Genomic DNA, 107281 nt, shown 5'->3' with positions numbered 1-107281 from the left:
ACTTTTTTTTAGACACAGACAGACATCTAGAATCAGCATATGAATCTCAACAGTGGTGACATGCTTCATGCCACAATGCATGCTGGGAGCACTCATTTTAATACTACGTTGGCTCCCAGCATGCATTGCGGCATGAAGCATGTCACCATTGTTGAGATTCACATGCTGATTCTTGATGCCTGTGTGTGGTAAAACACTCCCCCCAATAATGTATTTCAAGTTCAGAAGGTCTGATCTACTGCAACAAAGTTTTGCTGGGAAAAATTGGCAGAAATAATAATAATTATTTATTAATTTATATATATACATACCCATACACACACATACATGTAATTATCTGTACTTAAACTTTTTTTTTTATCAGTCTTTAAAGATAATTTTGTTTTAGAGGTGTATGACTCTATTTTAACAATTAAAGTATGTTAAAAGTAAAAGATTTCATTGTAGTATAAGGAGATTTTTGTGTAGAATAACAGTAATAAACTGTAATTATAGGATAAGAAATTACTGTTTTTTTTACAGTTTAGCTGTTTTTTTCCTGACAGTATTTTTCTGTTTTTTTACTTGATTTTTTCTGGCATAACCGTTTTTTTTTTACAGTTTTTATTTTATTTTTTTATTTTTTTTACAGTGTATTATTTCTCAATAATTCAAATGTAAACACCTTTTTTAAATGTCCTTTTATTACTGTAAAGTGCTTTGAAACAAATACCTATTCAAATTAATATTCTGCAAAAATTATTTAATGTTTATGTTGTTAACTTTTTTGTTTGTGTGACACTGAAGCAAATATCGAAACGGAAAGAAAGAAAATGGCCCAATAACACCAAGCAGAAAACTGTATACTTTGGCTCTTGCGCAAAAAATGTATTCCAGTAACAAACACAGGGTACAGCTGGGCTAAAGGCACACCCTAAGAAAAATGTGCTGTTCACTACTCCCATAGTGTGTGTAATGTGTGTGTGTGTGTAACGTGTCATGTATGCTTTTGATTCAGTTTTCATTGCGTTTAGGTTCTGTTTTCCCTGTGCCTGTTATCTCACCCAGTTTCCCAGTGTCTCCAAATAAGGATTACAATTACATTCACCTTTCATGTTAATTATCTCCCTTTCCTTAGAAATCTTATAAATGTTCATTTCAACAATTACTAATACATTATTAAAATCAAAAGTTGTAACTGTATTATGTATAAACTATATCTATGGTCTTCCAAAAATTGCATTCAAAAAGAGAGAGAAAAAAACAACATAAATAAATAAATTAAGCATAACTGTATGGCTTCAGTGCAATTTGGATTTATTACATGGAGGGATGAAAGTTTTTTTTAATCATTGATTTATTTAATCATTTTGCTAGCTATATTGAATTATCTATGTGTGCATGTGTTTATGAAATGATACTCAAACTTATATTTATATATATGCATTATGTATTTTTTGAGTATTTTATTTAATACATCAGTTTTTTATGGCATATACAGTCTTGTTCAAAATAATAGCAGTACAATGTGACTAACCAGAATAATCAAGGTTTTTAGTATATTTTTTATTGCTACGTGGCAAACAAGTTACCAGTAGGTTCAGTAGATTGTCAGAAAACAAACAAGACCCAGCATTCATGATATGCACGCTCTTAAGGCTGTGCAATTGGACAATTAGTTGAAAGGGGTGTGTTCAAAAAAATAGCAGTGTCTACCTTTGACTGTACAAACTCAAAACTATTTTGTACAAACATTTTTTTTTCTTTCTGGGATTTAGCAATCCTGTGAATCACTAAACTAATATTTAGTTGTATGACCACAGTTTTTTTAAACTGCTTGACATCTGTGTGGCATGGAGTCAACCAACTTGTGGCACCTCTCAGCTGTTATTCCACGCCATGATTCTTTAACAACATTCCACAATTCATTCACATTTCTTGGTTTTGCTTCAGAAACAGCATTTTTGATATCACCCCACAAGTTCTCAGTTGGATTAAGGTCTGGAGATTGGGCTGGCCACTCCATAACATTAATTTTGTTGGTTTGGAACCAAGACTTTGCCCGTTTACTAGTGTGTTTTGGGTCATTGTCTTGTTGAAACAACCGTTTCAAGGGCATGTCCTCTTCAGCATAGGGCAACATGACCTCTTCAAGTATTTTAACATATGCAAACTGATCCATGATCCCTGGTATGCGATAAATAGGCCCAACACCATAGTAGGAGAAACATGCCCATATCATGATGCTTGCACCTCTATGCTTCACTGTCTTCACTTGAATTCAGAGTTTGGGGGTCGTCTCACAAACTGCCTGTGGCCCTTGGACCCAAAAAGAACAATTTTACTCTCATCAGTCCACAAAATGTTCCTCCATTTCTCTTTAGGCCAGTTGATGTGTTCTTTGGCAAATTGTAACCTCTTCTGCACATGCCTTTTTTTTAACAGAGGGACTTTGCGGGGATTCTTGAAAATAGATTAGCTTCACACAGACGTCTTCTAACTGTCACAGTACTTACAGGTAACTCCAGACTGTCCTTGATCATCCTGGAGGTGATCATTGGCTGAGCCTTTGCCATTCTGGTTATTCTTCTATCCATTTTGATGGTTGTCTTCCGTTTTCTTCCACGTCTCTCTGGTTTTGCTCTCCATTTTAAGGCATTGGAGATAATTTTAGCTGAACAGCCTATCATTTTTTGCACCTCTTTATAGGTTTTCCCCTCTCTAATCAACTTTTTAATCAAAGTACGCTGTTCTTCTGAACAATGTCTTGAACGACCCATTTTCCTCAGCTTTCAAATGCATGTTCAACAAGTGTTGGCTTCATCCTTAAATAGGGGCCACCTGATTCACACCTGTTTCTTTACAAAATTGATGACCTCAGTGATTGAATGCCACACTGCTATTTTTTTGAACACACCCCTTTCAACTAATTCAACTAATTGCCAAATTGCACAGCCTTAAGAGCGTGCATATCATGAATGCTGGGTCTCATTTGTTTTCTGAGAATCTACTGAACCTACTGGTAACTTGTTTGCCACGTAGCAATACAAAAAATATACGAAAAACCTTGATTATTCTGGTTAGTCACATTGTACTGCTATTATTTTGAACAATACTGTATACACTGATCAGGCATCACTTTATCAGGTGAAGTGAACACTGATTATCTCGTCATCACAGCACCTGTTAGTGGGTGGGATATATTAGGCAGCAAGTGAACATTTTGTTTTCAAAGTTGATGTGTTAGAAGCAGGAAAAATGGGTAAGTGTAAGGATTTGAGTGAGTTTGACAAGGGCCAAACTGTGATGGCTAGACGACTGGGTCAGAGCATCCCCAAAACTGCAGCTCTTGTGGGGTGTTCCCGGTCTGCAGTGGTCAGTATCTATCAAAAGTGCTCCAAGAGGAACAGTGGAGAACCGGCGACAGGGTCATGGGCGGCCGAGGCTCATTGATGTACGTGGGGAGTGAAGGCTGGCCCGTGTGGTCCGAATAAAGAGACGAGCTACTGTAGCTCAAATTGCTCAAGAAGTTAATGCTGGTTCTGATAGAAAGGTGTCAGAATACACAGGGCATCGCAGTTTGTTGTGTATGGGGCTGCATAACCTCAGACCAGTCAGGGTGCCCATGCTGACCCCTGTCCACCACAGAAAGCACTAACAGTGGGCACGTGAGCATCAGAACTGGACCACAGAGCAATGGAAGATGTCCTGGTCTGATGAATCACTTTTTCTTTTACTTCACGTTGATGGCCGGGTACGTGTGTGTCACTTACCTGAAGAACACATGGCACCGTTGTAAATCAATGATAATTGAGAGATGGTCAAATAAAATTTCCACAAAAGCATTTTGAATTTTACATTATCACGAAAAAATGTCTAAATAAAAAAATAAACATAAATGATGTATGAATAATAAACTAAACCCAAGTTGCTTCAAACAAATAAATGTTTATCTTTCATTTACTTTATACAAACCATTAAAGAGTTCACAGCAAAAAAAAAAAAAGACTTAACTTGATAAAAATGTGTGAACTCAATCAGAGGACAGAAGGCATGAAGTAGATTGTTAAACAGGTTTTTCAGCTAAGTCTGTGCCATGTTAATAATTTATAGGCTATAGAAATTTGCAAATTAAATATGATATAATATATTCATAAATAGGCATTATACTTATTGGTAAGCTTAATTTGACGAAGAATGTTTACTTTAAAATTATAGAATAATTGTTTTAAAAATGTGGCTAAAATGTAACATGCATTGCCAAACAATTTTGTCTTCAATTAATTTAAACCCCCAAAGGTGCGACGTTAAAATACTAAATGATCATGTTTATAAAAAATCATGACATTTCTTTACTTGTGTCCTAATAAGATGGAAATTAATAAATACATTTTCTGATGTGTCTTTATGATCTTGCCCTTTTTAGGGTTATTGGACATGAGCTAACAATTAACTTTTTTATTTTTTATCCACTAACATTAAAAAAGATTAATAATAAAACACACTAACTATGGAACCTTATTGTATTTAAGTTTGAGTAAAGTATTAGTTGCATAAATATATAAAAAATCATTTATATAATAAATAAAATGTAAACATACTTAATATTTTATATCAAATTACTTTTATGTATTGGGTTTTCTGACTTTTCACAGATTTTTAAATATTTGATTGTATATGAACTGTATCATTAAACCAACCTCTAAGGCATTTTTCATAATAATGTTTCTTACCAAGTAATTTTTGAAAGATATTTTAATAAGTAATATAGCCAAACATCAGTTACAAGTTCATGTCAAAACTGCGTGCGCCCTAGGACTGCTCTCAAACCTGTCAGATGTCATTCCTTGGAAAGACAGCCCGAGGCCCAACGACACTATGGGAATGTAGTGGCTTTCTCTCTTCTTATTTCAGACACACATAACACTTTTCAAATGTGGAGCTAAATATGATGGATTTTTCTCAGTTATTGCATTGCATCACAGTAGTGACACAGAGTTTACACTTTTTTTGGAAAAGGAAAATTCTTAAAGTAGCTACTCGTGTTATTAAAAAATACTTTTTTGTCCACCTTCAGAAACAAATGAAGATATTTTTAAAGGAATCTGAGAGAATTCAATCCTTCCAATGAAAGTCTATTGACACTGAAAAACATCCATAAAGAGATTTGTTTTTTTTTAAGGTGAACGAAAGTCTGAGGGTTTCGGAACAAACAGGGTCCCTTAAGGGACACGTCATAAAAATAAAATAAAAAATCTGTAAAAATAAAATGTCATTCCATCACCCCGTCCCTTTATGGCCTCTGTATAAAAGACACGACGGTAGCCTAGCCTAATTGATGACAACTATCGCTTTAAGTAATCTCAAGATTTGTTTCCTCTGGAAGACTTATTTTCAAGTAGGGCCTAGTCTGTTTGTGTACTTTTTTTTATTCAACAGAATAAGTTTTTACACGCATATCCAACCTGTTTGAGTTCAATTAGCACTGACTCGACACACCCTCATGTGACCACCTGTACCGGTTTTTCCTGAAGATGTGCCGCAGGCTCATCGGCCCGAGAAGGGTAAACGACGAGAATTAAATCTGCCTACATTCACACCTGCGCGCCGACACACCTAAAAGCTTCCACTTTTCACTCAAAGAGGAGAAAGTGTTGAGGTGAACAGTTTAAAACTGTTTGGAGGTTGTCATTGCTGAGTGTTTGGTGTGTAATTATCGACGCTTCAACACGACTTGTTTGGACCGCGGTTGCTGAGTTTCTCTCAGGTAAGCAACTATCACTGAGGGGAGCCTGCGTAACTGTCAGATAGTTTGTGACATCTTGAGTGTGATATTAAATATGATACAAATAAAAACTTAAAGAGCCTATATGTGTTCCCTCATGGCTATTTTTTTAACACACGTAACGTTACGCACGTTTAATTTGCGGTTTGCTATTTGCGTCGCGTCTTACAGTGCGTAACGTTAACGTTTTTAAGATGGCGCGCCAAGTCCAAATAAAACGGTTTGTTTTTAAAGCTTGTTCCTTTTTTAAAATAAAAAATACATGAATGTGTGTGGCTCTCATTAAACAAAATTGTTTATGAGGAGAGCCTAGAACCACCTGGTAGAAAAATGCAATTTTCATGATAATTTACTGCTAAATCAGATAAGAAAGAGAGAAACCTCCGAGAAATAAAACAAACGGCAGCGAAAGGTGGCCTTTCACCTGACTAGTCCAATAGTCCAATGTGAAATTAATGTTTAAATTGAATTAATAGCGTGCTCTAATGGCAAATCTGATCAGTTAGTTTTTGTTGTATTTCAATTTGTTATTCAGTTTTCACTGTCGTAAACTCACCTTTAAAAGTAAGCTACAAATATTCCGTATATATATTCCTAATATCATATATTATACACAAATTGGGAAATGTTTAAAATAGATCTACGTTTTACTGTAGAAGAATGATCATCCCTGCTTAAAATTTAGCCAATATCAACCATTGATTCGTCAAGATTTTTTTTTGTTTTATATGAGGTTCTTTATGTTGGACATGTGGTTGAAATTTCAACACTGAACTGGTGTTTTATTTCAGATGTTGCATAACACCTGTTTCTCTGGAGTTGTTGGCCTGTAGTGCACATTGCTAGGAATAGTGCCTGAGATGAACACTAGGATTTCAGTCATTGTTTCTAGTAATGGGCGCTGCGGATATTCAGCTTCTTGCCAGGAGTATCTACAATCCTAATGAGAATACGATGCATGTATGGCACATAAATAAATGTATACAAGTAACACTTTTGGTTGCCGCTGGATGGCAGTAGAACCCAAGGGAAGGGACAACGGATAACCATAGGACCTGCAGTTTCAACATGTAAGTAACTGTGAAAATCTTTGGCATGTTGGTGAACCTGCCCAGGAGAGAGGCATTTAGACTTCCTCATTCGTTTGTAATGAAGACCTTTTATGCAGAAAATAACCACACCAGCGTTTCATCATTAATAGCAATGCGTTTTATAGCTTCTCTTCATTTTCTCTTGTCAGTGACAAATAAAGATGATGGATGTTTATGATGTCTTCGTGTGTATGGAAGTGTGTATTTCATAACTAAAATAAAACTATTTAAAAACAACAAAATGGCTTCTTGGATAGTAATTATACTTAGTTTTTTGTATTAAAATGGTTAAATGTAGTTACTGGTCAACTTTTAATTTATTTATTTGATCAAAAATACAGTAAAACAGTAGTATTGTGAAATATTACAATTTAAATTATCTGGTTTCTGTTGTAATATATTTTTAAATGTAGCCTAATTTATTTCTGTGATGCAAAGCTGAATTTGTCATCATTACTCCATGCTAAGAAATAATTTTCTAATCATATTACTAATCAATATTGAAAACGGTTTAAGCTACCGGTAATTCTTTTTTTTAACCATGGTAGCTACACTGCCATTCAAATGTTTGGGGTAATACATATATTTTAGCAAAGGCACATAAAATAAAACTTTTAATTATAAATCATTTAGTCACAAAATAATTTTGATCAAATAAATGCAGAGGCAAATATTTGGCATAAAAAAAAAAATGAATGACTGAATAGACCTTGGCACAAGACCTTCTGTCAGATTATATCGAGGAATCAGATATGGTGGATTTTAAATCAGTCATTGACACAAACATACCCTTTAAAAGTAATTTATTTGGTATTTACAGTTGGCCAGTGGAAGCTATGAGACTGTGCAAGATACAAACACTTTTCGCCGGTCACCAAATGTTTCAGGCATGTGATTGGCTAAGGACAAAAAAGCAGGAAAATATACCATATTTTATAATATAGACCAACCCCACCCCCGCCGCGCCGCGCCGAACAAACTGGTGGCGGATCAATCCGGACAGTAAAGCAGGACCCATAACAACTTATTTGAACAAAAAAATACATTTTATTGTAATAACTTTTTTGTACAGTATGAAAAATAACTAATTATTTGGGGGATGCATTTTTACCCAATTTTAATAGCTAAATGTGCAGCATGCACATTTTCATGTCAAAAGAAGGCCTCAATTTTTCTAAGACTCTTTAGCCTTTGTAGAAAGCTTTTTTTAGAGCCTCTACACGTTTCTTTTGGAATTTGCGCCTGGCATGATAAATTAATCTATAATGACGAAATGGGGGTGCAATTCACATTTATTCCACAAGGTGGCGATGTCTGACACACAATGATGAAGTGACGTTTCACTCAGTTACCTCTGACAGAAAACGAAACAATAATTATAATCTGCAAAACTTAAAATGACTCAGTGATTTACTGCAGAGAGCAAGTACTAAACACAATCATATGTTAGTGTCACTGTCTCTTGATGATGGATGTGGTCAAGAAGCTGTCAGTGATCAAAATATTGATTTTGAAGACGTTGAAAATGAGTTTGGAGAATATGCTGGAGATCGCGAATATGAGGCAGATGCTGAATCTACTGGTAAACTCTGACGAGGAAATATGATGATGGTATTAAACATCTGCTCAAACTGAACCCTTCCAAGCTCCAAAAGGTAACGAAATACGTTTTATTTTATTCTTCTGTAGCTGTTACTCTAACATCAGGAGTTGTATATATTATCGCGACAGGTAGAGGTCTAACGTTATCCATGTTAAATATAGAACCGGGTCCCCAATATGTAAGAATGTTTGGCGAAACAGTCATGCATTTAAGGGTTAAGCTATGGAATGGCTTCAGATGACTTTGTCACCCAAACTGACGTGAAAAAAGCGGGGGGCGCCGAAAAGCGCGCTGTTTGCATATATAGCTAGTGCTAGCAAAATACAAGTAATGTTAGCTGTCAAGTTAATGTTAAATGCAGCTTAAACATCCTGCCATAGTGGAAAATCAATCAAAATCGATCATCTAATCAATCGACAACAAAGTCAAATTATAGTATACCCAGATCATCCGATCCGGTGATGTTCTTGTCACGATACAGTCCTTGTTGCCCATCCCGCGATCGTGGTTTCGACCCGGGTTACCATGGTGACGGCTGTGAGATGACGGTCAACCCACCAATCCCCCCCCGCCCCCGCCATTTTTTTTTTTTTTTTACAGATCTGCATGATTTACGTAGGTCACATTTTCAGGTCGGAAAATCCGGAATTCCGGATTAATCCGGAAAAATCACATCCCTGATGTTTCCAGCAGCAGCTGATTGTAAAAGAAACTGGCATGAACGTCATCTCCATACATTGAGTGAAAAATTGTCACTCATTCACACATACACATACATTTACAATGGCATATCAAGTGCGAAAAGGTCAGTTTGCAAAACCTTTGTAAACCAGAAGTTTTTCCCTAAAGAACAAACAGATCATGTGAACATCGGATATTGTCAGTTTTACAGCAATACTTTTTTAAATTTTTATCCCTGAATGTTGAACATTTGGCACAGGCCAAACCAGCCAATTAGTATCAGAATCGTAACACAATTTTCTTATACTACAGCGCACTGCGATATGCACTAGTTTGACACAGCACTGAAAAAGATATATATGCACATTCATCACTAAAACACACATAAAGTGATTCAAAACTGATTCAGTAATACAATTTACAGAAAATGTTCTTAATCACCTTGTAAGCATATAGCTGCATGGCAACACATGATATTTCCCCCACATTATTTTTGGACACATTTCAGGCCATGCCTTTCAATGGAATGCACCAGCACAAATTAGCATATTGTCATTTTCATGAGAGCACTAGCGATCGAACACTGGTCTTAAAGAGGCACTAATGCGATACAAAAGTAGCTGCTGTCTAAAGTTGTCGCTGTACAGGATGCTACATGTAGCCCACACAATCATATTCCCATTCCCAAAAGCGAAGTGGAATGTAATCCCTTTAGAACACATTTTGACAGGAATATGGAATGTAAGCAATAATTGATTAGTAAGGAGAAAAAAAGCCCTGATAAAGTGGTGCATACGGCACTTTCCATTAATAGGGTATAAAATGAGGTTTTCTCTGAAATAAATGCACTTCTCGCTTTGGTAGATTTGTTATTTTGTATAATATTCCACATTAGCAACAGTTACACCTTTGAATTACTAAAAATGAAACATTTAGTCCCAAACTAGTCAGCTTTAAATTAATGATAGATTCATTTAGGCTAAATTTGCAGTGTTACCGTATTTTGTATAAATCATAGTTATATATTTTTCTTTTCTATTAATAACAATTGCTAGAAATTAGTCACAAATTGTTTTTAAACTTATAAGTCTGCTTAAAGGATCAATCAAAATATGCCTTTTCAAGGTTTTTTTTGTTTTCAGCAGAGGGTCAATGAAAATATAAACCTTGAGAAAAGTTTTGCTTATTGTCCCTCACTTTACTTAGCAGTTTGTTGTTGTTTTTTGTGTGCAAAGGTTCAATTGAAAAAAAAAATAACCTTTGGAAGTTTTTTTTTTTTTTTTGGTTTGTTTTATATTTTTATTGATTCTTTGTTAAAAAAGCCCAAACCAAAACTTCTGAAGGTAAATTCTTCATTGATCCTCTGCTGAAAAAAACATAACTTCTGAAGATTCATCTTTTTTCATTGATCTTCTGCTGAAAAACAAACAAACAAAACTTCTGAAGGTTAATCTTTTTTGATTGCTCTTCTGCTGAAAAACAAACAAACAAACAAACAAACAAACAAAACTTCTGAAGATTCATCATTTTTCATTGATCCTCTGCTGAAGAAGATTCATCGTTTTTCATTGATCTTCTGCTGAAAAAACAAACACATAAACAAAGCTAAACAAAACTTCTGAAGGTTCATCTTTTCATTGATCCTCTGCTGAAAAAAACAAACAAATAACAAACAACGCATTTTCTGAAGGTCCATCTTTTCATTGATTCTTTGCTGAAAAAATAAAACTAAATAGTTTAGAGCCTTATTTTTTACGCTATTTATGGAAAGTGCCAGACAACCGCTGCCGTAAATCAGACCTGTTTGCTGCTTTGATCTGTTTGCTGGTCAGTTTTTATGTCCCTGCTTAAAATAAGTTTGCCACCAAATGCAAAGCACTGTAAATCCGAACACTGAGATATTAGCATGAATTGCATATGATGATGCAAGCAAGAAAACTGTTTACATCTGTGCCAATAGCAATGCTACTACATGCCTTAACTTGTATTTTGGATTTTTATTAAAACATAAATAAAAAAATAAAATAAAAAAAGAAGTACAGATGTGTTTTGGCCATTTTTTTGTTTCCAGACGACAAGATTCATAGACCCCCACAGAGTTCACATTCAGCCAGCATGCATTTGAACACTGGAGAGCATATTAGCAGGTCCTGAAGCATCTATGGAGTAGATGAGGTGATCGCTACGGGCACTGCAGGAAATATCAGAACAACAAAGGCACTCAAAGGCTGAGCGTCTCGAACCCTAGCTGTACGCAAGCCCACAGTGTGCGTGGCGAGTCTCTCACAAATGATATGGAGGGCGAATGAAGAAGCACTTACAACCTCACCTTGACATTTAATTGGTTTGAAGACCGAACTTGCTTATCAAGATGCTGAGATGTGTTAGAGCAGGGCTGGAAATTTGCATGAAATCGTTCTCCGGAAATTTGATCACTTCGGTTTATGCTAACAGTCTCTTGGGATAGATATGTGAAAGGGAAATATAATACGAATTAAAAAATAAAATATATCCTCTCAAAATAAATCAATAAATATATAGCACAATGTTTTCCATTAAATAAAAACAAAACTAAAATCATATCTGCGTTATCCCGGTCGACAATGCAACATGGAATCAAGACCAAGCTTGAATATAGATGCCAAGAGGGATGAAAAGAAAAGGGATATTCAAAAGAGCTGTGCAGTAGATCCCTTCACGTCCAGTCATCCACAAAAAGACAAGAAGCAAACAGGAACTGTCCCTGTCGCCCAGTAGTTGATAAATCCAGGGTAAAAGACTCATTCACAACACGGAGAGACGACAACGGTTCATCTGATGGGATGAGCCGAGAAACTTGGAAGAAAAATCAAATTAAAGTGTCAGTAGCTTCTGCCGAAAGCCTCGTGAACTCAAAAGTAGTTTCTGAATCGCTTCCTTCTCTATTGATTCACAAAGTAAAGGGCCGAACGGACTCATGATTGGGCAGCAGTGAAGGCTTATGGTCACTGTCTGTAATAGGCACCTAAAAGAGAACGAGATAAAGATGCTCATATTAAAAAATCATTCGAATTTGGTGCGTGATACCTCAGGTGTACTGGTGCAGTGTGAACCTTTGTACGCCGCCTCTGGTCTTGATGGAGGGCGAGGGGTGTACGGACTCTCCACATAAGCATAGCTCGGGTTTATGTTCTCATAGTGCTGTGTAGGAGGAGGAGGCCTGGAACAAAGAACCGAGAGGACCGTCAGACTCCTGTGGGACTTCTGACAGCGTATGTTTAAGTGAGCCGGATGTAGTACCTCACAGGTTTGTGGTTGCGCGCTCTCTGGTACTCGTCCTCTCTGCTACGCACCTCTTCTCGCATCCGTGGTCGTACTACCTCTTCTTGCACTGGCTAATACGACAGAGCAGAAGAGAGCATGTCAGCAGGGTCCACGTCACCAGACCCACATGGAATATTGTGAATTTTCAGCATCAGCATTTACTATATTGTCTGTTTAACCCTATACATGGCTTTCTAACTGATAATCAGATCTGATATTCTATATGTTATTTCAGTTTTGGAAAAACTGAAGAATATTCGGTACAGCCTATAAATGATCTGATATGACCTTTTGGATTCTATTGAAAAGAGCTTTGGCTCAGGTAAACAGTAGTTTGAAGATATATGAATATGCTTTTAAGTTTTTCTTGCCACATCTTAACAAGCAAGGCATTTCAACATTACATGAAATAAAATATTTGGGCAACAGATTATCACTGTTTATTGAACACTATACAGTCATTGACTGAACATATTTAGGTTTGGTGTAAGCACTGAAAACATTAAGGTACCATCGTAGTAGTATTGTGCACACAAACGTCAATGCACATGCACACAGTACCTTCCGCGGGAATCGCTTAATGTGTAAATGCACATAACTAACGTAAATCAGGCAAGCTAGTATGCATAGGCCGCGAAATAACACGTCAGCAGACCGGAGGGAATAATATGGAATGGGGAATAATATGGAATATGGAACAATATGGAAACACAATGTAAATTCAAGCACATCCAAGTTGACGTTTTTCCAGATTCCCAAACCTTTAAGGATTTCAAGGACCCATGGGAACCCTGTGTATTGGCCAATCGGCCTCCAGGACTGTTTTTGCGATAGCTCTGAATATATCTATGGTATTGCTGTAGAAGAGTAATTAGCTGGTGAAGCGGAGTCAACAAAAGTGATCATGAGCATTGTAATGTTTGAAGCGGATGTCATTTATAAATATCAGTAGACTGGCAAGACTTCAAAACAAGCAGCGCATTCCTAAACGGCTACATAAGGTCTAGAAGTTGGAATTGATGTTGCTTACCTTGTATTCCACCTCGGGTCGTCTTCTCTCTACCACTTGCTTCTCCTTTTCTTTTGATTTCTTATACTCCCTTTTCTCTTCCTCCAATAGCAGTCGGGCTAATTCCTAAATATACATTGCAAAACGAATTGTAAAATGCACATTATAATTAGCTAATAATTAGGTTAGGATAATTAGGTCTGGAGGTAACAACTTTAAGGGGGAAAAAAGACCCATGCTGTACCTCATCTTGAGCAACTTGAGCGGCTCGTTTGTCAATCTGACTCGCCTGTAAAAAAAAAAATATATATATATACAGTTACTTTTTTTGGGATTACAAATCATCAACAATTAAAACCACTGAGAAAGATTCACTCAAGATACTTTAATCTCCTCTTCTTGTAGCCTGCGTGCCACCTCCATATCTTTGAGCTCCAGGTCTTGCAGGTCTAATTGGGCCAATCCATGTGTTGCTTCCTTCATGCCAAACTCTCCTCTAACCTTCCGTCCTGCAGGGGGCATTAGAGGATATCAGAACAACACTTCATTTATTCACACAGTAGCCCAAGTGGTCATTTTTATTTTGGGATTGAGAAGGATTAATCAAACATGCCACAGGCAAGATTTAGCGCACCAGATTCCCACAAACCACAAACACCAATGCATTGGAAAAAGGAAATCAGAGTATGCCTTGACAGCACTCCCACCACCAGATGGCACTGCAAATCCAAGAAGGTTCAAATCAAACACGTGGACCCAGGTCCATACCTCTCTCTCTGGAGGAATGGGCAGGGGACCGGCCCTCATTTGTAGGGCCTCTGATAGTGGGCTCCTCAAACACCTCATTAGGGCCTGACGGGAGCCTTGGGCTGCTCTTGAGATCCTCCCACCCAAGGCTGTCTTCTGACAATCCCCTAGTTGGGGTGAGACTGTCTAGTTCTTGCTCTATGCTTCTATCTCTGCTTTTGTGCCTCCCTCTATTCCCATCTCTGCCTCGTTCTCTGTTTCGGTCTCTGCTACCATGCCCATAGCCATTTCTGTCCATCTCCCTGTTTACGTTCCTACCCCTGTCAACCTCCTTGACATCTCCGCTAAACAGTCGATCTTGACTTCTTGTCAGGTTTCCATCTCTCGGCCTGTCCTTGGATCTCTGTCCATCCCTTTCTCGTTCTCGATCCCTGTTCCTCTCCTTATCCCAAACCCTATCCTGGCCGGCAGAGTAATCCTTGGGAGGTTTCTCCTTCCGCCGCGCCACAGGCTCCAGGTCGTCCCATTGATCTTGCTTCTTTCTTCTACGAGGTTCTGTGCAATCGAGATCCAGAGGTCGATTTCTCTCTTTCGAGTAATCCTCCGGGTATTTCGTTCGCCGCTCAGGTGAGTAGTACTCTGGGATCCTTTCCTTGCTTGGAATCTCTGGATGCCTAGATCGGCCGAGTTCAACAGGTTCATATTCTGGATGACGACTACGGGGATGTTTTTTTCTGTCTGGCTCGGGAGAGTTGTACGGGGAAAGAATTCGATTGTGGTTGTGATACTTCTCTTTTCTGTAACCTGGAGAAGTGGAATGGGGATTCAGCTCTTGCAAGTCTGGTTGATGGTGCGGGAGGCTCCTGGAGGCTGTGTGAAAGTGAGTGGAAGGTAAAAGAAAAGGTGGAGTACAGAACAAGGAGGGGAAAAAAACTTAACCGGGTTAGTACAAAAGGGTTAGTTCACTCTGGATAATGCAGGATGTAAAATGGTAAATAAAGCTGACAAGTAGTACCAAGCCCTTCAATTAAAGAGGTTACAGCCAGGGTCCAAAATTAACTATGCCACACATACCATAGTGACTATACACACACACTACCCACACACTACACACACACACACAACACACACACATATGGGTCACTGACAAATTAAGCTTCAAAAAAAGATGTTTTAGTCGTTAAATAACATTTCAACATAAAAAATTATGCCAGGCGGTACAACCAAATAGTATGTATATACTGTAGTTGTACCACCTGACATGGAAAGTGTGCCAACCTACTCATACTTAAAATGAGCAGTTTTTCCCAAGTATTTGAGAGATTTACAAACCTTTTCACTCTGCCACAAAGATCAGTTGGGCTCATCTGGATTATGCATTATAATATCTACTGTTATTACATTTCATAATAAGAGCCATGTTTGCAGTTGTGCCACCCTGACATTTGAGAATATACAAATAGCTGGACAAAAGTTTCTCAACAACTTTAAAACTACTGATATTTATACATTTTGATTAAAGGTTTCAAATCTAAAAGGATGCCATAGTGTTTAGTTTTTACTTTTTTATTATTATTATTAAGACAACATTTTTAAATAGTCTTCTTAGATCGGACAGAATGTTTTTTTTTTTTTTTTTTGCAGAGAGGCAGTATTTTTAAATAGTTTTCTATTGGCACTGATCGCTTTGCATGCCTGTTATGCACCCTGGGCGCCTCACGTTTTAAAGGGATAGTTTTACTCACCCTCAAGTTATCCCAGGTGTACATGACATTCTTCTTTTATACAAGAAAAATCTGAGTTTTATTAAAAATATCCATAAAAGTGCATCTATCCTTCATATAACTGCTCCACAAGGCTCCGGGGGGTTTATAAAGGCCTTCTGAAGCAAAGTGACACTTTTATGTAAGAAAAATATCCATTTTTAAACTTTAGAATAAAATAACTAGCTTCGGGCGGTCAGTGGTATGCGAGTCTCTTGCTCTAAAAGAGTAACCCTTGACCCTTGATGCATGCGTATTGACGAACGCAGAAGCGCAAAGGATAGAGCAAAACAAAACGTAGCGTCGGGGGTTACTCGCGTACCGCTGAAAGTGAACTAACCCTTTAACAGCCTGCTGCGCTTCGCATTTTTGTAGGAGCGCTACAAGTGCCTGATGTTACAAAAAAAACCTTACTGGTTGTCCAATCGAATAAATAGCGAGGAAGGCCTTCCGTTGTGGTGACTGTTACCTTGATTAGACTAGCAGGACAGCTGATTCAGGGGTTGCCTAGCAACATTTAAAAAAAGGCAGCGCACTGCTCTTTTCTAGATAAAAAAAAAAAAAAAAAAAAAAGAACCTGAAAAACACGTTCTCTGATTGGGTTGTGTCTGTTCTTTGGTTCGGACAGTTGCCCCACCTGACATTTTGGGGGTTTATGATAGGTTTTATAGAATAGTGATTTTTAAGTGAATTTATTTACTAATTATTTTAAAAGGAAATAATGCACTTAGAAAAATGTGCAAGTCATGTCATTGACCTATATATGTTTTGATAAGGAGTAATATGTGGGTTGGCACTGAAAGTATGTTATGTTAACCAAAAAATGTAAATAATTTAAATCCTGCCCAAAAAACCCACAATACAAAAATAGAAGAAAAGAAAAAACACAACAAAACAAAACACCACTGCTTCATAATATTTTAAAGCTGCTATTTCACATTTGCTTATTGGCTGCAAATCAGTTCATTTCTCATTTTAACATAAAAAAAAAACATCCTAAAGTCTTCAGAGATTTCTCATTTTTAATGCCTTAATCCTCTTTCAACATTCAAATCTTAAATGTGTGCACATTTTAGGAATTTATAAAAGGGCCTATGTGCATTTTCGTTCATATTAATGCCAACAAACCAAGAATTTACGCCTTTTTAGACTGCAAATATCTTGTTAAACCTCCTAAAATTAGATGCATTTCTTTAAATCGCAGATTCACAGGTCGAGGGTTCAGATCAACATGTCTGATCTCCTCTCTACACATCACTGCAGAAACGCAGCCTCATGTTTTGCATCCTGGTGTGTGAGAACAGAGCTTAGTTATGCTGTCACGGCTCGACAGGGAGCGGGAGAGAAAGAGCTAAAGATACTCCTGCACAAAGCGCTCTCGGAGATGGTGAATCTTTTATGTTGTGACCTGTAGGCGGGTGCTAATCTGTGTTTATCATAGCAGGGTCCTTACGAACAGAATATCAACCACACAAAGAAATGCCTTACGTGCTGAAGTTTCACTTTAAGGTTTATGGGGTTTTGGAGAAACGCACTCTTCATTAAGCACCTATGAATGAAAGGTTTGAATGGCTGTTTAACGAGGCAAACAGACCCTATGGGTACGAAACTGGCTGATCAGCAAGAGGCCCTAAACACATCCGAATGATTGCAAGAAGAGAATGATTATATAACACGTGAAAGCAAACAGTTTGAATGCAAACACTGGCACACAAGGGCAGCCATGCAGGGCGGGTTGAGTTAACAGGTGCAGTGTTGACATGAACAACTTGCATGTCCAGTTTTATAGCATAAGCCACTAAATGGTTACTCATTACGATTGCAACATGGTCCGCTGGTGCTATTGTAGATAGGAGGCAGGAAAACCTTCCCACAGATCCCTATGTTTATTAAACAAACTCAAGTTGCACACTAGCATGCGGTCAAGTTTGTTGACATTTTGTCTAACTTCTCAACAGATGAAAGTATCTGGAGGGCTTGAGGCTTGAAATGTGTTCATTACTGTAATTGCTTCCTAAAGCATAAGTACGATACTCCGAACCAACTGAAACAGTGCAAGAATGTCAAAACCTCAAATGTCCTACATGGATGGATTAACTGGCCCTAACTACATTAACCATAACAACATATATATATCATCCGGAACTAGTCTTATTTTATTATTATTTATATTAGTGCTGTCAAATTGATTAACTGAATCCAAAATAAAAGTTTGTTTACATAAAATGTGCGCATGTATAGTGTATAAGTATTATTTTACATTTGAATACACACACATATATATGAAAATGTATATTTGCATATAAATATAACAATTATTTGTCTGTCTGTCTGTCTGTCTGTCTATCTATATATAAATCATACACAGCACACACACATATACTACATAAACACAAATTTATTTTGAATGCCATTAATCATGATTAATCAATTTGAAAGCACTAATACTATTATAAATTTAGTAATACTTTCAATTAGACGTATTTGTAAAATATCTTTGTGATTGATGCGTGCCATCTTTGTGGTGGTTTTTGTTTTTGTTTTTTTTGTCAGGCTTATTAAACTTTTTTAATGCATCAATTTAGCTTTTTTCAGTTTTAGTAATTTTAGTACATTAACTTGATTTCAGTTAGTAATTCAGTAACCAAATTCAGCAATTAATACACCCAGAACCAGTGTTATTTCGGTATTATTTATATACTATTATATTTTATATTAATATTTTGAATTGGCTTATATTTTCAGGTTTCATTTATAGATTTGCTTAATTTTTTGTTGTTTTGCACTCAATTTTTTTTCTGAATATTTTTATATTTATTTTTATTTCAGTTAGTAATTATGGCACTTATTTCAATTAGTTGGAAAGGCAACATTTCAAAATTCTTGTTATCTAATATCAGCTTTATTTCAATAAACAAATGTTTTTAATAGTTTTAGTTAATATCAACACTGCTCAGAACAATAATATGGGAGTCTTGACCGATTGATTGCAAAGAAAGTTATTTTTTCTGAATCAGACTTTACTTGTTGTGTTGCATATTTGCTTTTTTGTGCCACTAATTAAAAACTATTGTTTGTTTATCATTTATTGAATTTACTGGCTACCATGAAAAGGCATTTCAAACTCAATACTGTGGTAAAATATGTGATGGGGAGCTGTAGATTTGGTGAACAGCCATGCAGAAAACCTTACAAATGCAGATTTTCCAGCAGTCAAATGTGTTGACGCGAACACACATTCTGTTCTCTGAACCTCATCTTTGCTCGACTGCACACCTTCCACTAGGGGGGTGCTCTACACACCTTTATCTTCGTAGTACTCCTCTTCAAAGTTTGCTTCCATTTGCTTTTGCCGTTTTCTCTCCTCTTTCATCTCTCGCTCCTGCAGCTTACGGGCGATGGCCTAGTGGAGCAGACATAAACAAATTCAGAAGAATGAGTGGAGGGAAACGAGTGCTGCAATTATGTAACAAACATGGGCGTGGTTACATCAATGCCTTACTGATGAATAACACACGGAGAATGCCAGTATGTGCTCTGAAGTGTAACAAACACAATCACAGTGAAGTAATGTGACTACTGTGGGCGTGGCTAAATCAATGACCAACACAACCCGAGTGTGTGTATGTTGTGAATGGCTCGAAGGCGTCCTGCTCTCACCTCATCTTTCTCTTCCTGCTGCCTCAGTTGTTCAGCCTGCCGGACAAGTTGTTCTTGAATCTCCTGAGCCACTTCAATGTCGATCCGTTCCCTGAAAGGACAGAGGGAAAGAAAACACTTGAGTTTTCACACCGTGAGCTTCTCAAATCTGCCACCATGGTGTTTCGCCTACTGAGTCTGAGAAGAAATTGTTCTTAGAAGACCAGTTTCTCGCATAGAGGGCAATGTGCTACAAAGAAACATGTTACTATTAGCTATGGCTGTCACCATAATACATTTTAGCTGATTAAATTATGTGAATGAAAACAAGTCTTAAAAGGTGCACTATGTAACTTCAGTCCGCTAGAGGGCGCCTATTCAAAACAAAGGCTTCGTTTAATGACGGCAAGTTTGAGTGCAGAATCTTGGGACATGTTTTCTTCACCTCACAGCCGGTGGAAAAGAATCAGGATAAGAATCAAGTTCATGGATCGATTGTTAATAAGATGAACGCAACACATGCCTCACAAGCAGCGGGACTTTTATTATGTCACAGTCGCCGGCGCCATTTCCACTTTTCCCTGTCATGAGTATGAGGTAACGCAGCTCTGTTTAACATATTAGATACATTTAAGTGTGTTAAAAATGATGTTATGACGTTACTCTGTGCGTTCGCTCAGCGACTGCTGTGACACTTGTAGCACACTGCAGTAGGAGTAAAGCATTTCTGCAAAATAAAACCAGAAACTGAGGGTAACGCAGATATGACGCTATTGACAGGCGACTACCTCAGACGTTCCGGTTCATCGGTTAAAGCAGCAATTTTCTCACAATTTATAGTTGGAAACATTTGTGAAATTTTAAGTACTCAATTGTGAACAAAATGTGTAACACTTGCCTGGTGGTTCTTGGATATTTTACTGAAAAAAATGTTACATAGTGCACCTTTAATGATTAATAAGTCATTTATTCAAAATAAACTTGGAATCATACAATAAAACCAGCATTGATTTAGTAGTATTTATAAATTATTATATTAATATGTTGAATTAGCTTTTAATTATTTCATTTTAGATTATTTTGTTTAAAATAATTTAATTTGTTCTAATTAACAAAAAACAACACTGAATAAAATAAAAATGTCCTTTAAGGTTTTGTAAACACTTTTGTAAAGACATCATAAATAACTAAATATTTGCTGATATTTAAATGTTAAATATGATGATTATTATAAATAAATACATTAATACAATATCTAGTGTCCATCTTGTACTGTTCTGTAAAGATTTATACAAGTTTGGGAGATTAATTCACAAGTAATCAGCATGTGATTACCGTTCGGAGGGTAATTAGTAAAGCAATCCCATTACAACCTAGATAATGTAATTAGTTTGACTCAAAGCCAGGTTTAGGAGGCAACACGACATTTTCAATCATGCAGAACTAAAGAATTCCAAACGGCGTTTCTGCCACCGTGAAGGGCACTTTGAGAAGGGGGAGCCATTTTTAAGAGCGTTCCAAATGATAGTGAACAACTGAATCCCTTCACAAATCCGTTAGCAAAGGGAACGTGCGATGGTCACTTTAAGGAAGCAATTGAATTGTTTTTAAATCATGTGACCTAGGGTTAAAAGTCATCACGATTAATTTTCATCTAGATATGGCAGAAGAGTTGGAGTTAAAGGGTTAGTTCACCCAAAAATGTAAATTCTGTCATTAATTACTTACCCTCATGTCGTTCGACACCCAAAAGCCCTTGGTTCATCTTCTGAACACAAATGAAGATATTTTTGTTGAACTCTGATGGCTCAGAAAGGCCTTCATTGACACTAAAATCATTTCCTCTCTCAAGACTCATAAAGGCACTAAAGACGTCGTTACAAAGTTCATCTCACTACAGTGGCTCTACAATCCTTTTATGAAGCGATGAGAGTAGTTTTTGTGCGCAAAAAAAACCCTAAATAACAACTTATGTAGTGATGGGCCGATTTCAAAACAAAGATTCGAACTGGTATGAATCAGCGTATTGATTCAGGATTCGGAACCGCTGATTCTATAGAGATGCTCACTTCTGATTGGAATTTGCCCACTATAAGGCCTAGCACTGTTTTTAAAGCGAGTCTATTACTCACCAAGGCTTCAACGATTGGATTAAAAACTCGGCGAAAATTTTAAATAACTGTTTTCTTTTTGAAAATATTCTCAGCATCACTACTCCAGTCTTCAGTGTCACATGATCCTTCAGAAACCATTCTAATATGCTGATTTGCATTTTTCATCAGTGTTGACAGTTGTGCTGGTCTCCATTGACTGCCATAGTACAGAAATAAAGAATACAATGGGGAAGTCAATGAGGACCAGAAACTTTTTCTTGCAACATTAAACATTTTTTTACTGTCACTTTTGATCAATTAGATGCGTCTATTAAAATCTTGCCGAGCGCAGATAGTGTATATTTCTAACAAACAAATGGACGTAACAATATCTCCTACTGCAATGTCTGAGCTGTGCAATGCGTCTCCCCTCAGGCTCTTCGCTCTCCTGCTCTGCCATGCTCAAACTCGGATGATACCATCAGCTCAGAGGCCTTGAGACGTCGCCCAGCAGGAAGGAACACTTTATCCGCATGTGGCATGAGGGGAAGTCAAAACATTTTACTGCATCGGCGTACTACGAGACGACAAGTCCTTCGCGTTCAGACACAAGCTCAAAGCGCAGCAGGAGCCAGGCTAATCTCCACATATTATGTTCTGTATTACAATCGGGGTGTAAAGTAGAGACACAACACGAAGGACTGATTTATGTCCATGTCATCCGCTCCTACTTGAAGCACACCTACTTATCTCAACAGACGGCAAAAACAAGAAGCGATGAGGCCCTCTGATATCCGATGTCTGCTGCCGAGAGTTTGGGAAGGTCAGAGAAAATAATGACCTTCCTATTCGGTCTCCACATTCTTTCACAAACAGGAACGGCACAGTCTGACCTTTAATCTCTACACAATCAGCATCTTTCTGGTCTCTTATAAGCTTTTTCTTTTTTTTGAAGTGTTCAGGTGGTCACTCACATGCGGCGATGCTGTCTCTGGCTCTCGGCTTTGGCCCGCAGGTCCTCTTCCTCCTGCAGGCGTTTGGCCACCTGCAGGTCCTGCTGCACCAGACGGCTCTTGTGGACGTTGGAGGCCAGGTGGCTCTCGACTGGAAGAGTAAAAGAGGAGAAAAGCGTCACTGAGAGGTTACAGACACTAGAGAGGCTCGCTTCACACCATGGCTAATGCAAATGAATGACACAAAATCACAAGATGTCTTTTTATGACATGTGAAGGTATGGGAGCCCATTTGTCCTCTGCATTTAACCCACCCAAGTTAGAGCACATAAATTAGGACAAGTGAGTAGTGAATGCGCACACACACGTTTGTTTTTGTGAAATGTGGGGACTTTCCATAAGCATAATGGTTTTTATACTGTACAAACCGTATTTTCTATCCCCTTACACTGCCCCTAAACCTACCCATCACAGGACACATTCTGCATTTGTACTTTCTCAAAAAAAAACTCATCCTGTATGATTTATAAGCATTTTGAAAAATGGATTTTCACTGAAATGTTAATTTCACTGAATAATATTAAAATTGTTAATTGTTTTATAAATAAACTTCAGAATTTTTAAATAATTTATTATTTAAGAATAATAAAATATTATAATATATATATATATATATATATATATATATATATATATATATATATATATATATATATATATATATATATATATATATATATATAACTGAGAGCACATGATCTGAAATGGCAATTTGAGGGGTAATATCAAACCAGTTGCCATTTCAAGGCCGAGTCAATGTGCTGCGTCGAAAAGGCAGTAAATCCTAGATGCTGACGCAATTCTAGCATCATTTTCCCAAAGTCTGAACGCTTTTTATTGATCCTGTGACTGTGAGCACACGCTATATTTAAGAAAGAGTACCAGAAAAAAAAGAAAAAAAAAAGCCATAAATTGAAACATGTATGGGATAGACATAGCTCAAGTCAGTCAAGCCAGCATCATTTATTATGAGGAGCTATTTGAACATTACCACAAGAGAACGAGCCCTATTCCGACTTTTCTTTCAGCTTGGACAGTTTAGCACCATCTGCCAATGTGACTCAACAAAGTTGATGTGTGACACACAAGCTGATGAAAGGTCAGGCCTGTTGATTTAATGGTCAAAGAAGCTGCTTTTGGTCCATCATAAAAAACGCTCTACTACAGTGTTGTTATTGTTAAAGCGATAGTTCACCCAAAAATGAAAATAGCCCATGATTTACTCAGCCTCAAGTCATCCTAGGTGTATATGACTTTCTTCTTTCAGACGAATACAATCTGAGTTATATTGGCTCTTCCAAGCTTTATAATGGAAATGAACAGCAGCCCAAAATTTTAAACCCAAAAAGTGCATGCATCCATTATAAACGTGCTCCACACGGCTCTGAAGAGTTAATAAAGAGTCTAAAGTGAATCGATGGGGTTTTGTAGAAAAATATCCATATTTAAAACTTTCTAAAGTAAAATATCTAGCTTCTGGCAGATATTTTTCGTATTCAACATACGAAAAGAGCGTAATTGGCTCATCTTATGATGTAGGAAGCGTTTTGACCTGTGGGAGGCGTTACAGTTTTTTGCGCAAGTTGAATACAGAAGGCGGTCTAGAGGAAGCTGGATATTTTACTTTATAACGTGTTAAACATAGATATTTTTCCTACACAACCCGATCACTTCGCTTCAGAAGGCATTTATTAACCTCTGGAGATGTATGGAGTACTTTCATAATGGATGGATGTACTTTTTTGGGCTTGACATTTTGGGCTGCCATTATAAAGCTTGGATTAGCCAGGAGATTTTTTAATTATAACTCTAATCGTCTGATTGTGTTCGATCTGATTGTGTTCGTCTGAAAGAAGAATGTAATATACCTATACTAGGATGGCTTAAGGGTGAGTAAATCAAAAACTATCCCTTTAACTAAAACTATTAATTAAAATAATATAAATATTAGATACAAATAAAAACTTAAAGGACAACTCCGGTGAGAAATTAACTGTTATGATAACTGTTAGTGAGTAATTAACAGATGGTTACAGACTAGATCATTCTCTGGGATGCGTTTTCATGGAAATTGAATGTAAAGAGTTTTATGTCTAAAAACACATTAGCTTGTAACACTTGTCTATGGGGCACCGGGTAGTGAAATTAAATCGCTAGTTAATACCACTAACAAGGGTCAAAATAGCCTCACACTAACACGGTAGCATAATGAGGGTCCCTACATGCAAACCGAAGCATTGAGAACTTTGTAAGTGTACAAACAGTTTAATAAGAGGATACTTTATAAACACAGCGCATTACACGGACAGGCGCCGTCTTGGAAAACAGTCTCGACTCATCGAGCGACGAGAGCTCTGCTAAGTGATGAACTGTGACTTGGAATCTCATATGGTCCGTTGTTTCCGGAAGAAAACACTGAACACAACAGAGAAAATAAATAAATAAAAATAAAAATGTCCATGTTATTACATTTCACAAACTTAATTCCTATCGACCAGCTCACTTAGAAAAGCGTGGATCGATTCGTCGAGACTGTTTTCCAAGATGGTGCCTGTCCGTGAACGCGTAATGCGCTGTGTTTATAAAGTATCCTCTTATTAAACTGTTTGTACACTCACTAAGTTCTCAATGCTTCGGTTTGCATGTAGGGACCCTCATTATGCTACCGTGTTAGTGTGAGGCTATTTTGAGCCTTGTTAGTGGTATAAACTAGCGATTTAATTTTACCACCCTGTGTCTACTCTGTGCCCCATAGACTAGTGTTATAAGCTAATCTGTTTTTAGAGATAAAACTCTTTATCTCGATTCGATTTTCATGAAAACGCATCCGAGAGAACTTGGTACTTGGTAACCATCTGTTCATTACCCCTAGGTTCATTTTTCACCGGAGTTGTCCTTTAATTCGAAATCTGGAATAATTCAAAATAAAGCTTAAATAGAATAAATATGAATTCTTCAGCAACTAGTGGAAATAATAAAAAGTACTGAACTTACTAAAACTGAAATAAAAATAAAGGTTAAAAAAAACTAATTAAAATGATAAGAGTACATGCAATTACTAAAACTTAAAATGTAACCTGAAAAAATAAAAACAATAGCTAATACAACATGAGGAAACGCTATGACAGTATTAGGGATGCACAGAAAAATTGTCCGATAATTGTCCGAAAATGTTGTTTTTTACATTTGAAAGCCGATAACCGATATACTGTCAAATAATTGTCTAATTCCAAAATTGATGGCTATATCACTTTTGAGAGCCTGATTACAAAATCAAAAGACTCACCATTAAAAGCCTGTCTCAAGCAAACATGTTATGATGTTTTCATTACAATTTTATGTAAACTATGACTAAACCATGACAACTACTTGTATTTTCCTTTTTTGAAGTGATTCCAATCATATTCCAAGCAATTTAAAACCATAATGGCGGACAGTGTGCACCTGAAGTGTCTCAGCTGAAAGAAATAATCCATTATTTATCAGCTTTAATATATCGGCTAAATAATCTTATCGTCCAATATCGATATGGTGGCCGATATATAGTGCATCACTAAATAGTATATAAATAAAACTAAAATAACTGCTCTACTGAAGAGAAAATAGTCTCGGTCCATTTTAAGGACTTTCTTATGGGTTAATTTATTGTAGTAATTGTTTGTATTAACAAAAATATGAATTTGCCAGACTTTAATAATTAAATGTCAGTAGTGTTTCTAACACCTACCCACGTATCAAATCTAAAAGAGGGAGTTTTCAGAATTTTCCATAAAGCATACAGTTGAAAGAATCTGCAATGTCTCTTCAGGAAACAGAAACAACAGAACAGCCTTTTTTGTGGCTTCAAACTTTTTCCAAATAGTTTTTTTTGTATGACACAGATACTGACTCTTCCTGGAAGAGGAACTTCCTTTTTATTTGAGTGTCCTTGCAATGGTACATCCATTCACAAAAACACAAAATCTTTGCAGCCATCCACATTTTGTCTAGGTCCTTCATTGTGTCTTCAAGAGCGCAGTTGCCATCTGACATGTATGGCATCTTTCTCACATACAAGTGCTAACAAAACACATATGATGGATAAGATCTGTGGTCGAGGTGTAACACCTCACATTGCAGCAAAAGGGGAAGATGGTAGGTAAGAAACTTGCTTTCCTGTTATTAATATCACACGCTCAAAAGGACGGGAAAAACCGTAAAGGCTTTGAATGACTCATTTAGTGGCAACAAACAACTTCAGGGTCATAACCTTCAATGTAATTCTAAGTTTTAAAAAAAAGAAAAGAAAAAAGTACAGGCTATGAAAGGACTTACTTTCTTGTTCCTGAAGGTTGTGGGCCAGACAATGGTCTTCTAGCACGGCAAAGTCCCGGCACACTGCAGACGGACAAAAAGAGATAGAAATCTGATTATTTACTTTTAACAAAGAGTTGCGTCACATTTTCAGCCCATGCAGGAAGTCCACAATGCAACCTCGGGATAACAGGTGCGAAAACAGCCTGAATACACAACAAAGTATTTAGAGTAAGTATTGGATTTAAACTTCCGTTCAAAAGTTTAGGGTCACTGAGGTTTTATAATGTTACAAGATTTCTATTAGAGATGCACAGATACGATAACCGATTCAGGTTGATATCCGCCGAGACTAATAGTTTGATTTTCTTAAAGGAAAAAAAAAAAATCTAACTAATGTTGTAAACTATACAGGGAGGAAACCCTCTGTGTCAATGCCCTCAGAGACTTACATTTTTTAAAACATTAAAAAAAATCTTACAAAAAAAGAATTGGCAACCTAACCACAAAACCAAGCTAGATCCCCACAAAAGGTCCCTATGATATTTATGATAAAAATATCTATTTGCAGAAATAACTTAACACACTTTTGAGGTCACACCACATGATATCCAAATTTGGTAACTGCATACCAGCTGTTAAAAAGGCCATTTTCCCCCCAAATCTGAGATAGTTAAAAACATGCTGCCTTAATGGGTCCTTGGCAAATTGGTATATGATGCAATGCCCTATCTTTAATTGGATTTCAACATATAAGTCCAAAACTTTGTCATTTCTTGATGGTCGCACCACATGATATTTCATAAAATGGACATCATTGGACAATGTTTGTTTGTATATTATTTGCAATTTTGTGTTACGAAACGCTTTGGAAAGCATGCCAGAGAGTGTAGAAAATGAATCTGAATAAATTTAGTCGCCTCAAAGATGTTTCTAAAACAGAAGTTTTAGAAGAATAGCTAGATGTTCCCACCACATGATATTTTGACACTTTAAATAACAGAAACATGACAAATAACTAATGTTTTTGTAAAATTATAGTGTGTGTATACATGAGAGAGGTACTATATTATATATATATACATACACATACACATATACATATATGGCATCTTTTTATGCATTTAAACCAGTTTTAAACTAAAAAAAAGTGCAATCGGACAGAAAATGTATGCATTCGAATGATCATGCTTCTGTGGAACGGTCATGCAGGAGTGGGTCTGTGTTAGTCTGAAACTGCAGAGCAACAGACCATTATCACCTCGGTTATAAATATATCTTGAGAAACCGAAACCACGTCTTCACATCCGCCTTTTACCATGCTCTTATCAGCCTTTTTAATGTTTTACACAGGTCTGATTCTGCACCTGGCAGCCTCCCAGCTATTGAGACAGGGTTCATAACAGGTGGAGAAGCGATGAAATCGTGTACTTAATTTGTGACTGATAAAAAAACAAACAAAAAAAACCCTCAAGCTTTAGAAACATGCTCCGATAACCCCGATCAGATAAAAGCAACTTTTGCATTTCAGTCTGCAAGGAAAACGGCATTACTGTTTCTGGGAAGTGAGCGGAATTAATATAACCGAACGCACGCAACCAGTTACACACCATAATCAGCCTGCGTGCTACAGTTGGGAGTGATTTTAGCGAGAGGTTTAATATTGACGTGAAAAACAATTCACACCGTACTAATTTAGTCAGCGATTTCCACATCAGTATGCGTTTGTACTCTTAGCTTGGGCGAGACAAGAGGATAAGATTAAGCCACTGCTGCAGATTTGTGATTAAAGACGTCGCCCATCTGCTGCTTATTAGCAACTTCAGTGGCATCCTGAAACAAAACAAAAAAAAGCTGCGGAACTGAGACTATCGGATATTCATAGCGTTAAATGAGGAACCAACATTTACATTTAGCAAACTATCCTTTATACTCTACTGGTTGGTGAAGCAATATGACAATGCCCTAGAATGGCTGAGTAACATTTGGAACCAAGAAAGTCTCTGTATCATCTACTAAGGGTTTCCTCTCTATATACAAGAGACTATTTAAAGGGTTAGCTCACCCAAAAATTCTGTCATCATTTACTCACCCACATGTCATTCCAAACCAGTAAGACTTTCGTTATCTTGGAAACACAAATCAAGATATTTTAATGAAATCTGAGCGATTTCTGTCCCTCCATAGAAAGCTACGCAACTACCACTTTATGGCTGAACCATTTTGCAAAATAATTGAATTGCGAATTATTTAACCAATATTGCGATTTTATATGTAATTGTTAAGCTCTTTATCTTCTGTATTATTCAACAAAGACAAGCAATAAATCATTGTATGGCAGGGATAGAAATTTTTAGGCACCCCACGATTCGATCCGATTCCATAGGAGTCATGATCTGACTCCAAAACTATCTTTTTATTATTATTTATTTTATTAATAAAACAATCTTTTCTTAACTACAGTACTTTTTCAAAGAATTATTACACATTAAATATTTAAATGAAAACAATTGTGTGGTGGGAATTTTAAATATATAAACTAATAGCACTAATAGCTTCAAAACATAAAAGCTTGTAAATAATAAAGAGAGGGGGAAAAAAACATTACAAACAATAAACTAAGAGTTTTTTTTTTTTCATTTTTCATTAAGAGTAGCCAGGCTATCTGAACGTTTTCCATTCATCTTAAAGTTTGGATTATTATGATGACATTATAGACCTAATAAGCTGCATTAACAATGCTATAAGATGAACTAATATAAGTTGTGGTTTGTCCTTCTATTTAATCCTTTAAGTCTTGACATAACTGACGGTGCTTAATTTTTTTTGCGTCATTAAAGCATTTTGAGATGCAAGTAAATTTAGCCACTTAGACGGAGTCTCTCAGAGCCTCTTCATAAAGCGCCGGCCCGTATTTGAAATTGAAAGCAGCCTTTTGTCAGTTTCATATTTCTAATATGTAAGCCCACTGCATTCCAAACAACATAAACGATGCCTTCGTAGAGCATTTGTAAGGGAAATACTGTAATGCACAGCAAGCATTACATAAAGAAAAGCACGTTTCTCACACTTATAGTTCATATCCTGTGCAATGAAGCCCGCAAATGTCCTGTCATTGTAATCACATCAGAATATGGGTGTTTCTATGTGCAATCGCGCATGTGTGGTTAAAAACTAAGCTCAGAATGACTCCAGAATCGTTAGAAAAAAGATCATCTTTCCTCCCACCTCTATTGTATAGTATGAACAACAAACTACACGACAACTTAAACAAACCGTACGCTGTAAAAAGTTTTTGTTAGTTTTTGTTGGTTTAACTTAAAGTAAGTAACATGGTTGCCTTAAAATTTTGAGTTTATTGAAATTAAAAATCTGAGTTGATACAATGAAGGAAATTAGTTTAATAAATAGAAACTCAAAATATTATTGTATCCGAACTAGGCATGTGCCGATATCAATTTTTCATGTTGCGATTAATTGATGAAGTTTTATCACGATATACGATATTATCACGATATTGAAATAAGTTGCAAAAAAAAATGTTGCCATAGCATAACAGCTTTAAGAACTATTTTTGTAAGAACAAAAATAACTGAATGTTTAAATACAATAATGCACCAAAAATATATAAAGCTCTGGAAAAAAAAATTAAGAGACCCCTCTTGAGAAATCAATGTTATGTGGTCTCTTGATTTTTTTCAGGACAACAGGTAGGCTTACAAATTACAATAAGGTCTCATTAGTTTATGCATTAACTAAGATTGAGCAATAGCTACATTTGGTACAGAAAGTATAATGTTTTTGTTAATGTAAGTTAAGAAATACTGATCATTGTTAGTTTCATCTTAGGTCCATTAAAAAAGTTATATTGATTTTAATGTTATTAAAAAGTAACTAAGAAATTAACATAGAATGATTAATTCTTTATACGTATTTTTCATTGTCAGTTTGGTAATAATGAATTAAAAATGTTAACTAATGAAGTACGTATCTCAAAGTTATACTGAACAATAACAAATAATTAGAACAGTTCTAATTATTAGGGTTGTAGTCCAGATTAAAACATAAAAATGTTTAAATTTGAAAATAAATAGCCTATTAAGTCTTTAAGTATTAAGTATTTGGTGCTGTGATGAACAACACTGAGATTACAAAAACAAATGGCTGTTTTAAAAACTACACGTGTTTTTTTTTTGTTTATTTGCTGGTTTCCGGGGTAACCGGCTTCATTCTGCAGTTCATCAGCGCCCTCTGCTGTCACTGAGCGGCACTTCAGCAGCGCGTCTCCTTCACCGGTTCAGTCATGTGCAAACGCACGTTGGGCTTCTTTATATTTGAGCGCGTGCAGGGCTCTACGCTAACTTTTTTCTTGAGGAGCACTTGTGCTCCTAATTAAAAAAATTTAGGAGCACAGTCAAAAATTTAGGAGCACGTTCTAATCCACCAAACACATTCCAATTATAACTTTCCCATTACAGGACGATATTTGTCCTTTAATGTCCAGGGTCATTTTTACCATTATAAGAGCAATGTTTTCTAATCTTATTAAATGTATGCATCATCTGTCAATTTCTTAAATTCAACATAATTCTGACATAATATTATCATTAACTTCTGAGAGTACAGCACAAATACACACAAATACACACAAATACACACAGTCACACACACACAAATACACACACACACACACACACACACACACACACACACACACAAAAAGCAGAACTGGACTTCATACAATCAAACACCTATGCATTTAATGCATGAGTTAATGTTGTATGAATGTTTTACATATAAGTTTTTGAATTAAGAAATATGTACAAATTAAACTTTAAAAGTTTAATATTTTAAATAAAAAAAGTCCATGCAAAGTATAAATATGAAAATAAAAACCGCCAGTAGGTGGCGGCAAGTCATTCAGTCAATAGTTCAAAACACAAGATTCATTTGAATCGAATCGCTAGGAGATGCGAATCAGTTCTGGTGTGGCTTTGATTTTCACAAATAGACAGTGTTGTGGCTAAAACGTTGTTACTTAATATCAACTTGTCTATTAGATTTTTGTACGAGATCAGTATCACACATGCAATCATGCCAATATTTGGAGCTATAGCAAGCTGTAACTTTTGGCGCTCCATAAACAGAACCGCATGCGTCTCGCGGGAGAACATTGCAGCCGGATCTACTTCTCTCTGTTTGTGGTGAGTCACGCAGATATTGTGCTAATCCGCAGCGGGAATAATTTATTTTGTGTGTAACCTTACAGTGATTCAGAATAAGACAAAAACCCGGTTTGGAAAAAATCTTCATGATATACTCGCTCATTATATACATTTAGTATTTTTTTTAAACAGCATGTGTGATAAAGATTAACTCAAGGGCTTTTTAAATGTATTATTAATACATTATTGTTTGATGGCATTTATGCCCCAAGCATCCGCTAATTTCTGGGCTTGTTTATGATAATCCAAATGTGGTATTTCCAGTTAATTTTGATTTGGCTGATAAACAGCGCGAAGCGTCTGGTAAAGTGCACATGGCTGCGTCGTCAGACTCGTCACACATGTTTCACTTCAATCGTTGTAAACAATCGTTGTTTGAAGTGTAGTCCGTCGCACACGTTTTTGCACTTCTTCTGCTGACTGAAGGCATGAAAAGCAGTTGATTGCAGTAGGAAACATAGCCTAACAGTTTCTCAGTGTTGATTCAGTCAGTGTTGTAGTTTTTATTCCGATTGTACACATCCATTCATGAGAATTGAGCAGCTCACTCGCACCGGTGCGCCTAAATATTTTTTCACAGTCGCACGCAGTAATTTTTAGGCGTAAATGCGCCCAAAATGGGCGTTATGTAGAGCCCTGGCGTGTCCCTTTGACGCAGAATACAGCGGTGTTGAGCATTTATACGGTTGATGGGCAAAATATTCTTGGGTGCATTATAAAAAAATTATAAATTGTTAATAAATTATTATTTACGATATTTTAAAGTGCCCACGATAACAATATCGTGCATATTCATTATCGTGATAAATCGCATTATCGAAAATCGGCACGTCTAATCCGAACCACATAAAAAAAAATTGATAAATCATGAAAATAGCACTATTTGGCATGTTTCACTGCGTCATCAGAAATAAAACACACACATTTACCCAATATGCTTACAAAATCTTTTAATAATATTTTAATAAAGGTTGTCGAATCTCAAAAAATGTTCATTGTATTAACTCATAAATTTAATTTCAATGAACTCAAAATTTTAAGGCAACCAGGTAACTTTTTTTCTAAATATTTTTTTACAGTGTACTGTTACATAGTGTGCAAAATTGATTCTTCCTCAGAGCTGAATGCTTTAAACTGGCGTCACATGACCAGAGTGTAATCACAGCCTTTGCGGTTAAAAATAATTATAATACCCGTGTTTTATCATGTCAAGATATTATTGCAAATGCAATTAATCATTCAGCCTTATACCACTTTGACAAAAAGTTAATAATGAGATTGTAAAAATAATCCATATGAGTATGAACTTTATATGATCTGAGGCTTTAATTCACATTTCATCAACCATGAAATAATCAGTTATGGTAAACGAAAGCTGAAGCTAGGGGTGGGCAATAAAAAGTAAAAAAAATCGTCAGACACGTAATCGATATCCATAAAAAATACGTTCGATCGAACAAGTTTGGTTTGGTTGCATGGACAAAGGCACTCACTCTCTGGTAACCTAGCAACATAAGGAAACACGCTAACAGCCAATCATGTAACAGTATCAGGTTTAACGATAAAACCCAAAAAAAGAGTGCCGCAGCGAGAAAGTATGGCAGTTTTTTTGATTTTATAAGTCTGACTGTAGTCAGACCAATGTCATCTGCGAATGCAAGGCCGTCGTCCCCACCAAGACTGGTACCACAGATTTGTTTAACCACCTTAAGCCTTGTTTATCCTTTTGTTTGGATCTGCAGTGCGATCCTCCGCTGACTGGGCACGCATCTCGTCCGTTTGGGAAGGTGTTTACTCGCCGCGCTCGCCGTTGTGCTATTCTTTAAAACGTCATGTAGAGGTGGAAATCTCTAGGCACCTCACGATTCGATTACGATACAGAGGGCTGCAATGCGATTATGAAACGATTATCGCTGCATCTTTTTTCTATACTGATTTTGTTTTTTCTCATTTTGTACTTTTAAAGGGGTGATGAATTGAGAAATCAACTTTTCCTTGAGCTTTTGAAATATAAAAGGTCATGGTAATATAAGAATATCCTCTATGTTTCAGAGCTGAAAACTTCCTTGTTAGTCAAAGAAAAGCTTTTATAGACACCAGGCTCAGCAAACGGTCCTTTATACTGACGTCAGTGCGCGACGAAACACCGCCTATACAGAATCTACAGCACGTGTAGTTCAGTAGCCCCACCCACCGACTCATGGAGGGCTCGTGCTAGCTGGTCAACAACAATACATGCCAAGGAAGATAGATATTGCGCTATTCCTGGTTGTGGAAGAACACAGTCGCTGCATAAGCTTCCTTCTGATCCTAATATTAGGAATGAGTGGTTGAACTTTATTTTTAATGAAGTTCCAGCTCACGTGGGGAAGACATGTTCACTTCAGTTCACTGCGGAATCGTTAGTAAACAAATCTCCGGTAGATGCTGGATTTGGATCCGACAGGAATGGTGCAACACACCGATGTGAGTAAAACATGTTTTTATATGTGATAGTATTGCATTATAGATCGTTTTGCTTATGTGTACGTGTCTAACAGAGCATAACTTTAGCACGCTGGACTCAGACACGTATGGGCCAGAGCTCGCAAAGCCCAGCAGGCCGATGAATCTCTTTATATTCCGTTCTTGTTCTGCTATTCTCTCTCTCTCTCTCTCTCTCTCTCTGAATTGCGGTGCGCACGGCAAATGTGTACATCATTCAAACATCATTAGTTGACCTCAGACAACAGTATAAAAAAATTAAAAAGACAGTTCATGACACCTTTAAAACAATGCATTTTGTAATGGCCTATAATTAATTTAATTGCAATTTATTTTATTAATAAAACAAATAAAAGTGATTTTACAAGTAGGGCTGCACGTTTTCAAGTTTTTCATTAACCGTTAACAAAGGCCCTTAGCGGTTAATACTCGGTTAACCATAGTGTGCGTCAGGGTTATTTTTAGTTTATTAATTTGACGACCGCCATCTCCGTAGTGAACGCGCCTATAGAGAGAAATGCACATCATGGATTACATAATCAGAGAGTAGCCTATTTCTTTTCTTTTTAAATTGTTAAAAGACATTTCAAGTTTCTTAAGATCTATTTCATGTCTGCGAGGCGTACGTTGAGTTTCGTTAAATTGGGATGAGATGCGCTCCAGTTAACGAGCAATGCGAGTGGCCGCGAGGGCGCCTGCACGATTAGAGCATGTAACGTTAGTAAATTATGCAGCCGAGAACGATTCCCACAGACACAGCGTTTGACTCGCTGAGCCTCTCCCGGCAGAGAGTTCAAGCATCTGTGGACTCGTCCCTTCAGCTCTGGCCATCTTGCTTTCAGTCCGCGATTAGCTTTTTTGTTTTCTTCATTACAGTTAAAGTAACGTCTGCTTTTCTTTAGTCATTCACAAGTTTCTCACTTCAAACTTTCTTTCTTCTGCTCCGTTATGCACAGCGTGCGCGGCTCGCGCTCTGCTTCTGCCCTAATGCGACTTTTAGTCCAGTGCGACGCATGTTATTTTCCTCTTCATGACGCATATTTTGACTGATGCGACTCATACTCCGGAGCAACTTATAGCCTGAAAAATGTGGTAAGCACTGCATTGCAATACTTGCATTTTGCCCCGTCACTCTCATTTTTAAAGTGCTCCCACGCTTTCTTTGCCCGCTTCATTGCCCGCTTAGAAAGCTGGTCATGACTTCTTCTTGTAGATATTACAAATGTCTGGGAGCGCTCTGGCGGTCTCTAGGGGTGCAAACATATATTACAACTAAATTCAAGGCACGTCATTGACGCCACTTAACCAAGCAAAATGTTTCACTCGGTTACGCAATTTTTAACGGTTAATCGGTCAATCGGTTAACCATGGACACCCCTATTTACAAGTCAACAGGAAGGTTACCTTTGCCAGAATGTGTCCCAAAATTGCAAAGAACCAACAGGAAAACCAGCATAGTAAATTAATACAGACATCAGAATATTCTGAATCACTAACATAAAGTAATAACCAACAACTCCTGTTATGTGCAATGAGCAATATATTCCTTTAGACAATAACATTTTGCTGTCCAAAAATCACAGCTTTTATACAAAAATATAGAATTCTGTACCAGCAGCTCTCATACAAGAGTAATGCTTGTGGACGTCAGCATATTCTGAATGACTACAAACAGCTGCTCTTCTACACAAATAGAATCTAAGACTTATGACTTAAAACTAAATCCTGAGCACAGACACCTTTTTCCCTTCTTTCCCTTCTGTATACTACAATCAAAAACATCCATCAAATTTGCGATAGAGTTTGTGGTCCTCTGGTTTGCAGCATCGAAAATATGAAATACGCCCATCTAAACCGAGCGTTTTGGAGAGGGCCTCAAAACCGAAATAAACCAAAACCAAAAAATAAAAAAGCCAATTCATGATAGCTTTGAGTAGACATGTGCCTATTTTCGGAAATGCGATATATCACGATAATGAATATGCACGATATTGTTATCATGGGCACTTCAAAATATCGTAAATAATAATTTATTAACAATTATTAAGTTTTTTATAATGCACTCAAGAATACTTTGCCCATCAACCGTATAAATGCTCAACACCGCTGTATTCTGCCTCAAAGGGACACGCACGCGCTCAGATGTAAATGAGAAGCACATGAACGAGTAGGGATGTCATTTTTTAAAAGAAACTAATTCGAACGGATATCAAATATCAAGCAATGTATTCGAATATATTCGAATATCTACACCCACACACACACACAAAACCGGACCCCACGGTAATGGAGATTCAATCACAAATGCATTAACAGTCTGACAGTTATAAACAGGACTCAGGCCACAGCCTGTATGGAAAAATAAATTGTTAACTTAATGTTTGAAACTTCAAACTATCCACTATGCAATCATCACAGCTTTTAGTTTGTCTAACGCATCATATGTCGACGCCGTCCTCTCAGCAGCTGGAATTTGTTACGGATGCCATACCAACTCTCAACAGCCACCAGGACTTATACGGTTTTATAAAAGCTATTTATTTGTTGTAAAGTATAATAATCATCTCATAAAAAATAAATTATAATGTCAGGCGCAGTTGAAGTAGTTGTTTGCTTACATGGGTAGGTTTAGGACAGTGTCATTATGCCAACATTATTTTCATAACTTCTTACGAAGTAAGTTTATCCCTCAGAAAAATGTACTTTCATCTCTTGTCAACATGCTCGGTGCATGTGAGCGCGGCGCGCGCTCTTCAGTGGTGAAGCAGGCACGCGCTGTGTACGTCATATAAGGACGCACAAAAAGAAATCCGGTCAGGTCGTTTACATGGTGAAAATGTTTAGTTTGATCGATTCATGAAAAGGTTTATCCCACCGATCTCAAAACGATTACAATTTCATTCAGTTTGAGTATTTTTATTACGATTTAGCTGTTTATATGGAGCATTTTCATTCAGATTGAACTTTTAAACCGATTACAGTGCTCCATTTAAACGCACCTGACTGTAAAAAATTGCGCTACATGGCACTTTAAAAACCGGATAGTTTATTTATAGTTCGATTACGGATATTTCACGTCATGTTCGAATGGATATTCGAATATCGAATCAAAAGTGACAGCCCTATGAACGGGTGAAGGAGATGCGCTAATGAAGTGCCGCTCAGTGACAGCAGCGCTGATGAACTGCAGAATGCAGCGGTTACCCCGGAAACCCTGCAAACAAAAGCAACCGCACCAGTGAAGTTTTTAAAACAGCCATTCGTTTTTTGTAATCTCAATGTTGTTCATCACAGCACCAAATACTAAATACTTAAAGACTTAATAGGCCATTTATTTTCAAATTTAAACATTTTTATGTTTTAATCTGGACTACAACATGCCCTAATGATAATAATTTTTTGATTATTTGTTATTGTTCAGTAAAACTTTGAAACATACGACCTTATTAGCTAACATGTTAATTCATTATTACCAAACTGACAATGAAAAATACTTTTAAAGTGAACTAATCCTTTGATCAGACAATTTTTGGACAATGAGAAACTAAGATAAAAAATATTTAGCTTTAAGCTTTTTTCAAGGCGACATTTATTTGCTCAATAATATTAATATTGTGAAATAGTTTTACCATTTAAAAAATAACTATTTTCTATTTTCATACATTTTAAAATGTAATTTATTCATGTGGCGTCAAAACTGAATTTATCATCATTACTCCAAGCTTCTAATATAGAAATCATTCTAATATAAATGGCTCCTCAAGAATCATTTCTTATTATCATCAATGTTAAAAACGGTTGTGCTGCTTAATATTTTTGTGGAAAGCGTGATGCATTAAAAAAAAAAACTTCCAAAAATATCTTTACGGTCACCTTTTACCAATTTATCACATATCTGCTGAAAAGAAGCCTACTAATTTATTTCCACCCCCCAAAAATGTTAATCTTACTAAAAACCTACTTTCCACATCAAAATTTTGAACTGCATGAAATTTAATAAATGTGTGAGGATGTGACACCTTACTAAAATATGAAAAACAGCCTAAAGCGACACAAACAGTATGACATCAATTAAAATGTCTGATTCATTAAGAATGATGATACTCAAGGCGCTACTAAGCACCACCCAAGCAGCGACTGGCAAACAAGTAACACAGGCTGAAAGCTCTCCAAAGCACACGAAACCAACGCTGAAGGCATCCCAAGAGATCTTAGCTAGGCAGCAAAACTAGCAAAAAATTTTAAGCCTGCAAGTTTTCCAGACAAACATCCACAACATTGCCTCCAAGAGCAAAGAGCAGCTGCAACACAAAATGCTGAACGCACCAGACAACTGAAAACAGAAAAGCCACAAGGACATTCTTCAAGGAAAAACAAACAGAAACCCGCGAGTGAGAAATGCAGTATATCACTGAAAATATTCAAATACACTTTTGCATAAATTTGCACACACATTTATGCAGCTTGAACGGTACCAATTACTATAACAATGTGATATTATTCAGAATAGTTGACCAGATAATATAATACAATAAATGGAAAAAATGACAAAACACATTTTCACTTGTCTTTCAATATGCGTTTGGACCTGTAGATCTAGGTTCTAGGTGTATAAACAGGCTCAATGATTCACAAAGCTTCCACATCTTGTGACTGACGAATTTCATACATATGCAAAGAGTCTAATGGCCACTTTCCATGAATATGGGACACTTTGGTATCTAATGGCTTTTTTTTAAGCATTTGAGGAACAACGTCATGTTTGTTGTGTTAAAAACTATAAGTATAACAATAATTTTGACTATAATCCATCATAAAATAAATCCAGCATAAAGGGTAGTTCGTTTTAAAAGCAGAAAACGTCTTAAAATTGTGAGTTTAAACCTAAACGGTCTTGGACTGTATTTAACAGAAACTAAATGAATAACTAGAAACCAACATGTGGACAGTTGAAGCCCAAAAAAGTGCATCCATCCATTATAAAAGTGCTCCACATGGCTCCAGGGGTTAACAGAGGCCTTCTGAAGTGAATCGATGGGATTTTGTAAGAAAAATATTTTAAAAAAGTAAAATATCTAGCTTCCGCCAGAACACCTTCTGTATTCACCTTATGCAGAAAGTGTAACGCTTATGCTATGCTCTAGTGATATGTTGAGCCAGTTTTTTTTTTTTTTTCATACGCTGAATATGGAAGGCGATCTGCCACAAGCTAGATATTTTTACTTTATTTGCATTTTAAACATGGATATTTTTCTTACAAAAACCCATTGATTCGCTTCAGAAGGCCTTTATTGGCTATGGAGGCGTGCGGATTACTTTTATAATGGATGGATATGCTTTTTCGAGCTTCAAATTCCATCACTGCCATTATAAAGCTTGGAAGCGTCAGGATTTTCATTAATACACATCTGATTGTGTTCATCGGAAATAAGAATGTCTTATACACCTAGGATGTCTTGAGAGTGAGTAAATCTAGAAAATTTTCTTTTTAAAGTGAAGTTGTCTTTAACCATCTCGACTGTATTTTAGGTAAAATTGTTTATTTCACATGAAATTAATAACTAGAAAGTGTAGAAACCAACATTTAGTCCCCCATTACTATAACGTTATTGCTTGTTTCACTTTCAGACCCATAACTCAATCATAGCTCAGATAATAAACTATCAAGCACAGGATTTGGGGGCAGAAATGACAAGGTATGTAAATAATACTATATAATACAACAATATATAACAATAATTCTTCCTAAGCATCAAATGAGGTTAAAATTAGTGGGTTGAAATCCTGCAAAGCTAGCGTTTCCCTTAATAACATGACCAGCCACCAACAGCTTGTGTTGCACCACAGTCATCCTCAGTATGAAGATTTCATGCTGAATCTGCTCCAATCTGTCAACACATGTGCCAGCATTCACACTACGCCAACTAAAGCTAATGTTAGTCATTCTACGCCATCTATTATATGATATTTGATGTCAAAAAGGTCGCTTTCTCTTTCTATAGTAACGTTAACGTTAGATGTTTTATTGACAGCGTTTCTCACCGCTGACTAATCAGTACAGCTAACGTTAGTGTTCAATGGCTGTTTACGGAAATATTTCCGTACATGTTAAAAAAAATGACCAATTTACTGACATTTATAAACAGTTTACATTCATTATTCACCATAATGTTATCATATCTAACGTTTTTGGCCGTTTTAAATAATCTGACAGCAATCAGCGGGCAAGTGAATGAAGCTCGCGCTCGTCTCGTGCGCTTTAACTCGTTTCTCTCTGCGTGAGACAAGCTCGTGCCATTTGCCTGTTTATTTTAACGCAGAAAGAAACACACAATGCCTCGGCACGCGCACCATCATCACCATCTTCTTCATCATCTTCACTCACCCTCTTTGACGCCAGGCAGGTTGTTCTGATCAATACTAAAATCAGCCATGTCGTTTCTCTGGGGTTTCTGAAGGTTATTGTTTGACAGACTGATGGCGGTTTCCGTCAGATAAATAAATCCCGATCGATGTCTTCGGTAACGTGTCGCTCTGATTGGTTTCTGTCGCCAGCCCGAGGTTTCTGTCCGTCCCTCCCTCTGTACCCACAGCAATATTGTGTGAGCTCACACGCACACACACACACACACGAAACACCAAGGGAAAGCTGAGCAGTTTGTGTTTGCTACGGATCGCAGGGCGGGACATGCCACGCAAGAACGCGCTCACATTCTGGCATGCAGAAAAGCGCGCGCACGCGGGCAAATAAACGTAACACACCCACTGAACGCGCGCAATCCTCGAATTCTTTTAGTTCTCGAAAGAATTTCAGACCTTATGTCGATTTTTAGTTGAAGATTTTTCAACAATAAAAATATAGTAATAGAGTTATAGACCAATATCAACATTTTGTACACGTTATATAGCATGTAAAATGTTTCTTCCTAGTTTTCCTTGAAACATTTATTATTTAAACCACTAAATGTTTTCATGGTAAATATAGCAATTCAGAGTATATTCATTGATGAACTATTATTGATGATTCATTTTAATATACTTTACAGAAATAATAAATATATAGGCCTATTATGGGGAAAAATAAATTGTGATTAATCAGATCCAGAATAATAGTTTATGTTTACATAATATGTGTGTGTATAATGATTATGTGGATACACACACGCATGTATTTAATAATTTGATCTAATTTATTTATCTAGAGCCTACATGTATATTGTTTAAAAAAGAGTTATGGTCAGTATAAAATGTCACATTTAAAAATTTCTCAACTATAAAAACATTTGTATGAGTAACACAGACCACATATCAGCCCCACACACACACACACACACACACACACACACACACACACACACACACACACACACACACACACACACACACACACACACACACACACACACTTTCTTCCAAGTTTTCCTTGGAAAAAAAAAACTGAAACCAATATTTTTATGGTAAATATAAAATATTCCAGAAAAATCCCATTGTCAGATTTTTAAAGCATTTATTTGTCAAATTATGTTGGAAAATAAGTTTTTGGTCAATAAAAAAATGTAAACTCAATACTTTGTTATGTACCCTTAGTTGTCAATGACAGAGGTCAAATGTTTTCTGTAAATCTCCACAAGGTTTTTACACACTTTTGCTGGTAGTTTGGCTCATTCCTCCATGCAGATCTTCCCTAGAGCAGTGATGTTTTGGGGCTGTCCCTGGGCAACACAGATTTTCAACTACCTACCGATTTTCTATGGGGTTAAGATCTGGAGACTGGCTAGGCAACTCCAGGACCTTGAAATGTTTCTTACGAAGAAAGTAAAAACATTTTGAGTTTTTACCAAAAAGTTCTATTTTGGTTTCATCTGACATTCTCCCAATCCTCTTTTGGATCATCCAAATACTCTCTAGCAAACTTCAGATGGACCTGAGCATGTACTGGCTTAAGCAGGGGGACACGTCTGGCACTGCAGGATTTGGGTAGTGTGTTATTGATGGTAGCCTTTGTTACTTTGGTCCCAGCTCTCTGCAGGTCATTCACAAGGCCCCAGATCGAGGGAGATTATTAGTGGTCTTGTATGTCTACCAGTTCCTAATAATTGCTCCCACAGTTGATTTCTTTACACTAAGCTGCTTACCTATTGCAGATTCAGTCTTCCCAGCCTGATACTGGTCTATTTTGTTTCTGGTGTTCTTTGACAGCTCTTTGGTCTTGGCCATAGTGGAGTTTGGAGTCTGACTGTTTGAGGTTGTGGACAGGTGTCTTATATACTGATAACGAGTTCAGACAGGTGCCATTAATACAGGTAACAAGTGGAGGTCTGGGAGAGCCAGAAATCTTGCTTTTTTGTAGGTGACCAAATACTTATTTTCCACCATAATTTGCAAATAAATTCTTTAAAATTAAACAATTTGCTTTTCTGGATTTTTTTTTCTCATTTTGTCTCTCATAGTTGAAGTGTACCTATGATGAAAATTACAGGCCTCTCTCATCTTTTTAAGTGAGAGAACTTGCACAACTGGTAACTGACTAAATAATTTATATACGTCATTCTCATAAAAAAATGTTTCCTTAAAAAATATTATCATTAAAACCAAAACACTGAAATATTTTTTTAAGGTAAATTTAGACCATGTATAGTAACTCAGAGATTATATTAATTTATTACTATTTAGGCCTATTCATTTTAAATAATAATAATATTATTATTATTTTTTGATTATTGTTATGTCATTTATGTAATGAAAATTGTTAAAAAGCTAAAATATCTAGCCCAGAAAATAAAGATTTTTCTTCTTCTTTTTTTTTAACACAAAAGTCATGTTAATTATGAAATGGATCTCAATGTTTTAAGTCATGATGCAATTCAAGTTTCTATCAGATGGAAAAGCCTCCAAATTTAAAGAATGACACGTTATATCATATATTATATCCATCATGAAACTGTTTTTTGTTATTCTAGTCACTGGCTCGCGCTTACTTTTAGTTAAATTAAAAGAAGAATGTCAAGAACATTTTGCCATCTACAGATGACTGATAGTCAGTAGAGCCGGTGATTTACTCTGGTCCTCACACCGCCTTTGATGGATTGCTAGTTGTTGGCCCTGAGACCACATCAGAACATCAGTCCCAGCTGTCACGGACCCTCTTTTAGATATAGCCCTCTGACAGACCGTACACCGTCACACTTTTGATTTACGGCGATGACACATTCTCACGTCTTCACGTCTGATTAAAAGTATCCCGTCTGATGAGCATCCAGCAGCAGAACGTTCGGTCAGGTATAGGAGCAAATACGACCAAGGAGCTTTTTACTCCGTGCCATGGACAGAAAACCCTCAGGAAGTCTTCTTCCACGTCTCGCTTTTTTACTTCTAATTGGTGCTCTTCACGTTCATACAAGAAGCCTTGCAAGTCCGGGTGAGTCCATTTTTTATTATTTTAAACTAAATGACAGATTGAAATTAAAAGGACAGTTCACCCAAAAATGGAAATTCTGTCATCACTCATTCATTTTTGGGTGAACTACCCCTTAAAGTTCTTCATAGTTCTTAATTGTGAACTGAAATGCACATTTCCGTTTTTACAGCGAACCAGGATTTCCATTCAAAGGATGATTCTGACATCCAGAATCAGATTTTGGCATTTTTACTAAGGAAAAACATCATGCCTGTCCAAGAAAAGGATGTACTTGGTAAATAAACACATTTTACTAGATTATCTTACTACTAGAAAATGTATACACGTTGAAAATCAATTTTAAGCATCTTATAAAACACAAACTTGCACTCACTGACACGTTCTCGATCAATCACAGGACTTGAGCTGGCCAGAAAAATCACAGAGCTGCAGGAGGTGTGTTTAATTTTTCTTGTGCAATTAATGGGGAAAAGGTTGTTTTAAAGTATATGTTTAAGGGATATTTCATACACAAATTATGATACATCTCATCATTAGGAGGATATTTTGAGAAGATAATGGGTAATGAAACAGTTGACGGTCCCCATTGACTTCCATAATAGTTTTTGTTGATGACAAATTTTCAAAAAACAACAAATTGCATTGTTTTATCATTATAGTACAAATTATCCTATTGAAATCTATGTAAAGTCAAAAATAATCTAAAAGTAATCTGATTACATTACCTAAAATGTATAATGTAATAGATTACTTAATTAAATACAATTTTCAACATGTATTTTGTATTTAATGGACTACATTTTGTAATCTAAGTAATCTACTCAGCATGGCATACTGTATATTAATAAAACATATTAATAAGAAAGCTAATTGTCCGAAATCCTCGTTTCAGCTTGCGGTCCTCCAAGAGGAGCTAAATCTGGAAAGAAAATTGGTGTCAAATGCAATAGAAGAAGACAGATCGATGATCAGCAAAAGAGATGATGGTGAGTATTATTATTATTATTTTATTTTATTTTTCACAAAAAATATATCTTAAATGCAGTGGATAAAAGTGTCTGTCAAATGTAAATGCACTTATTAGTACCATACTCATTTTTTCCATTTTATTTTTAAGCCTGTTTCTGGAAATACTGTGTTTGAGGATCTTAAAGTGAAGAGCCAGGAGCAAGAAAATCTGCGAAGAAAATAATCGAATGCCTTAAGATGTATCAAACAAGCAGAGCATTTTTAGATATGGAATTATATGTATTCATAATGTGTCATGATAGCCATAATGTACTCAGCACTGTACTCTTAAAACAAAACTGTATTTTATTTAAATGTCATATCAATAAAACCTCAAGTGAAATTGATCGATGTTGCTCTTTCATCTCATTCTTTATTAATAATTAAACGCATAATTACTGGAATAAATTCGAAATAAATGTAGAAATGATTGTCTTCTGCTTTGATACGAGCGTTTGCCTCCCTCTAGTGTTAAGACTTTGTTGTACATTCCAAATGTGAAGCTTATTTTCCCTTACAGACATGAGTATATGAAGGATATGGATTATTGACATGACATAATGTCAATATTTTATTATTTATTAGAAGCACTCTTTAAGCAAATTATAAATTAATCTAACTTAAAAACTGCCAAACAAGAATAAAATTATATATATAGGGACAGCTCCTAATGTCCTTCACTGCATTATTGAACATTTATTTAAAAATAAATAAATAAAATTACCATATACATTGGAAGACAATGCCCTCTACATGCACATGATGCAAGAGGTAAAACAAAAGCATGAAAAGACTGCACATTAATATGAGTTCTAAAACTATTTACTGGCTAATCTGATAAAAAAAAAAAAAAAACAGCAACTCATCCAGACGGATGCAGTCTTCATGTGGGCTGCACTGCAGAGCAAGATATGCGTAGAAAGGGAAGAGCTATTTCCAAACTATGGTTATTAAAAGCATGCATGCATCCATTTCATCCAGACAGTCTTCAATACTTGTGAGAGGTAAGTTCAACATTGCTAATTCATTTATTTGTAACGTAAAGAGTGCTTTTGATTCTTCAATTTCAATGTAGTTTTGAGCTCCAGTGGCTTCCATTGTATGGACCAGATTTTCATTATTGGGTGGACTCTCTCTTTAAAGCATGGTCAGTTTTTTTAGGGGTGTATATCACAAGTAAAGTACATGCTGCAATTTATTTCTGTAAAATAATAATTGGTCGACTGTTTAATGAAGACATGGGCAAATATGTGATTCTTATACTAACGTACCTATATTTGTTCCCCAGTTTGAGACAATGTGGTTCACGTTTATTTTGCTTCAGCTTCTGCCTCAGCTCACCCTCGGTGCTCTCTGTCCCGCTGGGTGTGTTTGTGATGTTAGCGGTTTGGCAAAATGCACTGGGAACATCGACGAAATACCCCCTCTCGACCCGACCACAACCTTTCAACTCTTGCTAAAGGAAACAAACATAAAGGTCCTCAAAGATCGAAGTTTTCAGTCGTTCTTTCTTCTGCTACGAGTAATGATCACGCATAGCCCTCTTGACACCATTCAGCCAGAAGCCTTCCAGGGTGCACCTCAGTTCCGTTCAATCAAAATGTCATCAAACGCACTCTCTGTCTTCCCACCCAAGGTGTTTAGTGGTCTAAACAACTTGGTGCAACTGCAGCTAGATAATAACCTAATAGTTTCCATTAGTTCAGAAGTCTTCGAGGGGTTGGTCAACCTAACCGAGCTAGATCTGAGCAAGAACCACATTTCCCAGCTGGACGCCGACGTCTTCCAGAAACTGACCAAGCTGAATTTCCTAAACTTAGCTTATAACCAACTGAGAAACCTCCCGAAGATGCTTTTTCACAACTTACGGCAGCTCAAATCTCTGGCACTCTCGAACAACAAGTTGGAGACTCTGGAAAATGGTTCCTTTGACCATCTAAGCGAGCTGTTGAGGCTAAATCTCCAAAAGAACCAGATCCGAGAGATTCCTCCACGTCTTTTCTGGCACATGCCATCCCTGCTCACCCTCGCAATGTCGGGCAACCAACTCCGGTATATTCCAGCCGAGAGTTTCTACTACTTAGCCAACCTGACCAAGCTCACGCTCTTCAATAACCCCTTGATCTCCCTACCTGACCAGCTGATGGGCAACATGCCGAGGCTGCAAGAATTGTACCTTTACGAAACTAATCTCGTCACTGTCCCTTGGAACCTTTTTGCTAACATGACCAACCTACTGTTTCTCAATTTGCACTTAAACGAAAATTTGACCTCACTACCAAAGGACCTCTTCTGTTGCCTGCCCAAACTGCAGAAACTGTCCTTGAAATATAACAACCTTCAGGCGCTGGACCCAGAGATCTTCTCGAATTTAATTAGTCTTCAGATTTTAATGCTTAATGGTAACAAGTTGGAGTCTCTCCCAGAGACAATCTTTTGCAATACCTCAAGACTCGAAATACTGGCCGTGGACCACAATCATCTAAGGTATCTCTCCGGAGATATTTTTGTACATACAAGGGTGCTGAATGTCTCTCTTAGCGACAACAAATGGAAGTGTGATTGTAGCATTATGGGTATTGCAAAATGGATCCGCGACAACCCGAGGATAATCAATGACTTGGATAAAGGAATAGCATGCTATGAACCGTACCACTTACAAAACCATTCACTGCAAACATTGACCTATGAAAAGCTCCAATGTGGTCAGAGTGTTTTCCAAACTACATTTAAGACTTCAAGCATCATTCCCACACTGGTTCCTGCAACATCCTCCCTACAACCGTCTTCGCCTTCAAGCACAGAAGCAGCGACTTCAACTGCACCTTCAACTTCAAGCACAGAAGCAGCGACTTCAACTGCACCTTCAACTTCAAGCACAGAAGCAGTGACTTCAACTGCACCTTCAACTTCAAGCACTTTTGCAACAAATCCCTCTCTGTTTCCACCTACATCTGATCATGTTTACATAAAACAAGGCAATTACTTCGATGATCCGGCGTTCTACAGTACAATTGTCTTGGATAACGGACCTGAAATCATTCACAACAACCATTACGATGGTTGGGTGTACCTGTGGACTGTCCCGTCGACCGGCCCATACAGTGGCTTCATGCTGGCTTTGTATATTGTTCTCTTGGTCACCGGTGCAGTTCTGATTGTGGCCACATGGTATATTTTGTATCGGCTTCATAAGGTGATGTGGTTGTTAGGGAGAGTCGCCATGGGAGACAATCAGAGAATAATGGCGAGAAGAGTACGAAGCTTCAAAGTCAAACTCTAAAGAAAGCTCAAGGTTACGTTGTGTTTTCACATTATTATGCACATACCAGTTATGAGGAATACAGAATTCTATCAAGCTTTTATCATGAACAATTGTAAACAAGTTTAATTTCAAATGGTGTTTAGCACAATTTATGTGAAAAGCTGAGTACATTTCTTTCCGTGAAAATACACTCTCAGAAAAAAAGATACAGTTCTGTCACTGGGGCGGTACCCTAAGGTACAAAAGTGAAAAGGTACATCTTTGTACCTTACTAACCCTAAATGGTACATTTTAATACCTTAAAAGGTATATATCATAACTTTAAGAGTGCATATTAGTACCTTAAAGGAACATAGTAGTACCTTAAAGGTACATATTAGTACCTTTTTGGTTTTGTACCTTAGGGTACCGCCCCAGTGACAGCAATGTACCTTTTTTTCTGACAGTGTACATGTACCCATATAAAATGATACTCAGGTTTAGGACAGACTAAATGCTAAGCATGACCATAAATGTATAATTATTTTCTGCAATTTCCACATTCCAAAGCTTTGCATTCACAAAACAGATATGGACACACCCTTGGTAGCTGTTTGCAAAATTTGATCTCTAAAGACCAAATAAAATGTCTGTGCCTTAAGAGTGTTTTCTTTGCCATGTATGCCACCTGGTGGTTACACAACATATATCAGAAGTTACAGGGCAAAATAGTCAAATGCTAACCTATGCACAATAACCTACCTGCCTACTTGTTTTCTCAAACTATTATTATTTTTTTAAATTGTTGTTTGAATTATTTTAGATTGAGGATAGAAACTCAACCTATAGAGCAGAGGATAGAGCAAAACAAAACTTGGGTCACGCAAAAAAAATAAAAAATCTCTAAAAATAAGGCACTGTAATTCACTGTAATTTAACTGTATTTTCTGCATTTATTTTTTACAGGTGTTTTGCCTGTATGTTAAATTTTGAACTCCATTGCATTCTATGTTAAGGTTAACAGAAATGTCAGTAAAAGTACTGCACTGTAAAATATTATATGTTTACTAAGTTATGACAACATATCTTTTTACATTGTTTTAACTCATTAAATTAAGTTAAGAAATGTTAAGTTTAACAAGATGTAACTATTTTTTTTAAGTCAGTTTAACATAATCTAAGTTGAAACAACTTAAACATCCAAGTCGACTGTAGTTAAAAAATTCAGCCAGTGCTTTTTTTACAATGTCCAGGTAATGAAATGCCAGTACTTTTTCTGTAATTTTACAGATTTATTTTTTACAGTGTAGGATATTCTTATCTGAGCGTCTTACGTTAGGCCGTACCACACAAACAGTGTAAGTTAGAGATTACAGTTTGTATAGTTTTAAATATGGATATTTTTCTTACACAAACGCATCGCTTCAGAAGGCCTTTATTAACTCCCGTGAGCCATGTGGAGCAGTTATATGATGGATAGACGTACTTTTATAGACTCCAAAACAGAAACAGCCATTATAAAGCTTTGAAGAGCCTGGACATTTTTTAATATGACTCTGATTGTGTTCATCTCAAAGAAGAATGTCATACACACCAGAGTTGAGAGTGAGTAAATCATTGGCTAATTAACATTTTTGGGTGAACTATCCCTTTAAAGTGTGCATTTTGTAGCTATTGTCGCATAGTTAATTTAGCTTACCCAGCAATCATGTACCCAACACTGTCATCTGATTCACCACTCCCACATGACTAACATACGCCTCAACGATTCCAACATTGACGTTTGGTGTGACTATATGAAACTCAAAGAATGTGTTCATTGATAAGGCTTTTCTGGAGGTGCGGTGACAGTCAGCAAATGAATCGCAAACTCATGAAGATATTGATTGCAACATTAACAGAACTCTCATACTACAAGATATTTCACATATGTGTCAAGTTTTAGTGAGAACAGTTACTGTTCAACAGTAAATTTGTTCATCTGTTCCTGCGCTCTGGGTGGATCTCAAATATCCGAGCACTTTCCATCTATTCCTTCTCTGGTTTAAAAAAGGCACAAGCCCAACAAATTCGCTACTATATATATATATATATATATATATATATATATATATATATATATATATATATATATATATATATATATATATATATATATATAGTAACTACTTTGCCCTTTACACACCTCATTCAAGGCCTACATGTTATTATACATTCAAATAGCCTACCATGCTGCCATAGAAACAGGAAAATTCAATTCAGGAGTAAACATGAAAACAGACCTAATATTGTGATATTTATGAGTCATGGATAAACTACAGAAGATTCGCAGTGTCGATGGCATCCAGGGATTTGTATGAACATGTTCAGGTATGAAAACATCCCACCTATCTGCCTGTCGACCGTATATAGATGGGAAAAGTCTGTCCAAAACATGAAGCGTAGCGGATCATTCTGAGTATTTCCCGCCACCTCACGATGCGATGCCTAAACTGCTTTTCTCGAAGATTCGGATCTACGAGTTCAAGGATCTCATTCGGAATAAGAAACAACTAATGACGTAAATCATTTTACTTTTCTCACTGCATAGCCTACACAAACTTCTTAAATCGACTGATTTGCTGAATGGACACAATGTTTATTTTCATCCCATAGAATGGATGTTCTGTTGAGCAGAAAAAAGCAGAAAAACAATATCAAATGTGTTTTGATTCAGAAAAAGACCGAAGACTCTCGTTATCAGTAAGTTTATAAGCCATTTATATTGTTATAGGCCTATACATATTTTTATACAACAAATATATGCTGAAATAATCAGTTTATGGGTACCTTATGCACATTTTTTAGGTCAAACTTTATATGATTTTATAGAAAATGTTTGTACCTTTAAAGATAATTTTAAATGTTTTTTTCTGTGTTTTTTGTTTTGTTATATTTTTATTTAGTTCAAACAGTACAAATGTCCATAGTCTTCATAAAACTATTGGAAAAATCACCACAGATCATTTAAATGTAAAATGGTCAAACATTTAAAAACGTTTTATATTATGGATGGCAGAAATGTTTTATTTTAGGCACTAATTTCCTCATCTTTTTAAGATGTGACGGTGACAGTTTGACACATGAGCCCAAGTTAGCTGATCTGCTAGAAAATAGAGGTTAGTTCAACCACTATTCAACACACACACGTTTGTTTTTGTGACATATGGGGACTTTCCATAGGCGTAATGGTTTTATACTGTACAAACCGTATTTTCTATCCCCCTACACTGCCCCTGCCCCTAAACCTACCCATCACAGGAAACATTCTGCATTTTTACTTTCTCAAAAAACCTCATCCTGTATGATTTATAAGCATTTTGAAAAGTGGGGACATGGCCAATGTCCTCATATTTCACCCTCTCTTTGTAATACCTATGTCATACCTAAGTCATTATACACATTTGTGTCCTCATATGTCACAAAAACATGCCCACACACACACACACACACACACACACACACACACACACACACACACACACACACACACACACACACACACACACACACACACACACACACACACACTTAAAAATAAAGGTTCTTAATTGACATTGATCGTTCCATTAAAATGATTTACCATCAATCAACGGAACCTTTGTATTACACTAAAGATTCTTTATAGTGGTAAGAGTTTCTAGGGTGTGTTCACATTAGTTCGCTTCTCAGGTCTTCAAGAATGAACCCAAACGCTTTTATGGCATGGATTATGACGGCACTTACAGAACATCCGAAATTGCTGTGTGCTGGGCTAAATGCGCTTGATGTGTGTGCGTATATCTGATGGTATTTTTTTAGCAGTTAAAAAATACTCATGAAAAGTCAAAACAGTGCCAGGACTTCCTATACGTTGCACACAAACGGAGATCTGCTGCAAGGAGACGCGGTTCTGACTCCTGTACCGAACTGTGATGAGCAACGTAGCACCTATGACAAGAAAAAACAAGTACATTCTTAAGCATTCTGTCCTTTTTAGGATTGTATCTAGTAACATCACTTCCTGTTTTTGGTTTAGGATGTCTTTGGTCAGATTTTTCAGCGGTCTCGGTCTGCTTGTTTGGTGCTCACCCAAAAAGTCCACACTTATTTAATGGTGTTCTCACACACTTGTAGTACGGTTCGCTTGACTTGTTCGGTCCAGACTATTTGCAAAGTCTGATTCATTTCCGCGAGCCGGTTCTTCTCGGACATTTCGACTCAATGACCCGGTTCAAAAAGCTGATTCATAGGTTCCTAACGTCATCATACAATGATGTCACTATGCATTTCTTTTATGCTTTTTAATACATTTCTCTGTTTCATGTTATATCAAGGGAACATTCAAATAAAGTAATAATCTGTATCATTGCACATTGAAACAATCAAATAGTTATTTGCATAGGTGCATTTTCTGATTATTGCCTTTCATTCACTTAATGGTGCTTGTGCAGAGTTCAGTTCATTAATTTATCCTTCGCGTCGCATTCAACTAAAAATTGCGCAACTACAGTACACATTTCAGGCACTGATCAACAAACACGGATGTCTAAAGTAGCTATATATAAAGAATAAACCAGTCTTATAAATGTATACATTTTGTTTAACAATAATTTGCATGCACAATAAATTACAGTAAAATTTATGTTTTTTCATGTTTTAAAGGTCCCGTTCTTCGCTATCCCATCTTTCAAACTTTAGTTAGTGTGTAATGTTGCTGTTAGAGCATAAATAATACCTTTCCCCCTCTATTTCTCCTTTCTTCTTTCCTTTTCTGGTCTTTGCTACTCTGAGCAGTGTACAAATCTTAGTATTTAGGGCACTTTTTGTGTTTCGTTGCCTCTTCTTGAAGGATCGCTTCCTGTTCTCCTGAGTTGTAAGTCGCTTTGGATAAAAGCGTCTGCTAAATGCATAAATGTAAATGTAAATGTAAATAATACCTGTAAAATTATGAAGCTCAAAGTTCAATGCCAAGCGAGATATTTTATTTAACAGAAGTTCCCTTTCAAAGCCTACAGCGAACAGCCGGGTTGGACTACAACCCTGCACTTCCTTCAGGAATGACGTCACTAGAACCGTTTGTTGACTAACCCTCCGCCCACAAGAACACGCAAAAAAGGGGGCGTGGTCTTGTTGCTCTCCCACGTGGAGAAGAGCGCGCATTCAGCGCTTGCATCTCCCCGAGGCGGGACCTTTCCGGGCAAAGTGTGCTAAGCTGCTGTCCAATCACAACACGGGAAGCGCTGGCCCAATCAGAACTCGTTACGTGTTTCTGAAGGAGGGACTTCATAGAACAAGGAAATCATCAGGCCGTTTTCAGGACAGAGGAAACAGCGCTGTACAGATAAGTAAATTGTGTGAAAAATACTGTTTTTTTTACACACGAAACATAAACTCATGTTATATTGCACACTGTAAACATAATCAAAGCTTCGAAAACACGCGAAGAATGGGACCTTTAATAAGAGTGGTCATCATAATAAGAATATTTTCAGTAGTCTATGTGCCTCAGACTTGCGTCGTCAACTCAATCACCCTCGCCTCGGAAATCCTCTGCAAACTTAGACAGATGATTGAACCGCCTCAATCGGTTCTTTTTCTGTCGGACTTCGGCTTTTGCGTCTTATACGTCATCATCATGGAACTAAAGTTTGATTCAGTTCGATTAGTGAACCGGCTCGACCGGTTACTTGCTGAGAACTCTCTCAAAAGAACGATTCGTTCAAGAATCTAACATCACTAATAAAAATAAATAAATTAGTCCTGGTTCGATTAGTTTTCATTGGCATTTTTTTACTGAAACAAACCTAAAGGCATAGGGATACATTCACAACCTGATTGGTCAGCTTTTATGACATATGGCCTATTTTGAGACGGAACTTATCCTGGGATAAATGCGCTCGTTGTATGTGCGTAGCATACTTATCATGGTATTTTGACTAGATGAGAATTCATGAAGAGCCTACAAAAAGTGTAAAAGAGTAAAATCAGCAGCAGGAATCGCTCCATTATACACACAAACAATCTGCTGCGTGGAGGCGCGGTTCTGATGCATGTTCCGAACCGTGATGGGCAAACTCGCGACTATGACGAGAAAAGGGTCTCATTTTTAGGGTCTTATCTTCCTGTTTATGGTTAGTTTACATCTTTTTGGTCCTGAAACAGCGTTCGTGTTAATTGAACCAAACATGTAGCCTAGACATCTAGCCGCACCCTAGCGGCAGCAAATCTAATCTGCCGCGAGTGTCGTCTAGCAACTCTCAATACACGTCTGAGCTGTAAACGCCAAACTCTGGTCAGGCCAATCACATCGTGTATAGAGTCGGTGGGTGGGGCTTAACATAATGACAACAGAGTTACGCTTGCGTGCTTCTAGTAAACACAGAAACTGGCGAACGGCGGTGGTCTTTCGAATAAGCTTTGACCGCGACTCTGGAATTCGTGGAGTTAAGCTTTTCTCTAAGAAAAGAACAAAGAACGGCACTGAAGTCATTCTTAAGAAGGGAAGATGTGTTCGGAGTTTTGCCGACCGAATACGACGAATGTTTAATCTATCAATGAGCTCTGCTTCACCTTCGTGCTCTGGTTGGTTGTAGCGCTATCGCGTGCAGAGGGAGTTTGAAAGACAACCGTTTATCGCGCCCCTCGGATTGAGCTGTCAATGGTGAGTTTCCAGACCAAACATCTTGATGTGGGTCTGGCTTGTCAGGCAATCAAACATGTCAAGTGTGAACACACCCCAAATGAACCACACTAAGGGTGCTTTCACACTGGCAATTTACCTCGAAACTGGGCATGGTTCGAATGAAAAATAGGTAATGTGAAAGCTGTCATGCGGACCTCGGTGCCAGTATATCCTCGAACTGTGCTGCGTTTCACGTGAATGTGAAACCAATGGACTTGGGTGGGCATTTGCTCAAGAGGAAAACCTGCGCATGCATTTTAGCCAATTACGGTATTTAGTTAAATAAAGCACATGTAAGGGATGATAGTGTTGATGATTTGCCGTGGATAAGAGCGAGCGTGAGCCTGCAGTGTATTAGCGCATAGCGAGTGCAATCAGGGCGGCAAATGAATGCCAATCCACTGAGTCATTTTGCAAGCAGCAGAAAGCCGCCTTCATGCGACACAGTGAAGCCAAGTGTTGTTTACTCAGCATGTGCATAATAGCACCAAATTAATGTCTGTTTTCTATCAAGACCGTGCACGTTTGTGATGACGCAAGATGAACGTAAATGCACCCAGTGTGAAAGGACACTCAAAAGGACAAAACGTACACAGGGCAGTCCTTAGAGAGGTGCAATTGAGGGGACCACGTGGCGGACGAACCGAGGGAGCCCCCCAAAAGGCAAACGCGAAATGACCATTCACCAACCCGCATACAGGATATATGCCATAAAAGTGTGTGTGTGTGTGTGTATGTGTGTGTGTGGGGGGGGTCTACAAAATGCTTGCTACAGATGCAAAAAAACGCAGAAAATTTAACCTGATCCGGATTTTTTATGTATAAACGTGACTGACACAAAGTGAGGTCATACTTTATTTTAAATGCGCAGAAATTTCAGACAAGAATTTCGGACTCAATTTCGTGTGCAAGGACCTTATAGGGTTAGTTCACCCAAAAATGAAAATTTCATCAATAATTACTTAACCTCATGTCGTTCGACTCCTGTAAGACCTCCGTTCATCTTCTGAACACAAATGAAGATATTTTTGTTGAAATCCGATGGCTCAGACAGGCCGTTATTGACACCAATGTCATTTCCTCGCTCAAGACCCATAAAGGCACTAAAGACGTCGTTACAAAGTTCATCTCAATACAGTGGTATCATTTTATGAAGCGACGAGAATATTTTTTGTGTGCAAAAAAACCTAAATAACGTCTTATATAGTGATGGGCCGATTTCAAAACAAAGCTTCGAAACGTTATCAATCAGTTTATCAATTCATGATTCGGATCGCCAATGTCACGTGATTTCAGCGGTTTGAGACGCGATCCGAATCATGAATTAATACGATGATTCATAACCGTTCAAAACTTTGTTTTGAAATCGGCCCATCACTATATAAGTCGTTATTTAGGTTTTTTTGGGCACAAAAACTATTCTCGTCATTCATAAAATGATTGTAGAGCCACTGTATTGAGATGAACTTTGTAACGACGTCTTTAGTGCCTTTATGAGTCTTGAGAGAGGAAATGATATTAGTGTCAATGAAGGCCTTTCTGAGCCATCGGATTTCAACAAAAATATCTTCATTTGTGTTCCGAAGATGAGCGGAGGTCTTACGGGTGTTGAACGACATTAGGGAAAGGAATTAAAGAGAGAATTTTCATTTTTGGGTGAACTAACCCTTTAAATGTTTAATTTACTTTTTTAGCCGAGAGTAAAAGAACCAAGAGAACCAAACTGCAAGTGTGAACAGACCCTTATATTATTAAATGTTATTTACACTAAGAAATTTTTTTTTTTTTTTTTAAAGAACTGTTGACTGAAAGGTTCTTTCAAGGAACCCAAAATGGTTCTTCTATGGCATCCTAAGAGTAAAAAACCTAATAGTTTATTATTTTGCTTTGTATATTATTTCACATTATTTCGAACATTCTTCTCCTAACAGACTACCTGGCTGCCTTTCGCTCATTTCTCCAGTCGGAGTTCAGTGCGGAGAACATTGAATTTTGGCTTGCCTGCAGGGAATATAAGCGAATGACTTCCTCTGGCAGACTCTCTAACAAGGCAGCAGATATTTACAAAGAGTTTCTCCATCCCATGGCTCAAAAAGAGGTCAGTATGTGCATTTATTAAAGCATTAAAAAGAGAAGGGCCTTTCTGAAGTTACAGTGCATTACGACGCATGGAAATGCCATTGCAACACAGTAAAGTTTATTAATAGGTGCAATGGTAGCTGAATATTTGGTAACTGGAAAGTTGTACGTTCAAACCCAACACAAATTTTAAAATGCATTAATAAAGGGTAAAAAAAACAGAATGTCTCCTTTATATAGCATCAGCTGTATTTGCTTAAACTAAACACCATTTAAATGAGTTATAGAAATATGCTTAAATTTCTTATTCATATATTTAAACGTGACCTTTTCACAGGTCAACATCGACCATCACACTCGTGAGAAGATAGAGAGATCGTTGTTGAAGCCTGACCTCACTTGTTTTGATGAAGCTGAGATGCATATATACAGACTGATGGAGAAAGACTCCTGCCCAAGGTTCCTCAAATCCGAGGCCTATCGGAACCTGAGGAACGCAGCCAGGAAACCAATGTAGGCCTAACTGTACCACTGACAACTGATTCAATGGAATAAGGTTTCTTAATGAGCAGGCGCACAGAAAGAGGACATATGCACGTGGTTTAGAGGAAATGACTGAGGAGAACAGAAAGTATATGTGGTGTGCAGATGCTCAACTTCACTGGTTTTGAGTGATAAGATTAATGAGAAAAAATAAAAATGTCACCGTTACAGTAAATGATTTCCACTGTTATTTGAGAGATTGGCTGTTCTGTTCTGTGAAATGGGTGGCTTTTCTATAAAAATCTGTCTACAAGAGTTGATCTCAAGATAAACAGTTTACACCAAATACTTCTGTTTGTGTCCTGGCGTCTCCTTTTCAAAACATTTTAAGCAGCATTTTGCAAATTATTTTATAATTATTATACAACTTTTATAAAAATAATGTTATGTTCCATGGAACCAGTTACAGCAAAAACAGTCACGTTACCTAATATTAAAAAAATGATGCGAACACATCTTGAGTAACAGGGTCACAGTTTAATTCGACACAACAATCAATGTATCATGATCATGAAATGCGCTTTTTAGAAAGACATTTTAATTTCATTATTTCCTCAAAAATAAATAACAAAGAAAAATACAAACATTCTTTAATAAAACTGTAAATATGACAATATTGACTCATAAAGTCAAAGTTGACCGAAAGTTAGGTTATGTGTCAACACTGTTACCGTCATATTTCCAATGTTTTAGTTTTGTTATTATAATAATTATAAAGTAACGGTACAAGCATAACCTAAAGTCAACTATAATACCCCGATTAGGCATAACATTATGACTCCTAATATTGTGTTGGCCCCCCTTTTGCTGCCAAAACAGCACTGACCTGTTGAGGCATGGATTCCACTAGAACCCTGAAGGTGTGCTGTGGTATCTGTCACCAATATGTTAGCAGCAGATCATTTAAGTCCTGTAAGTTGTGAGGTGGGGCCTCCATGGATCGGACTTGTTTGTTCAGCACATCCCACAGATGCTTGATTGGACTGAGATGATTTTTTCTTTATGCCAGGGCGCAGGGACCTTGAAAGGGTGTTCATGTTCTACAACAGTGCTTAGATATATGGTACGTGTCAAAGTAACATCCACATGGATGGCAGAAGCAAGGTTTTCCTGCAGAACATTGCCCAAAACATCACACTGCTTCCACCAGATTGCCTTCTTCTCATAGTGCATCCTGGTGCCATGTGTTCCTCAGGTAAGTGACACACACGTACCCGGCCATCCACGTGATGTAAAAGAAAATGTGATTCATCAGACCAGGCCACCTTCTTCCATTGCTCTGTGGTCCAGTTCGGATGCTCATGTGCCCACTGTTGCCACTTTCGGCAGTGGACAGGGGTCAGCACAGGCACCCTGACTGGTCTGAGGCTATGCAGCCCCATTCGCAACAAACTGCGATGCCCTGTGTATTCTGACACCTTTCTATCAGAACCAGCATTAACTTCTTGAGCAATTTGAGCTACAGTAGCTTGTCTGTTTGATCAGACCACACGGCCCAGCCTTCGCTCCCCACGTGCATCAATGAGCCTTGGCCGCCCATGACCCTGTGGCCGTTTCAGAACTGTTCCTTTCTCTGACCACTTTTGATAGATACTGACCACAGCAGACCGGGAACACCCCACAAGAGCTGCAGTTTTGGAGATGCCATGACCCAGTCGTAAAGCCATCACAATTTGGCCCATGTCAACCCATTGTTTCTGGTTCTAACACATAATTTCAAGGACAAAATGTTCACTTGCTGCCTAATATATCCTATCTACCCAATTGTAGACACTGAGATCAACTATTTAGTCCACACAGTTTTCATTGTACATGATATATAATGCTTTAATCCAACCTACAAAACTATTTTTTAAACTATTTTTTCAGGCATTCAATATCTTCATCTTTATAAAGAATGAGTCATGCCATCTTTATGGTTATTTAGAACACACAAACATACTGTAAATAGTGGATTAGCTATATTTAGACAGTCAATGGACACTGACTAATTATGAACAGAAAAACGACATTTTCCATCGTCTGCGAAGAATTGTTTTGGTCAAATGTCTGACCCGAGCGAAATGATGCAGAGATGAGCCTTCGACTTTGTTGAGAAACGCTGCCATAAAGAACAGAAATAATCCATGTCACCGCCTGACCCCACTGTGACAATTCCTTACGTCCTGAGATTCAAGACTTAAAAAGGCAATTCTGAGCTGCTAAGAATAACTGTGTTTGATTAACCCCAAGTTCCACCAAAACAGTGAATGTCAACGGCCGCGTGATGCATGATAGAGCGCCCTCAGCCTATGTCCTTTCTTGGGGAAAGAAATTCTTTAATAAAGACACCACTGTTTGAAGAAATATCTGATCTCGTTTATTGGATTAAGATGCTTTTTAATATAAAAAATATTACTGAACATCAGTCAATTTTATGAAGGTGGTTTTTCATGGAAAAGTTCTTTGTCTCAGATGTTTCTCTTAAAATGATGTATAGTTAAAAAAATTATCATCATTAAAATTACATGAAAAGTGAGTTCAAATTGAAATCTCTGACTTTTTCTCAGAAGACAAATTTGAGATGGTTAATGGCTTTGAAAGGTCCGTTTGTTCTCCATTTAATCTTACTGCAGTCTAGAAGAAACAACTGAGAGAATGAAAATGTCTTATTTAATTCGAAACATTCCCTGTACCTTCATATAAATTCAACTATAAATCATAAAGTTAACAGGGTTGAGATTTTAAGATCGTCTCTTACTGATAAACACGACAGAACATAAATTAAAGTGATAAGTTGGAGATATAGTTAAAAAGCAAGTTCATTATTCGATTTTTCCCATACATTCATTTCTCCTCTCAGCGCAACACATGTTGTCACTCAGAAATTAGACGAAATCATGTGGCGACACTGGCATGAGGAAATTATTTTATAAGGGTGAACGTTAAATGAAAGCTCCCCTCTTGAAACTATCCAGCGTATGCATCAATTGACAAACCGTTTTTACCAATATTTGTAAGTTAGTCGGTTTCAGCCTGAGAATGACAATCTCTCACACAATCTACCCATCTTCTGCTGGCAAAACACAGTCACTGTGGCAACTAAAAGGAAATGAGTAATGTTCTCAGGCGCTGACATTGCCCGAGGCAGAAAATTGCTCAATTGCGCACAATGGAGAAACTGACAGCGTTACAGTATGTGCGAAGCGGTGAGATAGATTGTCCCGGTCAGGTGACTTTGAGGATGTCTACACACTTTCATTAACACATGGAGTCTAATGTGAACACTTGACTGCCTGCATCCATTTTTGGAGAAAAAAAAAAAACTTTGCTCACTTACTAAGGATTAATACACATTAAAAACATAGAAATGGTCCATTGAAAGGGTTCATGGTGTATGAGTCGGAAATCGGATTACGGAAATCTTTTAAAAACTTAGGTTTTGAAAAACATTTATACCTTTTTTTTAAAAATAAAATTTTAAATTTAATGACAAGAAATGTCATGTGGTGTAACCATCAAGTACATATTTTCCGTTCATTTTGGACCGTGTGTACAAAACATAATCCTTATTTCCCAAAAATGTCTTAACCTCTAATTTTACCTAATTCATTTTATTTTTTACAAATATCATTGTTTGTATTAATAATTCAGAATTATATGACGTCATTTTGTCTTGTCAAAACAAGATCAAATTATCAAAAAAATAATTGAGACTCACTTTACACACATTTGTGAGTGTCTACAGGAATCCATCATAAAATATGTTTTTATTGGCATGTTGGTTGCACCGTATGAATTCTAGCCTAGAAATCTAGACGCACCCTAGCGGCAGCAAATCTAATCTGCCTGTGAGTGTCGTCTAGCAACTCTCAATACACTTCTGAGCTGTAAACGCCAAACTCTGGTCAGGCCAATCACATCGTGTATAGAGTGGTGGGCGGGGCTTAACATAATGACGACGGCCGAGTTGCGCTTGCGTGCTTCTAGTAAACACAGAAGCTGGCGAACGGCGGTCTTTCGAATCAGCTTTGACCACGACTCTGGAAGACTTTGAGTTAAGCTTTTCTCTGAGAAAAGAACAAAGAACGGCACTGAAGTCATTCTTAAAAAGGGAAGATGTGTTCGGAGTTTTGCCGACTGGATACGGCGAATGTTTAATCTGTCAACGAGCTCCGCTTCACCTTCGTTGCTCTGGTTGGTGTAGCGATATCCTATCGCGTGCAAAGGGAGTTTGAAAGACAACTGTTTATCCCGCCCCTCGGATTGAGCTGTCAATGGTGAGTTTCCAGACCAAACATCTTGATGTGGGTCTGGCTTGTCAGGCTATATGAATTCGATATTTTGAACAAAAGTTTTTAAAATTCATAAGAAAATTCTATTTATCAAATATCATGAACTATTAATTTATAAATATTTGTTTTTTTTGTGGAGTTGCACCACGACATACAACCTGAACCAATGTTGTCTTGTCATAAAAACATTTAGTCTGCTGGGGATTATAATGCTTTCCCCTGAAGGTTCCTGCATGTTGGATACACCTAAAGAGTGTAAAAAAAAAAAAATATGGACGTAGTGTCTGACATCACCCGTAGTTTTCTGAAGATCATTTTTGAAGCCTACAGTGGGCGGGAGCCGGCCGGCCGGCCGTTGCCATCTTGGCAGCTCGTCACTGCGGGTAACTCATGGATAACTGAAAATGGGCAAAGAGGCGGGACGTGGGTGGAGTTGACGTGCCTGCTTTCTGAAATCTGTCACTCAAGTGGCCACGCCCTTAATTATGCAGAACTTTAAGGCTTACTATAATTTAAATGGATGACACAGTTGTCATGAAGGGCAACATTACCTATACAGACCAAAAACACTTTTTTTATCAGGCTGTAAACATTTTTCTGCTGTAAAGTTGGCAATTTTTGCAGATTTGACTCCTTTTTGGACTCTGTCTCTAGTGGCCAGTCGATGAATTGCAGTTTAAGTCACTTCCGTGCTGGCTTCAAGAGAGACCGTGGGAGGTTGCTGCTTGGTTATATCAAAATATGTTTTATTAATAAATAATATTACATTTTTGTGTGGAGTTGCACCACATGACATAATCCCCCGGCACTCAAAATTGCTGTTGTATATAATATCATATGCCTTCCCCTGAAGGTCCCTGCATGTTGATTGTGGTCCAACTTCACAAAAAAATTATGTTATTTATTAATGAAGGGGCATATGGTGTATATATATAACTTTTTTTTGTTTGTGAAGTAAACCTAAATGATCAGATGCTTTCAGAGATGTATTGTCCACACACAGTACAGATGTCTATGATTTATATGCTTTCTTCATTTCATGCTTCTGGTTATTGGTTGGACCACATGACTTTGATTTGTTGAAACAAATTTTTTAAAGTTTTGGTTCCATTTAAAAAGCAACTGTTTTGTTTAGTTGGTCCAGCAAAAAAAGCTTTCTCCTTTCAAGAAATGTCCCTGGAGTTTCTAAATGTTTCCTTATAGGTTCTCTGTGCTGTTCTTTTAAAGCACCAGAGCATAGATAGTCTTCCAAAGAACTAGAGAACCAAAGATCTTGTAGAGCTTCAACATCAGTTCTCCAGGCTGTAAAAATCTTCTTTCAGTGCAGGTGAAGCTAGTTACTCATTATGTTTGGAGAAGGATTCCTTCTTCTGTGCTGATAAAACGAGAAACAAAGAAAGACGAAGCAGCCTAACCATCTCATTTGACTCTTATTTTCATTCGTGCGCCATTACATTTTGGCTCTATTCCGTCCTTAGAATACTGAAAAAGCCGACACATGCAAAGTTGTAATTTGCTTATCTGCTATTTCAGCAGGTACATGCATATTTACATGTCTAAAAATATGAAGTAACAGACTTTTCGCACACAAGCAACTGACTGGGAGGAGGGGTAGGGTTCGATGGGGCTTCCTCTTTGCTGTGGTTCGCCAAGTCCCTGTTGGCGACACAAGCCCTTAGCAACCGTCGCAGGGCATAAAAAGCAGAGCCGGATACGCAGAAGGGAAACCTGTAGAGCACCAAGTGCAGAATGATCACTAGCAGGACCGTGCGGCAGTGGATTTCTGGGCAATAAGCCCTCGCTCTACCATGCCTGGCCTAATCCCACAACCTCTCCCAACGGATTTCAACATGGACAAAGACGACTTCAGGAGAAACAAGACCTTGTAAGTGTGTTTTTCAGGCATTTTTACTCAACTATCAGCACAAGGAAATCTATTATGAGTCGCAGCATGGTTTAGCGTAGGTTTTGGATGTGTGAAGGAAGAAATACCGTCAACAAAGCTGACTTTCTCTCCATAGAGGAAAGAACCTCATGTGCCGACTAAAGTGTATGTTCACCAGTTCTTCTGCTCCAGAGAGGTAAGGAGAAAGTGACACTCATATAAAGACACCAGATCCAAAATAGCCCAAACATGAGTTACTGCTCCTAATCCAGTTACAGTCAACTAATCAAACCTGTTTGATCTCAGCAGGCTAAGTTTAGAAGACACCCAACAATGGTCCCAGTCTCTGGAGCGGCTTCTCAGTTCCAAATGTAAGTCTTTTCTCTCTTTTTTCCCCCCTCCAAAGCACTGATAGCTATTTTTGGCATTGGTTCGCTGAGGCGAGAGTAAACTAAAACACTAGTAAATTAAAGAGGTGCTGGTTTCCATTCGCGCCATTAGTGTTTTGACGCGGACTCGCATCTGCTTCCCTCCAGATGGCCTGGCCACATTCCGCACCTTTCTGAAATCAGAATTCAGCGACGAAAACATCGAATTCTGGTTGACGTGTGAGGACTACAAGAAGATAACGTCGTCCCATAAGATGAGCTCGAAGGCGAGGAAAATCTTCGATCAATTCGTCGAAGCAGAATCACCGAAAGAGGTAGAGGAAACCATATAACACCCTGTCGCTATACGATACTAAATCTCCAAATAACCAATGAGGATGTCTATACTACAAGTGCCTGTAGTGTCAAGAGCTGCTCTACACCTTTATTTTCTCCATCTGTTTAAAAAGAATTTTAGACCTTCTAAATTTAAATAACAACACTAAATCATCTTTATCTAACCATATGTATACACAGAATATAATATTTAAAAGTAATAATTAATTTAACTTGTATGCAGTATATATATATATATATATATATATATATATATATATATATATATATATTGTGTGTGTGTGTGTGTGTGTGTGTGTGTGTGTGTGTGTGTGCGTGTGTGTGGGTGGGTGTGATAAATCCTTAATTATATTATTTTTGTAATTATTTATTTAATATAATAATAAATAGTATAACAAAAATTTATAGTGAAATTATTACAATATTATTCTTATAAATATTTTAAGTTATTATAATAATTTACTATTGATATTTTATTAAAATATTTAATTTACTAACTAACATATAATATAATAATTAATGATGTATGCATTTATATATAATTATTTTGTATTTATTATATTATTTATTATAATTACTGGAACATATTATAGTATAATACAATTAAATATTTAAAAATGATTCATTATATTATATATGTAATATTATATCATATAATATTATATATATTATTATATATGTAATAATAATTTAATTTACATAATAATTATAATAAATAAAAAAGTACTTAGTATAATTATTTATTATAAATTATATTATAATATTTTATTAAAGCATTTAATTTACAAATTAACATATAATAAATAAAATAGTATTATATTATAATCATTTATTAAAATATTTAATTTTCTTTTAATTTTATTTAATTATGTATTTATGTACAACTATTTTTGTTATATTATTTATTAGAATTTACAGAAAATTATTTAAAATAAATAAATAATAATAAGTCAACTATTATAAGTCTACAAGCACTATAAGTAGGCCTTTGACTGTCAGGGGCCCCTGGATGAGGATCCCGACACCTGGAAAAGCTCCATGTCAGCTGTAAAACAAATATAAGGAACAGTGCTTGAATGTGAAATAAACAAAAAATTGAACAATGTTATCTAAGACTGGTCCCTACACAGCATGAACTATGGCTTCTGAACACCTTAATGCTGTTGTATACTAATAGTGGTACATTGTTGTCTGTTTTGTGATGTCTTCACACATATAGTTTGTTCATTTTCATAAGTAGTTTTATTTAAAGCTTTATTTCTCACAATTACGACTTAATTTTGCATATTTCCAATGTAATTTCTCATTATTTGGACAGTGCGTCTCATAATCGGTTGATTCCAGTGTAGCCATAGGGTAAAGACTGTCATTTGCATCTCAGATAAACATCGACTATCACACACGGGAGGAAATCAAGAGGAACGTGAGGAGTCCAACGGCGCAGTGTTTCGACGAGGCTCAGAAGATCGTTTTCGGTCTGATGGAACGTGACTCTTACCCCAGATTCCTGCGATCCGATATGTACAAGACCCTCCTCGAGAACCTCGCCGAGGATGACGCTCGAGGATGACTATGGATATATCACACCAATGCTAAAACTGGAACGGTCCGGTTCGCGTGCAGGGCCAGAATCCCGAAGCTTGCGCCCCCGCCGTGTGGAACCTCTGAAACTAGCAGGAGGCAAAAAGGAGCAATGGTTGGGAACATGCCGTTGATATCACAGCAAAAGGACAAGAAACAAAAGTCTGACATGTTACTGAAATGCCATGAGTGCTTCTCAACTGAGGGTGCTTCCTGTGTAGATAAGGGCGCAGCTCCTTCAAGCCCTTCCGGTGGTTTCCGAAGCTACAGTGTGGGGGACAACACTATCGTCTTTTCCTGGCACTTCCAGAAGATCTTTATGAACTGCTTTGCCATGTCCTACAATGACTTTAGTAACAAAAACTACCTCAGCCAATTGGTTGAGGTGGTTTGAACACTTTTGTGAGAGGATCTTGACGTAGGCCTATCCTATTTCAACATCAGTACCTTATTGCCACAAAGATGTTTAACATTACAGAACGAAACAACCTACTAGTGAGGTTGAGTTTAAATAAATTAAGAGTGAAAAAATATGAAGCAAGTACAGTTGTAGCATGTGTGCCGCACACAAAAAACATAGGCATTAATTGTAACGTTATAGCGTTTAATTTAAATGAAAACGTACTACTATTTATTAGCCGCAGCCACTGGTTGGATGTTGACTTTTGTTTTGTCCACGGTCATTTTTTAGGACGATAAAATAAAGATTAGACACGGTTGATCTTTTGACTCCTTTTTCTTGTTAGTATTTGGTTTGCTTCATAGTGATATCTTTATTGTTCACCCAGATTCCTTACTGAAAATGTAAAAAACAAAGTTTGTTTTAATGTGATATATGTAATTTCACTCGCATGTCCCTCAACTTTACATTTAAAAACAGCGAACTAAATTTTTCATACTAGTATTTTGTCTTGTACACACACACACACACACACACACACACACACACACACACACACACACAAGTCATAAGCTTTCCATTGACGTATTGTTTGTTAGGACAGGACAATATTTGGCTAAGCTACAGCTATTTGAAGATCTGGAATCTGAGGGTGCAAAAGATCTTAATATTGAGAAAATCGCCTTTAAAGTTGTCCAAATGAAGTTCTCATGATCTTTACTTAATATCGTAATGATTTTTGGACAGAATTCCATAATTTTGACCCATGCAATGTATTGTTGGCTATTGCCAGAAAATATACTCGTGCGACTTGGTCCAGGGTAACACAAACATGTTCCAAATTTTAGGTTGATATCTCAAAAAATTATCTTTCAGTAAGATGTTATTTTTGGACGCAGTACCAAATGTCCCATTCATTTCCAATGTGGTCATTTTTGACTGCAAACAATACAAGTGTGGCTGTTTTTTTAGGACCATTTAACCTTTTCGAATCATGTCCGTGTTTTGTGATTTTTTTGTGTGTTCAAATGGAAAGTGCCAAAACCTTTTACTAAGTTTCGTACTATTTCATTAAGTAAAAACACACACACACACACACACACAAACATCTTTTTCCATGTCAAAAATTACTGAGCAGCACTGAAGTACTGAAGTTACTTCTAAATATAAAAACTACATAGAAACAATTAAACATTTAATATCGCTTGATACGATAAAAATGAACCAATATGATATTAATATATTGTGTGAAATGCATTATTATCCAATGTAGTTTAACCCACAAGTAACTTGTTTTAAGGATGTTTAGATGTTCTCACAGGAAACCAAACACCAATAAATGTGAACTTTGCAGCAAAACGTTATAGGAATGATCCTTTTTTTAAGCCGACATCCCATGACTATTTAGTGAAACAATTACCTTTGAAACAGGAACAGATGAGTTTCAGTTCCCACAGAACAGGGAATTAAGAAAGAAAGACTTCATAAGTGCCAGAGAAGTGTGCGTTGCAGCAGCTACTGAAAAGTCATGAGATCTTGCAACTCGTATTTTTCTGCTATTGCATGTCTAATGTTGCTAACATACTTCATGATGCAAGCCTTCCTCTGTAAGACTTGCCATTTAGTAGACACTTCACACTAATTGCAGAGACTGTCCCGCTGGAGAAACTTAAATGTGTTGGTCAAGGTCAAAGCAGAACTGTGACAGGAAAACTGTCTCCTTTTAGGGCCTGAAGCCTTTAGCTATTCGTTTCGTGGTTTCTTACGCAGAGCGCTAATGCCTAATTTAGTTTGTAAAGAATTTTAAAAGCTATAAATATAGAACCGTTCAGTCGTGACGTCAATTTGCAGTCAATCTGGAATGCTAATTCGCCATATCTAAGCAGCAAGCAAAGCTTGTGGATGCATCAATTGCTTCAAAAACTGCCTTTAGCATTAGCAACATGCAAACACCAAACTCTCCGGATATGTTTTGAGCCTTCTGTGTCCTATCTATAATGTTCCCCATCAATCACACATGAGGATTTAGGAGACTTAGGATCAGATTTACTGACAGCTTCCGCTAACGCAAACCCGTAAAAAAACTATTGTTAGGATTTACTAAAGACGCGCTAAAAGTTAGCTGTGAAAAGACACGGAAGCGTTATTTTTGCGGCCGATGTTGCTTATGCATTTGTAGTTTTCTTTTCACAGCAAATTTATTGAAAGTATTTAAATGATTTACTAAGGTTTGCGCTCGTCAATTTACTGGTGTTTGCACTATTATTTACCTCTCAAGAGCACGTCTTAAACCAGGCGCTAATTTGCGCTGCTCTTGGTCGATTGTGTTGGTCATTATGGAAATGATTCGGCTCGTTCTGTGTTCTTAAATTAGCATGTAGTCAGTAGATTACGTACAAAACTTTCCTGTGCTCTTAAGGAATTACACTCTTGTGCTAAATTCCCTGTTGAGTAAATCTGGCCCTTAGCATGCTATGTTTCAGAACAGAGCTAATAGCTAGCATAAAACTGTTCATATAGGATGACCAGAAGTGTGTTGCAAGGGGTGAAAACCACTGCAAACTTGATAGGAAGACTTTCTGAGAGTGTGGATTAGTAAGCAAGTTCTACATGCTAAGACATGGTTGATTTATTGCTTTCAAATTATGAATAGTAGCTTTTTAGCATCATGTGTTGACAAAGCACACTCTGGTTTTGTGTCTAATTTATGTTGTAGAACATTATATGAAAGTCTGTTCAAGTAATACTAAGTTACAAACAGGACAAAAAAACTGTAATTTTGTTTTAGGACAAACTGAACAGCTGTACTTTTACTCCCTGTATTGTACTTGGACTCATAGGCCCCCACACCCACACACACAAAATACCATGCTTGAAGTTTATTTCAAGTTCACCAAGCAAGCTGCTTCTTTTATGACACAAGCAAGTGCCCTCATTAATAGGAAGTATTATTTTTTATGTTAACGTACTTTTGGAGTCCCCCATAAGTACAGCACATGTGTCATTGCTGGGAAATACCTTGTGCGTAAAACTTTTGGACTATCTTTTATTCGAACGGAAACTTGGCAACAATCTCACTGCGAACCACTCAAGGCGCTCACTGATATTTACAGTCTGAACACCATAACAGATGATAAGTCTCTTAAAAGCACTGGGTCTGACATCTGCAAAGCTATGACGATATGGGCTCATAAAAATGGACTTTATATGGAGCAGAGTTGCAGAGAGTCCGTTTGGTAGGTCCTCCTAGCATGTCTTTTGCCCAAAAGCGCTTATCTTATGTTCGGCTGAGGTTCACTGAAAACCCCTACACGAGCCGCAGATATTCATCTGTACAATTTTGAATGACATAACAAATAGGAAGTGGTCAAAAGAGCTTATTGTGTTGCAAAAGACAAATTATTCATGTAAAATCATGGAGGATGTTGCATGTGGAAAGATACCAAAAGACCATCAAAGGAGGGTTATTTCTAATTAGGCCAATAAGCTTTGACCTAGAAACACACAGAACACCTTAGCAACCTCTTGGTAAGTACAGCTTTTAGCGTACTTGTACTGTAAGTACATGTCAAATCCTCAAGTTCATCGAGTAAATGGTCCCATGTAGGCAAATCAAGCTGTTTTCCATATCTTCTGTAGTGCCATACTGAAAATAAGGCTTTGAAACTAATAACATACACAAATCTAGATTTGCATCTCATTGACTAAATGAATGGAAACATGCATAGTTCTGATGCCACACTGGTGACAGGAACAAACCGCTCTGTGCTATTCAAGGATGTGTTCTCTTTCCAGTAGCAAAGACTGAAAACCTGTATTTCATGTTCAAAGGGAATAGATCAGGTGAATTACACGGAGCATGATGACAATGACATGCTTATTGCTTATTCAAAAGGTTTATATTGAGAACTTCTTCCTTTCATCTGTTCTATTTTAAGACAATAAATGCATTAGATAGTATCGCACATTTTGATATGTAAATCATCATAAAATAAAAAATATATTTTGTACACGTCTTTTTTAATTAATAAATGAATGAATGTATTAACCCTGTATTATATATATATATATATATATATATATATTGTACAAATGTATATACACTTTATTTATATATATATATATATATGTGTACAAATTGTGTACAAATATTGTACAAATGTATATACACTTATATATATATATTTCATTTTCGTTATAATGTATATTACAGCTCTGGAAAAAAATAAGAGAATGCATTTCCATTCCAATGTTTGTTGAATTCCAACACAGTGCTGATTAGGTCAGATTCTGATCAGATCACCTGAGCTGAATCTGATCAGATCACCTTAACTATATACACACACACACACACACACACACACCTAAATTATCTAAACAGCTCTGAAAAAGGTTAAGAGACCACTGCAAAATGATAAGTTTCTCTGGTTTTTAGGCATGCGTTTGGCTAAAATTAACATTTTTTTATTCTATAAACTACTGACAACCTTTTTGTCCAAATTCCAAATAAAAATATTGCCATTTAGAGCATTTATTTGACGAAAGCAACAACTGGTCAAAATAACAAAAATGATGCAGATGTTGTCAGACCTCGAATAATGGCAAGAAAATTCGTTCATATTCATTTTTAAAGACAATACTAATGTTTTAACTTGGGAAGAGTTCAGAAATCATTATTTGGTGGAATAACTCTGATTTTGAATCACAGCTTTCATGCATCTTGGCAACCACATTCCAGAAGTTTTCAGTGGGGTTCAGGTCTGGTCTGGTGGTCCTCCAGCCACACCTTGATTGACCTGGCTGTGTGGTATGGAGCATTGTCCTGCTGGAAAAACCAGTCCTCAGAGGTGGGGAACATTGTCAGAGCAGAAGGAAGCAAGTTTTCTTTCAGGACAACCTTGTACGTGGTTTGATTCATCCGTCCTTCACAAAAACAAATCTGCCCGATTCCAGCCTTGTTGAAGCACCCCAAGATCCTCCACCAAATTTCACAATGGGTGCGAGACAATGTCGCTTGTAGGCCTCTCCAGGCCTCCGTCTAACCATTAGACGACCAGGTGTTGGACAAAGCTGAAAATTAAGCTTATCAGAAATGATGCCTCTACAGTCCAATCCTTATGGTCTCTTGCAAACCTCAGTCTGGCTCTTCTTTGCTTCTCATTGATGAAGGGCTTTTTTCTAGCTTTGCACAACTTCAGCCCTGCCCCTAGGAGCCTGTTTCGAACTGTCCTCGCCGTGCACTTCACCCCAGCTGCCTTTTGCCATTCTTTCTGTAGGTCACTCGATGTCATCCTATGGTTGTTGAGTGACATTCGAATGAGTTTGCGGTCATTCCGGTCAGTGGAGAGACGTTTTCGCCCTCTTTAGCTTTGTTGTTCCCAATGTCTGCTGCTTGAACCTCCATAGATGGAAAAAGTACTCAGTTCCCGTACTTAAGTAGAAGTACAGACACTTGTGTTAAAAATATTCTGGTAAAAGTAGAAGTAATGATTTAACTTCTTTACTTAAGTACAGGCTTGGGAATTTACTTAAAGTATAAAAGTAAAAGTAGCCGTGCGAAAGACAACCATTTTTATGTAAAGCTACCTGGACCACACAATTACAAATTCAATGTACATTATATTAAATTCTTTATTTATATAGACAATAGACATCCAGCAATAGAACAATGACAAGTGATGTATGCCCTCAAATATGTAGATGTGGTGCGTCAAGTGCAACGTATATTCCCATCAAATTAAATTGAATTCAGTACTGATGACGCAAAAAATAACATTAACTCCACTGAAATTATTTGAAACTAAAGTAATAAGCCAATTTTGTAAAATGTAAGGAGTAAATATTAGTGTTAAAATGTAAGGAGTAAAAGCAAAAAGTAGACAAAAATAAATAATAAAGTAAAAATATCAGAAATCTACTTAAGTAGAGTAACAAAGTATATTTGTACTTCGTTATTTCCCATCTCTGTGAACCGCTATCTTTGAAATTTTAAGGATGAAAGCAACCTGACGCTCACTGTATCCCTCTGCCAGTAAAGCCAGGATTGAACCCTTCTTTTCCCCACTCAAAACATTCCTTTTCAACTTTTTTGGCATGGTCAATAGCTATTTTTTGATTCCAATTACTTTTTTGTTTTTGCCATTCAGCTGGTCCTACTGCAAGAGGATACTGATGACCACCGAAGGTTTAAAAAAACAAACAAAAAAAAAACTTTTCCTTATTAAATAAGATTTAGTTCAGGTGATCTGATCAGAATCTGACCTAATCAGCACTGCGTTGGAATTCAATAAACATTGGAATGGAAATGCAGTGGTCTCTTATTTTTTTACTATAGCTATAACTAAAATGAAAATCTGTTAAATGTATGCGTGTATATACATTTGTACAATATAAATATTCTCTTTCTATATGTATGTACATGGTCTGCATCAATGCTTAGGTAAGGTGGTACATGTCAAAGTATCATCCACATGGACGGCAGGACTCAAGGTTTATCAGCAGAACATTGCCCAAAGCATCACACTGCCTCTGCCAGCTGGCCTTCTTCCCACTGCATAATGGTGCCATGTGTTCCCAGGTAAGTGACACACACCCAGTCATCCACGTGATGCGAAAGAAAACGTGATTAATCAGACCAGGCCGCATTCTTCCATTGCTCTGTGGTTCAGTTCTGATGCTCACGTGCCCACTGTTGGCACTTTCGGTATTGGACAGGGGTCAGCATGGGCACCCTGACTGGTTTGCGAATATGCTGTCTCATACGCAACAAACTGCGATGCACTGTGTATTCTGACACCTTTCTATCAGAACCAGCATTAACTTCTTGAGTTTCACTAGCTCGTCTGTTTGATCGGACCACACGGGCCAGCCTTCGCACCCCACATGCATCAATGAGCCTTGGCCACCCATGAGCCTGTCGTCGGTTCATCACTGTTCCTTCCTTGAACCACTTTTGATAGATACCGACCACTGCAGACCGGGAAAACCCCACAAGAGCTGCAGTTTTGGAGATGCTCGTCTAGCCGTCACAATTTGGCCATTGTCAAACTCGCTCAAATCCAGTTTTCTTGCTTCTAACTTCAACTCTGAGGACAAAATGCTCACTTACTATATATGATCACGTTATCCAGCATATTTTTAGAATGTACTTTGAAAAAAGGAAAACCTGATCTGTACAAATTTCACAGATTCGTTTTCTGAAATGAGAAATGCACTTGTAACGTGGTTTTAAAACCTGACATTTAAATTACATACAAACAATGGCAATCTAATCATGCATTTTGTCATGCAATTTATAGATTCTGTGCAGCATTTCTCACAATTAAGCACTACATCGGAGACAAGGGATGCGTTTGGCGTACACTAATGCATTTTGCTCTTCTCTCACAAGAGAACACAAACACTTGTGATCAAGGATGAATAAAAACGGTTAATCCGTCAGCTACAAACATGTTGATCTAATTTAGCAATTTAAAGTCAAGGATTTAGAATAACTCATCTTGTCACAGATGTTTACTCTTCCAACACAGCACAATATGTTTATTGGCTTGAGTCTGAATGACGGTTTTAAAGCAATTTTTTTTCCCCCTTAAAGAGTATGGCGAGGGTTAGGGCTTATCTAAAAATGAAACGTGACCCAGTGCTCTTTTTCTTAAGGAAATGCATTTTATTTCTTCTGTATCATCTGATCCATCGAAAATCTTTCAGCTTAAGCGTCAAGCAGCCTTATCAGTTTAGCCTGGTATTTAGTCAAAGATTATTTGAGTTTTGCGGTTTGAATCCCATCCAAAGTAATTAAACCACTGACAAAGACGTGAGCTATTTTTAGACTAAAGTTTCTATAATTAAAACACTCCTTCCACAAATAGAACCATGTGGAATGTTGGTTGGGAACATTCTAGTTAGTTTAGTACTTTTTTGTCTGAGACGGATATTGCATTCACATCCTCAAATTACAAGTGACTCACGTTTGTATATCTCTGAACTCACACGTACTCAATCCTTAATTTTTACTACTTTGCATGAAGTCATCAAAAATATTGACCAAGACAAATGGAAGTTATGGGAAATGGGAATTATGAGATCGAAAAGTGTCAAACAATCCTTATATTTTAGTTTATATTCCTATACAGCACACACACACACACACACACACACACACACACACACACACACACACACACACACACACACACACACACACACAGTTAACATCAAGTTTTATTTGATGGAAGATTATTTAAGAAAGAACTGCACTGCTCCTGCCAACAAGACTTGCACAAGTACATGACCACCCAAATGCTGAAGCAAAGCAACCAATCACATGTTTCCCCTGCTGATGAGGCCCCGCCCACAGCACAGAGTCCTTGGGTATAAAAGCAGAACACGACAAGACAACAACATGCTTCAGTTCAATTGATAGTAATGGATAGATTGGCAAAAATGAGAAATTCCACACAAGACCAGAGCAAGGAACGACTGATCTACTTTAAGGACAACGATACGACTACGGAACAAAGCGAAATAAAGTGAGAATGCATTTTATCATGTTGCATTTGGTTTTATGCCGAGCGACACACATGCAGTTACTAATGTTTGTTGATTGTGTTTGACAGAAAAACAAACTGGACATCAAGAATGCTGTTCAAGTCATTTTCCACGAGAGAATCACGCCAAACACCGCTACAGAGAAAACCATACAGGTGAGCATATGGAAATATTGTTCATTTACTTTAGTTAATTACTATGTACATGTGACAAAGATGGGGATTCATGAAAAAAAAAGAAAAAGATATTATTAAATAAAACTAGTTTCAGCTTAAATCCTTTAAAAATGTACTTTGATTTAAATTCAAATGAACTAAAAAGTCTGTATTTATATTCCTACAGACCAACTACTGAAGAAGTTACTCAGTGGGCACAATCTCTGGACAACTTGTTAAGCAGCAAATGTAAATATTTCTAAATATTTCTAAATATTTCTAAACACACACACACACACACACACACACACACACACACACACACACACACACACACACACACACACACACACACACACACACACACACACACACACACACACTTATTTGATAAAAAAAAAAACACAAAAATGAATATTGATTTCTGTGATGGTAAACCTAAATTTTCAGCATCAGTTACTCCAGTCTCCAGTGTCACACGATCCTACAGAAATCATTCTAATATTAGGATTTATTATCAATGTTAAAAACAGTTGTGCTGTTTATTATATGACCTGTGATTAATTGATATGAATATAAATTTTGTAGATTTGAGAAATACAGCTTTGTTTTGTTCAACAGTTTTGGGGCCAGTATTTATACTACTTTATACTACTATTAAGCAAAGATGTGTTCAATTGATAAAGAGTTATAGTAAAGATCTATATTGTTAGAAAATATTTCTCTCTCTCTCTCTCTCTCTCTCTCTCTCTCTCTCTCTCTCTCTCTCTCTATAGCACAATATATATATATAGCACAACCGTTTCCAATATTGGTAATACATCATAATTTCTGAGGGATCATGTGACACTGAAGTAATGATGCTGAAAATTCAGCTTTGATCACAGAAATAAATTACATTTTAAAGTATATACAAATTATATGAATTAGAATAATATTTCACAAAATTAATTATTTTTTGATAAAACAATTGCAGCCTGGATAAACATAAGAGACTTCTTTCAAAAACAATAAAACGTTTCCAAACATGCACACACTTGGAAACACGCCCCCTTATTTAATGCCAACTGATCTTATGACTCTCTTCACATTTCAGATGGATTAATTGCTTTCCGACTTTTCACTGAGTCTGAACACTGCGAGGAGAATATCGAGTTCTGGCTGGCCTGCGAAGAGTTTCGAAAGATCAGGTCGAGATCAAAACTCCGAACAAAGGCAAAAACAATATACGAAGAATTCGTCAGGGCAGAGTCTCCGAAGGAGGTGAGGTTTCGTCAATGCCAGCGACGTTTATTCGGGCTCATCAATCTGTGCCACACGTTCTCACATCTTTCAATTGTTCCTTCTCTAGATCAACTTGGACTTCAACACCAAGGAGTCCCTGCACCAAAGCCTTCTGATCCCAACACAGTCGAGCTTCAAAGCGGCCCAGAGTAGAGTATACTTCCTGATGGAGCACAACTCGTACCAGCGGTTCCTGGACTCGGAGCTCTACCATCAGCTATGCAGAATTGCTGCAGGAGAGCAATAATGTTTTCAGTTGTTGTATTTAAACGAATGGCTGGTCCATTTCAGAATGCTCAGTGGTTGTGGTATTATGATTTCAGTGTATTTAAAGATTGCTTATTTTGCACAGATTTGTAAATAGTTAAGGTGTTAGGATGAATGCCAGGTGAAATGTTAATAATGCAATGAAGCGGCATCTATGTTTTGAAGTTGTAATACTTTGGGGATTTTTTTTTTTCAATGAAAGAACTAAAGAATACATTTGGATATACTTTTTTTTTCTTTCTTTGTCATTCTATTAATTTTCTGAACTTTGCAGCAAAACAGATGCGAGCGAAAAGAGCCGTATAAATGTTTATCGGCTGATATCTGAGATATTGCATATTTAATACGTGCCTTTTTTACATTTCGATTACCTTTGCGGTAATCTGACACACTTTTAAAAACACTAATAACAACAAACATCAAAAATAAACTTGTATTAAATATTTTCTGTTTGTCCTTCCATTACTTTTCAGAACTTTTATGTGGGGAGGGGGGCTGATATAAAAGATTCATATAAAAGATTTCAAGAAAAAAGCTACTTGAATTTGCGTTATTGGTAAATTAATGTTTCACCAATCATCAGTAGTGAAAAGAGTACTGAAAAAGCATACAGTAAAAGTACCTGTCCTAAATACTACTCAAAAAAGGAGTAAAAAGTAGCCCTTTTAAAAGTACTCAAGAGTAGTGTGTATTATGCTGTGATTCCACTTTATACCCTGAAAATGAAAAATGTACCTTACTCTTTTATGGATGATTCTCACTTAGAACAAAAAAACATGATGTTACCAACAGTATTTCAATATTTCTTTGACTATTTATTTTCATTTTTTACTTCCAGCACTAAAAATACAGCCGTATAATATTTGAGAAGGGAACCGATACTCTGGTAACATTTATGATCAACATTCTGTAGAGGTTTTCTTGCGGTTAATTAAAAAAGGTTGCAAAGCGTTGAACATTACCAATTGTACATGAAAAAGCAGAGTTCTTGCTTTACAAGACGCATTCATTATACCGCTTTAATTTCAATGGATGTTTTCTCTGTAAAAAGAACACTTAAGAAATCAGAATCGAGTAACTCACAATTTTCACCACTGATTATTTTGGCTTGCAAATAAAAAAATAAACCTGATTTAAATATAACTCTGATGTTTTAAGAAAGTTATTTGCTGTAGGCCTATACATGGACTACTATTTAAAATCGCCATGATGTGAGAACACATTACATTAGAATATGCACTTCAATAAGCTGACAGTTACATGTTAAACGAAATCGATGTAAGGGACAAAAATCTAGCAGTGCCGATTGGCTAATGCACTGAAGCCTGGCACACAATCAAGCGAAGTGAAGCGATTCCGCCAGCTTGTGCAGCGCTAACTAGAATACGTCTCATTTGTGCGTGTAAACTACTTAAAAAAGTACAATTCCTGAGAAAAAACTACTCAATTACAGTAATGAGAGTATTTGTAATTCGTTACTTTACACCACTGCAAATCATTATTACATATACGGGTCTTTCGCGACCCGATCTATATGTAACACGGATGGATCTCTACCTGACGCGATAATATAAAACTCTCCTGATATTAGAGTAACAATTGCAGAAGAATAAAAGAAATCATATTTTGTTACTTTTTAGAGCTTGGAAGGCTTCAGTTTGAGCATGTGTTTTACATCATGTTTTATACCGCCTTCCATATTCAACATACAAGTGTAATGCCCTTTGCAGCTCAAAGCGCTTACGCTACGAAAGGCACTCTGGTGGAAGCTAGATATTTTACTTTAATTTGTATTAAATATGGATATTTTTCTTACACAAACGCATCGATTCGCTTCAGAAGGCCTTTATTAACCCCCGTGTGGAGCACTTTTATAATGGATGGATGCACTTTTTTGAGCTTCAAATTTTTGGGCTGCCATTCACTGTCATTAAAATTCTTGGAAGAGCCAGGACATTTTTTAATGTAACTCTGTGTTCGTCTGAAAGAAGAATGTCATGTACACCCAGGATGCCTTGAGGGTGAGTGAGTAATTGGGTAATTTTCATTTTTGGGTGAACTTTTTCTTTAACAAATCTAAATCTTACTGCACATTATAATTTTTGAAGCCCAAACAATTTAAGCTTTTAGTATTTGTTTTTTTGTATTATTATTTGTACACAACCTAATCTTTCTCAATACACATTAGTTTATATAACCTGAAACAAAAAGGCATATTCAAGTTGAAGTGAATTTTCACTTGCATAACAAAACAGGATTGCAAAACCTTTTCATTGATGTTCCTGAGCTGCTACTGGTTGGACAAATACCCCCGCCCCAAACTCACACCATTAACTGCTCTGTCAACTTTTTTCGTTTCAAAGATAAGACCTCCTTGCCCTTATATGTAGGTTATCTGATCAGTTCAATGTCCCATAACCAGTTTTACCAGTTTAATCTCACTAGCCCCAAAACAAAAAAACTGGACTTTTCTCAGCAGACTAACCCAGTGCTCATGTTGATGCACCCATGAATTACGGCACGCTTTTACGTAAATTTTGAGACGCCGGTTGTGTAGTTTATCATCTTCCCATTTAAGGCATGAAAGACCAGAGATGTACCTGCAGAATAAAACTCCTTAAAGACAAACATTTAAAGCAAATATAGAGAGCAGAACATTCTGCACTTCATGTGTTTGTTTTGTTCCAGGGGCAAACCAGCAAACGTTTGAGTGTGCGTGGAGACGTATTTACCTTCGTGTTCCTTCTGTTCCTGTAGAATGATCTCACAGCAGTCGGACACTGAACAGACACCAAACACTGTTTGACCCGTCCAAAAGCGTGTTCACAGACTGCACAGTGAACCCGAGCAGCTTTTTACAACACTGCTGGCTTTCCTCAACTCACTTCCCATGGTTTGTCTTCACATCTGCAGTGGCTTCAAGATGTATTGGGACACTTACACTTAAAAAAATAAAATACAGGGATGTTAAAGCAAGGGCATTTATTTTAAAATACACATAGCATGTATTTTTCCAAGCTAAATATTTCTTAAAAGTGGCACGTCCATAATAAATGCGATGACCTGGACTCCAGAAACTAAAAACCAATGTCGGGAAAATGCATTAGAAAAGTGAACCTAGTTCTGAGACTTTTTTAGTCTACAATTGTTTGCATATACCACTAGGTTTGATATTTTGATACAATATGTACAATTATTTGTTTATTAAAAAAAACAAATAATAACTTCAAATGCTTTAAGTGTGACGTTCCATTACTTTTCAATGCACATCTAAATGCAATAATTATTTTTAAATAATTTATAAGTGAGTTAAGTGTCCAAAAATACTTTTTGGGGTTACTGGACACACAAATATTTTTAAACATAAATAAAGTTTATTAAAACAAAATAAATAACTGCAAATGCTTTAAATTTGGTTACTTTAAATATTTAATGACTTAAGTGTCCAAAAATACTTTTTTTTGGAGTTACTTGATATATAAAACACCAATGCAATTTAAAATAAATATACAGACACATTTCCAGTGACTGACAATTTGGAGCCACTGAATATTATAATTATTAGTGTGACTTGAGTATCTAAACGTACGTTTTTGGGGTTACTGAATACATAAACACAAGTGCTGTTTAATCTTTTTTCAGTGCTTGAAACATTTTTCTTGGCTGTTGCTTGGCTGTTGCTACATTGCTACCTGTTGGTCGTGTTGTAGATAACTCAGATGATTGGAATAGTTATGAACTTTAGCACGTGTAGACAACTTGCACACAATAACAGACAAAACACAATCTTTGGCAAGAGTAAGATGTTTCACATTGTTTACCGGATCGCTCTTTACGTGCGTCACAAGGCAAGTAATGGCGACTAACGTACATCCACAGCAACAGCGGATTCTTTGACGGTTTATCGATGTTGTGATAAGCTATAATGACGGTAACAATAGTCTACAAGAAGACAGCATGTTTTTGCAGGAGTGGGGAGGAACTGTATTGTGAAAGAGGTATCATCATGTACTACAGCGGCTCTCTTAAGATCACAACTGACCTGGTTTGAAAGAATGTAAATAAACTGTTCTGCAAAAATAGAAACGCAAATCAGACGTCAATGAGTAAACGACTGTCTCGGCGCTGCAAGTACAGATGAAAAATACATAGGCTACTATTGCTAAACGCCCGGTGATTTAAGTGTCTGCTTTAACCTTTTTTACAGTCTATGGCTAAAACGCTGCACTATTTGAAAACACCCTTTCAGTTCTGTCGAACAACACTTAACTTACTGAAGTCTCCATCACTTCACGAGAACATTTGCACGGGCAAGGAAAAAAATCCACAGAGAAAGTTGAGCGCGAAAAGCATTCGTACGTCACCAACCGGAACCACAAATAAATTACTTTTCACAAGGCGAAAAGGCGATATTTTTAAAGTATTTTAACATGTTAAAGTACACTTCAGCTTCAAATATAAACCTATTGTTTCCTGTAATTTGGAGAGAAAAAAAGACAGCAAAAATAAGAGGAAATAAACTTGCTTTAGAGGAAGACTTTATAATTTGGTATTAGAAAGAACTACAATGAAATGATGCATAGCGAATAGCATAATTCAAAAAATGAAACATAAAATTACTAATTTAAAAAATGTTGACTAATAAAAAAATGCATTGCCTATACACTCACCTAAATGATTATAAGGAACACCATACTAATACTGTGTTTGACCCTCTTTTGCCTTCAGAACTGCCTTAATTCTGCGTGGCATTGATTCAACAAGGTGCTGAAAGCATTTTTTTATAAATGTTGTCCCATATTGATAGGATAGCATCTTGCAGTTGATGGATATTTCTGGGATGCCACCCAGGGCACGAAGCTCCCGTTCCACCACATCTCAAAGATGCTCTATTGGGTTGAGATCTGGTGACTGTGGGGTCACTCTGGTGACTTCACTTTAGTACAGTGAACTCATTGTCATGTCCAAGAAACCAATTTGAAATGATTCGAGCTTTGTGACATGGTGCATTATCCTGCTGGAAGTAGCCATCTCTGACCATGTCCATCCCTTTATGACCACCATGTACCCATACTCTGATCATCAGAGGATGGGTACATGGTTGTCATAAAGGGATGAACATGGTCAGAAACAATGCTCAGGTAGGCTGTGGCATTTAAACGATACCAAATTGGCACTAAGGGACAGAAATCGAGACTCGTCAGACCAGGCCACCTTTTTCCAGTCTTCAACTGTCCAATTTTAGTGAGCTTGGGCAAATAGTAGCCTCTTTTTTCTATTTGTAGTGGAGCTGAGTGGTACCCGGTGGGGTCTTCTGCTGTTGTAGCCCATCCGCCTCAAGGTTGTGGCTTCACAAATGCTTTGCAGCATACCTCGGTTGTAACAAGTGGTTATTTTAGTTGCTCTTCTATCAGCTTGAATCAGTTGGCCCATTCTCCTCTGACCTCTACAAGGCATTTTCACGCCATTCTTTGTAAACCCTAGAAATGGCTGTGTGTGAAAATCCCTGTAACTGAGCAGATTGTGAAATACTCAGACCGGCTCGTCTGGCACAAACAACCATGTCATGCTCCAAATGGCTTAAATCCTTTCTTTCCCATTCTGACATTTAGTTTGGAGTTCAGGAGATTATCTTGACCAGGACCACACCCCTAAATGCATTAAAACAACTGCCATGTGATTGGTTTAGATAATTGCATTAATGAGAATTGAACAGGTGTTCCTAATAATCCTTTAGGTGAGTGTATATTAAAATATTTAAGTATTTAGAGGGGTGGGAGACCTAATCGATGATTAATTTATTTGCAGCGCTTCATAGAAGTGGGCGGAGCTAAATAGTTGTTTTGGCAACTCTTATTGGTGAATCTTCTGCAGTTTTTTCAGCACCTGCTGTAAAAAAATTTAAACTTTTTTAAACTAATTTGAAATAATGTAGGCTGAATGTCTTTGACAGAAGCAAATATTATCATTAAAAATAAATTTCTTTATGGAAATTAAATGTTTTTAAGAGTTTTAGTTTTCCCCTCACAAATCTGACTTTTTATATCTCTCAATTGCAAGGAAAAAGTCAGATGTGTGTGATAAAAAGGTCCCAATTACCTTTTTTATTTTATATTCTGTGCCGGACACAAGCTTCCATAGGAACCTGACCATTGCGCTCTATTCAAAATATGAATACTGTAATAGTAATACTAAAATCATATTGTGAAGCAAATTTTTTATTACTCCACCATTGAATATTTCTTAAAATTACTAGTAGTTTCATTTCTGAAAGTCAAACTGAGCAAAGATAGCGTGATATTTTGAGGAACGGCATTCAAATAAAGATGCAGTTTCAACAAAGTTGTAATAAGCCTGACCGCAGTGTCTACCATGTGAGTCATATCCCAAATTAAACATCCCAGACGACAGGAAACATCCGGACAAAGACCAGCTCCATTTACTAACATGAAACGGCCATGTAAAGAAACCTGATTCTTCGAAACATGAAGCTGTTTCCTTCTGCCTAATAGAGAGGAAGATGTTTTCCATGTGTTATTACTGCAGATTTATGATATTATATCATTAAAAAACATCCTCTACTGAGTTGTTACTTGACAGAAGAAACTTTTCACAAATATCATTTACATTAAAATTTCCCATTCTAATTACGTTCATTATTAAACAAAAATAACAGATTAGTGCTTTATTGTACAGTATTTTACAGGAATTTAGGACTCGTTTATCGTGAGCTAATAAGAACAAAACATGAAACAACACTATTACTTAACAAATGAAATTTATATGAAAATAAGACATTATTTAAACATATCTTCGCATGCATGCAGACATGAAGGAAGTGACATTAGCACCGCGCTCGACTTCACTTCCAGGTGCTCCTCTTATGGGATACAGAAGACAACAGCACATCAAGAGATTCCGTGGCTTAACATTAAACGGGGTCTAACAATGTGGGGCTACTTGGCTTCTTGTATTTTTTTGGCACTTTGTTTTTCTTTTGCCTGAAGAAACAGAGGAAGAAAGAAAAAAACATTTGCATATTCATTCTAATGAACTGAATCTAAATGTATAATTCCTAGTATTTTGAATTTGCATATTATATTGTCATGCAGTATTTCCAACACTGTGTATAAACGCAAATGTCCCACGTCATTTAACGGGTGCTGTTATTGCAGGACTATATTAGGCTTTTTACATAGATGCTGGCTTTTTAAACTTAGCATAATACTGTTTGAAATGTCACTAACTTGAGCAGGGTTTCATGCAGTCATATTACCAAGAGAGCAAAACAACTCAAAGGCAAAGTGGAATAATGTGTCCACAGCGCCCTCCAGTGGTGTGGTGAGATTCGGCTCTGACTGTACTTACCTTTTCCACCAGTGGAATCAGCTGCTGATATTCTGCCAGTGTCTTCAGTAACTCCATAATAAAGGGCAGGTAGTTATGCTTCCTTCTAATGTTCTCAACCTTTAAAAAATATATAAAAGCATTTCAACATTTTAATCATGTATTATAAGCTATTTCATAACATATCCTATAACATATCTAAACCTTAAATTATTATTTTACAGTAGTGATTTTATTACAGTTAAATTAAGAACCAACGAGGAAAAATAATATTAATAATAATGCTAGAACAGTGATTTTATATTTTATAACATTACTTATGAACAAAATTAATATTTAAAAAGGATGAATTAGGGAGGATAATTATAATGATTATTATTATATTACAATAAAGTGTATTTTATATTGTATAACATGCATTTTTTAAAGAGCCAATTAATCAACAACAACAATAATATTAATAAAATAAGTTATATTTTATAACATTATTTATTAATAAAATTACCTTTAAAAGATAAATTAGGAAAAACAATAATAATAATATTTATTATTACCATCATTATATTATACAGCAAACTGATGGGTTTATAACATGAGTTAAATTAAGAACCAATAAGAAAAATAATAATAATTATTATTACAAAGTAAAGTGTCTTTTTTAATTTTATAACATAAATAACTTTTTTTGAAAGTGCCAGTAAGGAAAACAACAACTATAATAAAACAACTGATATCAATAACATTTACTTTAAAATGATAAATCATTATGTGTTTTATACACTATATATAAAAAACATGATGATTAATAATAATAATATAGTATTATTATTAATATTATACAGTAAAGTAATATTTTATAACATAACTTAATTTAAAAAATCAGATGAAATATAGAAAATAAGAATGATAATTATTAATAATTATAATAAAAAAGTATAATAGGTGTATTTTATTTATAATAAAGCAAAGTGCATTTATTTTATTATATAAATACAATTTTCAAAGAGCAAAATTTTCAATATTTGATTACATATTAACTTTATTAATATAAAATTAACTTTAAAAGGATAAATAAGGAAAATGAAATTAATCAGCATGATTATTATTATACAGTAAAGTTATATAACATAACTTAGTTAAAATAAATATTAATAATAATAATAACAAAAAAATGTAAGTTTGAGTTTCATATTTTATTATATATATATATATATATATATATATATATATATATATATATATATATATATATATATATATATATATATATATATATATATTAATTAGGAACAAAATTAACATTCGAAAGGATGAATTCGAGGATAATATAAATTATTATTACTAGTTTATTATTATTTATTTTCACAATAAAGTAGTGCATTTTATATTTTATTCCATAAATAAATGAGTTTTTAAAGAGCCAATGAGGAAAAACAACAGTAAAATAATTTTTTTTATTAAATGTTACTTTTTAATAAAATTAACATTAAAAAAACTAATTATGAAAAATAATAAATATTATATTAATTCTATATTAAAGTAAAGTTATATATTCAAGTTAAACTTTTAAAGAATGTTTATGGAAAATTCATTATAATAAAGAAAGGTTTTATATGAATAATATTCTCAATTTATTAAAAGGTACTTTTTAAAAGCTCATTCAGGGCAAAACCGTGTACGTACTTTGTATCTTTTAAGTTTTTGGTTCTCTTCATCAATCAGGAGCTGATACTTGGCGATCTCTGACTGGATGGAGCTGAGGTGATTTCCACTCTGGTCAGTGTCCATCGGCTCTTCCTGTGAACAGAGGAAACGTCCTTCAGCAGCCGCCATCATTCTGTCAATCATTCAACACGGTCAGACTCTCAACGCCTTACTTCTGTGAGCTGAGCCTGTAGGTCATCGATCTTCTTTTCATAAATCATCTTGCGGTCCGAAACAATGGCCATCAAGTTAAATCGAATCTCTCCCTCACTGTACCTACAAACAAAAATGATTTTAAAAAGAATTCTGTAGAAACATCATCGACTCGAAATAAATCACATCAGCTTCCTACTTCTGTATTCGTTTCTCAATGACGGGCCGTACGGCACTGATCCAATCATCCTGGTTACACACACCTGAGAAAGTGACAAAATCATTTAAGAACACGAACCAAGTGAACTAAATCAATAATTCAACAGACCGTGAGTCCATCTACCGAGGTCTATGGGTCCTTCACGAAGTCCGTCCAACTCATACAGTCGTCCGTTAACAGGAACGTAGCTCACAAAGTGAAAAGCATCCTCTTCTTTAGCCGTCGACTTTGAGTCAAACTCAAACATCTGTTGCCTACAGGAAAAAAAACGAATTATACATGATATCTAACATTTGGTAAAAGAGAGAAACAAAAAAAGTTTCATAACAATCCTAACCTGGCGAAGCTGTTGTGAACTTGTCGAATGACTTCAGAGTTACTGAGAGCAAGACCCTTCATCTTGAAAAAGAAAGTTTTAAAAGGGTTCATAAACAATAATAATGACAAACCTCTGGGAAAATGAGCATGCGCCAACTTACCGCGGCATCAAAACTGAGCGAGAACTCTTTAAATTCTGTCAGCGTTTCCCCGAGGAGCATGTCAGGATGCGTGCAGTTTAGCAACACGCTGACGATCGCTTGGGTCGCACAGGCGTTATTGATGACCTGCAACGGCACGTTCGCATGCATAAACGTCCAAATGTCCTTTTTTTACGTTTGGTAACAGACTGCTGGATTTGAGCGAACGCGTAATTGTTCACCTGCTTGGCAAAGAAGATCTGATCCAGCCTCGAGTCTTGAACAATAGACCCCGCTGGCTCCTCGCCGGGCTGCCACTTGAAGAGGAAAATCAGACCATGAACGGGCCTGAAATGATTCACGTGCATATTCAACTGCAGTTAGAACACTGGAGGAATACCGCCTGCCTGTAATAATAGATGCATTGGCTGTTGCTTACTTGAGATTTTCAAAGTTTTCGGGCTCCATGCTCCATATCTCCTCCACCTGTGCACCTTTGCATCCTAACGAAAACAGAAATCAGTGTCATAAGACATTCAAAGGCATCAATAATGCGGAATCAAAAATCCTGTTTACACCTGGTATTAAGATGAGATCCTATCAGATTGTAAAATCTGGTTGCAGTACACACTTCAGGAGAATCTTTGCAGATTTTCTTAACTCAAATCTTAAACATGATCACACTACATGATTTGAAAATCGAGGAGCATCACACACTACAAAATATTATTACGATTATCGTGCCAGAGGAAGTGCGTCACGTGAACTACGCAGCAGATCGTCAGCGGGAAAACAAAATGGATCAGCCTACTGTAACATGACAACTTGCTGTATCAATAATGATCATTTGTTGTTGGGAAAAAAACAAAAGCATAAGAATAAACCAGTGTGGATTAGAAAATGGTTGGGGAGACGGGCTCAACATGTATTTTCAGTTCTTCAGCGAGAAATGGAGGTAATTTTATTGACCTTATTTGATCCTGTCGTTCTGGCGCTCATTGTTTGTGTGTGCAATGTATTTTTCCCCTCGGGGCTTGCCGTATAAAGGTGGAGCATGCGCACTTATTGTACTGGAGTGTAGCGGGTTTTTCAGGCTAGTCATTACGTGTGTGACCGAGAATAAAGTGAAGGAACGTTCAGAACTTCAGATGACTGTCATGTATTGTTTTCTTATTTCTGAGTATTTGAGGCGAACCCTGCACGAATGCTAGGTCACACTAGTGTGCTAGAATGTTTACCGCTGCCTAGTTCAAAAGCGATCTTCACCTGTTACAGTGTAGATTTGTGCTGTCAAATGAAAAGCAAGAAATGCTGATATTCTCTCTCTCTCTCTCTCTCTCTCTCTCTCTCTCTCTCTCTCTCTCTCTCACAGACGTTACAGCAAACTACGGCAACTCAACTCGCGGTCGCCATTTCGAAATGTCAGTTTCGTCGTAGACTTGTTTCCTTTTGGCTATTGTGACAGTACTGACCTTATTACAATCTTGCTCATCCCGATAAATATTGAACATGTTTGATATGATCGGGGCGAGCCCGATTTTCCTGAGAGCAGATCGGGAGGTGCAAGATTTGATCTGTGAACGCCTCACATTACCAGATAATCTGCGCCGAACATCGGAACCGATCAAGTCCTGAAAAATCTCGGGTCTCGGGAGGGGAAAATCGGGCATAAATCAGCCTAAAACAATGTGAGCCAGGCATAACACGCTGTCATGAGGAAAAGTCCAGCAGAACACGCGTTCGCCGTGTTCAAAGGGTTAACCGGGCTGAGTGAGAATATGCAGTGAGTGTCAACTCGCTGATGGTCGGTCGGTCGGAGAGGAGAGCGCAGCTGTGATCAATACTGTAGAAACTGAGTAGGCTATCGTATCTTTTCAGATATTTCAGTATCGATATTTTTGACAACACTAGTTGCACTGAGCCAACCCAGGCTTTTTAAAAGTAAAATAAATCCATACTTCAGAGAGCCACATGCCCCATGGCTATGGTGGCCATGGAAACCAAAACCTGCGCGCTTGGAACCGATGATCGGAACCGAAATTTTTTTTTCTAAACGATTCCAATGGCATCGTTATTTTAAAAACGGTTACAAGTTAGAACCGGTTCTCGATGCCCAACCCTACTCACTGCTCTTGATTGAATAGCTTTTGTAAGTGTAATAAGGATTCATCTTTCCTTTAAACAGTTAAATATGCAATTATTTTACATTTAATTACTTTATTCAATTTCTGCACCTTTCCGCAGGCCAGTAAGCCTGTACATTATTATTTAATGTACAGATGAAGTGAGGTCAATAAATAATTTTTTTTTTTACTACACCCCTATATAGATTAATTTCGGCCAATAATTTTGATTTTTGGTGCATCCCCACTGACAATGTTCTGCTTGGTATGTCGTCAACATGCTTCAGAAGATGCCAAAACAAGAAGTTTTATTGTTGGGACTAAAAACCTAAAACTGGAAGCCATAAAAGACCACAAATCATCCAAAAGCCACATCCATGTAGGAAAAAAAAGAAATAAAAAAATATATAGAGAGAGAGAGTGCAAAGAGCCCTATTCATTTAATGAAATATATATCAGTTCATGGTTTGTGTGAAAGAGAAAAGGTCAGTATTTAATTGAGACTTGAGATTAAATAAACTGCTTAAGTATTGTAGAGCTTGTAGTATTAATTTTCACATGCAGTTACACATTGTCGGTTAAAAAAAAGAAAGTGGTTGGTAAAGCTATTGAGTGGCTGGTAGATTTTAAAATCCAATTTAATTCCCATCCCTGATAACCACACATACAATATGTTTAAACTATGGATTTGAAGCAAAACAATGGTTCATTTGTGGTTAGTGGTTACCATTGAATAACTACAATAGCCCTGTTAATTATTTATTTATGCAGATTATTTTTGTTTGTTTTGTTCATTGTAAAACCATGGTTCATTTTTGCAATGGTGATAAATTCACTATGCGTGTGTCATAGCACTCAGCTGACACGTTTGTTTGAAGGACAGCATTGGTCAGGATGTGGAATAGTGTTTTGTCAATAAAAAAAAAAAAATTGCCCTTTTATCCTATTAATCGTAAGGATAAAAAATTATAATCTGCCAGCTAATCAATCGTTAGTTGCAGTCAAAATATTCGTACGCAACCAGTAATGCCAACAAAAATCTGAATTGAATGCTTAGTCCCTGCAAATGATGCCCGAATATACTGAAACACATTGAATGCAAACAATAATGTCACCACAAATATTAATCACATTTTCAGAATGTGCGAATAAAGCCAAAATATACTGATTTCCAGCAATAATACTGACAAAATATAATGTAAAATAATCAATTGTTCAAACATAAACTATAGCTTAATGGATAGTTCACCAAAAAATGATAACTCTGTCATAATTTACTAACAAAAATAGTTCCAAACCTGTAAATGTCTTTGTTCTGCTGAACACAAAGAAAGATATTTGAAGAATTGTGTAACCAAGAAGATCTTGGCCCTAACTGACAGTATTTTGACAGTATTTTTTTAAAAGACCTGCTTGTTAAACATTCTTCCAAATATCTTCCTTTATGTTCAGCAGAACAAAGCTATTTATACAGGCTTGGAACAACTTTTAGGTGAGTAAATTATGACAGAATTTTCATTTTTGGGTGAACTATCCCTTTGACGCCCACAAAAATGATGAACCGAATCATGCTCGTGCAAATGACGCACAAATATACTGAATCAAATGTTCGAACACAATATGAAGCCTAAAGAATGAGTATGAATCGAATGTTTGGAGCGTGCCTAGGGTGCTTAATATACTGGATTCAAATGTTCGTACCCATCCAATTATGCCAACAAAAATATGAATCGGTCATTTTGGACCTTCGGAACAAAAATGCAGTCTAGACTGGCATGTGTTAGGCTGCTCGCTGCTTTTTGATTCCTGATCACTGACATTAGACTCAAGTTAAGCTGCAGAAATGTGAGGCAGCTGTCATTCTGCATCAATTAACAAGTGTAATAGTGCAGCGCTGAAGTACACTGCCTTTCAAAGAATATGATTATGTGGATTCAAACCACAAGGCAGGCTGACAGTCACACGCATACCCTATAATAACCAATCACATTGGTGACCGAAATCACTGAATTGAAGCAAAACTAGCGCACTTACACGCACCGCTAATGAAAGAAAATATTAAATGTGCTCACCAAAGCCCTTTATCAGCTCTGTGAAAACTCCCGGGTCGCTCTCCATAAGACACCATTCCCCAGCGCTTCCCGCCATTTCTGAAATTATATATCTTATTGCAAACAGAAAATTGTTCTCGTGTAACGGTTAAACGAGGCTAACTAGACTCATTCACACATACAGTAGTTTTCCCGGCATTCCTTTCGACATGCGTCATTCTTCTACTTCACGCGGTGCCTAAAACATGTGAGGCGCGCGCTTCTGCCTCCATGTGTCTAGGAGTGTTCTCGAGTCGTTCTGTCCAAAAGTGATTTTGAAAGGAAATTTCCGTCTTTGAACAAACATAGTGCATTTAAATGTAAATAAACTCCACTTTGTGTCATAACAACACGATAAATGAATACATTTGCTGGGATATAACAGGCTTTCTATGGGGTTAGAGAATTGTTGCATTATTCCAAAGTATCCAAACAAACAGATTGCTATCCACAAATAATGAAAAGATTCACAAAAATGAAATAAATTCAGAAATAAATAGAATGAGATCCACAAATATATGCAGGAGTTTCACAAAAAAAAAAATATAAGATTCACATATAAATACAATGACATTTGTGAATATATATTTTTTCTTTCAAAATCCAATATCCACAAAAAAATAAATAATAATAATAATAAATAAATAAAATGTTTGAATCTCTTTACATTTATTTGTGGATAACAATCTATTTGCATGGAATAATACAACAATTCTAACCCCATAGCTTTCCAACCAGTAAACTTCAGACATGTAATTCTGCAAAATATAGTACTTTATGAATATTATTTCAGCATTACAATAATCTCTGTAGCATGGTATCATTTGCACTTTTTAATTAGTTTACATGGTTATAAAAATAAAATATAACAATTACAACCAACAGGGAACGTTCTGCTTAGGTTTTAATAATAAAACCTACAAGGAACGTCTGAAGGTTCTCTTTAGGTTATATAATAAACCCCCAAAATAACCTGCAGGCAACATCCTGGGGACCTTCTCTTTAGGTTACAAAAACGAATTAGTTAAGAACATTCTCAGACCATTTTTTTTTTTGGTTCCCCCAAAAGATAACCGAATAGGTACGTTTGTGTTTGCTGGGAACATGGTTGATGTTTTAATCCATTCACAAAGATATTAGAATGTTGATAGTCATACAGAATTAGTCTTCAATAATCAGTTTACTGTGTGAAATAAGATTATATATTATAAAATATATCAAAAAGATATCAATATTGGGTGTTTGTGCGCTTACATCAGAAAAAAAAACAAACATTTTAACATTTTGGAGAAAAAACAACAACATTAATACTTAATTTAAATGCATGCATTACATTTTAAAATGCATGTAGAATGTACATAAATTAATACGGAGGTTATGTAAAATCGAAATAAAGAAAACGTCATCTAAAATGTCCAGAGTCCAGGAACATTTTAATAACAAACAAACAAAAAAAATCATAATCCTATAAGTCATTAAATAAGGCAGTTACAGCAGCATACATTTTAAAACACAAATACATAACCTGTACTTGGACTGTTCAAGGGTAACTAACACATATAAATACACATTACAAAACATTATGACTGATTAGGTTGATATTGACCATTGCCTGAGCCCTCAGGACTGGTATTCAAACAGCATGGACGACATTGTTCAATAAGAGGCAGAAGTTTGCCTTGCTGGTGGAGCTGTTTTGTATCTGAGCCCCCTCCAATACACTGCCCATTAATAAAGACTCTTGGCACCTGAAACAGTTAAAAGGACAATCGTCAACAATGCTATCTTGACAATAACGATATATATCTACCTATACACATCGATCAGGCATAACATAATGACCAGGTAAAGTGCATAACACGGATTATAACTTCATCATGACACCAGTAGATGGGATATATTTGGCAGCAAGTGAACATTTTGTCCTCAAAGTTGATGTGTTAAGGCCAAAGTATATTTCAAAAGTATATTTTACTTGCAGTATTGACATGGGTTGTAACTCATGCCAAGTGATTGACCAAACTGCACATGCGTTGAGCGCCTGTGTACACATATGAGTCAAAAGAAGTATACTTTGCAGGGCTGTGCATACATGCTTGATTGTGATGGCTAGACGACTGGGTCAGAGCATCTCCAAAACTGCAGCTCTTGTGGGGTGTTCCCGGTCTGCAGTGGTCAGTATCTATCAAAAGTGGTTCAAGGAAGGAACAGTGGTGAACCGGCGACAGGCTCATGGGCGGCCAAGGCTCCTTGATGTACGTGGGGAGCGAAGGCTGGCCCGTGTGTTCCGATCAAACAGACGAGCTACTGTAGCTCAAATTACTCAAGAAGTTAATGTTCGTTATGTTAGAAAGGTGTCAGAATACACAGGGCATCGCAGTTTGTTGCGAATGGGGCTGCATAGCCGCAGACCAGTCAGGGTGCCCATGCTGACCCCTGTCCACCGCAGAAAGTGCCAACAGTGGGCACATGAGGATCTGCTGCTAACATCTTGGTGCCAGATAACACACCACACCTTAAGGAGTCTAATGGAGTGCATGCCTCGACAGGTCAGGGCTGTTTTGGCAGCAAAAGTGGGACCAACACAATATTGTGTCATAATGTTATGCCGTGATCGGTGTATATAATCAGCATCGAGGAAACGAAACGGTTTTGAAAATATAAACAAATGAAAGGACTTACTGTTCTGGCACCTGTGATTTGTGCTAAGGTCTCTTGGAGACGTCTGCCATCGTTGTGCTCATCCAATTCAACTACTTTATATGTAGCTCCTATCTCATTAAAGACATTCTTTGCCATCTTACAGTAGGGACATGTGGTTTTGGAGAATATTACAACACAGTTACTGGACACAACATCCTGTAAAGAAAAGATTGATTAATTAATAATGAATAAAAAAAATTTGGGATTCTAATAGTTAATTTAACTTAAAATGTGAGGGGAAAATCTTCAGATTTGTTTTGCATGTTCTTTATAGGGCTGCACTTTATGGCCCAACATGTTGTGATTATATATTAATGACTATATAATACAACATTTCAAAAGGCCAGTAAAAAATCTAGTATTTGAGAAATATAATAATAGTAAATAACTTTACAGCACTAATATGTATGATGGTTTTAATTTCTTCATATTCAAACGTTAAGCCGTTTATTTTGTCTTTTTATTTGGTCAGAAAACTGCAAGAAGGGGATAGTTTACCTCAAAATGACTATAATGAAAACAAATTCTGTCATTAATTACTCACCCAACCCATAAGACTTTCATTCACCTTCAGAACACAAATGAAGATCTTTTTAATAAAATCTGAGAGATTTCTGTCCCTCCATTAACCCCCAATTTCAAGGCCCAGAAAGCTAGTAAAGACATCATTAAATAAAATCCATGAGACTCCAGTGGTTTAACCTCAATTTTACAAAACGACACAAGCATTGTTTGAAACAAAAATCACAATTTACGGCTTAAATTACAAAATGTTCATCTTCAAATGCGTTCACGAGAGCACCACGGCGAATGCATTTTGTGTTCTGACACGAGAGATGTAGATGCGCATTAACTCAGTTTTTGAGGAGCAGCACTTACTGTGACCTGGGCTGTGTTCCAGAAAGCAGGTTATGTGACATACACGGGTATGTTTAAGAGTAAGTTAGCAGATAACCTCAACTTTCGGTTCCAAAACCAGCGGTAACTTTCAGGTTAAGTAAGTAACCATGGCAACTTACTTTCTGAACATAATCTACTCCAGGTCAGAGAGCTCTTGGATTTCATCAAATATGAACTTGTGTTCCAAAAGATGAACGAATGACATGAGGGGGATTAATTGGGATAGTTCACCCAAAAATGAAAATTCTGTCACCATTTACTCACCCTCAAGTTGTTCCAATCCTGTATGAGTTTCTTTGTTCTGCTAAACACAAAAGAAGATATTTGGAAGAATGTTTGTAACCAAGCAGATAGAGCAAACATTAACTACCATAGTAGGGGAAAAAATACTATGGTATTCAATGGTTGCTGTATCTGCTTGGTTATGTACATTCTTCCAAATAACTTTTTTGTTTAGCAGAAGAAAGAAACGCATACAGGTTTGGAACAACTTGAGGGTGACTAATGACGACGGAATTTTCATTTTTGGGTGAACTATCCCTTTAAGTTTTCAATGTTTCTATTGATTCGATTCACAAAAACAGTTCTGAATGATAATTCACAATCTGGGATGAGTGGAATTTTGTTGTTCCACATAAGAAAAGATAGTCATAAATTCAGGACGACAAGAGTGAGTAATTAGGAGAGAATTTCCTTGAATTAAACCAAAACAAACCCGCGAAAAGCTCACCTGGACAAACTGATTACATGCGGAGCTCGACAACCCAGGCGCAGACGAAGTGAAGTTCCCCATTCTAGGTAAACGACATGAATTTAGTTAAAAACTGAGATACAGCAACACGACAACAGATTGAGATTAACACACGTGATGACCTTGTTATAATCACTGGTCTGTAAAAAAGACATGTTGAAGATATAAGGAAAGCAAATGCAGTTAGTGCAGATACAAGAGAATGAGACTGGCAGTTTAACGTTAAATCAGTCATGTTCGAACAACCGATGTCTATTTTCCGGCTGAAACAACTAATTTAAACAGGATCACACAGCTAGACTGTAATCTGATCAGATCACACAGGGGATTTAAACACTTAAAGATCCTAGACACAGCGCGTCTGTCTATTAAAGTAGGATAGTTGGTACCGTCCAGAACGGACAAAAACAATAGCGGTGTTAATTTCAATCTTAGTTTAATTTATTGTATAAACAATTATGTTAAAATTATATCATGTAATACTAATTGTCCTCATAATGACCTTAAAATCTGATAAACCTGTTTGGATTTGTATAAACAGCCTCTCGTAAACATTGTGGAGTGTAAAAAGACACGCGCCGCCCTGTAAATAAAAGACATTCCAATGACAGTTAACGTTACCAGTTTTACACACAAATATGTTTCATCTATCATACAAAGTCCAAAACACATGCGTACCTCTCAACCGGAACCACATTTGTATGACGTAAACACGCACCGTCTGTAGGCTCCGCCCTTCACGGGTCATCCGAACACTTTTCTACCATTAGTCCTGATCTTTGAGACACAAACTTGTTTTCCTCTAGGGGGCCATGGTGGCTCAAAAACCAAATGTCCAAATTCTAGAACCATTCATTGTCTCATTGCAAACTTGTGTACTCTAAATGGATATCAGTAAATCACAAACTAGTGCTTGGTCCAGCTTCACTAGTGTTTTTTGTATATCTAATGTGCATCTCCCTTGTCCTTCAAAAGTTTTTTTTTTTTTTTTTTTTTTTTTTTTTATCTGAAAGAAGTGTCGTTTTGCATCCATGGGGTGGCACTGTCATTCTGTAAAATGCATTACACAGAACCGACACAAGAAATGTTTGTTTCTTGAGGATCTCGGTTATCCCTGTTTTTTTCTTCTTCTCTTCCCCCCAATCACAATTTTGTGACAAGTGATTTAATGCTGCTCCCTAATCTCTGTTTTTCACAAAAGATGCCACGTTGCCACTTGCAAGAAAAAGGAAATTGATTTTTCTACCCACTAATCCATACGAATTAACCAAAAAGAATTAAGGCTGTTCTTGTCACTTTTTTTAAACAACGGCATCAGTTATCTAGCTCATGGTTAGTTCGTCAACAATAAATGTTTTGAAACCATTGAAGAATTCAATTTTGAAATATTACAGCACTAAACAGGACCGAAAGGCTTGTTGGCTTTGAAACAAAAAGAAACTTTGAATTATTTATTGCTTATATTGTAAAGTTTAATGGCCTGAGCTCCATACTCATTCTTGTCAAAGGAAGATGAGCCCTTCACTGTTTTTTTTTTTTTTTTTTTTTTTACAATAGTACACTGTACTTAAAGGGATAGTTCACCCCCCCCAAAAAAGAAAACAGTCAGCATTTACTCACCTTTATGTTGTTCCGAAACCGTAAGACTTTCGTTCAGGGGCGTTTGCAGTGTGACTCTCACTCCATAATAGTAATAATATTAATAGTTATAATATAAAAATTCTATGAGAGTATTAGCAATATGTTGTAAAACGAATGCAATGGAAATAAATGAGTGAGCTTTTATTTTTATGTAAACTACAGTCGAGCATTTATTTTGGTGGAAAATATGTTTACAAACGCTCATTACATATCCAGTAAAATGCGGTAATGGACAACTGTGCAGAAATTGCATTTTTACATGATTTAGTTTTTTATTTAGTACGTTTATAAATCCATTTACATTGTGTAGACACACACACACACAGACACACACACACACACACACACACACACAATGGTTCGTTTAGGTGTAGAGATTCACGTGGAATCACAAGGTGTAGACCATAGACCGTAAAAAAATATGGACGACTCGACATCATCCGTTTCCGGTTGCCAGAGTTGAAGCTTTCAGGCGGCCTGCACGGCGCTGACATCTTGGGACCGAGTCTGCGCAGTAGAGATTTCGGGACCGGAGTTGCGCAGTAGAGCGCAGGAAGTAGAGCAGGAAGTAAAGCCGCGATATCAAAAGCCCGCCCACACACTCATAGATGCAGAACAATTAATTATGTCGGAGTGAAATAAACAGTTATGGAAATTTAGAAATTAAAGCTAAAGCTCCAATCTGCTCCCAAAAATCCCTCAAAAAGTCTGTTAGTGCCTCAGTGACAACTTCACTCAGAGAAGACGTCGATCTCAGCTGTCACTCATGACGTCACCCCCCCCACCCCCGTTTTTATAGCATCAAATAACTAACTCAAACTAAACTTATTTTTAAAACGAACCCTTGAAATGAAATCATTGTGATGATAACTGCATTCAGTGACATAAACTAACTTTGGGGGGAAAATATTTGAGGTGTAATTTTATTGTTTAGTTTTCCTCGCGTCCATTAGAAATCACAGAGGGGCGGCTATACTGGGACCGGTCACCGGGGGACGATCGAGGTGCGAAAGCTTCAGTTTCTGAGTGGGGCACTGCAGGCTTGGCGTAGACATACACGAGGATAGCTCAAAATGCGCACACTTAACACGCCACTTAGCTTTAGAAAGTGACGTGTATGTTTACGCAAAGTCATGATGTCATGTTGCAAGATGCTAGATCTTATTTTGAAGCTTTTGTTTGAGAAAAACTAACTAGCGGCGAATGTTGAACATGTTAATCCGGATGTTGACAGCTAGCAGTTCAGCAGAAGAGGTGAAGAAGAAAGGGGCGTTCCAGTCTGCGAAAACGGTAACCCCCACCAGCACGATAACGGCCATTTGTGGCCGCTGTTGGATGACATTGGTTAACTGACATATGCAGAGCTGATATTCTATTTGATGAGGTCACAAAACCTGATATCAACTTGTGGCAGTAAGTGTTGATATTGTGGCAGGGCTCCACAGATAAATAAATGTATGGGAAACTCTGATACTTTACATTCTCAGCATACTACTGTATATGGAAATAATACAACTGGGGAGAACTTTCTTGCAGATTTGCATTCTTCTACATTGCACAATGATAATAATGACTAATTAAATATTCATCAAGAATTTACAATTACAACGTATCAAGAAACCAGTCATTTTATGACAACTAAAATTAAGAGCATCATTATTCTAAGAGAAAACCACTATATTTACACATGATTTGATGGTTTATTTCAATAAATATCAAAAATGTAAAAGGTGTGGATCATAGCTGACACCTTGATGAACACTTTACATTTGGTTTTTAATAACTAACTAAAGCTAGTGTGTACACTGCAGTGTATATTACATTGTAGAACAAAATGTAAAACTATCATCCAGTTTACTACAGGCTGTATTTGTAGATTGTTTATTGTCCCACCTCCTTTAAACTCATTGTCTCTCTTTTCTGCTTCCCTGTCCCTGCTTCGTACAACAACAAAAAAAAATTCTGAGAGAATCTGAGATTCTTATTCTGAGAATAAGATTATATCTGGACTTCTGTGTGCACTGCTGCGCTGCAGTTGCTAGAAAGCGTGCACGCGGTTTTCTGTTAAACTGCGTTGATTTGGTTACGTTGCATACAGATCCAATCTAAATAGATTGACAATGACAAGTATAATAACATGTTAAAATTCAAGCTTGATATTTTACTGGGGCACAGCAGATTTATAATGGGGCACGTGCCCCAGTAAAAGGGGTCTAGCAACGCCCGTGCTTTCGTTCATCTTCAGAACACAAAGATCTTTTTTGATGAAGTCTGAGAAATTTCTTTCCCTCCAGTCCACACAACTACCACTTTGACACTTAAAAATATCTTGTGATATCTTGAAACTAATCCATATGAATTGAGCCGTTTAGTCCAACATTTTCTTAAGAGACTTTATATGATGAACAGATTTAATTTAGGCTTTTATTCATAAACATTCATCCAATCACACAAGTCAGCTGTGGTAGAACGGAAGCTCATGAATTTTGAGCTTCCTCAAGTACCAATGAGGTTTATTGTCATGTTGCACAGCACATTTGAGCGTCTGCTAGAGGTTTCTGTTTATGTTCACTGATCAATGTTTAAATCAAGCGGCAACCTCCCGCGATCTCTCTTGAAGCCAATACGGAAGTAATGTAAAATGCAATTCCTCAACTGGCCACTAGAGGCTGGCTCCAGAAGGGAGCAGAATCTCACTGAGCCACATGTTAAAATTCTCAACTTCACAGCAGCAAAAAACATGTTTACAGCCTGGTACAAATTGTGGTTTTGGCCTATACGGCTAATTTTGACCTTCATGACAACTGTGAGGGGGGTGAATTTTTGTATAACTCATTCTGCCGTCTAGAGTCATTGTGTCACCTAAGCTCCGCCCACATCCCACCTTTTTGCCCATTTTCTGTTATCCGGGAGTGACACACGATGACTCGCTCACAAGATGGCGATGCCCAGTTCGCCCCTACTTTAAGCTTCAGAAAGGCTTATTGGAATCCAATGGGTGACGTCACGGACACTACGTCCATATTTTTTTACAGTCTATGGTTTAAATGTGAATAAAAGTTTAAATTCTATCTTTGCAAATTCAATCATATAAAGCGATCGAGTCTCTTCAGAAAAATTGGACTAACTAATTTTTTGGGTGAGCTAACCCTTTAAAGAATCATTGAAAAGTAGTTTATTTTAATGTCTTATTTGTCTTTGCATTCTTATTGTGGGTGTTTTTTGCTTTAGACCATTTCCAGCATTCCCAGTCGAGGCAGACAGTAGTGGAGTATTTTAAATTCCCACTCAAGTGAATTTTTTAAGTATATACTTTATCAGTGTTTTTCTTTGGAAAACTTTTACTTCATTACATTCTAAAGCATAATATATAATGTCATACATTTTACTGCACTATATTTCATAAATAAAAGTTTTTTTTTTAACCTTTAACTCTTAGTTCTGCCGTGAGGTATGGATGGGACCATCCTGGTGGTGGTGGTGGGGTGGAGTAGGGAAGGATTTGACTTGGAGGTGGTGGGGAGGATGGCGGTGAATTGGGGCGTCAGCATCTGTGAACTTAAACATGAGTAAGTACCGATCTTTCATACCCAAGTATTAGAATGTGATTGGATAGATAGAAGTTGAAGTGACGTAACAATTAAGTCTTCCTGGCAGAACTTATGCTAAAGCTTTCATTTACATTAAACATCTTGTACTTTCTTACTTGTACTCAAGTACAATTTTAACTACTATTACTTTAGTAAAAGTATGCAGCACTACATTTTAATGCAATTAAGTATTAAATGGTATTCAATATATAACGCAGTGCAGTAAAAATTATTATATTATGTTTTGGAATGTTGTGAAGTGAAAGTTTTCCAAAGAAGAACACTGATGAAGTACATATACTTGAAAAATAAAATTACTCTGTGTATTATAAATGACCCAGACTTTCACTAGAAGGTGACTTCTCCTGAAGGTGTGCTATAGTGACTGGCACTAAAATGTTTGCAGCAGATCCTTTAAGTCCTATAAGTTGTGAGGTGGGGCCTCCATGGATTGGCCTTGTTTGTTCAGCACAACCCACAGATGCTCGATTGAGATCTGGGGAATTTGGAGGCCAAGTCAACACCTCAAACTTGTGCTCCTCAAACCACTGCAGATCAATTTTTTGCTTTTTGCTTATTAGTGCACATTTTGCTGAAAGAGGCCACAGGCACCAGGGAATACCGTTTCCATGAAAGGGTGTACATGGTCTTCAACAATTAATGCTTAGGTAGGTGGTACGTGTCAAAGTAACATCCACATGGATGGCAGGACCCAAGGTTTTCCAGCAGAACATTGCCTAAAACATCACACTGCCTCCGCCAGCTTGACTTCTTCCCATACGGCATCCTGGTGCCATGTGTTTCCCAGGTAAGTGACACACACGTACCCGGCCATCCACGTGATGTAAAAGAAAATGTGATTCATCAGACCAGGCCGCATTCTTCCATTGCTCTGTGGTCCAGTTCTGATGCTCACGTGGCCACTGTTGGCGCTTTCGGCAGAGGACAGGGGTCAGCATGGGCACCCTGACTGGTCTGAAGCTATGCAGCCCCATTCGCAACAAACTGCGATGAACTGTGTATTCTGACACCTTTCTATCAGAACCAGCATTAACTTCTTGAGCAATTTGAGCTACAGTAGCTCGTCTGTTTGATCGGACCACACGGGCCAGCCTTCACTCCCCACGTGCATCAATGAGCCTTGGCCGCCTATAGCCCTGTCGTCGGTTCACCACTGTTCCTCTTGAACCTCTTTTGATAGATACTGACCACTGCAGACCGGGAACACCCCACAAGAGCTGCTGTTTTGGGGATGCTCTGACCCAGTCGTCTAGCCATCACAGTTTGACCCTTGGAAAAACTCAATCAAATCCTTACGCTTGCCCTTTTTTCCTGCTTCTAACACATCAACTTTGAGGACAAAATGTTCGCTTGCATCCTAATATATCCCACCCAATAACAGGTGCTGTGATGAAGAGATAATCAGTGTTCACCTGTCGGTGCGCATAATGTTATGCCTGATTGGTGTGTGTATATATATCAATGAACACAAAAACCTACTTTCTGATGCAAAAGCACATTGATAGCTCAGTTCACCTAAGTTATCACACTCTTCTGAGCCACAGCCACACTTAGGCCCTTTAATATTTTCCATTTGCCCTTTTCCCATCTAGCAATTATCAAGGTGGTCTGCGTGTAACCCACATGTCATAATAATGGCGAAACCCTCCTTAGTATTTACAGTCTCATGACAAGTAATGACCGCCATACACCGAAATGTCTGCGAACCCATCAGAACCTCAGGAAGCGTAATTCCCCGCCCCCACGCAGGTTTTCACACCGAGCACCCGGCACCCCTCGCCCACGCTCCCCTCAGTGCGGTGTCATCGGAATATGCCCCGCTGATTTAATATCTGTTTGCTGCATGCATTTGCGGGCAGCCATGTAATCAAGCAAGAAGCTACTGCCGCTGCTGCCCTCATAAATCACCGTCCCTGGCGGACAATCATGCCTGGCTATATGGAGGCAGGCACTAGTGAAGCCACTGATTACACTCACTGCCTTATTAAAACCGTTCCCGCCAAAGGAAAGGCGCGCGTCTTTTTATTTATCGGCCTGGTGTCATTTGCGGACACTCCGTCTTTCGCTCTTAAATGATTTGGCACGGTGACGGAACGACGCCTCAATTGAGTTCACAGGAGGAGAGGGTGCTGTTCCAATAATCTCTCGAGTATCGCCTCACTGAACTGCCCGTGATTCCTCCCTCCTGTCAAAGCCAACTAACGTCTCCTCCCGAAGAAGGTACAACAGACTCGTCTTGGCAATAAGCTGTGGCATTTTGTTAGAGAAGGTTACCGCACTTTGTCACATAAGGGCTTGTCTCGATCATAGGCCACAACCTGCACTTTCAGGTAGGCTTAAGACTTTAACATTATAGAGCTGATGGTGAGAAAGGTGATTTTTAGATATTAGCAATTTCCATGACTTTTCCAGGCCTTGAAATCCTAGTTTTAAAAAAGGTATACATTCTAGTTGCACCCATTATTAATTAAATGTATTTTGTGACAATTAAAAATAATAAATCACATATTGTGCTGTGTACTGCATTCTTACCTATGATTTACTTAAAGGGTTAGTTCATCCAAAAATAAAAATCCTGTCATTAATTACCAGTGGCGGCGCCAGGGGGGGGCTAGGTGGTGCTGCAGCTCCCCCTATATTAGTCATAGCACCTGCCCAGCACCCCCAAGAAATGTCTGTAATTTTTTATATTCATATTTTAAAGTCATGTTTGAATATTCTCTCATGTTTTTAAAATAGGAATTAAATAATAATTTAAAATTATATATTAGTCTTAAATACATGAGGCCCAAACAGGTGATCATCTTTGGCCAATGGGCTCGGCGCCCGCGAACCTCTGAGCTTGTTTTTGATAGCGAGTTTTAGCAAAGTAAAATAACGTTACACCAAAATGGATCGTTTTTTGCTCCCTAAACGTCCACGTTCTGAGTCATATCCTGAAAAGAGAAACGAGACTGTGAAGGTGCAGACACAACACTCGTCATCACAGAGCCTCAAGAACAAGAAAATTCCTGGGATGAACTTAAAGACAGAGAATCGGCGGCGGCGGTTTTCATTGAGGATGCTAACGTTACAGTCAGTCAGTGTTGCCAACTCTCACGAGATAAATAATCAACTGCAGCTTCAAAAACAAGCCCAATATTATTATATTATTATCAATATAATTTATGATCAACAATTTATCAATAAATGAGCCTGCTATTAAATTGAAACCTTTCAGAGTTTGAAAAGCAAAAACAGATGTGATATTACGAAATTATTCAAATTGCAATAAAGGCTGTGAACAGAAGAGGTTTGGAGATGGAAAAAGTGATGTGAAGGCTAATTATGGTAACCCATAGTCGGAGTTAATGCACACATTAGCAGTGGTGAACATGCACACATTTTATTTTATTGTTTTATCATAGCCTGTAATAATAAATACATTGAGATTCTTCGGAATTAAAAAGTACATTATAAAAAAAATCTATTATTATCATTTTTTTTAAATCGGTAAATTAGGTGCCTCTCCGTCTCTGTACATGTCTTCTGGTTGTATTGTTTGTAAAACAAAAAATGTATTCGTCTATTTACGTCTACGAACTATCATTACGTGCTGATCGGGTTGTCACATCACATGCTGCACGTTGAACGCGATTTTTCTTCAATGAGGAGTGAGGCGGGATGTATGAGGACGAATTGCAGTATCGTTGCATTGAAGGGCCATTAGCTGTGAGAAGACCGTGTCAGCAATGTACTGGACAAAACAGCAACTATTAAGAAACAAAGTTGCTTGTCATATTTTCCTAACAAGCAAACACATTTTAAAAAATAAGCCCAAAAAAACGCAACCCACGACTCAAGATTTTTAACACGACTTGCCCAAAAAGAAGCCCAAAGTCGCGTAACACGCGGACTTGGCAACTATGGTTACGGTTTGAGCTATATATAGTTAGTTCACTTTATAAGGCGGGTGTGTACGTATTCATTTAAACCAGGGTGGTCCAATGCGACTCCATAATGATGCCGCAAAATTCAAAGCACCTTCTCTTAAGTGTTAAGCATCCCCATAGCACCTGCAACAGAAAATCTCTGGAGCCGCCACTGTTAATTACTTACCCTGCATTTCTTCTTTTGAACACGTTTTTTGGTAACCAGAAAGTTGACGGCACCCATTAACTTTATTTAATATATATATATATATATCGACCAGCCGAAACAAAAAAAGCGTATAAATCTCTTGTTATGCTATATTATAGCATATCATATTTATTGATAATATTTCATAACGATAAAAATATACTGGCCGTTTTTGACTGGGATCACCAAAGGTGTTGCATGTTTTTCAACAGGTTAAAGGTGCCCTAGAATTATTTGAAACAATATTTTAAAATGTTCTCTAATATCTAAATAGAGGGTATATGGCTTATTTAAGGTCAAAAATTGTCCAGATACGGTTTTAACTGGGTAGCGCGTAAATATGTTGTTTACAGTAACAATACAGTTTGACAGTAGAGTCCTGATTTAAAAGTCGATTTATTTAGCCAAACAAAGTAATATAGAAGCCACTCAAAATAGTCAGTGTCATGTTTACTACTCATCCGCTGCAAAATAATCATACTTCAGTTCTCAAAAATGTATATTTATTTAACAAATTGACTAAGCCTTGTCAAATGACTATCGTTTCAACTTAGATGGTGAAGAAGGTGAAGTTAGCTACAATGATCGACTGAACAATCTATAAGCAACTAAACAGTAGTAGTAAACGTAGTTTCTGAGTTATGTGTTAGTGATGAAATATAGACTAATTTAGATCTCAATCCGTCAAAAGGGATCGTCATACATATCTACTGTTGTATTTAATGACAACACTGGCAGAAAATAATATTAACCTTTGTCATTTGACAAACTGTTATGTGAGCTACTTGGAGTTTCCAATACTAGCATCTTGCATTAGACAACACAGATAATATTATCGTAATGTTATCTTACTAAGAAACTTTCAATTTAATCTGAAATGGGTTCGACAGTCAATAAGTGGATAAAATCACTACTTACTGCTTGCAGGAATATGGTTGGAATCGGCTCTTTCTTCAGTATCAGACGCTGAGCGAATCCTGCTATATTTCCCCAGGTTAGAAAAACTGTCCGTGGTGAAATGGGCTGAGCAAACTAATGATTTTGAATTACTTTGTTGCGGTCTCCGATTTGTAAATAAACATCAACCATGGCTGTTGACATTTTGTATTTGTGGGAAGGCTATGAAAAGTCCTCACATCCCCTGCACAGCCTGGATCATAACATTTATTTCCATGATCTGCCGTTTTCGCTATCCTCGCGTGAAGCTTGTTTATCTGAACTCCCGACGGCTGCACAGTTCAGTCTGACAATGAACATTGGCTGACATGCAAATATTGTGGGCGTACATATTAAGGATCCAAGCGATTGGGTCACATGTGGCGTTATGTTAAAAATCACCTGTTTTTCCTTGGAATTTTTCACAAACAAGATTTACATATGAAGGACGAGGCAATGGTGTTTGAGACTCAATGTATGTGATGTCCATATACTAAACTCTTGTTATTTAACTATTATCTATCTATCTATCTATCTATCTATCTATCTATCTATCTATCTATCTATCTATCTATCTATCTATCTATCTATCTATCTATCTATCTATCTAATCTCTGCTCTCTGCACAGAGCCTAGCGCTGCCTCTCAGATGCACAACTCACTTTTGCTCCACATTTCTCGGTGTATATGGTGCAAAATTGAGAGGGATGAAAAACTTAAAATGTATTGGTACATCTGTGGATATGCTCTATAGATACAAATTTCACTCTCACACATGTATAGTTGGTTTGCACCAAAAATACCTTCATACATTCACCCCTCTTTGTGTTTGTGTGTGTGAGTGAGCATGTCTATTCCACATTGCATTCGTGCTCTAGCACCAGAACATTTTCATATTTATGCAGGATTTATTGACTTTATTGAAAAAACTAACGCAAAAAAACAACTACATTGCTGCCTCAGAAAAACATCAAAGAGAGAATGAAGTTTTTGGCAGAAGTTGTGTGTGGAGTGATGAATTGCAGTGAAATACGAGTTGCGTGGTGATGCTCCAGAGCGGTCTTTGAAAATCTGCAGAGAGATATAATAATAAATGCAGCTCTACCACAGTGAAGCATGGAGGAAGAGACTGTTCCTTTCTAGCATTTTTTTTTTTTTTTTTGCATTTTAGAGCCTAAAGCAACAATGTGACGTTTCCATGACTTTTTAAGAATCCCACTTTTAAAAATCAAAATAGCAAACAATTCCAGTAGGACCCAGTAATAAATGTGTGTTTGTGTGTTTTGTGACAATAAAAAATAAAAAGTGTGTGTGTGTGTGAATGCAAAAGAGTTTGTGGGTGTGTGTGTCTCACCCCTTTGTGACTGATTTTGTTGCCAATTTCCAGACAGTCACACCTCCGTGTGTTTGTGTGAGAGAGTGAGCATGTCTGTTCCACATTGCATTTGTGCTCTAGCACCAGGCATTTAGCCTGCCAAGCCAGACCCACATCAAGATGTTTGGTCTGGAAACTCACCATTGACAGCTCAATCCGAGGGGCGGGATAAACGGTTGTCTTTCAAACTCCCTCTGCACGCGATAGGATAGCGCTACAACCAACCAGAGCAACGAAGATGAAGCAGAGCTCGTTGAAAGATTAAACTTTCGCCGTATCCGGTCTGCTAAACTCCGAACACATCTTCCCTTTTTAAGAATGACTTCAGT

General features: G+C 37.0%; 8 protein-coding genes across 13 annotated transcripts; 5 read left to right on the top strand and 3 right to left on the bottom strand.

Annotated features, from left to right (window-relative positions):
• Positions 1-9365: 9365 nt before the first annotated feature.
• Positions 9366-41409, bottom strand: ccdc50a (coiled-coil domain containing 50a). Of its 2 annotated transcripts, XM_067416113.1 has the most exons (13): positions 41094-41409; positions 27021-27083; positions 22668-22797; positions 19622-19712; positions 19265-19364; positions 14220-15068; positions 13836-13960; positions 13696-13740; positions 13473-13577; positions 12419-12513; positions 12232-12338; positions 10751-12143; positions 9366-10576 (listed from the first exon to the last, which is right to left on the bottom strand). In XM_067416113.1, the coding sequence occupies exons 1-12, from the start codon at positions 41140-41142 to the stop codon at positions 12124-12126; spliced, it is 1779 nt and encodes a 592-aa protein (XP_067272214.1). In that variant the 5' UTR covers positions 41143-41409; the 3' UTR covers positions 9366-10576; positions 10751-12123. The 2 variants fall into 2 exon arrangements, with proteins under 2 accessions (XP_067272214.1, XP_067272215.1); XM_067416114.1 differs by lacking the exon at positions 14220-15068 and having other exon boundaries at positions 41094-41401.
• Positions 41410-43993: 2584 nt separating this feature from the next.
• Positions 43994-45477, top strand: uts2d (urotensin 2 domain containing). Its single transcript, XM_067415096.1, has 5 exons — positions 43994-44126; positions 44296-44400; positions 44524-44561; positions 45019-45112; positions 45244-45477. Exons 1-5 carry the CDS (start codon positions 44030-44032, stop codon positions 45267-45269), a joined length of 360 nt encoding a protein of 119 aa, XP_067271197.1. The 5' UTR covers positions 43994-44029; the 3' UTR covers positions 45270-45477.
• A 549-nt stretch (positions 45478-46026) lies between these two features.
• Positions 46027-49102, top strand: LOC137039552 (platelet glycoprotein V). Its single transcript, XM_067414853.1, has 2 exons — positions 46027-46138; positions 46423-49102. The coding sequence occupies exon 2, from the start codon at positions 46432-46434 to the stop codon at positions 48415-48417; it is 1986 nt and encodes a 661-aa protein (XP_067270954.1). The 5' UTR covers positions 46027-46138; positions 46423-46431; the 3' UTR covers positions 48418-49102.
• A 1681-nt stretch (positions 49103-50783) lies between these two features.
• On the top strand, positions 50784-57972 carry si:ch211-117l17.6 (regulator of G-protein signaling 21). Its single transcript, XM_067414852.1, has 5 exons — positions 50784-50938; positions 51034-51120; positions 51478-51536; positions 57013-57179; positions 57498-57972. The coding sequence occupies exons 1-5, from the start codon at positions 50862-50864 to the stop codon at positions 57675-57677; spliced, it is 570 nt and encodes a 189-aa protein (XP_067270953.1). The 5' UTR covers positions 50784-50861; the 3' UTR covers positions 57678-57972.
• A 5649-nt stretch (positions 57973-63621) lies between these two features.
• On the top strand, positions 63622-67126 carry rgs13b (regulator of G protein signaling 13b). 2 transcript variants are annotated; one of them, XM_067416096.1, is made up of 5 exons: positions 63622-63862; positions 63999-64058; positions 64172-64233; positions 64399-64565; positions 65969-67126. In XM_067416096.1, exons 1-5 carry the CDS (start codon positions 63786-63788, stop codon positions 66155-66157), a joined length of 555 nt encoding a protein of 184 aa, XP_067272197.1. In that variant the 5' UTR covers positions 63622-63785; the 3' UTR covers positions 66158-67126. The 2 variants fall into 2 exon arrangements, with proteins under 2 accessions (XP_067272197.1, XP_067272196.1); XM_067416095.1 differs by having other exon boundaries at positions 63626-63862; positions 64169-64233.
• A 7630-nt stretch (positions 67127-74756) lies between these two features.
• Positions 74757-77267, top strand: rgs2 (regulator of G protein signaling 2). The gene is made up of 5 exons (XM_067414851.1): positions 74757-75096; positions 75184-75270; positions 75458-75519; positions 76367-76533; positions 76622-77267. Exons 1-5 carry the CDS (start codon positions 74993-74995, stop codon positions 76799-76801), a joined length of 600 nt encoding a protein of 199 aa, XP_067270952.1. The 5' UTR covers positions 74757-74992; the 3' UTR covers positions 76802-77267.
• A 6224-nt stretch (positions 77268-83491) lies between these two features.
• uchl5 (ubiquitin carboxyl-terminal hydrolase L5) lies at positions 83492-91116 on the bottom strand. Its single transcript, XM_067416093.1, has 11 exons — positions 90899-91116; positions 87143-87206; positions 86946-87051; positions 86725-86850; positions 86583-86644; positions 86369-86499; positions 86225-86288; positions 86046-86148; positions 85852-85965; positions 84190-84288; positions 83492-83822 (listed from the first exon to the last, which is right to left on the bottom strand). The coding sequence occupies exons 1-11, from the start codon at positions 90972-90974 to the stop codon at positions 83778-83780; spliced, it is 990 nt and encodes a 329-aa protein (XP_067272194.1). The 5' UTR covers positions 90975-91116; the 3' UTR covers positions 83492-83777.
• Positions 91117-91672: 556 nt separating this feature from the next.
• Positions 91673-96021, bottom strand: glrx2 (glutaredoxin 2). Of its 4 annotated transcripts, none has more exons than XM_067414849.1 (4): positions 95949-96021; positions 95250-95313; positions 93599-93775; positions 91673-92664 (listed from the first exon to the last, which is right to left on the bottom strand). In XM_067414849.1, exons 2-4 carry the CDS (start codon positions 95310-95312, stop codon positions 92497-92499), a joined length of 408 nt encoding a protein of 135 aa, XP_067270950.1. In that variant the 5' UTR covers position 95313; positions 95949-96021; the 3' UTR covers positions 91673-92496. The 4 variants fall into 4 exon arrangements, with proteins under 4 accessions (XP_067270950.1, XP_067270948.1, XP_067270951.1 ...); XM_067414847.1 differs by lacking the exon at positions 95949-96021 and adding an exon at positions 95773-95942; XM_067414850.1 differs by lacking the exon at positions 95949-96021 and adding an exon at positions 95790-95942.
• Positions 96022-107281: the final 11260 nt, after the last annotated feature.

The sequence above is a fragment of the Pseudorasbora parva genome, chromosome 14, assembly GCF_024679245.1.
Source record: "Pseudorasbora parva isolate DD20220531a chromosome 14, ASM2467924v1, whole genome shotgun sequence".
NCBI classification, from domain to species: domain Eukaryota; kingdom Metazoa; phylum Chordata; class Actinopteri; order Cypriniformes; family Gobionidae; genus Pseudorasbora; species Pseudorasbora parva.
The sequence above is the reverse complement of the archived record's forward strand: the minus strand, read 5'-3'. Positions and strand labels throughout refer to the sequence as shown.

Coding starts and splice junctions, on each gene's coding strand:
- ccdc50a (XM_067416113.1), bottom strand. CDS start 41,142: ATGGCTGATTTTAGTATTGATCAGAACAACCTGCCTGGCGTCAAAGAG. Junction 13,961..14,219: donor CCATTCCTCCAGAGAGAGAG/GTATGGACCTGG, acceptor TGCCCCCTGCAG/GACGGAAGGTTAGAGGAGAG. Junction 12,514..13,472: donor GACCCGAGGTGGAATACAAG/GTAAGCAACATC, acceptor CTGTCGTATTAG/CCAGTGCAAGAAGAGGTAGT.
- uts2d (XM_067415096.1), top strand. CDS start 44,030: ATGGACAGAAAACCCTCAGGAAGTCTTCTTCCACGTCTCGCTTTTTTA. Junction 44,562..45,018: donor AAATCACAGAGCTGCAGGAG/GTGTGTTTAATT, acceptor TCCTCGTTTCAG/CTTGCGGTCCTCCAAGAGGA. Junction 45,113..45,243: donor GATCAGCAAAAGAGATGATG/GTGAGTATTATT, acceptor TTTATTTTTAAG/CCTGTTTCTGGAAATACTGT.
- LOC137039552 (XM_067414853.1), top strand. CDS start 46,432: ATGTGGTTCACGTTTATTTTGCTTCAGCTTCTGCCTCAGCTCACCCTC.
- si:ch211-117l17.6 (XM_067414852.1), top strand. CDS start 50,862: ATGCCTAAACTGCTTTTCTCGAAGATTCGGATCTACGAGTTCAAGGAT. Junction 51,121..51,477: donor ACCGAAGACTCTCGTTATCA/GTAAGTTTATAA, acceptor CATCTTTTTAAG/ATGTGACGGTGACAGTTTGA. Junction 57,180..57,497: donor ATCCCATGGCTCAAAAAGAG/GTCAGTATGTGC, acceptor ACCTTTTCACAG/GTCAACATCGACCATCACAC.
- rgs13b (XM_067416095.1), top strand. CDS start 63,786: ATGCCTGGCCTAATCCCACAACCTCTCCCAACGGATTTCAACATGGAC. Junction 63,863..63,998: donor TTCAGGAGAAACAAGACCTT/GTAAGTGTGTTT, acceptor TTCTCTCCATAG/AGGAAAGAACCTCATGTGCC. Junction 64,059..64,168: donor AGTTCTTCTGCTCCAGAGAG/GTAAGGAGAAAG, acceptor GTTTGATCTCAG/CAGGCTAAGTTTAGAAGACA.
- rgs2 (XM_067414851.1), top strand. CDS start 74,993: ATGGATAGATTGGCAAAAATGAGAAATTCCACACAAGACCAGAGCAAG. Junction 75,271..75,457: donor CTACAGAGAAAACCATACAG/GTGAGCATATGG, acceptor ATATTCCTACAG/ACCAACTACTGAAGAAGTTA. Junction 75,520..76,366: donor CAACTTGTTAAGCAGCAAAT/GTAAATATTTCT, acceptor TTCACATTTCAG/ATGGATTAATTGCTTTCCGA.
- uchl5 (XM_067416093.1), bottom strand. CDS start 90,974: ATGGCGGGAAGCGCTGGGGAATGGTGTCTTATGGAGAGCGACCCGGGA. Junction 86,851..86,945: donor AGATCTTCTTTGCCAAGCAG/GTGAACAATTAC, acceptor GTGCCGTTGCAG/GTCATCAATAACGCCTGTGC. Junction 86,149..86,224: donor ATTGAGAAACGAATACAGAA/GTAGGAAGCTGA, acceptor TTTTGTTTGTAG/GTACAGTGAGGGAGAGATTC.
- glrx2 (XM_067414847.1), bottom strand. CDS start 95,942: ATGTGTTTTGGACTTTGTATGATAGATGAAACATATTTGTGTGTAAAA. Junction 93,776..95,249: donor CATGTAATCAGTTTGTCCAG/GTGAGCTTTTCG, acceptor TTTTCTTTACAG/GATGTTGTGTCCAGTAACTG. Junction 92,665..93,598: donor AAATCACAGGTGCCAGAACA/GTAAGTCCTTTC, acceptor TAACTGTTTCAG/GTGCCAAGAGTCTTTATTAA.